Here is a 102,606-nt window from a genome sequence, read left to right as displayed (position 1 = left end):
ACACCGTCCCGAGATGCTTCATGCCAGCTTGTCCTTTCAAACTGTGTTTCTCACACATTTTGAATATTTCATGGGGACAGTTTATAGTCTGGAAACAGAAAATTAGTTAAAAACTGAAATATGAGTCTCGATCGTGCCGTGTGTGTCTGAACTGTTTGGTCACTAAAATGCAGAAACTATTTAACGCATTAAAACCTGGACCTCAGCAAGTTTCAGCTGCATGTTTAGTTAAGACACACACACACACACACACACACACACACACACACACACACACACACACACACACACACACACACACACACACACATATTCACTCTTGTGGTCAAATAAGTACATAACTCACTGCAGAGTACACACACATACACACACTCTGTGAAGCCTGGTGTGGAAACATTAAAATCACTCACTTTATCACAATTGTGGGCAAAAGTCACAGCTCTCACTTTCACCCTCTCTCTCAGATTTATGTGTCACCACCTTCATTCCAACACACACACTCAGTGCACACACACATACACACACACCCATCGCTGATCGGACTCTGAGTGGGTTTCCTTGGCTTCCTCCTGCATCGATAAGTCTGCAGCTGCTGGAGAGGTCTGACTCAGCAGTGAGTCGAGTCTGATGAAACTGGGGTTTCATTATCATAAATGTGTTTCATAAACATGAACTGAAACACAGCCTGCGTTTCAGCACCTCCAGCGCTGTCGCCTGCAGAGAACCCAAAGATCTGTTTGTCTCGCAGAGTATCAAACACTGGCATGCATTAATCAGATTATGTCACGTATGATGTCAGAGAAATGCTTTTCATTGAGCGTTCAGAGATTCGGGACAATTGATTGTTTCCGTAACGAAGCTTCAACCCAGCTGTGACGTAGCAGCTGTCCTCTGCACAGATGTTACTGCTGCAGTTTCTGAGAAGGAAGCAAAGTTCCTGACAAATCTCGTAGAGAGCTGAGAAATGTGTTTTTTGATGGAGCTTATGTGATACGAGAACTCAGAGAGCAAACATCTGTAACTGTATCTGTTCATTTCTGCTGGTTTCACAGTGTAATTTATAAGATTTATAGCTGGTTGAAGAGAGATTACAGGAAATGTTTAAAAGAACCAAACAACATACAAACAGCCTCTGCGTTTAACCAAAGTCCTTCCACACCAAAGTCTTGCCACTTAGCAGATACCTTGAAATCCTGCCAGGAGCTTAACTGGGCAGCTAATTTTACATTCACTTAAATTTCAGCGGTCACAGGACACAAAGAGGTATTTATAGACTCAGCAGCAAAATCTGAAACCCTGCTTACAAAAAAGTGCTGAATTTGCTCTGAGTTTTAAGAAAGCTTATTTGTTCCCTTGCAAGGATCACTTCTGCCACAATCTCTGCAAATCCACAGATTTCAGTTCATGGTTTTCTTGATTCTCTCTCTCATAATGGATCTGTTCTTAAAAAGAGCAGCAAAACAACAGTTTTCTTGCACATGTCTGCAAAACAAATGCTGCTGGTTCATTTGGACAATTCGAGCAGGCAAACATTTCAATCACAGTGCTGATCTCTCTCTGTTTTGCTGGAAAAATCAATCACTGTTGCATTAACTGACTGCAGGTCAATGATAAAGGGCTCCCAGCAGCAGCGCCTAATGCAGTATAAAACTACAAAACAAAAACGCACACAGAGGAATGAGAAGAGGAATTATAAAGCATCCGTACACTTTGTTTTAGCGCTGGAGTTTATAACAACTATCTGTATTCTTTTGCCCATAAAAACAGTTGTCATCCACACTTATATTAGTACTACTTCATACATGTATTTTTCTTTTAAAAACAAACAAACAAATAAATAAATAAATGAAATCATTTTCTGGAGATTTTTGAATAAACTTTTAGATTCGTTAAGTACTTCTAAGTTGAACTAAAAAAAATCGAACCGTTCACCTCACTTTATTTATAAACTCCAGTTCACAACAGTTGTGTAATATTGTGTAAAACACTTGATTATCAGACAGAAGAGCCCAACATTTGCATGATCCCCTTCCAACAGCTCTTGGCGATGGTGGAGAGGAAGAACTCCCTTCTAAAGGGAAAAGACTTCCAGCAGGACCCAGGCTCAGGCAGGGGCAGCCTTCGAGCCAATGATTTGAATGTAAAGAGAGAAGAAGATTTGACAGCAAAATTTATTTAAAGCACCAAAAGTCGGCAGTGTGCAGGCCGAGTATGTGATGCAATCTGTTTTTATATTGTTTAAAATACTTCATAAACCTTTTATGAACCCTTAAATCAGTGGCAGCATGTTTCATAGGCTGGTCACATCATAGCTGCACAGCTCTGAAATCAGATCCGTGGAGTTAAATGTGCAGCATTTGAAACACAATTCAATGTCATTTTTCTAAATATGTGTGTGCACAGCTTCAGTCACATACACCTCCACCTCCTCCTCCCTAACAGACGTCACTCAGGCCCACCAATAGCCTCCTGTGTTTATCCTGCAGCTTTTATAAACCGGCGCGGGGAGCGAAGCGCCACACTGCTTAAGCCAGTCCTCCGGTGAAGGTTCCCTGAGCTCCACGCTGCCCCAGAGCACACTTTAAGACTCTTACAGCAGAACTCCGTGTAAAAGTTAACTGCAGGTCTGAGTTTCTGTCGGACTGTCCCATCATGAGTCTCCGGTTTGTCCTGTGCGTAATGGCCCTGTTCGCCTCCTCTAGCCTGGTGGCCGAGGCGCTGAGAGCCAAACGCCTCGCCATCGGCTGCCCGGAGAAGTGCGACAAGTCTCAGTGCGCTCCCATCCACGCGGACTGCCTGGCCGGCGACGTGCTGGACCGCTGCGACTGCTGCCCGGTGTGCGCGTCCGGCGAGGGCGAGCAGTGCGGCGGCACCGGAGACCGCGATTGCGCCGAGGGGATGGAGTGCGTGGTGAGTGACGGCGTGGAGGTGTCGGCCACTGTCCGGCGGAGAGGAAGCGCCGGCGTGTGCGTGTGCAAAAGCTCCGAACCCGTGTGCGGCAGCGACGGCGTCTCGTACCGGAACATCTGCGAGCTGAAGCGCGTCAGCAACCGGGCCATGAAGCTGCAGCAGCCGCCGGTGATCTTCATCCAGAGGGGAACCTGCGGGAAAGGTACGTGTGAGTGCGTGCGCGCGTGCACGAGAGAGATTATAGCTTAAGAAGAAAGAAAAGGTGAAGCAGGACTGTGGAAGTTTAAGTGCGCACACACAAAGCCTGAAATACGGCAGCAATGTGTGTGTGTGTGTGTGCGTGCGTGCATTCATTTCTTTGTGGGGACCAAAAATTGGAAGTTTACTGTACTTGTGAGGACCAAAATCCTGGTCCCCACAAGTTTCAAGACGGTTTTGAGACTCAAAATGTGGTTTTAGTGTCAGGGTTACAATTGGGTCATGGTGAGGGTTAAGCAGTCATTATTAATGGTTAGGGTAAGGGGCTAGGGAAAGCAATATGTCAATGAAATGTCCCCACAAGAAACGAATACCCGACGTGTGTGTGTGTGTGTGTGTGTGTGTGTGTGTGTGTGTGTGTGTGTGTGTGTGTGTGTGTGTTGGCTCTGAACTTGTATGACCTCAGCAGGAGTCTGAGACTGAACTCTCGCCCAGCAGAAAATCATCAGACGAGCATCCAGAATGAACCCAAATCGCGTGAAGAATGCATCCTTAGATCTCAGACAGACTGGAGTTAACCCTGAATCTGCGTCTCCTCCCAGCATATAGCAGCACACAACCATAACCTCCAACATATAGTGTCTGATTAATCTGGTGGCCTGTGGTCTAGTAAACATCAGGTTTGGTCTCCAGCTACCTCGTAGTAGTTTTTCACATAGAAAGTAGAAGTAAAGCAGCAGAAGACTGTCACGTTTAAAAGCTGCAGTCACACAAACTGTACCATTAATGATCTCCCGATAAATAATTTGACTTGTGACGTCACCTTTCAGCATATTTCCAGCGTGACCCCCCCCCCCCCCCCCCCCCACAAACACACACACACACACACACACACACACACATACACACATACACATGCTTCACTACATTTCGCTGTTTATACAGCTTAGAGATAACAAGGTAATTAGTGATTTCTCCCAGAAGACAATCGTGTTAACTAAACCTAAATGTCTGCGGTGGTACAACAGGAAGTGTTTTGGAGGTTTATGGGAAAAAAAGCACTTTTGTTAGACGTCTATAGATAAAATCACAGTCAGTATATAAAAGATGGAAAGATGGATGTGGCCACTACAATGTCACCCACATTGTTCTGGCTGCTTGAGATTCTTTTTGAACATTTGAGTAAGAGATAAAATGCTTTCATTTAACTCTCAGTATCCTTAGTCCTTAAGCTTAGCCCCTACGCCTGAGAAGCAGAAGTCACAAGGCAAACTTGTTTGTAGTGAAGAGAAAGGCGCGCTGCCATATCGTAGCCTCTTCCTATCTGCTAGGCCTGACCTATCCTGATTGGAGTCACTGAGCTGGACCGCTCCACCGTGTTTGAGTCTTGCTGTGTGCTACAGCCCATCCGAGTTTGTGTCACCCTGTTGCACCTGTACAGTTTATGAAAACAAGCTAATCTAACTGGTAGCTGATAACTTCTGCCCTCTTGTTCATATTCAGCCAATTCTTTCTTGCAGGAAGCCAAAACATTTAAAAGTGCGCCTTCAAAGTCAGGTCCAAAACCAATGGGTGATGTGAAGCTGGCCATCTTTTACTTACAGGCTGTGGTGCTTTGACACCAATGAAAACCTCTTAGTGACGAATGAGGCTCTGAGTTTTTGTAGCTGCATGTAACAACAACAGACAGTTTAACTGCATTATAGTAAGTTAAAGCATTTATCTGACATCTGTCATAGCAAACTGCTCTCTCATTACATCTGCACCCTTCTCTCTTTCTCTTTACATCTGCTGATTGGCCCAAAACGCTGACATGGAACATGTTTCCACTAGGGGTGCAACGATATTCATATCAATATTGAACCGTTCGATACAGTGCTTTCGGTTCGGTTGTATCGAACAATACAACATTTGTAATTTATTTTATCAACTTTCCTTCTGACGATGCTGTCTGTGTTGAGCGCTCAGTGAATCTGTGTTCGACTACTCCGCCTAGGCTGCACTGTCGAGCGCAGATCCACTGAGTGCTCAACACAGACAGCATAGTCAGGAGGAAGAGAGCAGGGCAAGCTAGCAAGACAGAAGTTAAGCTCTCCTTGCAACATGGACCTCCCCCACTCTCAGATCTGGCGTTTGGAATTATTTTAGTTTTCATGTGACGTATGACCCTGAAGGTAAGCGAGTCATGGACTAAAGTAAAACAGTATGTTGGATGTGCCATGCAATGCTCAATTACATTGGTGGGAACTAGTGTGTTAGCGCAGTTAGCTCGTTAACGTGTTGGCTGTCTAGCCCCATGCACGGAGCTAGACAGCGATCGTGGGGCAATCGTGGCTCAAGAGTTGGGAGTTCGCCTTGTAATCAGAAGGTTGCCGGTTCGAGCCCCGGCTCGGACAGTCTCAGTCGTTGGGTCCTTGGGCAAGACACTTCACCCGTTGCCTACTGGTGGTGGTCAGAGGGCCCGGTGGCGCCAGTGTCCGGCAGCCTCGCCTCTGTCAGTGCGCCCCAGGGTGGCTGTGGCTACAATGTAGCTTGCCATCACCAGTGTGTGAATGTGTGCGTGAATGGGTGGATGACTGGATGTGTAAAGCGCTTTGGGGTCCTTAGGGACTAGTAAAGCGCTATACAAATACAGGCCATTTACAGGGCGATCGGCGGTAGCTCGTTAACGGAGATTTGCCGTGTTGTGGCGTTAAGGTCATTTCAACGAGATTAACCTGAAAGCACTAGTGGGAACACAACGAATATGACTGCACATTTACACCGACATCATCCTAGTGCAAAGACAAAAACAACAAGCATGCTACTAACTTTAGCCGAGTCATTTAGACAGCACGTGATTCTCCTTATGCTGCTGAGAATATAGCCCAGAAGAAGCGGATAGTATAGCTTTTATTTTGGAAAGAGACATTTCTCTGTAATAAACTCTCTTTTCCAAAGATGAGTGATTCCTCAATCAGATACAGGGCTTGCAATATCGCTAGCCCGACGTCCTGGAGCTAGCGATTTTTTTCAGTCGGGCTACCAAAATCTTTCTCTTCCCTGCCCGTCGGGCTATTGTAGGAAAAATATATGTCAATGCTTTTGCATTCTTTCAGAAATGTAGCTGGGTAATTATGTCATTGGCATCGGTGAGCCACTGTCAATATGTGACATATTGAAATCGCGTTTGAATTTGCGCTTGTTTTTTTGCTTTCACTTTGCAATCGTGCGAACTGTGTATAGAGAGCGACAGCACTGATCTGTGAGTGATGATAATTTGTGCACCAATTCCTCTGACATCGTCTTATTAATCGTTAGCTTACTATGCAAACATGACAAGTGAAATCTCCCGCAGCTTAAACATGTGAGAGGTTGATCGCGCAGAGAATCGCTGAGCTTATGTGAGTGAGTGTGTAAAAGCATTTCAGTTCTGCTGAGCCAAATAAGACAGGTCAGGGTGAAGAAGTGACAGCCAAAGAAAAGCTTACCATAAAACGGAGAAGTTATGACAAATCAGACTATAAGGCAAAAAGAAAGTGCAGCTTTATGGTTTCATGGACAAAATAATTTCTGTGGCTGCAATATGACGAGCTAAATAACCAGGGCTGCACATAAGTGGTCCGCAGGTGCGCATTCGCTGTCAAAATAAAAAACACGCGCAAGGGTTAGGGTTAAATTTAAAAACTGTACTTTTGAGTTAAAATATATATTTATAATTTTAATAAATGACAAATTAAAAAGGCATGAACATTTTTTTGTATCGAAAAAATATCGAACCGTGACACCAAAGTATCGAACCGAACCGTGAATTTTGTGTATCGTTGCACCCCTAGTTTCCACCCATAAACCTGCCTCCCTCCTTCTCTCGCAGGCTAATGTTATCTTAACGAGGCCATAATTTCTTGAAATTAGGCCAGGAAGTCCTGAGTGACTGCCCTGTGCTATGAAAACAAATAGGTTGTCCTGTGAGACTCAAAGAGTCATGAAAGGATTTTAAGAAGTGAAGCCACACAACCTTCAAAGCTACAGCTGTAAATACAGCAGTTTGCTGATGCAGTTTGATTCAGATTGTGTGGGGTGGACTTTCTCAAGCAAGGTCAGTGTCAGCCTCCTCCTCCTCCTGCGTCTTCTTTTCCTTTTTTCCTTTTATCCATCTAATGTCTTTCTCCCGTTCCCTTCCTTCACCTCTTCCCTTCCCAATCACTTCTCTGACCTATTTCACTGAGAGGGATGTCCAAACCTCTAAAACGCCTCTTTGCATTTGATTTGATTTGAACTTGAGTTTAGGGAAAAAATCTGGACGATGCCACAATGAGTCTGTGGTGATTCATCTCTTGGAGCTGATTGGCCAATTGTATAACTTCCTAAACAGACACAGATCTAGGTCACACAGATATTTAACCCAGATTTGAGGGGATCAAAATGTATTTCTCCCTTTTTTGTCTTTGACTGCTTCCATGTGCAGACTTGCGGGCTGTTTGCAAGATTGACAGGCTTGGATACAGAGTCAACAAAACACAGTCGCTTGGTGATTCAGCTCCTTCTTTCAGGAGCTGGAGGGCTCACTGCCTGAAAACCAGGCTACTGTTTGATGTTTGAGAACAGCACATGTAGCTCCGTAAAAAATAAACCCACAAAAATACTAAAAGCGTGTTACTGGAACAGGTTAAAAATAGTTTGGTACAGCTATTAAAAGCATCCATATGTTTCATTTTCATAGTGTCAGAGACAAATCTTGCTCTTATATAAAATCAATAGCCAATAAATAAGCATTAATTACAGTTTTTAATTAAGTTACATGGACATCATGCTTTACAAACTATGTGAGAATAGCAAACAGTCTCTCTTTAAATATGTCCTGACTTTGTCACACTCAGAATTAGAGGTGCAGAAGAAGAACATTTCTATCTCTACAAGTACAGTATGCAAAAATGAACCTCTAAAGCTCATTACTGTACCTCAAGGTAATCATCTGTACCTTTCTGAGGGGAAAAACATCACATATCTGCACTTTTAAGGAGCAGTGTCAGTAGATATCTTTGCTCAGCCAAATAATTTTTAAGTTCTGGCAAGTTTCATTCTGCACTTGTCTTCAATATCAGCAGCGCAGTGGGTCAGCGGCAAACACTGTCTCCTCATAGACCATCTTTGTTCTCTCTGCACCTGCTGGGATCTTTCCAGCTGCTCTGGTTTTTTCGCAGCTTGACTCAAATTTACTTACAAAACACATTTAAAGACAACTCACTTTGACCAAAAGATAGAATGAGTCAAGAAAAAACACAATAGATAAGAAATGACTAAAATAATTGTTAGTAGCTGCTAAACATAGATGGTTGTGGGCATCACATGTTTAAGGCTGGTTCCTAAGAACAGGTCCATGCATATCTGCTTTAAAGACACTCAAGGTCATCTTCATGTGCACTTCTGGATTGTTTTCAGTGGCACTTCTATGGATCGCCCACTACATTTCCCCTGAGTGTTCTCCAAAGGACAGCTCAGGACTATACAGCAGAAGTCCACTCTGATCATCTGACCCCGGGGAACAAATTCATGGTGCACACTGCTGGTCGTGGCTGGAGACCCAGCTGTCGGCACACTGCCGCGAGCAGTGGTATCACTGCAGAGGCTGGGTTGGCTTAAATGAACAACAACAGCCATATCCATTTAAACTCTGTCATCATTTGTGAGCAGAAACTGAAGTGAAAGCTCTCCTTGTCGGACCAATCGGGGTCGCTGACATGTGAGCATTGGTTGTTTACAGTGTGCCGGCTTCAGCGACGCTCACTGCGCCAGTGTGGACATGGCCTCTGTTGACCTCACGGCGTGCAGTGCTGTTACCGACACCTGCAGTGCGTTTCTTTGCACATCTGACTGACTCCATTCAGTTCACTTCAAAGCTGCAGCAGCTGGCAAACCGCTAATCTGCAGCCAAACAGCCGACCAGCCAAACCCACATCAGCACATACTGACGGTCAGCTGCAGCAGAGGCTCAGGAAAAGTCATCACAGACTCAGACTGACTCAAGCCTGGACTGGACTGATGTGAGAATGTGACAGCCTCAGACCTGAGTTGTGTCCAAGTGCGTGTATCCATAAACAGCTTCACAATAGTCTTTCTTCTTCTTTAACACTTTTTATGGCACATCTGCAGCAATCTGGACCTAGCATCGCACCTTCATTGTTTTAAGCACACATTGTACCTTTATCACGTTTTAAGACCACATTCCATCAAACAGTCTTGTTGCCTCTGGTTGAGATTAAGTGTTTTTTTGATCAGCCAAGCTCCTTTTAAAAGGGATCTTTGTTTTTTAAGTGCCCACCATGTTAGCATTAGCCAACCTCTGATAGATGATGCAGTCGGGCTGAGGGCTGTTGACATCCTCAATCCAGCTAAAGCCTAAAGCTTAGGGGTGGCTTTCACCATAGTTTGTGCTGACAGCATTTCTTCTTTTCTTAAAAAAATTGGGATTTGTGTGGATTTTTTGGGGACTGGTTCACACAAGAAAGTGATCTGTTTCCACTCTGTTTTCTTTGCCATGAGTCAACATCTTTAATGTGTCCATTCATTGCTTTTTGCACAGCTGCAGTAAAAATTGTTTGCCTGAAAAAAGTTACATCTTCATGTGGCTGTCAGTGTTTCCTTCCCTCCTTTGTTCTCTTTCCTTCCCTCGTTAGTGTCTGATTGAGTTCACCTGTCCCTAATTGCCCTTCTCTTGGTGTTTGCATTTCATCAAAATGGCTCCACAAGTTTTAGTACCTCCCAACAAAAACTCGAGAGGAGAAACATGAGGACAGAGCAGTGGAGGCAGCAGCAGACTAACAATATAAAAGCCACACTTAGAGTCTCATTTTAAAGTAATGCCATTTAAATGCACAATAAACTGTTTCATTATGGCCGACTACCAGTGTAGAGGCTCATTTACAAATACAGTCTATTTTCTATCTATTTTGAGGTCAAAGGACAAGTTGTTTCTTGTCTTTTTTCCAAGTGAAAGCAGCGTTATCAGCAGAGCTGGTATGAACTGCAGCGAGGTGATCGCTATGAAGAATGAGGTCGGGATTCTTCATGATTCATGGAGATAAAATCTGCAGACATCTGAAATATGTGGAGGGAGTCAGCTGAGATATGATACAGTATGATCCTGAGATCAGTGACCCTGAGGACAAACAGAGATATGCCTTCACTGTCGCTCTGCTCTGTCTCGTGTAGATCTTTCCAACGGTTTGCTCAAAAGGAACTCGGGTCTGTTCACACAGCTGCTAGATGGTGGGAATGTGACGCTTCAAAGGCCCCGATTAACATCAAGGAGGTTAATGGTGGAGAAATTGATCACTTATTGGAGCAAACCACAACTAAACACCAATAAAGATGAATCACCACCTAAAAAAAGAAAAAAGTATTGTGAAAGTCTCATTTAACTTGATCACACAGCCCGCAGCCCACCACATGGTGGGGGGAAGTGGCCTATTACAAAGATGGTGCCACAAGTTAAAGAAAGCACTTGAAATCAAACATCTCTTCTGAGAGAAACCTGGAGCACTTAAAAAGAGCCGGAGACAACAAGAAGATCCTTTTTTTAACTTCAGTGGTCAAAAACTACACGTATGGATTTACCAAAGTGGATCAAAACAGCTTTACAAAAACCACCCATCCATCCATCCATCCATCCATCCATCCATCCACCCATCCATCCATCCATCCATCCATCCACCCACCCATTAAACCCTCCATCCATCCACCCGTCCGTCTGTCGATCCATCCATCCACCCACCCATCCATACATCCATCCACTCATTAATCCATCCATCCATCCACCCGTCCGTCTGTTCATCCATCCATCCATCCATCCAGCCATCCATCCATCCTTCCATCCATCCATCCATCCACTCATTAATCCATCCACCCATTAAGACCTCCATCCACCCATCCATCTGTCGATCCATCCATCCATCCATCCATCCACTCATTAATCCATCCATCCACCCATTAAACCCTCCATCCATCCATCCACCCATTAAGCCATCCATCCACCCATTAAGCCCTCCATCCATCCATCCACCCATCCATCTGTCGATCAATCAATCCATCCATCCATCCATCCATCCATCCATCCACTCATTAATCCATCCATCCACCCATTAAGCCCTCCATCCATCCATCCACCCATTAAGCCCTCCATCCATCCATCCACCCATCCATCTGTCGATCAATCAATCCATCCATCCATCCATCCATCCATCCATCCATCCACCCATTAAGCCCTCCATCCATCCATCCATCCATCCATCCATCCATCCATCCACTCATTAATCCATCCACCCATTAAGACCTCCATCCACCCATCCATCTGTCGATCCATCCATCCATCCATCCATCCACTCATTAATCCATCCATCCACCCATTAAGCCCTCCATCCATCCATCCACCCATTAAGCCCTCCATCCATCCATCCACCCATCCATCTGTCGATCAATCAATCCATCCATCCATCCATCCATCCATCCATCCATCCACCCATTAAGCCCTCCATCCATCCATCCATCCATCCATCCATCCATCCATCCACTCATTAATCCATCCACCCATTAAGACCTCCATCCACCCATCCATCCATCCACCCATTAAGCCCTCCATCCATCCATCCATCCATCCATCCATCCACCCATTAAGCCCTCCATCCATCCATCCATCCATCCACCCATTAAGCCCTCCATCCACCCATCCATCTGTCGATCAATCCATCCATCCATCCATCCATCCATCCATCCATCCATCCACCCATTAAGGATTACTGTGTGTGTGTGTGTGTGTGTGTGTGTGTGTGTGTGTGTGTGTGTGTGTGTGTGTGTGTGTGTGTGTGTGTGTGTGTGTGTGTGTGTTACGATACAGTGACATGGTGTTTTACTCCCTTCAGGTCAGCAGAACCCCGACAGTCTTCGCTACAAGTACAACTTCATCGCTGATGTGGTGGAGAAGATCGCGCCTGCTGTCGTTCATATTGAACTGTATCGCAAGTAAGAGTGATCCAGACATCTGTAAACCTTTAAAATATGGATGGGAGCCTTTATAAAGTTCTTAATTGTCGGTTTAAGCAACGCATTGCCTCAGTGGTTGCTTGCCAGGATTTTTTCCAGGAGTTAGTTTCTTTGGCCAACGAAAAAACGCTGGGTTAACCCGGCCTGTTGTTACCGGGACAATCTCAGAGAGCAGAATTTTCTTTTTCTGGTTAAATCAATCAAAACAATCATAATGTGTTGAGTTCTTCAGGTTTTTAACTACCAGTTCTTTTCTAGAATGATCAGCATTTGTTTGGTTTTGGTAGATTCGCCACTTTTAGTCACAGTGAAATGTGATGTGAGGTTCGTGGATGCTGTCTTAATGATTTTAATGATCCTTGGACCTTTCTCAGATCATCCAATAAGCACAGTTGAATGGATTGGAGTACATTGTTCGCTGATGTTTATGTTCCAGAAACAATAAATTGAGACATTGTTGGGTCCTCTCACTGAGTCAAAGATCATTTTATTTTACAGCCAAATATCTTAAAACTAATGACACGTGTTTGTTTCTTTCCATGCTGAAGAGTAAATGTTAAAGCTACAAGCAGAACTTTAGACTTGGTTTTTCTTAAATACAGTTTAAAATACCTCTTTACACCCTTACATCAAAGCCTGCTCTTTAGTGATCGATCCATCAATTGACCATGTCCACTTGATGTTGTTTGAGATCAGAAGTCAGAGCCAAGCCTTTCGTCTCTCCCTCTCTCTTCTCAGGATGATGTTTTCCAAGCGGGAGGTTCCCGTAGCCAGCGGCTCCGGGTTCGTTGTATCAGAGGACGGACTCATCGTTACCAATGCCCATGTGGTGGCCAACAAGCACAGAGTGAAGGTACGCAAACTGTTGGAAACGTCTTCACAACATCCTATTTCACTAGCCATTATGTTAAAAATGTATAGCAATGTGTTCACATCAAAATAGCTTTTGATGAAAACTAACTGGACTCACTTAAGCTACAATCCTTATCTTGTAAGATGCAGTGGCTGCACAACCTGCCATATAGTCAGGACCAATAGAGAGTAGCATCAGTGACAACATATGAGACTAAAAAAGTCAAAAACAGCATGGAAAGAACAAGCTGGGGTTGGGTGGGTTGCAAATAAGCTTGCAGACCTGCAGGCAGAATTGTGTAGCTTCATTTCGGTTGGATATGTAGGTTTGTGGATAATGGCCTGAAATCCGTCTGTGCTGGTTTAAACATCATCATCATGAGACAAGGTGGATGCTGTGGATGCATGGACTGTAAATAAAAGATGGAAGTAGCTTTTGATTCTACTGTACTAAGTGAAGCCAGTGTGAAACTGTCGTAAAGCTGTATTCTTCTTATGGGCAATTTCTTTGGCTGTAAACGATTTATAGTCTCTGGCCATTATTTTCTCGTCCTATTGAACACAACCTAATACATTTCTGTAAGTTAATCCTGTTTAATGTGGTGCCACATGGGCATGCAGGATCCCCCGGTGTCAGAGTCAGCTCCTCGGTCATCATCTGGTTACAACAAGCAACGACGCTGATGGCCGAAAATACTCACCGCTTTAAAAACAGGACTTTGTTAACAAACTGGCAACATCCTGGTGGCCTCGTCCATCTTTTATTTACAGTTTATGACCATTTTGGATCAGGACATTGAGTTCTGATCAGATCTTTTAATTTCCTCCAGGTGGAGCTGAAGAGCGGAGCCACATATGATGCCAAGATCAAAGACATCGACGAGAAGGCAGACATCGCTCTGATCAAGATCGATACACCGGTAAGCAGGCAGACGCTTGGAGAGCGAGGACGCCCCTATTTCATTTTCTTTTTGTTCTTTTTTCATCTTCACGTCAGCTCCATCTCAAAAGTTCGCAGTTGTTGGAGCAGAGAAAGCGATCCGAGCGAGTTAGCTGGAAAATTTACTTTTGCATCTTCATTTTTCCACCTTTTTTTCTTTTGTGTATTTCTGTATTTTCTGTTTTAAAATTTAAGATAGAGTTTCTCATAATCCCTCGTTTCTTCTCACCTCTTTGCTTTCTTTCATCTCACTCGCTTTTATTTTGCAAAGCAAGCTGTTGAATTTGTGCATTTATACCCTGTTGTGAAGCATGCTTTTTGTGAACATTTATCTGAACTTCTGCCTTTGATTTTGGCTCCGAAAGATCATTCTGGGGCAAAATAAAGTGATGAGTCATGAGAGTGGGTGTGAGTGGGGCAAGTGGAGACAAACGGAGCGATTTGGTTTGGAGCGACTTTGAGTTTTTGCTTCCTCACACTCTTTGTTTTTTTCTCTGGGATGACCGGGCAGCCAGATTCAAGCCAGGAAGAGAGGTTTTTACTGACATTTATGTAATGGGACGACAGTTTTAGAATGAAAGGGTGGGTGCGTCCCATTATGTCCAGACAGTCAGAGCTGCTACATCCTGTGCAGAAGTCTGTCCTCACACGTCAAATTCATGTATTAAAACCTTTTATGTGAAGTTTCAGATTTAATACCAAAGTGAAAACAGGACAGATGCATCTGTGTGCAGTCTGTGTTTAAAGACAGGTAGTTAAAGTCATTCATCATTAAAGCAAATGATGTCCAGCTGTACTGAGTTGCATAAAGCAAACAGAGTGTTTTATGCAACTGTGATCTGGACTGCTTTCATAAGACTGGAAACCAGAAGAAAAAAAAGCCATAAAATGCAGATACCACAAGACTCTGAGTCTGCGCACACAGGAGTTATAAAAGAATTTCTGTAGCAGTTCTAGGAGCTCCGAAAATGTGAGAAAACAGGAAATGAATTGAAGGAAATGAAGTCCAGCTGTACTTATGAAAGCAAACAGGGCGCGTTATACAAGCTCTGAGCCACACGCTGTTTTCACAATATCAAAAACACAGACTCCACGTGTTTATGCATTTGGAGATTAAATTATTATTGCACTACTAATCACCAATACCAAAGAAGAAAAGTCCACAGTAACATAAGAAACACACACCAACATAAGGAAGTTCATATTCAGGCTTTAAACCAAAACCCCCAGTTTGTGATAACGGTATCACAACATCACTTATTAAAGTCTCTGCTAAGCCGCTGAGCACACTCACACGAAAAGGGACGTTTCACACGTCACATGACACCTGCTGCCTGCTCTAACCAGAGACCTGATCACAGCTGTGTTGGATTAAGGACACATCTAAAACGTGCAGGACACCGTCCCCAAGCCTGGAGTTGCCGACCCCTGCCTTATCAGGTGAGGATGGTAACATGGTGAAATTTTTTTCCAAAGAACAAAAAAAACCACAACGCTTTTGCAAATAAGACGAGGTTCTTAAACATTTTGAGCTGGAGTTAATTAATTTTATCACGTGTGCTGTGTGGTGCTGTTTATTTCTAACACACTGGGAGCTCAGAAACTTTAAACATTAAAGCTTAATGCCCGACAGCCTGATAAAGGAGATAAACAGCACTAAACAGACACTGTGATTGAGAGTATACAGCAGGGTCCCCAATCCCGGTCCGCGGGAGATCTAAAACCTGCAGGGCCGGTGTCCCTGCAGGTTTTAGATCTCACCCTGGGTCAACACACCTGAATCACATGATTAGTTCTTTAACAGGCCTCTGGAGAACTTCAAGACATGTTGAGAAGGTAATTTATCCATTTAAATCAGCTGTGATGGATCAAGGACACACCTAAAACCTGCAGGGACACCGGCCCTCGTGGACTGGGATTGGGGACCCCTGGTATACAGTATATACACACTGAGGTCTAACTGACAATTAGACACAGGTGAAGACAATCAAGAGGAAGCCAAAGACGACAAGATTGTTGCAAAACCCTGGAATGGGACTTTACATCCTCAGGCCGTGGGTTTGAAATCACTTGTAGAGCTGAAACAATGTGAACCATTCCATCGACTTCTTTCTTGTAGTCAAAGCAAATCAATCTGCATGTAAAGTCCAAAACAAACTCTGGCACACGGTCTCTGCTCTGTGGTCTGTTAGACGTTTAGACCTCCAAAGGTCAGGTGCGTGCAGGAAGTTTCAGGAAGCTTTAAACACGAGTACGACTGGGACCCTGAAACTGATGGTGCAGCTGACTTTACGATGAGCGAACAGGAAGTGCAGAAACTGCAAACTCATTTCCAGATTTGAGGGCTGCTGAATGTGACACGATTTAGAGCTTAACCACGAAATTTCGTGAAATTAAGCAGGGTAGTGTAAAGCCTTATGAGTACTCAGAGGTTTCACCAGTTTATTCTGGCGTTTCAGCTTTGCAGCTTTCAGAGTGAGACATGATTGGACTTTATTCCCAGAAAAAAGCCTGAATCCAGTTACGTGTTCCAGTTCTTCACACTTACGTGATAAAGCTCCGCACAGAGACACCATCGCCGTAGGATGTGACGTCACGTTTTGCCCGTCAGAAGGAGACGGTGGTGGTTTCAAGTGGCGTGTTTGGCCGTCGGCGGGGTGTGTGTCTCTGTGTGCGCACTCTGTGTGAAGATGCACAAACTCACGGGGTTTAGGAACATCACATAATTTGCAGCACTGTTTCAGCAAAGGTGACTAGAAGCACGTGTGTGTATTCATGTCTTTGTGGGGACCAAAATCCTGGTCCCAACAAGTTTGAAGGCATTTTTGAGATGTGGTTTTAGTGACAGGGTTACAATTAAGTTATGGTGAGGTTTAGGGTAATGGGCTAGGGAAAGCATTATGTGAATCAGATGTTCCCTGTGTGTGTGTGATTCGGGTAGTGAGTGGTCGTGTCTTTGAGCGAGCGGGGTTCGTGTCCAGTGAAGCAGTGAGCTGGAAATGAACATCAGAGGCTTTATCAGCTTGTTTTTACTGATAAATCTGATCAGAAAAATATCGAGTAGCGTGCAGAAGAATCCAGAAACGTTCAGGTTTCAGCTCAGTGGAGACAGATTTGCATTTGAATCTTAAGTTTATATAGTTTTATAAGAATCTGTGTTGCCTCTCAGGTATGCATCATGGAAGCATGTGCAGACAGGAGCTACTGGGTGTTGTTTTTAATGAAGCCTCGCGGTGATATTCCACCTCAGTCCAACACTGATCATTTTCCCTGACACGTGCCCACAAGCAGCTTACGGAAAATGATCAGCTTTAACAGTCCAGGACGTCTGAAGGTCGAAGGCAGATTTGATCTGTTCTGTTAATAACACGGCACCAACAGCGCCACTGTAAACACTCCAAGCTTAGCATATAAGATACATCAGATGAAGTGGTGATAATAAGGAGTTAATGTGAGAGAGGGAGAGAGATCATTTTAGGGTTACAGAGATCTGCCGGAATTCTGCTGACACCATTGCTTCATGTCATTAATTACGAGGTTTGAATTCTCTGGTGTTATTTTTCCTTCACAGGCTTTATCCCCTCGGTGAATTCCTCAAAAAGTTGGCAAATCTCTGCTCTGTTTGTTTAATTCAACAGTTGAAAGGTCTGTCTGTGCCCTGCATGAAAGACAAGAGAGAGTGAGAGATGAGAGGAGCGAGAGACAAAAGGAGAACACAAGGAAAAGATGATGTTTTATTTGTTTTACATGTTCGTGAGATGTCAGGGCGCTGAGACAAACTGGGTCAAACTGCTCCATATTTATACTTCAGCTACACTTTTCATACTGTGACATGTTGTATTAACCTTTATCAGAGTAAGAGGCAGGGTGGTCTCAGTCAGGAGCGGTCTTACAAAGGACTTCTTCCTGCCCACCATCACCATGCGCTGCTGATCGGGGCTCGTCTAATTGTTGGGCTTCTCTAATGTTGGAAGGTCTTTACTTATTTAAATTCTCTGGTCCATTTCTTCATACACAACAACAATAGTTTTCTTAACAGGGACTGATTCTGCTCATGTCCAGCTTACTTTTGCTCATGACTCCACTACAGTAGCTTTGCATGATTCACAGTTTGAAATAATCCTTCTTTATCTAGCAGCCGCTCATTTGTATTCTGCTTATTTTAGATGTCTTTGACTTCAGTCCACTTTCCTCTGATTGGTTGCCCCTCATAAGCAGAAAGTTTGAACAGCTGGTGGGTGGGACTGATGTGCCTGAGATGACCATGTTTGCCAACAGTAGAAAAACTGTGAAGTTTAGTCAAAGGAGCTTGCAAAGAAAAGCGTCTGGACTTCTTTAAGTTGCTTGAAGACGTTTCACCTCTCATCCGAGAAGCTTCTTCAGTTCTAAGGTCAAATGGTGGGGAGTCCCAGATTTAAACCTAGTGGGAGTTTCCCCCCCACAGAGGGACAAAAGGACCCCCTGATGGGGGTCCAGGGGGTCTGAGAACCTTCACAGACATATGTGAAGTTTAGTGTTTTGAGGAGTTTGAACTTCTGGGTTACAGGAATTACTTTTGGAAACTTTGTCCATCCACCACTGTTGCAGAAGATTTCCGTCATTTCTGACAGAAAATGAGGAAAAACAGAGCAGATCCTCCTCAAAGACTGAGCAACACACGAAAAGCAGAGGAAGCAGTGACGGATAATGAAAAGGAGAGGGCTGATGATGACAGCAGAGGATTAAAGGGATGAACCGAACCGCTGCTGTCTTGCTTGTTGTGGTTCGTCTCGCTCTCCGCTGTGTCGCTGTCTCTTAAATTAATACCGACCCCGGCCCGTTGACTTTGTAATCTCAGCCCGGACAGCGCGCCGTCATCCTAAAAACCACAGAGGGGTGAACACGGTCATTTTCCTGGTGGGCGGAGCTCGGTGGGCGGTGCGTTGGATGGTGGCTTCAGATGTTTCGAGCTGTTTGTGGTTTAAAGGTCTGATTAGAACAGCTGAACGAATCCTTTCATAACCTGACTCACATTGTCTATGTCTGTATATGTTTGACAGCGAGTGCGTTAGCGTGTGTGTTTGTTTATGGGGACCTCATTGGAATAATGCCCACAGATTCCTGTTGGGATTCATTATTTTAGCATTCTGTTGTTTACGTTTTCAGGTATTTGGGTCGCCGGTTTAAATGCACGTTAGTTTCAAGCAACAAAGAAAAGGAAATAAGTGAACAACTACACTGAATTTTTCTGCTGCCACCTTGTGGTGTTCACTGCATTTTGCAGAGAGCTTTTACAAAATGTACCTTTAAAGCATAAATACTGAGAAGTTTAAATATCAGGTTGTGTTGAGAAATCCAGTCGTCACTTTGTTTATTCCTATTTCAGTCACGTCAGCTGTCGAGATGATCCCACACTGACGTCTGCTGTCAATCAGATCCTTTGACCACACTTTTCCAACTTTTCCATTAATTTTTGCAAGATCAGCTCCACTGGCTGAGATGCAAACAATGGCAGAGCTTCCTGTTTTACAGTTGGCTGTAGACACTGTTGTACCTCTCTCGTGGCCTCTGTGATGATTTGAACCAAAAACATCACATTTGGATTCATAACTGCATCAGACCCGTTCCCCATTTCTCCCTGTTTGCCTTCCTTGTGAATAGCTTCCTGACAGACGCCCCTCCCTGAGGTCACTCTGATCAGACTTCAGTGAACAGCAGATCGATCAGCGGGAGCTCCAGATGTGTCAGGTCTTTGCTGTTTTTTTCTTATTTCTTAACGTCGTGACATTCAGATACTGTTCATCTGCTGTACATTTTTCTTCCAGGCCTGACAATTCTTCTTTTGTCCTCACTCGTCCAGTTTAGTCAACTTTTTTTAAGAGCACGCTGCACCCTGTGCCAAGAAATGCTACATTTTTGGCTAATAGCACTTTGTGAATCACCTTCTTGGCACCCAAATACAACTTAACGGTGTTATGTCTGGCATTTTTCATAGATTCAACTAAAAAGAATGTGAAAAGGGTGTGCTCTTGCATTCATATGAAATGCATTCATACAAAAGCACAATAACAGTTTTACAATACAAATACTGTGAACATTAACAAATAATAGAGTAAAACAACATCTGTAACAGTGAATGATATTTTTACATGTGCTACTAAGAATTTTTTAATGATTTAAATAATTTGATTTGTGCAAAATTTGGTATTTTATAGAATTTATACACTTTTCAAGCTCATTTCAAGCACTGTGTGCCTTCACTGATCTGGGTGAGCAGGGAGACTGACATAAAGAACAGATTTCGATCTCACACTTGGCTTCTGTTTCAGGTTTCACTTTTTTTTTTGTTTCCTTACCTGCCAGCATCCACGGGCCCGGGCAGCAGTCATGTACAAATGTGTCGATCATACCTGTGCTTTCGGGCAAGCTTTCACTGCACGCCCGGTTTCTGCTCGAGCTGAGATGCCTCCACATCTGTCACATCTGCTTCCATCCTTTCTGTTTTTCATCTACCCTTCATTCCTTTCTGCCCTCCTTCTCACCTTGTCCCTCCTTCACTCTCTCCCTTCAGAGTTTTTCTGTGTCACTCTCTCGCTTACAAAACCTTAAGCAAAAGTGGGTCAGAGCCTTCAGGCTTGTTACTTAACGGAGGAAATTGGCAACACATGTGTCTGTCAGCAGCAAAACAAACCACACACACACACTTACAGAGAAACAGACATTTGTCATGCTTGGTGGAGTGTGGTGTTGATAAAAGTTGGGTCCGAACATCATGACTGCTTTATGTCTCAGTTTTTCTGTTCCACGTCATCCATGTGGGGCTGAAGTAGGTTAGTAGGACGGCGTGAAGTGGGCCAGCGGGCAGTTCACGGAGGGTTGGCCTCCAGACTGCTGCGGGCTGGAGCCAAAGGTTCTTAGGATTTTAAATGCATCGAAGAAGGTGGGAATTGAACACCGAGTCAATGAACAACATGAAGCTACACTGTCTTTAATAGCCAATTTTAAAGTTTGGATTTTTTATTCGTTATAAATCTATAAATATTTTTATAGGCAGAAAAATTATGTTTTCAGGTACCTTGTGACCCAGTGATGTCCCTCTTCTCCAGCAGAATATCGGCCTTGCAGTTTGATGGTGAGGTTTGGGTTGTTTTACGGTTAGATTTCGGCTCGGATGTGCTACAGGAGCACCACACAAGCACAAGAGGTCTCTGCTGTGATATTTGCAGAGGACAGCAGTTTGTCAGATAAGGTTAAACCCAGATTCCACTTGGCATCACCACAGTGCTGACATGCCTTCGCCTCAGAAGACAAATTCTCGGTAAAACCCGTGTTGAGCTTTAGGTGATATCAGCATATCTGAAAACCAACTGCATGCCTCTAGATAAGAATTATGTGCATGGAAGGAAGAGGAGTTCGCCCAGGAATGAAGCTTGTAGCGTCAGTCTGCAAGGCTGTATGGCTCTCCATATCAGATAAACTGTATATAAGAGGGATGTAGTCTCTAATGATGACCTTCATGTAAAAAATAAACTTTAAGGATGGAGAAGGTGAGAAGTTCAGGGGGGAAAATGCTCTGGGTGGTCAGTGTGAGTCAAGCAGTTGGAACTGGGTTCAAATCAGTCGTTCTTTTGGACATTAAGTCATCGCCTGTCGAGATCAGCCCAGCATCTCCTCTGGGGGAGTGTGAGCAGTGTTTGCAGCAGTGCGACTCTGTGCATGAGATGCCAACATTGTGTTGCAGTTTTTGAACAGCGAGTATACCAAAGATGGAAGGAGACCATCCTTTTTTGCCTTTTATGAATATGAAGAAATTCACAGTGTAAGGAGGCGGTGTCCCACGTATTAGTCTTGTATCCATCCATCCATCCATTTGCTTCCGCTTATCCTTTTCAGGGTCGCGGGGGGCGCTGGAGCCTATCCCAGCTGTCGTAGGGCGAGAGGCGGGGTACACCCTGGACAGGTCGCCAGTCTGTCGCAGGGCCAACACACAGGGACAAACAACCATTCACACTCACATTCACACCTAGTGACAATTTGGATTATCCAATTAACCTATCCCCACAAGCTGCATGTCTTTGGACGGTGGGAGGAAGCCGGAGTACCCGGAGGGAACCCACGCAAACACGGGGAGAACATGCAAACTCGTCTTGTAACATTAAGGTCAAACATCTAAGTGTCATTTTCCTTGTTTCATTGTGTTTTCCTCAATGAAACTTTAAGGTCCTGAACTTTAAGCTTCCCTGAGATGTTGTGATTTGGCACAATGGACATAAAAGTGAATTGAATATTTAGCCTTAGTGTGTGTGTGTGTGTGTGTGTGTGTGTGTGTGTGTGTGTGTGTGTGTGTGTGTGTGTGTGTGTGCGCTCAGTCTGAATGTTTCCTGGATTTAATGAAAAGACCAACAGAGGAGGAGGAGAGAGCGACACTGAGTAAGTCGGGGAGTAATAAGAATCTATTAAAGTGCATTTAAACAAATTATTACTCATAAAAGTCCAAACAGTTCACTTTCACTGGCAAAATAAACTTTGCATTTCCAGTAGGAGAAAGGTGCACTCAGCTTTTCTTTTGCTAAACTGCAGTAACGAGGATGGAAAAACTCAAATTTAGGAGCCAGCTAATCAGAAGTGCAACCTGCATCCAACTGGATTCATTTTCAGCCTCGATTCGCATCCCAGCAATTTGTTCGAACTCTAAAAATCACCTCACACTTGTGCTTTAATAACACAGCAGTGTGACTTAACTTTTTTGGCAGCCTGAGCTCGATCATATTATTTTATTATTTTTATTTTTTGCAGTTGTACATGTGGCAATAAAGCATCAGCCAGTAGTACTGCCGTATGTTGGTGGGAATCGATCGATATGATGGAAAATGATGTGGAAACTGTGCCGAGGAATAGAATATGGACACCAGCCTGCCTTTATGGAAGACAGTTTTAGCAGAACTTCATGTCACTCTTTAAAAGAAAGATTAAGATCAGGAACAGTGTGTTTCATGATTTAACACAAACTGAAGTGAAGTGTGTTTCATGATCAGCACCTTATAAAAGTGCTGTGTTTGTAGTGTTTTCAGCACATGCTCTCTGCCTCTGTGAAGCAACTCATTAATGTACAGGCAAATGAGTAGTGGTCCCAAAACTGAACCTTGTGGAACCCCCACGAGTACTGCTCCTATTACGTAACAACTGTCTGGAAATATTTAATATTTTCCTTTAAGACGACACTTTGCCTTTTCTGTTGGCCATCTTAATCAAAGTCCAGGTTTTGGGTTTTTTTTGGAGAGGTGAAGAAGCTTATTTCTTTCAAGAAAAATGGATGATGATGGTCAGTGGTGTTAGTGATGCTGAGGGTGAAGGTGGGGGCGTAGTCACTAAAAGCCAAACTAAGAGGTGTAGCTCCAAAGAGGAAAATCTAACTAAAGTTACTCCAGCAGGGGGCTGCATTTAAGCTGAAAAAATGTGCTGTTTTAAAATATGCTAAAGTTCTGTTTTTACTTCTAATATTTCTTTCATATTCATTTCTTCACAATGTTTTGCCTTTTTCTGGCCGCCATTGTAGTTTAGTCTCCATGGCTTAACTGGTTAAGTCCACAGACTCAGTGCACCGCCTAGTGGTACAAACTGGTATTCGACTAAAGTACAACCTGGTCCTAGTTCAACTTCAGTTTGCACCTCATTAACGCAATACTGTTGAACATTAGGTCATAACTGTTGTTTTGTCATAGTCTGATGCTCGGTTTGGTTTTGTAAGGTTTACATCAATTTGCAACACAGGAATATACAATAACTGCCTTTAAGGATTATAACTGTTAACTGGCAAACCTCCTTAAAAGATATATTAGAGAATAAGAGAATCATCTAACGTTTTTACACATGTCAGATGTATTAAGGTGAATAAGGTGAACTTTGCAGGCATGATGTACCAGAATGACAGCTACAGAGAACTACTGAATGAACCTCAGTCCTCAACTGTAGGGCTGAATAACTAAATACTTGTTACAGTTTGAGGTTTAACTGGAAGAGAGCGGTGATCCTCAGGGGCAATGAGGCTGCACGACTGAAATGGTGATTTGTATTTAAGAGTTTGGGTTTTGGGGTTAAGAGCAGGCTTCGTCGGAGTGAGAGAGCTGAGTCAGCTGTCCACAGGAAACGCACGTCTGTCTCCACAGGCCTAAAGAGAATAAACTGCTGTTTGTGTGTGTGTGTGTGTGTGTGTGTGTGGGGTAACTGGGCTGCTGTTCCTTCAATCATGGTGCACCATCAAGGTTTTTCCCACATGGAGGCGTTTGTCATGTTCAGCAGCGTTGAAGTGAAACTGTTTACTTCTTGTTAAATGGGGTCAGTCGTAGTCATTTCTGATAATCCAACGACTAGAGAAAGAAAATGGAAAATGCAGGTTTCTGTCAAACAAAGAAAGACACTCAGTGATTTTTACAGTAAGAGGATCAGAGCTGTCACCCTTCTGAGCCAGGAAAACCTCGGATCATTTGTTTCACTTTCTGTTTTCTTTGCCCAATTTAGAAGAAAGACATGTAAAAGAAGACTTTAAACAAATCTAATGTAGCTTTGTGCACCAAGACCAGCACAGAAATAACCTCTTCCTTCTGTTCGATCAGCTGATTCGCATGTGTGGTGTCTCACTCTGTGTCCTGTCCGTCTCTTCTCTTTGTTGCAACAGATGAAGCTGCCGGTGCTGCTGCTCGGTCGCTCGGCAGACCTTCGTCCCGGTGAGTTTGTGGTCGCGATAGGCAGCCCGTTCTCCCTGCAGAACACCGTCACCACCGGCATCGTCAGCACCACCCAAAGGGGAGGCAAAGAACTTGGCCTGCGCAACTCAGACATGGATTACATCCAGACTGATGCCATCATCAATGTAAGGGAAGGGACAAAGTGTGTGGGTCTTATCAAGTCTGAAAAACACCTCTAATAATTCAAATTTAAGTGTTAGAATAATTTCAAAAAGGGAGACATATTTATATACTATACATGTAAGGAAGAAATTAACTGTTACCAGTGCCGAAGTGCCTAAAATCATGCATTCCACCTGAGGGCCACCAGATGGCGATAGTTGCAAAGGATCTCTGGTCCTATAGAAGTCTATGGGAAAATGGCACGTTAGCCTAACCTCTGTATACAGTTACTGCTAACTTTATGAGCTCGGTCATTCATTGGGTCATGCTGTCATACAGTCTTGGTCATACCATGTTTCAGAGTGAGGGATCATCTGTGATATGGTTTCACATTTTGACCCGCCCCTCTCGTCACATGATGGCCACAGTAAAAGAAACACTAGTCCTGAGGCTTCACAGCTCTTCAGAAACGGCGGATAATGTTGCCTCAAGTGGCCACTAGTGGAAGTGCACTTTCCAAAGCTTCTATGTTTTCGTCATTTTTTCAGCCATGGAGGTTGCTCTTAACTCTTTCCCCCATAAAGACGATATATGAAGACCTCCCCTGCGCCCTTAATGATGAATTTTGACACCTCAATATGTGTCAACAAGGATGCATTTTGATAACCATTGCAATAGGAGGGTTGCTGGATAGGAAGAGGCCACCCTCAGCATCCTCCGATGCACACCCGGTCGTTTTGTTCTATGAGCAGGTCTGAAATATGACAGAAACCGCTCAGCTCAGAAAAAGAGCTGCAAAAGTTTCTCCTAGTAAGCTTTCAATGGGTAAAGCATTAAATAATTGTTTTAATAATATTCACTGAATTCACGTTAACTGTTTGCTTGTTTGTTTTCTTGCAGTACGGCAACTCTGGAGGACCACTAGTCAATCTGGTAAGTGAAGGAGAAAAAGTGAGATGACCTGTTTGAGCTGTATCCATATCATTAAGAATGATATCTGTGAAGCAGAAACTGAGCTCTGCCTTTACTTGGACCACATCCACGTGTTGCAAAACGGAGAAATACATAACCTCATATAAATAAAGACCAAGAAGCATAAAGTCCTTATTAGGAAAGGTAAATAAAGAGTTTAGGTAACGCTTGGCGCAGGGTCCCGGTCCACAGCTGACTCTGATTAGAAGCTTGTTTTCAGTCAGCCACAGAAAAAAAAGAGGCGTCAGATTGGCTGTTTCACAAGCTTCATGTGGGACTCTGGCTTTTACTGAGAAACGCTGGCAAATTAAAGTTTGTTCCTGTGTGTGTGCTGCAGGATGGGGAGGTGATCGGCATCAACACTCTGAAGGTCACAGCAGGAATCTCCTTTGCCATCCCCTCGGACAAGATCAGACAGTTCCTGGCAGAGTCACACGACAGACAAGCTAAAGGTTTGTAGCAGTGTTATCACGGAGCTGATGTCAGAGAGACGGAGCAGACGAGGCCAAAGAGAGCAAGACAACGTGGCACAAGTCTCACATGCTCGAACACTCACACAAAGCTGTGCGTTTAAAAAATGGATCCAGACATAATTTACAAAAAGTAGACAAATGTCTCTTTAAGTTATAGAGAAAGACCCGTGCAGTTTAAAAGGCAATAAAAGCTCAACACAGATGAACAGAAATTCCTAACTGCTGTGAGCATGCAGTAACATTAAGTTATATTAGGAATATTGAGGTCATTCCTTATCAAAATAAACGTTCACACCTCAAATCAGATTTTTTAAAACTACATTTTCAGCTCAGATTTACAAGGAAACACTTCTTCATGAACTAAAGTTTTGTCATGTGATATAAGGGTTAAGGTTTCTCTCAGTTTTTCCGCTGCAGTAATCACTCATTACTTCTAAATTGAATCCAAGTTTATTTAAATGGCATCAAATCACAGCAGTTCTGTCATCATTTGGTGAGAGCGTGTGGACGTCCATGTGCCTGCGTGTTTTTTGTGGCTGCTCAAGCTTGTCCGTGAAGAATTTTCATTACAATGCACAAGCACGCACAACACGCCCCCACGAGCAAGCATTAGCTGACAGTGGGAAGGACAAACTGCCTTTTAACAGGAAGAAAGTAGAACCAGGCTCAGTATTTAAGAGGCGAGAGGAAATAGACAATAAACAGGAGAGTATCGGGAACCACAGCTAGAGGATGAGCCTAGGATTAAATGTGGGTAAAAGGAGACCATGTGTTATAACTTATTTTGACGCCCACCTATCCCAGGTGGAGATGAGAGCCCTGAAAGTTTTCTCCAGTAAATGCCCAGAGAGCATCAACACTTATTGTTATCGCTCTAAGAGACAATTTTTTTACAATTTAGCTTTGAAATTACAAACAAAACCCAGATTTTGTCTCTTTAGATTGAAATACCTAAACTGGATCTAAAATTGACTTAAATACAGTTTTTAAATAAAGCTTAAAATCTGTTTTTCCAGTCCAGAAAGTTTCATGTGGAGCTCTGTGGATTTTAGCTGCTTCGCCCGGTTAAATAAATCTCGGTTTATTTTCCTCCTTGATGAAGTTTGTTTGTTTCGGTAATCATGCTTGGGTGCAGACCAAAACAACTGCACTGAGACCCTTTCAGCTAAACGTAACTCCAGAGTGGTTCGCTCATGGCCAGAACATGATGTGACCAAACTGTCAGCAGATTTGAGATTTGAACCCAAACCACAGCACCTTTATTTCTCTCACCCCAGACTGATTTAGCCAATAAGAAGACTGATGGTGGTTTTCAGTGATGCATTTTTTGGTTTTTTGGTTGCTTCCAGTTTTTCTGTTTGAAATGAAACCAAATCAAGAGAAAAAGCCACACATTTACAGACTCATGAACTGACTCTGACCAGAGTAAACAAGCTCCAGGCTTGTGCCACATCCACCTCCAGTACTCGTACCTGTACCTGAAACTCTGAGACGTTTGCATGGCTACGTTACGTTACGGTACTGTAGCTAAAACGCAAAGATAGATTTCAAAGCTGCCTGTTAAACATTTCACACTTCACTTTAGACTTGTTGATTTTAAAACTAGATAAACGTGATAGAAGAGGATGATGATGTTGACCATAACATGGACATAAAGGGTATTTTTGTTGTTATGTTCTGCAGGTAAAACACCACAGAAGAAGAAATACATCGGCGTCAGAATGATGAGTCTCACTTCATCGTAAGTCCCAGCTTCCCTCACCTCTACTTCTGACATCCACAGAAAAATCATCTAAACTGCATTTAAACAGGATTAAATTGTAAGATTATTTAATGTGTTGATTTCTGTGAGAGCAGCCTGGAAAATCTAAATCCCGACTCAGTGTGTTGTTGACGCTCCCTGGATCCCTAAAATGGATGTTTCTCAATCCTGACTTTCATACATAATCAGGGCGGTGATCATATCGACAGGGTGACGTTAGCTTTCGATACCCGCTGCCAAATGATCGCTTTAAGCAGGAATGTAAGCCGGGCCAGGCCGCGTTCACAGCCTTCGGGTCAGAGTACCCGCCTAAGCTGGCCCAGAGTCACAGCAGGAAACTCCCCAAATCACCAAAACAACCCTCACTTTATGACAGCTTGTTAATTTTAAACATGCCCTCAGGTACTTTTAAAATGATCTGCCATCACATTTACGCTTTTCAAGTTTCACCCTCCATCCAAGTACCAACTTTTCTACATTTCACAACACTGCGCAAGAAGCCAAGATAATAGGTAACCTCCTCGAGTGATCATCAGTCAGCTTTATTCATGTCAAACCTATCGTGTGGTGATGCACTGTCAAGCCTGCTGCAAGTGAAAATATGCTGCTGCTGCACATTGGGACACGGTTGGCTGATGTATATCAGTCCTTACATGTTGGAGCTTCCTTAAATAAAACAGCCAGAAAAAACACAAAAGCTGAAATTTATCAATATTCATAAAAGGCTGAGTGCAAAAATCCAACGAGCACACTTGAGAGTGTAAAAGAAGGTTTGAGAAAGGGAAGGGATATACACTCACCTGTCACTTTGTTGGGGACACCTGCTTAACTCCTTCTTAATGCAAATATACAGTCAGCCAGTCGTAACAGCAGCTCCGTGCATTTAGGTGTTTGCACATGGTCAGTATGACCTGCTGAAGCTCAAACTGAGCATCACAATGGGGAAGAAAGGTGATTTCAGAGACCTTGATCATGGCGTGGATGCTGGTCTGAATAATTCAGATTGTCACAACCATCTCCATGTTTACAGAGAATGGTCTGAAAACGGACGATGTCCATCCCAGTGTAACCACAGTGGACCATCTTCTGATGGTTGCTTCCAGCAGGAGAAAGCACCTTGTCACAAAGACTCAAATGGCCACCACAGCCACCTAAACTTAATCCTGTAGTAGATCCTCATGATTTGGTGGAAAGGAAGCTTCACATCATGGATGTGCATCTGCAGCAGCTAAATGATGCTGTCGTGTCAATAGGGACCAAAATCTTTCAGCACCTTGATGAAGCTTCGGCACAAAGAGCAGTTCTGAAGGCAAAAAAGAGTGCTAGCAAAGTGCAGCTAATAAACGGGATCCAGGCAAGAGCAGGAGGTCAGTAACATCAGGGGAAAACAATCAATCAGTGACTCACTGGGATATAATCCAATCAGAACAAGGCCCCAAACCTCCACAGAATCACTCAAAAAGAATGAAAAGAAGAATCAAAACTCATAATTACCCATAAACTCAAATACAACCATACTGATTTTAAGTATTAAAAGAACTTGGTGTGAAGTAACGGCTCTGAACACACAACAATTAGAAAACACCTCCCAGGTTTGAGACCATTTCTTGTGAAAGACATTTTCAGAGGGATTAATGCTCTCAACATGGCTCCAGGGTGGAATATGCTGTTTTAGTGATAATGCAGTGTGAAGCACAGATGCCATTCTGACTGCTGTGAATCAGGACTTGCAACACAAATGTTATTATGACTGAGAAGATAAAACGCTACACAACACTTCTGCTGGTTTGGAGCACCATTTAACCGGCTGGAGACGCCAAATGTCCTTTCGCCGATCAGCATAATGAGAAAAATGCTGCATGTGTCATATTTTGCAGCATCTTCATCATATTTGGGGCAGTTAATCTCTTTTATTTTTGCTTACAAACCACAGAATACTTGACGGAGCCTTGGGCACTTCAGAATAAAATACTCTTTCTGACAGGCCTTAATTATGCTGACAGTCAGCGTGGTTCAGGCACCACACACATTTAAATCTGGGCCTGTCATTTCAGACATTTTGCTCCAGAAAGGTGGTGAACACAGTGACTGCATGATGCAGGTCATAGTTCATCACCGTCGGCTTTGTTGAAGATGCAGCTTCTCAGAGTTTGCCCTGTCCTCAGGATGTCACTTCTAATCTGAGTGAAGTTTTAGAGCCCAGAATAAATCAAATGCATCAGAATGACGTGCTGAAAACATTCGGTGCAGAAGCTCATGTTCTCACTGGTTTTCTCCTCTTTTCTCAGGCTGGCCAAGGAGCTGAAGGAGCGGCAGTCAGACTTCCCAGATGTCACTTCTGGGGCGTACGTCATTGAAGTCATCAGCAGAACTCCAGCTGAGGCGTGAGTGTTTCATTTCACCCAGTTCACTGTCTACTAAGTTCACATCGGGGCATAAAAGTTCAGGATATGGACAGGATAGCTCTCTGTCCAGAGAGTTTTATTTCCAAGGCACAAGTGGCACATTTGGCATCGGAGGGGTTCTGGTATGTTAAAGCAGGTACAAGAGTGCACGCTGGGTGGTTACAAACATGCTTCTGCAGACGGTTTTTGCTACTCAAGCATGCTGAAAGCAAACCGCAGCAGCCCACCTGAGGAAACAGCAGGCAGAGTTTGTTTTCTTGTTGTCTGCTTGGTTCATGCAGAACATAGACGGCACTCAGGAGGAGCCTCTGATCGTGCTGACTGCGGGGTATGGAGAGTTCACCTCTGATTTTAAAGCTGCTGTTTTCCTTTTTGGAAACATCCTGGAAGCCAGCAGCAAAACAGAAAAACGAGTGTTTCCCACCCAGAGCGTCCAGCTTGCTCTGGCAGGGAGGACAAACTGCTTCAGTCATAGCTGCGCAGATCTGGGTTTCTCTTTGGCATCGCTTCAGCTCTGAAAGTAGAGCCTCTGTGTTTAACTGTCACTTTGCAGGCATCCGAACCACCTCAACTAGCCTCCTTTTGGTGTGGAGGACTAGGTGCTCTACTTTCAGCTCCTCGCAAATAAGTGAGCTCCCCACCTTTTCTCTAGGCTGACTTCAGACCCCTTTAGAGGATGTAGAGGAAGCTCATTTCCACTACTGTCAGTCTCATATTTTCAGTCACTGCCACAGCTAATAATCTCTATGAGAGCAGAAACACGGTTTCAGTGTCATTTCCATCTGTACATTTTTATTCTTGGACTCTACTACAGCAGCTTTGTATGATTTGCAGTACAAAATAATCCTTCTTTGTATTACACTGGATCTTGTGCAGCCCTTCAGTTCATCCTTTCCCTGGAATATGGAGGTGTGTGTCAGGAATGCCTTTTTATTCTTGGTAGTCCAGAATAACTCGTCTTTTCTTTTCATTCTTTGTAACAGAGCCGGCCTGAAGGAGAGTGATGTCATCATCAGCATCAACGGCGAACGAATCACCTCTGCCAGCGACGTCAGCGCTGCCATAAAGCGGGACGACACGCTTCGAATGGTGGTGAGGCGAGGCAACGAGGATGCCATCCTCACCATCATCCCCGAGGAGGTCGACCCTTGACCTCTCAGCTGACTGAGCTACCATTCAACCTTAACCGCTCACGCGATCTCGAGCTGGCTCTCAGTGTTTTTCAGCCAATCATGAACACTTAAAAAAAGAACAAATATGTTAGGGTGTGTCTGGGGCCACACCTAGAATTTGTAATTATTAGTACTGCTACTCGTCTTTCATTTTTATAATGCTGACACACCTTCGGAGGTTCGTCACTCTGGGATCTGATGCTTCACCCCTGTCATTGTACGGCTCATATTAGCTCTCATCTTTCCTCTTTTCCATCCTCACAGACCTTTTATATCCTACTAACACCATCTGTCGCTACAAAGAGGTTACTGCAGGTTTCCGTAGTATCACTGTGTACTGTATGTTCTCCATGGGATATTTTTAATAGTGTTTTTTTCAGTATGTGTTTGATGACAATGTTTTCAAAAAAGGGAATAAAATTATTTTTAAAAAAGTCTCTTTATTAATAATCATGATTTTCTATATTTATATTTTCCTATATTTACCCAACATTTGTACAAATATTCACTACAAATGGTGCATCGAGGGAAACCGCTGACATTAGTCACAGCCAATCTCAATAAGAACGCCAGGCTTTGAAATTTGTGTAACATTTTTGCTTTTTCTCACATTTTAACTGTTCCTGAACTCCAAGGAGTCCCCGAGTATTCCTCTTCCTCTTAGGCTACGTTCACACTGCAGGCGAAAGCGCATCAAATCCGATTTTTTGGACCCTATGCGACCCATATCCGATCATGGTATGACAGTGTGAACAGCACAAATCCGATATTTTCAAATCCGATCTGGGTCACTTTCGTATGTGGTCCTGAATCCGATACATATCAGATGTTTTAGAAAGCGACTGCTGTTTGAACGGTCATGTCGCATTAAATCCGTCTTTTACGTCACTGACACAAGACAGACGCCAATTATCAGCTCCGGAGAAGACATCGCAAACGCTTCCTGGCCATCCAGTGTAGAGGTCACTGAAACTGTTGGGAAGACAACGTTGGGGAAACGTGAACATTTTATTTTCACGTATATTTTATGTACTGTATAATCTGCAACTATCCTTTGAAGCAGCGCTCCTCTAAAACAGCAATAAGGATAATTATTAGGTTATCTACATTATTATGTAAATAACTGAAGGAAACGGTTTCCAAGGCCTAATCCGTGGATCGGCTTCCTCCGAGGCGTGGACGTCTATCAGCAGAGAATGTACCTTAGTCTGTAACACAGTCAAATATATTCTCAAGTAATATTCAAGCATGCCATTCAGCGTGTTAGTACGAGCTCAGGAGCAGCTTGGGAGAACAAGAAAACAGAGACTGCTTCAGATTGTCTTCCCAAATCGACTCAACTTTATTCACAAGTACAACAGTTTATATAGAGGGTAAAATTCATGAGACAGCAGATTTATCAGTTTAAACCAGTACAGACCAAGATAAGGCAGCGTCTTCCTGCCCTTGGGTGAAGAAGCATCCTTTGTGTAGTTTATCAGTTCAGCTATAATTGTGATTATCTCAGCGACATATTTTCAAGGCACAAAACGAAGAGTTCTTACATTAGTGAAATCTGAAACAAACCATTTGGCCTCAACAGGCGTCTCCTAAAAGATTAAGAAACTAATGTAGCTGAGGGAGTGATCTCTGTGGTATTTCAACCTTGTACCAGCCTGTGATTCTCACACATCAATTCTTGGGTCAAAGAGAAAAATAACTAAAACAAAGGGGCCTTATTGAATGACAGAGTTTTCCTGTACAATGTCACTATAAAACAATATCCAGTAAATGCTACCATGGTACTAAAATACCTAACAATAACAAAATAACTTAAAGCAAAAATTGGGAAACGTAAAGTCCGAAGTCTTTATATTAAGGCCCATCAGTCAAACAATATAGTTTGCTCTGGGTCTAAACAGAGCGCGCTGTGTGTGACGTCTTCTTTTGCGCATGCGGCCGCTTTGAGCGTTCACACTAGAGCGCGTTTGCTGTCGCATTTTATTTGTAGTGTGAACGAGCAGACAAAAAAATCGGATTTGATCAAAAAATCGGAATTGAGCATCAAGACCTGCAGAGTGAACGTAGCCTTAGTTTCTCTTACGTAGCCTACGTCATCATGATGAATTTTCATCACTTCCTTGTCATAACAGGAAACTTTTCAAGCTTTACTTTGTTATCTTTACAAACCAATAGGAGCTTATTTAAACAGACTTTTCCTAACATGACAAATTATAACAAGAGTTTCGTTGCCTGAGGAGACTTTCAAAAACATACAGATTTAGTTAGAACAAGAAGCAGAAAAGAAGACAGAGGGTCTCGTTCACTAATATGGGCAGGTATGTATGACCAGAATATTTATTCTTAACACTGCGTTTGTGTTATTGAATCAGTTTTATTCAAAATCCCCACACTTGTGTCCACTCTTGCATAATGTCATGCACCCAGTTCTATATTTATAAGGAAGAACAAATATCTCACGGTGCATCTGGGAGAAAGTGGTGGAGTTTCTCTGAGAGAGAAGCCCGCACAACTAAACAACAACAGCTGGAAGAAACTCCAACAAGTGTCTGAGAAGGACAGCCTAAAAGGCCAACCTTTCCCGAGCTCTTCCTCCAGAGTGCAGATGGCTTAAAAATCCAACTGACGCCGGACTGTGGCTCGAGTTACAAACAAAAGACTGATTTGGAAAAAGAGGTTCGTGAATGAGGCTTTTTATGTTACAACAGTCTAGGAGCCCATCGGCAACTCTGCCTCCCTCTCTCTGGCCTCTGAGGACAAAGGTCAATATTTGAGCATAGGCTGTATATTATACTTGCAGAAAGCTAAAGGGATGCCACATAGTGATCTGTGACGTCCCAAAATAAAGCCATCTCCATTTTGGTGCTTTGAAACCACACATGACAAGTGACCACCCAAAACCACTGGATCCTGCTTTTTGGGTCTAATGAGGAGGCCAAGTTACAAAGTCAACTTCTTTGTATATTTAATAAGAATTGTAGCTGTTATTTGAGCTCATAAACTCATAAGGACAGTGTTTACTGATGGCACAGAGTATAGCGTGAAGTGTACAGGTCTACAGTTTCTGCTCAGATTTATTCCTGCAAAACTGACTGAAGATAAAAATCTTCACAATGCAAAAGACAAATAGTAACAATTCCTTTGATGGCGCTGTCACTTGGTGGAAGCCGTGAGTCCACCTGTATTGTAAAGAGGTAGCTGGTATTATTATTTATTTTGTGAATAAAGTCGCTCCGAGACACACCTCTGCTGTCCTGACGTTACTGGAAGGTTTGATTGAGATGATTTCAACAGGTCTTACTCTTTGTGTTGTTAAAACTAAATAGTCTCATGTATACTGTTTTTTGGGCAATCATGGCATATGTTTGTTTACTGTTTGCAAATGTTACATATATGATTGAATCTGTTAAGATATAAAGAATTTCCAACGGTAATCATGAGCAGATTAATCGTAGTGTTAACATTACTGCACAGAAATATTGTTGATGCTGGACAGCAGCAGAATTTATTGTTAATAAGGAGACAATCAGAACTGTTATTGTTCCAGGAAGCTGGACCCTGCCCCTCTTATCAGATACCTGCAGGGCGTCCCAGACGACTCGGAGCATTTCACACCTTGACCCAACAAACCCAAAAGGGTGAATGGGTGGGTCAACGACTCTGAGGCATCAGGAGAGGTTAAAAACCTGAGAAGTCACCAGAAGGTCTGCAGATGCTGTGCATTAAAATACTGTGACTGCTGACTTTAACTAATTTAATGTATGTACATGTAAATCTTCTGTGTATTTGTGGTGTGTAAAGATTGTAAACAGTGGTGCGTAAAATGTACTTGATTGATATACATTAAAATGATACCACATTTTCCTTAATGATTAAATAAACCCATTTCAGCTACTCAGATTTGTTGCTTCCTGTTGACTGAGGGTGAAGGATCATTTGTTGAGTGTGTGAAACAAACTGCCTTTCACATCAGGACAACATTGGACACTTTTAAAATCTTCCTAAATGTCTTTTACTCGTCTAACTGTGGACGGTTTGGTTAACGGGTGCTGTTTCTTTTAATGTGCTTGAAAGTAAACTTGACTTGGCAACAAAGGAAAACCAGCAGCTGAGGTCAGGACCCAAAACCCCATCTGCACCTGAATGTAGAAACACATCAGAGCACAACAACTGGACCATTATGGCCTGATAAACTTTCACTCATGTGCCTTTAATGTCTCCCACTGCTGTTGGGTGCGTCAGAATTTAACACAAAGGCAAAATGAGAGAATCAACGACTCTCAACGATCCAATCAGATGATTAACTGCCGCCCTGCACCAGCTGTAGAGCCTTTGAGATCTGAGTTGAAAGGCTTCAGAAACTCAAGTCCAGTTGCCTCATTTCAGCACAGTGTAGACCCAAATTCTCAAAATTATTTAACAGATTAATTCAATTATGTTTTTAGAAGCTCTAATCAGCACATGTGACATCAGGCACCACAAGAGGTTGGTGGTTTTTAAGGTTGACCTGTCGATCAACAGACGATGGTGAGTTTTCATTCATTCTGTTGTCTAAAACAACTTCCTGCTCACATTAACACGTAGCTGAGGAAATGAAATATTGCTTTTGTGTAAATGATTTAATCACATTAGTACTTGGACTAGTTATAGTGGACAGGAAATATTTACATTCAATGTAATGTCCAGTTACGTTCAACCCCCTGCAGATTTGGAAACTAGGACACTGATACAAATGGATTCAACAGCATCTTTAGCAGAAGAACCTTTGTTCCAGTGATTACATTAACATTTAAGTGTTCACCTTCAGTTCACGGCTGTGGTGTGAAAGACGAGTGAAAGAAGTAACGACAGTTATGCTGGAGTAACTGTTATTGTTCCAGGAAGCTGGACCCTGCCCCTCTTATCAGATACCTGCAGGGCATCCCAGACGACTCGGAGCATTTCACACCTTGACCTAACAAACCCAAAAGGGTGAATGGGTGGGTCAACGACTCTGAGGCATCAGGAGAGGTTAAAAACCTGAGAAGTCACCAGAAGTCAGTCTGAACCGCAGGACGAGAGGAAAGATGTCTTCAACCATGGGTAAGTCCTGGCTGCCTGCTTTTTAGCACTTAGATGTTCGCTAAACTAAGTCATTCTTATTACAAATGTACAAAGTGATTCTTTTAATTCTATCACTGCTTTCATCATCATCTATTCCTGACCTAACCTAACCTTTCTTCCAAAAAACTTACCAAGTTCAGAAATAACCTTAACATTTATATTGTTCTGAAGGCTTCTTTTTAAAACAAAGTAGAAACATTTTATTTTTAATAGTTGCTGAGATGAAGTGATGCAAACCATCAGCATACACGTGATCTTGTCCTGTATCTTGGTGTTTACCAAAGAAACATCATGCAGGTGGCTTTGCTAATGACAGAAACGTCCAGTTTGAAGCTCCAGTCAGTGTACGAAACGATAACTAACGGCGAGAACTCATTTTCCTAATGAGTAAAGAAACTTTGATTGTGTTTCAGGGCCACACGGAAGAATTTAATTTTGTTTCTCATTGCATTGTTGCTCATACATTTGTGATGCTTGTACCTTTCAGATATTCAGCAGCTGTTACCAATCAAAGAAGAACCAGATGACTGGAGCCCTGATATGGAGCAGCAAGTCTCACAGCTCCTCAGCATAAAGAAGGAAGAGGAGGAGGAAGCTGACATCACTGATTTCCCGCTCGCTGCTGCTGCGGTGAAGAGTGAAAATGAAGAGAAAGTGCACTCACTGTTTCATCATGTTAAAAATGAATACAAGGACGAGGAGGAGACTCAGACCTGCAGCTCAGGTAACAAACAAATTAAATTGAACTATGAAACTGCACCAACATTTTTTCTCTGTGAGGAATCAGGTTTTATATTTTGTCTGCTTCTGTTGTGGCTTTGTTAGTTTCACTTCAGTAATGTTATTAAAATATGGAGGGTATTTTTAGGGCGAGATTTAAGAACAAGTGATGAAATCCATTGAATACAGTCACCTCACTAATTTGATTTGTTTTATTTTAGTTTCTCTTCGTTTTAACTTAGTTGGCTGTGATTCGATTGGATGATGTAACTCTGTGAGATGGGCTTTAGGTTAGAGTCCATTCTGCAGGATACTGGAAACCAGTGTCCCCATACACCCAGCATTTTGGCTTTTTTAAAATATGCTCATCCATCTGTGTGTACCTTGCAGGTGTCCATCATCTGTTTGATATTAAAGAAGAGGTTTCCCATGAACGGAGCCCGATTGAAGACTCGGACTTCTTCCAGGAACGCTGCATTGGCCAGGATGGACTGCAGGAGGATGACACACGTGCAACAGCTCCCAGAACCTTTCCGATGCCAATATTCAGTGTTGCGTCCCGCAATGCATTGCAACGCCTCAAATTTGAACAGAGAGAAAAAATCAAATTCTGCGTGAAAACCAAGATATCTGTGAAGAAAACCTTCCAAATGCTTCAGGAAGTTTACGGCAGCAAAGCAATGAGCCGATCAAGATGCAAGGATTGGTATTTGCGTTTCAAAAATGGCAGAACATCCATCGATGATGAAATCAGGTCAGGGCGACCCAGCACGAGCACAACTCCCAAGCACATCCGAGAAATCGATCAACTTGTGCGCCAGGATTTCCGGATCTCTCTGAGGGAGATTTCTGCCATTCTCAACGTGTCATTCGGAACGGTCCAGGCGATCCTGACGTCCACTTTGAACCTGCACCAAGTGGCTAACAAGCTTGTGCCCAGGCTACTCACTCCCGAGCTGAAGCAGTATCGTTTACGAGCCTGCGAGGATCTCCGTCAACAGACGCGAGATGACCCAACGTTCATGTCCCGGATCATAACTGGCGATGAAAGCTGGGTGTACGGCTGCAAGCCTGGAAAAGCAAGGAGGGTGAATCCGACAAGGAGCCAGTTCAAGGTCAAGCTCATCGTCTTCTTTGACATTCACGGGGTGGTGCATCGGGAAGTTGTTCCCGACGGTCAGGCGGTTGATGCTCCGTTCTACCTCAGCGTTATGACGCGTCTCAGGAAGAACATCGAGGCCAAACGACCTGAACTGTGGCAGAAAGGCGACTGGCTGCTCCATCACGACGACACACCTGCCCACGACGCACTGAAAGAGTGCCATTATTTCTGCTACACCGACACAAATCTCATTCTTCACCCACAGCACTCACCAGATTTGGCCCCCTGCGACTTCTTCCTCTTCCCCAAAATCAACGCCAAGTTGAGGGGACATTTTTTTGACACAGTGGAAGAGCTCCAGCATGCGTCACTGATAGTACTGGATTCACTGGGAGAAGAGGACTTCCGCAGAGCTTTCAGAGCGTGGCAGCAGCGCTGGGTGTGGTGTGCTGCTGTGCAAGGCAACCGCTTTGCAGCTGATGGTGGCCAGATTTGAATTGAATACATATTTTTGTATATTTGTTTCATATTTTTTCTATTTTTATTTTTTTTGCATTAGCATGCATTTTTACTGATGTTTGATCTTGTTACATATAACTTTTTTTATTGTTTAAGTAGAGTGAAAATGGTAGGTGGTACATTGCCGTTGTAAATATGTCAGCATGTGCATATTTACAATTGGATCACTTTATAAAATGTAAATAACAACAGAGCAACAACAAAAAAGAGAAGGATGGGTCTTATTGTCATGATCAGAGCGATCCAATATTAATTCTCCAGATCCTCTGAATCTTTTGATGATAGGTGGTGGTGATGTTTAGATTGGCAAAGTCTTCAGTTTTACATTGATAGTTATTCTGAAACTGTTCCACAACTTTTAGATGTTTCTTGTTGTTTTTTGCAGACTGGTGAACCTTTACTTGAGAAATGTTTTTTTATTCCAGTCATGTTGTTGACCTGTTGCTGTAATTAGTCATGAAAAACTTCCTCCAGCTGTTTATTTTGAGTCCCTCTCGCAGCCTTTTTGAGATGTGCTGCTGCCATAAAAGCCAAACTGAGCGAATGTTTTTCATCTCAGGTCAAACATTTGATGTATTTTGTTGGGTTCTTTTGTGAATAAAAATATGGATTTGTGAGATTTGGAAGTCACTGCATTCAGTCTTTATTTTACACAGCATAGTTTTTAGTTTGTAGTTTGCTGGGCTCTGGGAACGTAATAGAATATAATAGAGGGTAGATTTTGCAAGAAAGTGCCTGCTCCCCTCACACTCTTCTTCCACATAATGAGGAAAAAACTCTCCAAACTGGACTAAAGTAAAAAAACATACCGTAACTGAAACATGATGGACCAACACAGAAAGACAACCATTCATTCTCACACTCATATTGGAACTGCCAGGTATTCTAATCCAAGCATGTCTTTTGACTGTGGGATGCCCAGAGCCCACACAAACCCCGGACCCTGTGACTGCGAGGCAGTGCTGTTTACCACCGCTCTAACATGAGAGCCTAAATTACTGTCAGTACTTCTTTTCTGTTTTTTGTACACAAATAAAAATAGCTTTTATATATTATTTGCAAGATGATACTAAATCCTCTAAACTGTGTGAAAAATCATTTAAAAATAAGCAAATGTAACCTGGTCTCATGGCAGAAAATACCCATATGTGAACAATCATATGCAGAGATTTTCTTCATGTGGTACCAAATCACAACAACTGTTGCCTCAAGGTCCTTTATATTGTGAGGGAAAGACCTTAAAACAATACAAAGGAAACCCCAACTATCATATGACCCCTATTAGCAAGCGCACATAGGGGGCAAGGAAAAACTCCCTTTTACAGGAAGAAACCTCCAGTAGCTCAAGCAATCAGCCAACTTTGACACAAATGAATCCCAGCATTTTATATCTGCAGGCCATGTCTCCAGACAATCTGAACAAGGCTACAAGGGAAACAGCTCAGGGAAATAGGACACAGGTGAAGTCAGTCAGGAAAATAATAGAGGGGTAGCAAAAGTCAAAGCCACAAGAGACGACTATCAAAGCAAAAGAGGAAATAACCCAAAAGATAGCAAGAAAGCACAGAGCCCAGAAACTACCGCTGACCACGAAACACTGACGATGCAGGAAGAATAAAGAGAGGATAACTTACAAAACTGAGCGATTAAACACAAAGCAAAACTCAGTATTCCCAGGGATCCACAGCATACTGGAATTTAAAAGGGAACAAATAAACATGAGCCTAAAAATACAATAAACAGAAAAGTGTAAACCTTGAACACTGGAGACGCAGGAAAAACCCCAAAGAAGCTCAAATTCAAACATATAACCAAAAATGTCTAAACTCCAGAGCACAGTGAAACCCAGAGACCTGGTTTGCACCGACTAGCAGACATTTTTTCCCATCATTCTCCACTGCTGACTCAGTGTCTGTCCTCCACATGCCCAAGACAACATCCACACATCATTCTTTACTTTGGCATCCTCCTTATGTAATCTGTGACCCATTTCCCTTCTGCTGACTCAGCTCGCAGCTGCCAGTGGTTTGCTGCATACCTTGGCAGCGTCCGCCCGCCATTTCTTTTCCTTCTCTTTGGGAACCAGACCTTTATATCTGTCCTGGACTGGACCGGCAGCTTTGGTTAGCGTGGAGCCCTTTCAGTGACCTTCATGGTTAGTTTCTTAGCCATTTATGACTCAGCTACTGGAATCGCTGACGGGAAACATCGGCTAATTTGATTTTGTCTTTTGGGAACATCTTGTGCAACATTTTCCTTCAGCTATTGTTGTCAGTAATTTTGGGCGTGTGTTAACAGTTGGAAAATGCACCGCTGGAGCCCAAAGAAACCAAATCAACCACCAAACTGTACTGACTGTAATAGCTACCCCTGTATTCTTCAGTTTCCCCTCATTTTTATATCTGAAACTAGGTGTGTTACTGTCTCATGTCACCGACAGTCTGAAATGATTTATTCACATATATCTCTGGTGGTGGCACCAGAATGAGAGATGTGATCAGAGGGATGCACACTAACACATCTGGAGCTGTGGGCCTGAAGCAGCTCACAGGCCTCGCTCGGTGTCTTGCACGCAGCCTTCTCAGGATTTCATGAGAACTTGTTTGCTTTACCAAATTCTCCAGAAATAAGAGAACCTGCACAACGTTTTAAAAACTTTATTAAGCTGTATAAATACATTTACTAGACTCACATCAGTACAGGTAAACATCACAGGTCAGCACAGCCGTTTTAATAGTTTACAGACATGTACAGTACTTAAAACATTACAGTGCCGTATTAAAGTACAGTTACACGTTCGATTTAGTCTCCTTAACAGGAGCAAGTTTTAAAACAAACTGAGCCGAGCAGGTCAGGCCCGAACAGCCTTCACATCACATCAGTGTCGTTTAGTCGTTTCTAATGTAAACCATGTAATCTTCTCTGACACGTGAACATCTGCTGCTTTTCTGTTTTACTTGTTTGAGACAGCTGATTAGACAAACCGAGACTTTTGAAGATGACTTTGTTTTAGTGCTGTTCAAAGACCAAACCATTAACTGTTTAAATAACTGGTACAATGATGAGTTTCAGTGCATATACAGAGGAGAAAAGAAGAGCAGGGAGAGATAAGTGGGTTGCATTTCAGCTGAACACTTCATGTAAGTCAGCTCTGCTGCACATCAACACTTTTTTGAAAGAGTCTCGTCCTCTTCCTGTACACTTCTCATGTTGTTCAAAATGCAGTGCAGCCATTGTAGTCGCGCTGACGAGACAGTCACTTTTTACAGGAGATAACATTTCTACAGAATATGAACTTACAGCAACACTGCTGGTTTTACATGTTAACCTCATATTTCAGGCTTCTAGTTTTATTGCTCCGTCTTTGTTGGCGTTTCTGTCCCGGCCTGCTTCCATCCCACGCTCGGGTCTGGTTTGAGGACGATGAAGAAGAGAATTAAGGCTTCCGGGGTTCAATGTTAGTCTTTTTAGTGCTTCTGGACTCAATGCATGGCTGGCGTCGGGGCGATCTGCTCCGCCGGTCCGGTATCTGCTGCTCCTCGTGCTGAGCTGCTCATGGCTCCGTGGTTAAGGGTGACCAGCGGCAAAGCGCTCAGCAGGGCCTTCTCCAGCTTCTGCTCCAAAGCATCCAAGCGGCGGTCCATGTGCTCCTTCAGCCTCTTCTCCATCTCCTCCAGACGGCGCTCCATAGCTGAGTCCAACTCCCTGAAGGGACATAAAAGAAACAGTAACACATTGTGAGAAAGTTGGACTTAATAAAATCTGTGTGCATCAGCCGCTGGTGTTGCCGATTTATGAGGAGGTATACAGCTGAAGCCACTGTCAGACAAGTTGAAGTGTGCAAGCTGACACTGAATTAAAATAAAGGGGACTATTTAAGGTCAGTCAAACCTTTGCCTGATCATCACTAATCAGAGATGAAGTTTTTTGACCAGGTCGCTGGTCTGTATGTGTATTTCTACTGTGTGATTCTGACAGAGCAGAGTGACTGTGGGCGATTCTTGAAAATGAAGCCACATCAAGAGACAAAAGCCTAAACATAAGCTAAACCACCCACACAGTCGGTGCTGACCATCATCTTCCTCAGACCTCACAATCCTGCTGCATCCACACTGATTCAGCCAAACCACCAGGAGGAAACTTTCTAAACTGAAAACACTAAAAAGATAAATAAATAATTTTTTTCCACCTTAAATATTTTCAGTCTTTTTGCAACATTTCTGTTTTGGTGGTTTACATGCAGAGTCCAACAGCATTACTATTTTGCCCTCAATGATCCTGAAAAATCCACAAAATCCTCCATTTTTTTCTTTCCTTGATTCAGTCACACCAGTCTGGCAGCTCCAGTAACTAAACCAAGGAAACTCCTGTTCAGTCAGTGAGCGCTGTCTCTGATCCTTGTCTGCACACTGATGGTTACTGTACGACATCCTCACAGGGCACTCTCCTGCTTTATGAAATATCAGAAGGTAAAAGTATGACAGGCTTGATGTACTGCGCTTCCATATCGGTAATGAAGGCCTCAGTCATACAGGCCTAGAGGTCAGTTGCTGACAATTTAGCAACCAGGTGCTGGGAAAAATGAGTATTCCACAACAAGCTGGCAAGTGGTTGCTGGCGATTGCTGTTAAGCTAAAGCCCCTTCACACAGGCTTGGAGACCAGTCAGTCGCCGCCGAACAACTACTCACCACTAGAGAAAAGTGTGTATTCTGTGAGTGATCAGCAAATAGTTACTGGAAGCTTCAGGCAGTCTCTAGAGTGACATCCATTGTAAAGAGATATGCAGAAAACCTCCTTACATTTCTTTGGTCGCTAGCAGAGGGCTGCAGTAACCAGACGTTTGCATGGAAAACACCAACTTATCTGCAAAAACTCAAAAACGACTCAACACACAGCAGTGAATCTTTAACACAAACTGGAAATGGAGACAATCCACCTTCAATTTTAAAGCTGGCAATCTAATTATGCATAATGAAGACTAGTTAAAAATGTCTCTGTGAAACTCAGACTAAGACGAGTCTTAGTTTGGAGCAAATAAATGAACCCATCTCAGATTACAGCAGACCTAAAGTCAGATAATCTACAAACAAGCTGTTATAAAAAATGTTATTAACCTTCACGCTGTGATAAAAAGGCAATAAAAAGTAAATGTGCACGTGAACTCCAGACAAACAGCATCAGGGGGAAAGAATAAACAAAGGAAGTGAACACACAGAGAGAAAACACAAGGAGCTAAACTTCAAAATAAAACAGGAAGCAAACAGAAATGGAGACCAGGAATAATCTCACATAAACACAAATAAACACAAACACGTGAGAACAGAGGAAAAACTACAAAAACACAAAGGAGCAGAAAAACTAACAACAGCCAAAGACGATTATAAAAACCGAAACAATTAACATCTACTGTTCAAAGCAAGCAAAGCCTTTAAGTAATCTACACCATTTATTACTTGTCCTCGGTTTTCTGGCATCACGCCTGAAGTCTTAAACTCTTTAAATATTTTAGTCCGACGACTCGTGGGAAAGACGTACCGTCGTGTCGCTGTCCTCGATGTGGAGTCACGCTCTGTCAGCCCACATGTGCTGCACAGATCTGACAGAGAGCCTGATTTATTGTGCAGTTTAACTCACAGAGACATTTTTATTTGAAGAGTGACACTAGGGTCAGCTGGAAAGTTACTCCAGCCACAAATAAATAAATACATAAAGGATTCTGTTTGTTCTGATGCAGCTTTTCAGATATTTTAATGAGTCACACAAACAGCGGTCCTGATAAATGACCTCTATTGTTTCAGTATCAGCCAGCCTCTAACCAACGGCAGCGCCTTCTGCCTACCTGTGCCTGTCAGCTGTTTAACAGCCAGAATGATTTTTGGGAATCACCACAGGAGAGATCCTCCCAGCAGATGTCATGATATCCATGAATATTCCAGCATGTAGGAAATGTTTGGGCGTCTGCTCATTCTTCACTAACACTATCAGCTAGAAATGTGACCTCAGACAATCAAAAGCATTGTTCTGTTGGACAAACGAGTCTCTGTTTAATCCACACGCTCAGAGCCTCAACAACGTGACTGTGCAACAATCACACAGCTGTGGTAACCGAAACACAGCAAACACAAATGCTTACTGTTCCGATAACAACAGCCATACCTCGCAGTTTTATATCATTTACATCAAGGCAAGGCAAGTTTATTTGTATAGCACAATTCAACAGCAAGTGATTCAAAGTGCTTTACAGAGACATTAGAAACAAAAACAAATAAAAAGCATGATTTAAAATTGATTAAAACAAGCAAACAAACAAACAAACAAACTAATTAACAAACAAACAAACAAACAAAACAGATAAAATCAAAACAGATAAAATCAAAACAGATAAGATCAGAAACAGATAAGATCAGTAGTTAAATGTAAGTTTTGAAATTTAAGCTTAAAGTGTGGATTTGGTGCTTTATTCAAATGCAGCTGAGAACAGGTGAGTCTTCAACCTGGATTTAAATAAACTGAGTGTTTCAGCTGATCTGAGGCTTTCTGGGAGTTTGTTCCAGATATAAGGAGCATAAAAGCTGAATGCAGCTTCTCCGTGTCTGGTTCTGACTCTGGGAACTGATAAAAGACCGGATCCAGATGACCTGAGGGATCTGGAAGGTTCATACTGGGTCAGGAGGTCACTGATGTATTTTGGTCCTAAACCATTCAGAGCTTTATAGACCAGCATCAGAACTTTAAAGTCTATCCTCTGACGGACAGGCAGCCAGTGTAAGGACCTCAGAGCTGGACTGATGTTGGGTTTCAAGATGCGATTTCAAGATGGCGCCGGTGAGGTCGGCTGCCGTCACGACTGCTCCGACCACTTTTTCTTTGTCTTTGCTTTTTAAGTGATTACAGCCGGATTGGCGTCCTTGCGGTGGTGCCGTAATGTTTGGTGATAAGAAAAAATTCCAAATAATTCTGGCTATAGATTTTGTTTGGGCAAACAAAGGTACTAATAATTGACATCAAAGAGGGACAAAATGGCAAAGATGAAGAAAGTCGAAGAAGATTTGGAAGAGATTAAGCATTCACTTAATTCGTTGACGTCGGAAATTGAAAAAGTAAATAAGCAACAAGGAATATTAATGTCGATGATGGAGCAAATCAAAGAACTAAAAGATCTGGTCAAGGAGAAAGATAAGACAATCCATTTTTTGGAAAGGAAGGTGGACGACCTAGAACAGCAGGCTCGACTCGAGGAAATGGTCATTACAGGTCTGGAAACTAAACACAGAACATATGCGAGAGTTACCGAATCTGGGACTGGTGCAAAACGAGGAGAGGACGTGCCCCCGATGGAGGAGCTACAATCGTTGGAACGGCAGGTTGTGGAATTCTTTTCGAGTAAAAATCTTCCCCTGCATAGTAACAATATATCTGCATGCTATACTCTTCCTAGAAGGCACAAAAATGCTCCTCCAGCAATTGTAGTGAGATTTGCCAATCGAAAACACAAAGTAGAATTGCTGAGAAGGTCCAGCCTTTTGAAAGGAAGTGGAGTATATTTGAATGAACATCTTACAAAAAGAAATGCAGATATTGCAAGACAAGCTCGTATTTTACGGAAGGAGAAAAAGATTCAAGCAACCTGGACCAGGAATTGCAAAGTGATGATTAAACTGAATGGAACACCAGAAGAAGCCAAGGTTGTAACGATTAAGGAACTTGAGGAATTGGACAATTATACGTGATAATATGATTAAGATAGACAAATGGTTGCGACCAATTATGGCTATAACTAGTTTTTTTTTTTGGCAAGGTCAAATGCTACTTCGGGAGGAAAAGGACAAAAGGAAATTGTAAAATTGGATATGGAAGATAACAAGATCAACGGACTTTAAAATATGTTGATAAATGAATGTGAGATTGCTTAGGATCTTTTCTTTCCTTTTTCAGTTTTTTTCTTTTTTTTCTCCTTTTTTTCTCTTTTTTTTGTTTCCTTTTCTTTCTTATGAGGTAATAGATAGCGCTAGAATAATTTATGCATTATGTTTGATGACACAGATTATAAATTATATGATTTTGAAGTAGGTATTGACCCTGAAAGGAATGTGCTTAATACAATTAATGTCACATGTGATTATTTTACAGAGGAGCAATTCAGGGATAAGGTTGATATAGCCAATACATTTTCTTTAATTCATATTAACTGCAGAAGTCTTTATAGAAGTTTTGCTTCGATTGAAGATTTTCTGTATAGTCTGAGAGGCAAGTTTCAAATAATTGCTCTGTCTGAAACATGGTTAGATGAGAATAAGGGTTGTAATTTTTGTATTGAAGGATACGATTTGTACTTTGTGAATAGAATTAAGACAAAGGCAGGAGGGGTGGCACTTTTCGTTAATTGTGATTTGAAATGTAAAAAAGTTGAATGTATGTCTGTTGTTATGGATGATTTAATGGAGTCTGTGACAGTAGAATTGGATATAGAAAAGAGAAGTAATATAATTGTAACGTGTATATATAGGAAACCGGGATCACAGATTGAGTTATTTACAGAAGCAGTAGAAAATTTATTGAGTAAGGTTAAGGGAAATAAGACTGTATGTTTGTGTGGTGATTACAATATTGATCTTTGTAAAGTGACAAATGATAAGGCTTCGTCAGATTTTTTTGAACTATTATATGGTAAAGGATTTTATCCTTTAATTATAAAGCCGAGTAGAATAACGGAGAAATCAGAAACACTAATTGATCATATTTTTATTAATAGTTTGGAGAATAATATTGAAAGTGGCCTCATCATAAATGATATAAGCGATCATCTACCAGTCTTTGTTATTTTCGATTTAAATATGAAAAGAAAGAAAGAAGCTAGTTTTGTGAGTTATAGAAGGTTAAGAAATGATGAAGCAATTAATAGGTTTAGACAAGATCTCATGGAAACGGACTGGAAGGAGGTTTATGTTAATGAGGTCAACATTGCATACGGAGTATTTCTAAATATATATTTGGCCTTGTATGATAAACATTGTCCATTGATATCATTTAAGCATAAGAAAAAGAATATAAATAGGAAACCTTGGATAACTAAGGGTCTTGCAAATGCGTGTAAAAAGAAAAATAATTTATATAGGGAGTATATAATATATAGAACTAAAAACGCGGAAATGAAATATAAACTATATAAAAATAAGTTGGTATTAATATTGAGGAAAGCTAAGAAAGATTACTATAATAAAGTTTTTCAGGAAAACAAAAATAATATTAAGGGCATTTGGAATATTTTTAAAGAGGTATTGGGTAATAAGAACACACCCAAAGTTCGGCCTAATTATTTTATTAATAATAATCAAGTTGTTAAAGATAAGACCGAAGTAGCAAACGAATTCAATTCTTTTTTTGTAAATGTTGGACCTATTTTAGCAAATCTAATCAGGAAAAATGATGATCCAGGAGATGAGGAAGCCTGGATAGGTGATAATAGAATGGTTAATTCCATATTCTTAGCCGATACTACCATAAAAGAAATAGTAGCAATCGTAAAAAATTGTAAAAATAAAAAATCTACTGATTGTGATGGTATAGACATGGTCATAATTAAAAAGACAATAGATTGTATAAGTACTCCTCTTTGTTATATTTTTAATCTTTCGCTACAGTCAGGAGTATTCCCTGACAGAATGAAAGTGGCAAAAGTAATACCATTATATAAATCAGGAGATAAGCATAGTTTTAACAATTATAGGCCAGTGTCTCTTTTATCACAGTTTTCAAAATTGCTAGAAAAACTCTTTGCACAAAGACTTGATAGTTTTATTGAAAAATATCAACTAATACATGAAAACCAATTTGGATTTCGTAAAAATAGGTCAACGGCATTAGCGTTGTTGACTTTTATTGAAGATATTTCATCTGCAACACATAATAATAAATACACAGTGGGAGTATTTGTTGATTTAAAAAAAGCTTTTGATACGATACAACATTCTATTTTGATTTCTAAATTGTATAACTATGGAGTGAGAGGAGTAGCATTGAATTGGTTAATGAGTTATTTAGAGAATAGGTTGCAATATGTTTATTATTTTGGCAATACTTCTGAAAGACTGAAGATTGTATGTGGTGTTCCTCAAGGTTCTATTTTGGGACCTAAACTCTTTAAATTATATATTAATGATATTTGTGACGTATCTAAAAGGTTAAATTCGATTTTATTTGCAGATGACACAAATTTTTATTGCTCTGGAGAGAATTTGAAAGACTTGGTTGAAATTATGATTTCTGAGATGTTAAGAATAAAAAAATGGTTTGATGTAAATAAATTATCTTTGAATCTGACAAAAACGAAATATATGATATTTGGCAATCGTGTAAAGGAGGATAAAGTCATTATGTTTATAGAGGAAGAATTGATTGAAAGAGTTACTGAATTTCGTTTTTTGGGTGTAATAGTGGATGAGAATTTGACATGGAAATCTCATATTGAACATATTAGAAAGAAAATGGTCAAAAGTATTTATATTTTGGGTAGTATAAGAGATTTATTAAATTATAAAACAATGCGTATTTTATATTTTTCTTTGTTTTTTTCATATATCAACTATTGTGTTGAAGTTTGGGGGAATACATATGAGAATACCATAAAACCTTTAAACCTATTACAGAAGAAAGTTATACGAATAATTCATAATGTTAAATATAGAGAACATACAAATAAATTATTTATAGAATCAAAATTATTAAAATTAGGAGATTTAGTGAAATTACGGACATTATTAATTATGTTTAAGGCTAAAAATAATATTTTACCTTTTAAGTTACAAAGAGTATTTTTGATGTGTTCAAGGGGAGAAGAGAATAGAAGGAAATTTTATTTTAAACATCAGTTAGCCAGGACTACACAAAGATTAATGAGCACAACGGTTAGGGGTATAAGACTGTGGAATTCACTTCATTATGATTTAAAGAATTGTATAAATTTACAATGTTTTAAAAAGTGTTATATGTTTAAAACGATAACTCAGTATGAAGAATGCGAATGAATGTGATGTTGGTTTGGGATTTGACCGGAGAGAAATGTCAATATTAGTTTGTTCCTGATTTTTGGTGCCCACCGGTGATATAAGTTCGATGGTAGATAGGGGGCAGGGTTTAATAAGAATATTTTCTTCTTCCTGCTCCTTTTCACACATGGTTGTTGTGTTTTGTTGACAGAAGATGTGGTTGTTTTGTTTGATTGTAGTACCAAGTGTGAAATAAATAAAAATGAAATGAAATGAAATGAAATGAAATGAAATGTGGTCCACTTTTTTGGTCTTAGTGAGGACTCGAGCAGCAGAGTTCTGAATGAGCTGTAGTTGTCTGACTGATTTTTTAGGTAGACCTGTAAAGATGCTGTTACAGTAATCAAGCCTACTAAAGATGAATGCATGGACTAGTTTTTCCAGGTCCTGTTGAGACATCAGATCTTTTATCCTTGAAATATTCTTGAGGTGATAGTAAGCTGATTTTGTTATTGTCTTAATGCGTTTTTCTAAGTTTAGGTCTGCATCCATCACTACACCCAAATTTCTCGCCTGGTTTGTGGTTTTTAGATGTATAGATTGAAGTTCTCTGGTGACCTGTAATCGTTTTTCTTTGGCACCAAAGACTATTACCTCAGTTTGTTTTTGTTTAGCTGGAGAAAATTGTGGCACAACCAGTCATTAATTTCCTCAATGCATTTACCAAGAGCCTGTACAGGGCCTCGGTCTCCTGGTGACATTGTGATATATATTTGTGTGTCATCTGCATAGCTGTGATAGTTTATTTTGTTGTTCTTTATAATCTGTGCCAGTGGGAGCATGTAAATGTTAAACAGAAGGGGTCCCAAGATGGAACCTTGGGGAACTCCACATGTGATACTTGTCTGCTCAGATGTGAAGTTACCTACTGATACAAAGTATTTCCTGTTTTCTAAGTATGCTTTGAACCAGTTTAGTACAGTTCCTGAAAGACCTGCCCAGTTCTCCAGTTGTTTGAGTAATATGTTGTGGTCAACTGTGTCAAATGCTGCACTGACATCATTAACAAGAAGAAAATTTCACCAAGTGGCTCCACAGTGTGAGGAAAATGTGACAGGCATGTGGTGAGCAAACACAAGTGTGAGTATGTTTAATGACGCCAGATGCAGGAGGAGCTTCTGGGAAGAAAACAATTAAATCAGAAGAAAAGGTCCCAAACACAACAGCAGAAACGGGAACGACTGACAGATCTGTGCATGTGAAAGGCCACAGCTGATAAAGCTGTCCAGAAACACACATGTTAGGTTAGGTGTTTATTCTAAATGAGCTGGGTGAGGTAGACAGAAGTGCGTAAGATAAAGTGCTGTATAAATGAATGTATGGTTGAAGTGTTGAAACAGCTGGTTTAATGTAGGAAAAAGTACAATTATGATGCATTTCTGCATTAAAAAAAGAGTGTCCCTAATATTCCGTCTGTGAAGACTTCTGCAGCATGTACACACAAAAACTGAAAACTGAACACCTACCAAGGAACGTGCATTGGACTCGTCCAATTTTAAGACACAGCTCCAGTTAAAAGCAGAAATCCTTGAGCCACTAAGAACCAAAGTCTTTAGTATTATGCAAAAAGCTGCTGCAGGATTCCTGTAATGATTCTTCATGATACTTCACCTACAACACCCCCATCCTCACCCCACACAAAAAAGGATTTCACACCACCTCCTCCCACCACAACTCTTCATATTCATGAAGCAGATGTGAGGAAGCAGTTTAAGAGTCTGAATGCTCGAAAAGCTCCCGGCCCAGACGGTGTGTCTCCTGCCACCCTCAGACACTGTGCAAACGAGCTGGCCCCAGTGTTTTCTGGCATTTTCAACTCCTCACTGCAGGCATGTCATGTGCCTGCCTGCTTCAAGTCCTCCACCATAATCCCTGTCCCCAAGAAACCTAGGATCACTGGACTAAATGACTACAGACCCGTGGCTCTGACATCTGTGGTCATGAAGTCTTTTGAGCGCCTGGTTCTCTCCCATCTCAAGACCCTCACGGCCCCCCTCCTGGACCCCCTGCAGTTTGCATACAGAGCCAACAGGTCTGTAGATGACGCCATCAACATGGCCCTACACTTCATCCTGCAGCATCTGGACTCCCCAGGAACCTACGCCAGGATCCTGTTTGTGGACTTCAGCTCTGCCTTCAACACCATCCTTCCAGACCATCTCCGAGACAAGCTTTCCCAGATGAATGTGCCTGATCCCATCTGCCGGTGGATCACTGACTTCCTGACGGACAGGAAGCAGCATGTGAGGCTGGGAAAGAATGTCTCGGACTCCCGGACCATCAGCACCGGCTCCCCTCAGGGCTGTGTTCTTTCTCCTCTGCTCTTCTCCCTGTACACCAACTGCTGCACCTCCACCCACCAGTCTGTCAAGCTAATCAAGTTTGCAGATGACACCACCGTTATTGGACTCATCTCTGACGGGGACGAGTCTGCCTACAGGAGGGAGGTTGAACGTCTGGTGTCTTGGTGCAGCCACAACAACCTGGTGCTGAATGCCCAGAAGACAGTGGAGATTATTGTGGACTTCAGGAAGCACACAGCCCCACTCCCCCCCATCATCCTGACTGACACCCCCATCACCTCTGTGGACTCATTCCGCTTCCTGGGTAGCACCATCACCCAGGACCTGAAGTGGGAGCCCACCATCACCTCTGTCATTAAGAAAGCCCAGCAGAGGATGTACTTCCTGAGGCAGCTGAAGAAATTCAACCTGCCAACACGGACGATGCTGCAGTTCTACACCGCAATCATCGAGTCCATCCTCACCTCCTCCATCACCGTGTGGTACGCTGGAGCCACTGTCAGGGACAAACAGAGACTGCAGCGTGTTGTGCGCTCTGCTGAGAAGGTGATTGGCTGAAGACTCCCATCTCTGCAGGACCTGTACACCTCCAGGACATTGCGGCGTGCAGCTCGGATCTCAGCTGACCCTTCTCACCCTGGACACAGTCTGTTTGACCTGCTCCCCTCAGGCAGGAGGCTCCGGTCCATTCGCACCAGAACCTCTCGCCATAAGAACAGTTTCTTCCCCTCTGCTGTTGGACACATGAACAATAACCGTATGACTGTTCCCACCACTAACACATGACCCTACGCTGTGTTCACTGCATCATTCCATGTTTGCACTGATCACCACCTGCACTCATGTATATATCATGTATATATCTATCTACTTAGCACTTTTAATTCTTATTCTCATTTTTATTTTCATGTCTATTTAAGCTTAATTTATAACAGTATTTATAACAGTATGTTTGCACTGAAGCACCGCAGCAATTTCCTAATGTTGTAAACCCGCTCAACATTTGGCAATAAAACCCTTTCTGATTCTGATTCTTTTCTAACACAAGGTGGAGCCAAATCATCTGATTCCAACATGGAGCTGCTGTAGGAAAAGTGCTCGCTACACTCGACTCACCACGTGCCGTTTCTCATCATCTTCTCCTTCTCTGCTGCAGCATCATCCAGTCTCAGCTGGGTCACCTGACCGCAGACGTTCTGGAGCATGGGCAGAAGCTCGGGACCGGAGCCGAACCCCTGGTTGACCCCCTGTTCCTTCAGGAAGTGCGACAGCATCTCTGTCAGCTGAGTGTAGCTCATCGGGCCGCCGTTCTCACTGGGACTCGCTGGAGACGGATAAAAGGTTTTATCGAGGTGTTAGAGAATTACCACAAATAAGTTTTTCTACAAGTAGAAGCCCAAATCCACTCCTTAGTGACTACCATGTTCATGTATGTGACCATAACAGACATGATCATCCTTACTAGTGTTATCAGTGCTGACACTGGACATTGGCAGGTCTACGGAGGAGGGGGTGGAGCCCTCCGACATCACTCCGTTCTGGGTCTGTGAATCTTCATCTGCAGGCCTCAGGAAGCTGTCTGGAGGCTAGCGACATTGAAAAACATCTGACTTACAGAGTGTTTAAACATCTTCTGAACACACATTATATCTGCGTCAAGCTGACAGAAGCATACAGAGATGCAGGTGGATTTGTGTGCATAGTCTCTAAAAGGATATCTGACTTTACTTAACTTTAGTTGTGAATCTGAGCAGCTGGTGGAAGATTACCTGATTCCTTCACTGCTTTAAGCTGAAATACACTCACTGCACATGTGGACAAAACAAGCTAAAGCCAGAATCTGACTTTCAGATGTCTCTCTTATCATACATGTAAACAAGACAAATCTGAAATAATACTGTAGCACAAAACTAGTCGGACTAGCTGAGCTTAGCTAAAGAGCCTCTGATCACAGTGGCTTCTTTTTTTATCTACCTTTAAATCACATTAGAATTTATAGCTGTGGCATCTAAAGGTTCCAAGAAAACATAAAAACCTCTAAACATCAATCAGCTTTCTTCTTTCTGTACAATTATATGCGGACAATTAGAATCACTCAAACATTTCACATAATAGAAAAACACGATCATCACAATCAATGAAGTGGTCCAAGGTTTTTCTTTGAGTTCATCAAACAGGCAGCATTAATGGATTAAAGTTCTGGCAGACACTCCAGACCAAACCTCAGACTCCAGCCAGTTTAGTTTTTCTGAACTTTCTTTGTTAATCCAGGCTTTCTGCTTCAGGCTCTGTTCACACTCACAAAATCACTTCACTCTTTTCTTCTGCACCAAACTGGTGTGGGCCGAGTTTTTAAATGGTCTAATCTAAGAACAAAGAACAGCACAAATGGGTTTTTGTACCTTAAATTCTGCAGGTCGAGGCAGAATATTGCCAGCTCCTGGACACATGCTGACTTCTCTCCCCAAACCAGAGAAAGCTCCACTGCCCATCAGGAGAGGCAGGAAACCAGCCAGAGAGCCGGTCTGATTCTGGAGAGACAAACACCAACACATGCTTCAGTCCCTGTTTCATTCTTTATGTCTGGTTAGTTCTTATGCTTTGGACACTCAGAGAAGCCGTTCCAGTTCCAGTAACAGTAAGATCTGAGACAGAGGCCTGACGAGGTACACAGAAACTCAAATCCATAAGGCATACTCTCATCAGCAGGAAACACCCACATTATAAATGTCAGAGAGAGCATCTCTGAGCTAATTTACCTTCTGCTGGAACTGCACCATTTCCATGAGATTCTGAGCTCCTGGCGACAGGCTTGTTCCCATCTCCTCCATCAGACACTGCACTCGCTGCATGTCTATGCCCGGGTTTGGGGCTGGGCAGGACTGCAGCAGCTGAAGACTCACGATGACTTTAGCCACCATAACACTGCTCCTACCTGCCAGGGAGAGTAACTGGGAGAGAAGCAGCTCGTTAGATTCTCATACAAACACGACTGTGTAACAAACTGCATAAACTAAAATGTTCTGTTTTACCTTCACTTCACAGGCAGAGGATGGCTCCTCAATGATCAGCTGCTTCTTATAGAAAGGCCCTCTGTCAGCACTGTGATTCACAAACAAAAGAAGAAGCATCACTTCTTAACATCAGACAATCAGCAGCGTCTTTATCAGAAGACCGAAGACCCTTTGCTCATTGGCTCTTCTGACCTGTGCAGCCTGTGTACCTGTCTAGCTGGATGCTGTCGTCCTTCGATCCCCGTACAGTCCCACAGTACTCTCCGGTCTGGCTGTAAACCTCCATGGTTCGAGCCTCACTTATAACGAGCAGGCGGCTGATGGTGGCAGGTAAGCTGGGGTTGCAGTGGAACTTCAGGACACAAGGAGACCCTTCCTCCATCTGCTCTAGCAGCACTGGATCACCACTGTGTGTGGCAGATAAGTGGGAAATGTACCATTCACTTAAATAAAAGGAAAATCCACTTCTCATCTTTGCCTTCTGTGCGACTAGACAAAGATTAATTGCAACTGCCTATTGATTATAGCACTAACTGCTTCTTAATATCAGCTAGAAGCTTCTTACCAGTGAGTTTCTTCTCTGTCCAACTCACTGACTTCATCTTCTTCTTTGGCCGTGTTATTGATGTGAACAGGAAGAACGACGTCAGCCAGTTGACGCCCCTGAGTGTGACAGACCCAAGCAGCTTCACTTTTCACAGAGATGTCCACCATAATGCTGCGGCTTGCTGTAACCTTTGAGCCAACGACCTAGGATACAAAATTGGAAACAATTAGGAGAACGGGTTACAGATTCAAGACAAGATTAAAGACTGAATAAAGCCACTGTAAGACAGAAACAATAAGAGTCATGTGCTTTTGTCTTTGGCAAAGATAGTGGATATACTGGAGCTGCAGCTCCAATATATCCACGATCCTTCCTCTGCACACATCCAAACCATCCCAGCCTCACTCTCTCTGTCTCCAGACCGCTCAGCCTCAGCTGTCCCTCTGATGTACTCATTTCTAATCTTGTCCATCTTTGTCACTTCCAGTGAAAATCTTAACATGTTTTGCTCGTGTTGTCTTTTTGTCTCCATCTTCTTCTTGTGCACTGTCCGTTGCTTGTATGGTTGACCCTAGGTATTTAAACTCATCCACTCACTCAGCCTCTTCCACCTGTCTCCCTCTCATTCATGCATGTATTCTTTCTCGCTTCTTCCAGCTCCCTCGTCTAACTGCGGATCACAGTGTCGTCTGCAAACATCATAATCGACAAACACTGCTGTCTGACCTCATCTGTCAGCCTGTCCATCACTACTGCAAAGGAGCTCAGAGCAGATCACTGGTGTAATCCCACCCTCAGCCCACCTGTCTCTCTTACCGCACACCTCACCACTGTTCTCTGCCAGAGTGCCAAAGTTCCTCTTTTGACACACTATTTTCCGCTTTCGCTGATCCATAAATAAAGAGTGAAGCTCCTTATGACCTTCTCTATATTTCTCCATCAGTACTCTCAAACATCACATCTCTGGAGTTCTTTCTCAGCATGAAACCATACTGCTGCTCACCGATCATCACGTCGCTGCCTAACCTAGCTTTAACAACTCTGTCCCAAATCTTAAGATATGACTCGTCATTTTGTTTTTACTCTCTGTAAACTTTTATTTCAACTAAAGTTTGCTTTTATGATCATTCTTTTTCTACTTTAAGTAATAGAAATGCTGTGCAGTCCCACACAAAGCGGGACCGCTGGTCTCCCTGGTCCACAGTTAGTCAGGTGGGCCAGATTTCAGATTTAAATGAATATGATGATGAATATGTGATATGTTTGATTTCTGACAGTTTGTTTTAAATTACAGGCACAAATGTTACTCTGAATGACGTGTAGTGCAGGAGTACACACAGTACTGATCGGGTGTATGTTGTCACATCCGATTCTTTGCTACAGCTGCAGTAACTCTGTGAACGTCTCGCCGTGACGGGAAATAAAGCGCGTTTACCTTCAGAGTGCCTCCTGAACCCGCTGAGAAGAAGCTTCCAGGCTCTTCTTCTTCACGTTTCTCCAAACATGTCTGAAAATCTGCTAATTTTAGCAACAATTAACGGCTAAACGATTAGCTGAAGCTACAGCTGACACGCGACGCTGGATCGTAGGATTGTTGTGGTGTGACGTCATCAACAGGCGCCGCTCGGAATGCCGTTGTTCCGTTCCTAACGTCTGTTTGGTAACTAAAGACACGTTTATTTCTTGATTTAAATTAAAAACTTTTCCGGACCCAACAGAAACGTGTACGTCGGGTTGTGCAAAATCATCCAGAGTAACTCTGAGGTTGTGTTTTGACTGTTAATCCTTGTTGAAGTTAAAATAACGAATGTCTCTGTGAACCTGGGCATGGACTTCACTGAGTGCTACCGAGACACGGTGTCCAGTGTGGCCGCTGCTGCTCGCTCAGGCTGCACTAGGCGGCTGAGGACGCTGATTCAGAGAGGCTGCAGTGTGGACTGTCGGGACAACCGAGGCTGGACCCCCCTGCACGAGGCGGCGGCAGCTGGCAGCAAAGTGTGCGTCCAGGAAATCCTGTCAGCTGTCAGAGGTAAGAGAGGCTGCTGCACAGGTATCCAGTACTACTTCCTTTAGGTGTCTCCAAAGGCGGATCATCTGCCTTCCTTCGTCTCACCCTATCCCAGCATCCTCCTCTGTCACACCAACCCTCTTCATGTCCTCCTTCACACGAACCTCCTCTGAGGTCTTCCTCTTTTCTTCCTGCCTGGCACCTCCATCTTCTGCATCCTTTGGCCACTGTCCGTCTTCTGCACATGTCCGAAAGGTCTCAGCCTTGCCTGTCTAACGTTGGATGCAAAGTTAGAAGAGACCCTAGTGTCCAACAGTCCCCATCGCTCCAAACAAGAAGGGGCTCAGAGCCAATCCCGGATCTTATCCCACCCTCACCTTCAACCCATCTGTCACTCCTACCCTCCTCCACCACTGTCTCACTGCCCTCTAATATGTCTTGCACCAGCCTCACATACTTCTCTGCCACTCCTGATGTTCTCATACAGTAACACAATATGTTTGGGCCCATTACAGTCATACTATGTTTGACTGGCAGATGTACCTGGAGCAGCTTCAAAGGGATGCGTGTCTACTCCCGGGATCGAATCAGGGAGCTTTCACTTGATAGAAAGTGAAAACTGAGATTATTTATTGCTTTTTCATAAATACATGCTCATTTTGCATTTTTAGGACAGCAGCATGTTTAGTTCAAAAAACATTTAACAACAACTGCCAAACTTTTGAAAAGCAAAGTGCTTTCACATTGTTGCTCGATGTGGTATTTCAGATGGACGACAGGTCGGGACTACTCAAGTACATTACACAAGTACTTCTTTACTCAAGTAACGGTGAAAAAGTACACAAAAGTACACACTCTGATATGTGCTCAAACTTCCACCTTCCATATTAATATTATAATAAAATATTATTTATACAAACTTTATTTCAACTTAAATTCAAATTCTAATAAATTAACTCAGCTTGAACTCCTGATATGCTGAACAAAAAAAAGAAAGGGAATTTAAAAAGCTCTCTTTGCTGCTGACTGCACTTTAGATGTGTGACTTTGTCGTGAAACCCAAACAGTAAGATGACTATAGTGAAAGGTTAAAGTGGGATTTTACAGATTTTGTGCACAGCCTGTCATCAGCCGGCCCGTCCTGCTCCTCTTTATGGATTTATCCAGCAGGATATGAGCTGATGTTACATGAGCTGTCGTTTTATTGATTTACATGGATGCTTCTTTGTGAAAAAGATGTACTTGTACTTGTATTGACAGGCAGAATCTGATACTGTGGAGCCTTTCATTGAGCCAGGTCAGCTTGACACTGAAAAGAGCAGAATCCTAATATTTTCCATTACATGGCGTTCCCATTGACAGCATAAGGCTAGTGCAAAGGTGGAATCCAGTGTATGAATCAGTTTGTGGCTTTGATGATATTTCTTAGAAACATTGCATTTAAAATGTCCATTAGAAAATGTTAGTCTCTCCTCCTCTTCTGTAGCACAAGCCGCAGCTTATGGGCATCTGCACCAAAGAAATACCGTTCCATATCATTTAAGCCAGGAGTGAGGAAGTCCAGGCCTCAAGGGTCGGTGTCCTGCAAGTTTTAGATGTGTCCTTGATCCAACACAGCTGATTTAAATAGCTAAATGACCTCCTCGACATGTCTTGAAGTTCTCCAGAGCCCTGGTAATGAACTAATCATGTGATTCAGGTGTGTTGATCCAGCGTGATATCTAAAACCTGCAGGACACCGGCCCTCGAGGCCTGGAGTTCCCCAAACCTGATTTAAGCCTGATTGAATCCCAGAGTATACTGAATAAATAAATGATGCAAACTGTATTTTTTTTCCTCTCTGATCTCTTCATGTGCGAGCACCGGTGATGGATATTGTTCCTTCTGCTTGGGGTCTGATTAGTTCGATGTCTGGAAAGTACCCAAAGACAGGAAATAGTAGCTCACATATGTTAAACCTAAACAAAATCAGCCTGGTTAGAAAATGTAAGAAGTAGAGATGTTTGTGTTAAAATGAAGAGAGTAAAATTCAAAGTAAATGGCCTGTATTTGTATAGCGCTTTACTAGTCCCTAAGGACCCCAAAGCGCTTTACATATCCAGTCATCCACCCATTCACACACACATTCACACACAAAGTAAAGTAAAGTACAGAAGCACAGTATCTGTACTTCATTACTTCCCACCTCTGAGGGTATTTCTACTCCTTCTACTTCTCTGCTGGACTCCAGATCGATGTGAATGATTAATGGATAAATCAGTCACTTCAGCAGCTGTTTTAAAGTTATATGTGCGTTTCTCTTATTTGCGTTTTGTTCTTCCTCTTTGGTTTCCGCCTGTGTGCAGCACGCTCCTCCAGCTGTAGTCGTGTTTATGTGAACCATCTGACGCATGAGGGTGAGTCTGCCTGTTACCTGGCAGCGCAGTGTGGACACCTGTCAGTGGTCCGACTGCTCCTCAAAGCACACGCTGATATCAACCAGCTCACTAACGACTTGTCCTGTCCTCTTTATGAAGGTATTACAACTGCGCTTCACTGATGTTTAATTTTTTTCTGTTTTTGCTTGTCTAACCCTTTAAGCTCCTCTAACCAAATGAATGTCCCAAAATGTGCTTCCAGCTGTTAGCCACGGGCACACAGATGTTGTAGCACTGCTGGTAAGCAAAGGTGCTGAGGTCAACAGAATGCACACAGAGTCCGGCTGGACCTGCCTGCACCAAGCTGCATATAAGGTAGGCATTAGCATTAGCACTCACGCTCTTAAACGAACAGTTTTCATTTAACAGTAGATCATGACTTTTTGGTTTCGGTCAGGAAAGCATGGTCACATCTGTTGGGGATTTTCCCTTATTGCCCTTAAGTTTTCTGACTGGCTGCAAGGCACAGAGAGAGAGAGACTTTGTGCATGTATTAACCTTTTTATTACATTTCACTTATAAATGAACTCATTTTTTACCTTTGAACACCTGCAGAAAATGTGCAAACTGGCACATAAAAGTTCAGCAGAATGCAGGGATGCAGTGATTTCTTGTGATGCTCACTGTGAAGAATGTAGGGCTTAAACGTTCCTGCTCTCTGCTGCCAGCATTAGCTGTGGGGTCCTTGTGTGTTTGCTGATTGTATTTAAGATCATGTTTCTCCCAAAGGGCCACACTGAGATCGTGCGCATTCTTGTTAACAAATGCAACCTGGAGGAAGTAGATGATTACAGGATTTCCCCGTTATTTGTGGCTGCACAGTACGGACAGAGGGGGTGCCTGGAAATACTCGTTAACGCCGGTAAATATGATTTACTTTTAATGGTAGCTGTACATTTGTTTTCCTCCTTGTTAAAGGATCTCATGCTCCATGTCCTCTTGGCCTCTTCTTTAGGAAGTAATTAAGTAAAATAGATTACACAGTTAATTTTTAACCTGCTTTCACTTCAGGTGCCAACGTGAACACGCAGGCAGTTGATCTGAGTACACCTCTGTTCATCGCCTCTCAGGAGGGACACCAGGCCTGTGTGGACTTCCTGTTGGACCACGGGGCTGACCCTAACATGGTCTGCAGTCACGACTGGCCTCAGTTTGCCATTCACGCCGCAGCCCAGTTTGGTCACATCGGGTACTGACACATAAATTAACCTCTTTTAAAATAAGGCTGATTGTGTATTTTTGACGTTTTGATATTCTGTCACTCCAGCATCCTCAGGAGCCTCATAGCTGTTACGGATCATGCGTGCGACCGTGGCGAGAGCATGGTGAGTCCGGTGTATGTAGCTATTAACAGCGATCAGACCAAGAGTGTGGAATTGCTGTTGAGGGAAGGTTACAGCCCAGACGCCCAGGACTGCTCACACACCCATGGCCTCCTCTCACCGCTCTCCCTGGCCTTGTATCGCACACCCCAGAAACCTTACAGGTGTGTAAGAATGCCGATTTTACCACCTTGCACATATTTGCAAGATAAACCAGATGGTTTATTTTAGTTTGATATTAAAATCTCTTTCAGTGAGTCGGTGAAACTGCTGATAGCTGCAGGAGCAAGGTTGAATGAGGAAGATTGGATTTATGCTTTGGCCACTGACGAAGCAGACCTGCTGCAGCTGATATTTGAGCACCGGTGGATACCTCGCCCAGAGGCTGTGACCAGCGACGAATCTGTACTGCAGCATGATGGGAAAACTGAGCTGAAGCTGAGAGAACTGAACGAGATGCTCTGTGTGGCTCTAAACCAAGTACATTTTGCTGGCTGCTGGCTTCCTCCTCTCCTGAAGGCAGGACTGGAACCATCTTTACTGCTTCAGCCCCACATGTAAGGCGCCACTCCACCTCTGTCTCCTTAGTTATCAACAAGCTGTAATAGGTTTGTTCCCTGTTCCCTGTTTGGGCCTCTAAAAATCAAAAGCTTGACTTTGTTTAATTTGGCCAGGCACAGTTTCAGGGTCACCCTCTCATGCACAGCTGCTGTTTGGAGAAATCACAGAGGATGTTCTAAGTAAACAGTTCTCTAACTTTCTGATTCGCCCACTTCAGAAGCCAAAATAAGGTCAAACCCCACAGTTAACAGGTTTTATTAGTCAGTGATGTTAAACGAGGATCCCAATTAAATTTTAGTGACATTAAGATTAGCACAGTAGCATTTGCATCAGCCTGTTTTTGCCTGCCAAAATCAAATTCACTCATCTTAATTGCGCTCATTTTATTTTCCTACCTTCACTCACCAGCAGTGGCCGTTTCCCCCACCAGAAGAGGACTTCGGGGGAATAATCTTAAAAAAAAAAAAAAAAGCTTCCATATTTAAAGCTGTCTGGATATGCCTGAGAAAATTATTTTAAACAGGAGATCGGCTAAATTTAAGTCAGGATCCAAAGCTGGTTGATCACCCATCATCATTATCTGTTCCTTTGTGTCATCTGTCCTTTGTAGGTTGGAAGAGGCAGACAGCCAGGTGTTAAATTACCTCCTTGAGTTTGTAAACTGGTCGACTTTATCTCCCCATTTGAAACATATTCTGGATCGAAGGGTGGCAGAAAAGTCCTGGGATCCACATCCATGTTTCGGTACAGCAGTAAATATGCACTGCAGAGTTTAAATAACCTGCACGTGGAAACACTGCAGCGATTGATCTTTTCTCTCCACCTTCTTTCAGACTCCGTCCCCTGTCTTTCCCACATCTGCCGGCTGCAGGTCAGAGCACTGCTGGGACCAGATATCCTGATGAGGACCAATGTCGTCCAACAGCTTCCTGTCCCCAACCTGCTTCATGATTTCCTTAAATTCAGGGACATCCCAGAAGCTTCATACCCACACGCGCCACCTTTGCCAATTTTACAGCGAATCGAGGAACATCGCAATACACACCAGCACAGACATGTTCTATGACCACATCGGTGTCTTATGTTCAACCCAAGAATCCATATTATTCCATTAAATGCAAATATTCAAGTCTGGTTCATCATTTTATGCACATTCCTATTTGGAGTATGGATGGATTGGAGGTTTAAACAGAAGAATGTCAGGTACAGAAGAGGGACAAATTAATAGAAAAACCAAAAAGCCTCTTACTAAGGTGTTGGACCACCAGAACAGCACTACTGCTCCTTTATGTTTATTCTTGAAATGTCTGGAAAGTCACTGGAGCGCTGGACACTATTCTTCCAAAAGATATTCCCTCATATGTTTTGATGATGTTGGAGAGGACCGTCTAATGGTCAAACATCTCCCACAGGCGTTCATTTGGATTGAAATGTTGAGACTGCACACGTGTGATTCACACCATTTTCATATTCTTCAGTGACCCTTGTGCCCTATGGATGAGGGGAATTCTCACTCTGGAAGAGAGCATACATTAGGATAAAAGCCAATCACATAGACAAACGTTGTATTGATTTGCAGTGATCCCTCCCCTTTTTGTGCAGGAAGTACAGCTAGTGTCAATAAACAGCTCACTAGTGGTTAAAATAACAAAGCAGCCAAGAAATATATATCATACAAATAGATGTAATTATCCAAACTCATTCATATTCTTCCTCCGTTTTATTGGCACCAGATCATCAAAAGCTGTACGGGGACGATTAGATGGCTCGTACGAGTCTACGCACTGCAGGCGTGAAGGATTACGGGGTGTTTTTTTCCTTTAATTTGTCATCTATCCGTAGCTTACTTCACCTGTTACTTTCTAGAAATTGTATTGTACTTAAGTGATTTGTAATAAATTTTATGGCTAAGCCTTTGGCATTAATGCTATGATTTAATAAAATTATTTTTCTAATTAAAGTGAAAATTTCCCCAAACAAGAGATATTTGTTCGCTTCATTTATCAAACGACATGCTCTGTTTGTGAAATGAAAATAAATGCCTGCTGCTGCATTCTGATTGGCGCAGACTTGCGTCAGCATCACCGAGACCAAATCTGATTGGCCGACATCACATTTCGGGGCGTTGCATCTGACAGAAGGAAGTAGAGACGCAAGAAACCAGCTCGTTTAAGGGTGTGTTTACCTGATACTTACAAAATAAAATCTGTAATGTAATGCCGTTAAATCGCGAGCTGAGGAAGGATATGTCTTAATGTATTTCATACGTGAGTATGCTGTGCTTGTTTTTCTGGAGCGGACGTGTTTTTAGCCCGGCGTACACACGCTGGCAGCTGTAGCCTGTTAGCTCGATGCTGCTCCGTGTGCCTGTGTTGCCATTCAGCGCGTCAGATTAGAAAAATACACTCAATCAGCCGCGGTTAATTCTGTGAAGAGGCTAGCTCACTCAGCTGCCTACACCTGTCCTGTTTTCCGGTCCGGGTGAGGACGAAGCGGCGACGCTAATGTCTGTTGATTTTTTTCTTCTTCTTTAGCATATGGAAATATCAGCAGGTAGCAGGTTAGCGCCAGTTGTAGCTAACATCGGAGCGCTGTTGGCGAAAACAAGGAAAGCGGGTTTAATTTGCTTTATTAGAAACTTCTGACAGGTGTCATAGTACACCTGTATACACCGATACTGGGTCTCGGTTAGTTAACTAATATATAATACTATATATTACTGCAGCAAACTCTAAGCAGAGCGGAAAGTCCTTCAAATGAAAGTTTATTGTATGAATCAGTCAGGGAAAAAATAAATAAATAATTTCCTATAACTATATATTTGTAACCACCAACATGATGCTCTTGTTGTCAGAAATCTTTTGTAAAAGACCCAGATAGGCAGCACTTCAGTCAGCAGTATTTGTGCAGACCAGTAACGTAACGAACACATAAACACCACGTCACTGGATTTTACATTCATAAAGAAAATCAAGAGTTAGATGGTAAAACATCCAAAATGTAAACAAAGTTTGGGAAACCTAAATCATCAGAATATGTTGCAGTTTGAACAGACATCCTTAAAGTAACTGCCTCCAGGTCACATACATGAATCCTCCCCCTGAGAATTTGTTAATATTTTTTGCAGCAGTTTGGAGTCAGAACGAGCTGAAAGTTTAATATTAATCCTTTCATCATCACAAAGCAAAGCAGCCTTTAAGATGCTAGCGGGAAATAAAGCATCAGTTAGTCTGCGGGATAACTGCAGACCTGCTGTATTGATTCACTGTCTTAAGTCCTCCTGCTCGAGTGCATAATGTCCGGGGCTTTTAATTTCTTCTCTGCCATCTATGTCCCTTGCAGCTGAGGCCAGGATTAGTGAGAGGACCTCTCGTCCGTACGTTATCCACATGAGGAATGCTGGGAGCATGCAGCCCATGTACAGAAGAGACGCTGGAGTCTGGAACCAAACGAGAAGTCTTCTCTACAAGAATCTGCTCATCAAATGGAGGACCAAGCAGCAGAGCCTGCAGGTGCAGAAACATTTTATTTAAATGTGGCTGCCATCACCAGTGTGTGAATGTGTGTGTGACTGGATATGTAAAGCGCTTTGGGGTCCTTAGGGACTAGTAAAGCGCTATATAAATACAGGCCATTTACCATAAATCCAATAAATAACTAATGTTTCCAGAGTTTCTGAAACATGCGATTTTTACCATAATCTAGCAGCCTGATGTCGAGGTGTGTTCTGGTTTCTGGGGAAGTCTCGGCTTGTGTCACTAAGTCATTGAAAAGGTCGTGTTTTTACGCCTGTGTGCTAAAAGTCGCTAAAAGTTGAAGCCGCTCCATTGCTTCTTTCTGCTTTCTATTTCTGCTTTGTTAGACCATGCATTTTTTATTTGGCTTTAAGTTGCGTCTATGCATTTTTTATGTGCCTGTGTATCAGCTTTTCTTTTGACTTGGAGCTCTCTGGGACCGCCTCCATCTTCAACAGCAGTCAGGGCCGCCCTAAGCTCCGCTGTGAATAATACAGCCTGTTTATTTCACTCACAGACCCGCCGTTACCCCAAAGACTGGATTTGTTCTACATTTTTAGAATCTAGTAATCTGTTGCAGTGTTTTTGTGAGAAGTGTAGTTGTTCAACAGGAAACTTGAGCTTTAGTTGGGAGAAGAAAATGTTGACACCATATTTAGTTTGAGTTTTGTACACAGATGATGCCAAATTACCTAGAACATGCTTCACACTACATAATCATCTCTCTTCTCTGGTACTGTCTACCACAAGCCTCAAACTCTTGACATGCCCCCCTCTGAGTTCAGCCTTACAGGTTGTTTATCAATAGGAATATAATTTTTTTCTTTTTTTATCTCGCGGTTTGGTTTTGCAGTTAGAGCCGCTGCGTGCATGCAGTCATCAGTGAAAGTAATGTCTTTTCTCACTAAAATGTACCTGTAAATTCATTTCCTGTCCCACAGAGCATGAATTTTCACCAACTTTGGGTTGTAATGCTTTGGACATACACAAGAAAACATATTTAAGAGACGATGCTATATCTGATCTGACCTGGGGGATATCAGGGTTTACTGAGCAAACTATTCACATTCCTTCTGTGTCCCTGTCTGTGCAGGAATTGATCCTCCCTCTGCTCCTGTTGGGGCTCCTGATACTCATCAGCACCCTGAATCCTCATGTTTACTATGGCGGCATCAGCACGACAGAGCTGGAGAGTGACAGCCACTTCTTCAAAGGCCTCGGCTACACACCAATCAGTAACATCACCACTTACATCATGGAAGAGGTGGCTCAGAATATGCGTAAGTCTGAAAACCATCTGCGGGGTTCTGTGTCCGTTAGGTTTGTGCAGAGGGTTCGAAAAGAGCAAACCGAGCATTTTTTCCCCTCCTTCAGTTATGCAGGATCGTCTGGAGATGTTCTCCAGTGAGGAGGATCTGGAGAACGCCAGCCTCTACGAGCCCTCCAGCTACGTTGGCGTCGTGTTCATGGACAGCTCGGCCACATCTTACAAACTCCGTTTCCCGCACAACCAGCTGCCTTTACCCAGTGACTACACGGAGTCTATTGGTAAAGCCTAATTATTGAAACTATTATACTTTCTCCCGCTTTATTTTTATGGATTGGCTCAACTTTATTTTAAATGGGTACAAAGTTTCTACACTTCCCTCACAGTGACAGATCAGAAGCTCATTTGTGTTGTAGACTTGCATACATCTTCAGATGTGCTGCTAACTGCCTTTGAAAGAGTCCTTTGGTGTAAAAAAAACCTCCATAATGAATCGTTTAAAGTACTCGTGCTGGTTTAAAAGAAACAGCAGTCAGTGGGGGCATTGCACATGATCTTGGTGGTAAAATCCTTACATGAGTTATCATTGTAGCCCTGGCAGGGCGCAGCAATGCTCTGCTGTGATTGGTACTTATTCTTTTTTGCCCTGGTGAGTGCGTCTTGCTCTTTCTCCATCTGTAGGTGCCGCCCTTCTACTGCTGGAGTTTTCTTTTTTGTTTTTTTAAGGGTTAAAGGCTGCTTACTCCTGGGCGTTGGTGACTTATTATTTTGTTTAGTGGCCAACTTCTGGGTTTTCCTTTAGTTTTGCCTCCTTTAGCTCCTTTTTTTTTTTAAACCCACTTTTTGTTAATCTCCCTGCTTCACCTGGACACTTAGGGGAACGTAACATGGACTAATAATTTGTTATTATGAAGATGTTGAAGGGAAAATAAGCGGGAACTATCAACACTGGATCTGGCTGTCACCCAGAACATCTGAAAGCGTTTCCTCTCCATTAATCAGACATTGAAGGGAGAGAAAAAGTCGATTTAAACCTTAAACATGCTCCAGCTTTCTGGATCCTGACTTGTAGCTCTTTTGGTATGAAGGAATATAAAAAGATGGAAGAACGCATGGAGTGGAGGAAGAGATGAACAGAACTGTAAAAGAGATGATTCCCTCTTAGAGCTGATGTGTGACGTGCTGTGGTGTTGTTTTATATTTCATACAGAAATGATCAAATTTAAAACAGAAGTGTTGAAATCTTCAAACTTTTAGCCTGGACTTATATTGATTCTTACACATTTACTTTAGTTTTTTGGACTTAAAGTATATTTATTCTATTTTTACTATATTAGATTTTTAGATCATTTACTTTTGTTTAATCTTTCCTTGTATTATTTTATTGAAAAGCTAGTTTAAATGTTATTTTATTGCTGTGATGTTTCATCTTTCTAATCTACTCTATATTGATGGTCATTGTATATTATTTGTTATGATTTATATTGAATCACCTTTAACAAAGGTCCTTTACAAATACATTTTGATTGATTGCTGTCGTTGCTTCGTCTCCTGCAGCCAGCTGCTTGTCGAGCTCGGTAAACTGCAGGGCTGCAAATTACTGGTACTCCGGCTTCATTCACCTCCAGTCTCTGATCGACGCAGCCATTATTCAGGTGAGACAGGCTGAAGCTCAGCTGCTGTTGAATTTCGGACATTTGAACTGCATTTTTCACACATGGATTTTCTTTGACTACGTTACTGAAAAAAGTTTTAAACTCTTTTATCATCTTTTGTGCTCAGATGCAGACAAAACGTTCGGTGTTGAGCGAGCTCGAACTGAAGGCGGTGATGATGGGTCAGCCCGGCTCTGTGGAGGTTGAGAAGTTCCCCCACGCCCTCATCTCCATCTACCTGGTCCTGGCTTTCACGCCCTTCGTCACCTTCCTCATCGTCAACGTGGCGGCTGAGAAAGAGCATCGTCTCAAAGACACCATGACCATGATGGGGCTTTACGACACAGCCTTCTGGTGAGGAGAAACGGCTTCGGCCGCTGCACATTCGGACACTCGGACCAAAGAAACTCACGTTCATGTGTACGTGTGGTTTGACAGGTTATCATGGGGCCTCCTGTACGCTGCTCTGGTGACCACCATGTCCATCCTGATGGCCATCATCGCGACGTACACAGCGTTGTTTCCTAACAGCAACTTCCTTGTCATCTTTTTCCTCATATTCCTGTATGGAATATCATCAGTGAGTAGAGCTGGGATGGAGGGAAAGCAAAGAAATAAAGAAATAACATATAGCTGTGGCTATTTGATTCCAGCCTTTGTGTTGTTAGTAGTGAACGTTCGTTCCTCTCATCCATATCCTGACTCTGTTCCACAGATCTTCTTCTCCTTCATGCTGACTCCGCTGTTTAAGAAGCCCAAGTTTGCCAGCACGGTGGGATCCATGCTGACGGTGGTGTTTGGCTGCTTGTCGCTCTTCACCGTCCTCGTGAAGGATTTCCCACAGCCGCTGGTGTGGCTTCTGTGCCTGCTGTCGCCCAGTGCCTTCTCCATCGGCATTGCACAGGTACAAACACGCTCTGGTCTCCTCTGGAGTACTTTTCTCCTTCTGGAATAAATTAAATAGCAGCTTGTTGCAGTCCTCTCTCACCTCAGTGTTGATCCTGTTTTTGTTAATTGAATTAATTTAGATCATTTTTCTATTAATTGCATCATAAGTGATATTAGGTTCTTTCTGCAGCTTGCTAGAAATGTCAATATAATCTCTGCAGTTTTCCAGCCTTCATTTTTCAGAAAGATGAAGCTTTGTGCAGTAGATGCCACCGAGGCTGATCTCAGTGCGTATTTGTCTAATATCTATTTTAGGTTGTTTACTTGGAGGCACAGGGAGACGGTGCTGTATTTTCTTCTCTGACTAACGGGCCTCATCCTTTGTACGTGCCGTTGCTGATGCTGGTTGTGGACTGCATCCTTTATCTTCTGCTGGCTACCTACCTGGACCAGGTGCTGCCTGGTAAGTGCAAAAATATTTGAACTCAGTGCGGTCAAACACTGGTTTTTGCCAGAACAAATCCAGCAGCTATTAATTTAGTAAAAGTGTGTTTTTTGTAGTCACCTTTTTATCTTTTACATAGTAGCAAAACAGCTGAAAATAAAGAGTGTTTACCCTCTATTCCCCCATGTGTCATAAGGCCAAAAATGTAAAATTTTCAGGAACCATTTGAATTTTCTCTTTAGTTCAGGATTGGGGAACTCCAGGCCTCGAGGGCCGGTGTCCTGCAAGTTTCGGACGTGTCCTTGGTCCAACACAGCTGATTTAAATGGTTAAAATGACCTCCTCAACATGTCTTGCGCTACAGATCAGTAGAAGCTTTTGGGCATTGAGGAAAAGAACAAGCTGAGATCCCACAGCAAGTTTGAAAAGCCCTCCAGCGGTGTGCTGTGCAGCGAGTGGGAAATAAACTGTCACTCTTCCATTATCATGTGTCTAATCTACAATCTAAACTGACTTCTGCACATACACCTGTATTTGTCTTAATCTGCGAGTCATAAAAATAAAGCTTTCCTGATTTGTAAACGACAGGAAGCAGGGGAGGATTTAGGGTGGGGCTATGCTATGATTGACATGTTGATACACTCGTTTTTACCCAACCGGTCTCTCAGATGGGGTCACCTGATTGTTGGGGTTTTCTCCTAAATGTTGTGTTTACCTTACAATATAAAGTGCCTTGAGACGACTGCTGCTACGACGCTGTGAGATGGGGACAGACAAAAAATCATATTTGTTTCAACAGTTTCATAAAATGTTGCAAACTGAACGTTGCCCTGCAGCTGTACTGAGGCTGATTCTTCATTAAAAGCTTAACTTCCAAAAAAAAAAAAAGGAAATAAACTGTCAGATGTTTCCCTTTTCACCCACTGAGTGTGTGCAGCACTGCTCTGCAGATCCATCTGTACTTCAATTAGCGTTACACCACATTGATCGTGCTGCTTTAATTGACTGCAGCATTAAATCGCCCCACTGCTGGTCGAAGCTGATTGGGTTAGCAGTTCTGTTTGTTTTGTGTTTTCATTTTGTTTTCATGATGATTTTCTGATACGCAGGTGAGTTTGGAATGCGGAGGTCCTTGGTTTACTTCCTGAAGCCGTCCTATTGGTCCAAACACAGAAAGCGCTATGTTGAGGTGAGCTCGGTGTACGACACTGAGCTGAACGGCGCTCCTGGTGGGGACGAGTCTATCGAGCCGGTTTCTCCCGAGTTCAGAGGGAAAGAAGCCATCCGGTAAAAGCCTGAACTTACCAATATTTCATTTTATTCTTATGTCAGTGCTCACAGAGTACCTTTACTAAAAGTATGGATTCAGAGGACTGAGAGATGGAGGCCCTGAGAGCTTCGGGTAGATCAGCGTTAGGCTCAGCTGTAGCATCAGCTGAGGAGAGCCTGGAGGTCCAGCCTGTAACCTGAGAGCTGCTCTTCAACTGACTCTGCTGCTGTGTTTACGCTTCTCTCCTTTCAGTTTCACTGTTTCTTCATTGCTCGCTCGTTTTGTTTCCAACAGCATCAATAACATCCGCAAAGTGTACAAAGAAAAGGACAACGTGGTGGAGGCTCTGAGGGGTGAGTGCTTTTCTATGATTATACATGTTGTTCAAGGTTACAGCATGAGTCATGTGAAGGTGCTGTATAATGTGGGCTAAAGATCCAACCGCAGTAATAAGCAGAAAGCCTGATTTACATGGTTAGATTAGATATTTTTCCACATTCCTACAATGGACTGAAATAACATCCCGTATCTCCTCCTGTTTCTTTACCTCTCCTTCTCAGGTTTGACCTTTGACATCTATGAGGGACAGATTACAGCTCTGCTGGGACACAGCGGGGCTGGAAAGTCCACCCTCATGAACATCCTGTGTGGGATCTGCCCGCCGACGAACGGCACGGCCACCATCTACGGCTCGCCTGTGGCAGAGATTGCCGACGCGTCCGAAATGAAGCAGCTGGTGGGAATCTGCCCTCAGTTCAACATCATCTTTGATGTGCTCACGGTGGAGGAGCACCTGAGGATATTTGCTGCCATCAAAGGGATCCCACGAGCAGACATCGACGCTGAGGTAAATGTGACAATCGAAATGTTCCCGCAGTGCAAAGTCTGAAACATTCTGACATTTATCAAAGTTAAAACATACATTTGAAACATGACATCAAACCTACCGGTGACAACCTTCGACACCAGGGTTGATCGACGTTAAAAGGTGATTTGTAGTTCTTATAAACCAAATGTGCTTAAACTCGACGGCAAGAAGAAACTTGAACAGTGGCTGCGAATCTTGAGAAGAAATCTCTTTTCATCTTTAGCTGATGAAACCTATCACCACAGAGCTAATAACCCACAGAAACCAGGAAACTATCAGCCAATCACGTTGCTGCACTGGCATATACACAAACACACAGTAGTTTCATTTCCTATAATTTCAGGGTGTGTGGTAGCAAACGTCTTCTTATCATCCTAATCTGTGGTTTCCACAGCAAAGCTGTAGGTAGATTAGAAATGTTCTTTGCTAATCATCAGACTGACATTTGTTCAGTGCTCTGGGGGGTTAGACTGAAGACCCCGAGATTAATTAATGAAGCGCCGATGTAGTTGAAGTATAAGTTAGAAGTATGTATAAGAAAAAGCGCTCTTTGTGAACAAATTTGCCACATTTTGGTGATTCTATTCATACAGTTTAATATATCCAGTAAGTGATGATGCTTTAAATTAGATGGGAACATCAAATTTATTGTAAAGATGACTGCAGAGTTGTGAGACTTGCTTCTAGAAGGTCTTTAAATCCACTGTTTAAAAAGTAAAAATGACACACGGATGGGGTCTGCGTCTATTTTCCTTAAGATTTAGATTTCATAGAAAGTTGTGGAAGGTGGCTAAACTCCAGAGCATGTTGGTGTCATAGTTTTCATGTATGTGCATTAGTGCTTTCAGCAGGAGAATATGTGACATTCTTGAGGTTGTTTAAAAAGCTGTGCTTGTTGAGCCTTAGTGTGATGTTTCCTTCTCTGACAGGTCACAAAGGTGCTGAAGGACCTGGACCTGGAGAAAATCATGACGGCTCAGGCCAAGAATCTGAGCGGAGGCCAGAAGAGGAAACTGTCTGTGGGCATCGCCATCCTAGGAGATCCAAAGGTACCTGTGCGCAATCTTACTTCAATTTTTCGAATCCAGACACCAGTCCTTCTTGGATAACGTGAGTTTGTGGTTGTTTCTGTCAGATCCTGCTCTTAGACGAGCCCACGGCCGGCATGGACCCCTACTCCAGGCACCAGGTGTGGTCTCTGCTGAAGAGTCGCCGGGCCGGCAGAGTCACTGTACTCAGCACGCACTACATGGACGAGGCAGACATCCTTGCTGGTACGAATGCTCCTTGTTGTGTAAGATACACAAACCCACACTTTGGACTGGAAATATAGACCAGAAATTGTGCTTTATTCTTATCCTGGATGATGGTATCTCAGGATCTTCTAGCTTAATCAATATTTTAATCAGGAGCTGGTGTTGCAGAAAATTTTCCGCCTTTCTTGATGATGTTTAAAATAAAACCGTTTGACCGGATGAACAGTTTTCACTCAGGTTTGTTGTGTATGCATATTTTAAAGTATGCTGCTGACATATGCTCCAGCTTGGTGATGTTATTCATCATGAGGTCAGCGCTGAGTTGCCTTCCTTGCTGCAGGAGAATTTCAAGAGTGAGATTCAAGGTGCAGAGGCGAGCAGAAAACACCAGCACAGCTTTATGTAACCGAGCAGCAGCTCCAGTTTTATACTCGACCCATATGAGAACAAAGGTTTATCTCCACGCGAGTTGAAAACATGTCTGATTTATTTTTTTTGAATGTTTGTTTCTGCAGATCGCAAAGCTGTGATCTCTCAAGGTCAGCTGAAGTGTGTTGGCTCCTCTCTGTATCTCAAGATCAAGTGCGGTGTGGGCTATCATCTAAGGCAAGGACCCCTTCATTGACTCTTACAAGAACCCAAAAGGAATAATTAATTCGATTGTTTTTGTTATTGCTGAGTTTAGAACGTGTATTAACCACGGGCGTCTTTATCGAACTAGATTTAGATGTTTTTCTTCATCCTTTGCAGAATGTCTATCAGCGAGGCATGTGACGCAGAGAAGATCACGTCTTTGGTTAAGCAGCACGTTCCCAAAGCCAAGTTATCCCGACAGCACGAGGCGGAGCTGACCTTCACTCTGCCCTTCGAGAGCATGGACACGTTCCCAGGTTCGATTCACAGGAACGTCCGTCGGTCACATTTAAAAAAAATCATGACACGAGTCGACCATACAGAGGTTTCCTTTGTGCGTGTTTGTTTTTTGAGCATTAAATTGTACTGATTATATTTTTAGTTTACAGTCGGGTCACGTTTTTGCACATTTATCCTGACCTGATTCTCTGATAGCTGCCTGCTTTCTGTAGCAACACGCATGCAGCTGTGCACACACATGTACTCCTAATGTGCCCATCAGCAGTTTTTGGTTTACCTGCCTTGCTTTGACATTGTGCATTGTATAAAAATGTTTTTAAAAATCATAACTCCGAAGCAATCGACTGCAAATAAAGCAATTTCTTGAACCTCTGAATCTGCACTGGGGCAGAGCAGAGTGATACTGGAGCAGTTGTTCCTGCTCAAAGGGGAAAGTTTACTTACTCCTGGCCTTCATGGTTTCTTTAATATCCTTTAAAAATATCCAGACAGTATTTTAAAAATAGAGTATGACTCAGTCATGATTCAGCTTTGACTGTGAGCCACGCAGCGCGCTGAGCGGTCCTGAATTCATCTTTCGTAGGCCTGTTCTCGGAGCTCGACTCTCAACCCAGACTGGGAATAGTCAACTATGGTGTTTCCATGACAACGCTGGAAGATGTTTTTCTACGTTTGGAGGCAGAGGCTGAAGTGGATCAGGCTGGTGAGTGTGTCGCCAAACTGAAGATTGCTGCTGATTTCAGTTTTTCGAATGGAAAAAGTCTGCAGGAGCTCTGGTGTTGAGTAAAAGTCGTTTCATGTCTTCAGACTACAGCGTGTTTAATCGAGAGCAGGCGGACAACGAGTGCGACACCGCCTCCCTGGACGACACGGACCAGAGGCTGCTCACGTTCTCCGACACAAAGTCGGACGTTGTGACGGGTCACGCCCTGTGGCGGCAGCAGTTCAGCACCGTGGCGTGGCTGCACATGCTCAACATGTGCCGGGAGAGGAAGGCCTTCATTTACACGTGAGTGTTCTCCTTATTTTACTTTATTAGCCAATTTCTTTATTTTGAAGATATCATGGGTAAACCGGGCTTCTTATTTATTACCTTAATACAATACATGTTGTTTGTTTTTGTTGTTTGTATGTTAATCTGTCATATGATGGACACACATGCTCCATCTGCTCCTGTAGCTTAGAGTTAAAGAACTGAATGACATCCATAGTTTTCTGCCTCTTTGTCCAGTCACAGAAATAGGGATGTGTTTTGAGGCTTTATTCCTCCCATTTATCGAGACTTTCCTGACTCTAACCTCCCCCTTCCTCCTCTTCCAGTCTGGCCTTGTTCCTGGTGTTTGTGGCTGCAGTCCTGGTTTTGTCGCTGGCCACAGGAAACATCCAGATTCACTCCTCAGACCGCCAATTTCTGCCAATTTACCTCCTGAGGAGGAACCAGGCGCCCCAGAGATACGCCACAAGCCTCCTGGTTCAGAACTCAACTGGTGAGTGTCACAGATACAAACACGGCAGCCTGACGGTTTCTGTGTAACTGAGTTAAAAGGCTTGTTTCACTTTCAGTGGGTTTTTTCCCTGAATAAGACTCGAGATCTCAGCTCTATCACAAAGCACAACATGATGTAAACACTGTGATGAAGCATCGCACTTCTGCACGAGTGTGAAATATCCCACTAACCATAATCATTACAATATGTCCCGTGGGTGTAATTTAACCGACCTCCTTGATGTTGATTTAAATTGTTTTTATTGACACGTATGAGCTTCTACATGATGCAGTTTTATAGTTGCAAGCTGATTAAGCTTCCTCTGAGGGGTGTCTGGGCTCACGCTGAGTGGCAACAAACTCAGATTATGTCGAAGGAGGTCTGCCCATCTCTGCTTGGACCGCTGCCCCTGTGACGCAGCAGAAAATGGTTGTATGGATGATTTTAGCCGTGCCTTTTTCGTACCTACAGGCTCTGATATTTCTGATTTCATCCACAACATCGAGTCTCAGGACATCAAAGTGGAAATGATGAAGCAGAGCGACTACATGGCGGCGGCTCCCCACAGCGCTGCCATCAACGTAACAAGATCCAGCAAGGTCACTTTAATATTGCATAGATTGAATTTAATTACTGATATCAGATTAGATGAAACTGGAGCACCTCCACCTACATTTAATGTGTCACGGTGCTCGTGTTGCAGCCAAAGTGCTCTTTGTTTGAGGGCTGCTGGCTCCTCTAACTGAGAGCTTTCTGTTTAGATGGAGTGCTGAGTTCATGATGCTGTTGACACTTTGTTTCATGTGTTGTTAACAGGGTTTCAGATACAGCGTTGCATTTAACAGCACGACTGTTCACTCCCTGCCCATGACCGTCAATATACTGAGCAATGCTCTCCTAAGAGGTCTGAATGGGACCGGGCAGATCCGAACGTGGACCAAACCCTTTGAATATGTGAGTGCCTTTGACAAATATAGAGTCAGATAACAGAGGTCGTTTCCAAGACACTAAACTTTCCCTTTGTGATGCCCATCAGCAAATCCCTGATGCTACATCCTACGCGCTGGTGTACATAGAGGCGATCATACTGGGAATGCTGGCAGCTGGAATGCCGGCATATTTTGCAATGGACCACACTCGAGACCGAGAGGTAACCAGTTAGTCACAGAGATAAAAACAGATTCATCTTTTCAACAAAAGATTTAGAGGGAAAAAGAAACGTTGTCTGGTACAGTGAGAACATCGGGCCACACAGTCACATTTCTCGTCACTTCTCTGTTTTGTTTTGGGGGTTTTGTCCCCTTTGCAGATAAAGTGTCGCTCAACTCTGCGCATCTCTGGTCTCGTACCGTCAGCGTACTGGTGCGGTCAGGCAGCGGTGGACATCCCGTTCTATTACCTCATCCTGTCCTTCATGTCCATCATCCTTTTCTCCTTCCACACCGGAAACCTGCTCAACTCCAGCAACCTCTCTGCGGTGGTGCGTCCAGCTGCTTAAAGACTTTATTCCTCTGTAATACAACACATACGTGACTTCATCTCATGGCTTCTGCCCCGCCTTAGGTTCTCTGCACCGTTGGCTTCAGCCCAGCCATGATTCTCTTCACTTATGTGTCGTCTTTCGGCTTCGCCCGAGTCCAAAGCAACAGGGATTTTTTCTCTGTCATCTCCATGATGGTGAGACTCAAACATGTGATCCTGAACAAGCCTGCTGCTGCTGTTTTTTCTTCTTCTTCTTCTTTCTTCTTCTTTTCTTTGTTCTTCACATGACAACAAAAATGCTTTAGATTGAAACCTTTATTAAAAATAAATTGCTTGTACCTCAGGTGTGCGTCGTGTCAGCCTCGGTGGTTCAGTTGTCCTTCGTAAACAACAATCCAGCTTTGACAAGAACCCTGCACAACGTCTTGTGTCTGTTCAACCCGCTGTACCCTCTCATGGGCTGTCTCAACTGCATCACCAAGGTAGGAGCTCAGGGCAACAGCTGCTTTCTCTGTCAAGCATACAGCTGTGTTTTTCAAATAAATACACGATCATATATCATTGGGGCTGAGGCCGTTATTGGAGTCATGTTTGAGAGCATTTCTCCATTTCTCAGGCCACCTTCCTCCCGACTGTCTACGAGGAGAACTTCCTGTGGAAGAACCTGCTCATTTCAGTTTTAGCTGTATGTATCATATTTCATAACGTGGGGGAAAAATGTGATAAACAAATGTCAGAACTGTATTTAACTGTAACTGTGTGTCTGTGCTCAGCCTTATCTCCAGTGCATCGTTCTGCTTTTCCTGCTTCGCTGGCTGGAGATCCATTCTGGAGGAAGGACGATGAAAAATGATCAGCTCTGCAGGTGATGATCGCTTTCATAACTCTGATTACAGGAACCTCTGGTTTATTTATACTGAGGTTTATTGTTTTGATAAAGGTAGAAAAGTTTGTGAGGCTTTTGGAGTTACCCAGATCCCTGAACAAAATGTGGTCGCAACCGTTTTACTGCAGTAAAAACATATAGGTTTTGATGCCTACATTAAATGCAGCAGACCTAATTTTCTTTTAAAATGTTCACAGGATCTCATCCCAGTCCAAGGCCAAGGTGGAGAGGAACCTAGAAGAAGGCCAGAATGAAGACGAAGATGTCCAGATGGAAAGGGCCAGAGTCAAAGAGGCCCTCAGCTGTCAGTCCTGTGAAGAGGTAAATGTTTACAATACATAAATTAAGAATGCTGTTGAAGTCCCTGGTCCCTGTTGAAGAGTCAAGGTGTAATAAAGATTAATTTAGCCAGGCATCTTTAGTGTTTTGTTTCTCGTCGGTGATCTGAAGGCATTTTGCTCCTTTTTCTGTCTTTTCTGTGTCTGTTTAGAAACCGGTCGTGGTTGTGAGTAACCTGAAGAAGCAGTACAAGGGCAGGAGAGAAGGATTTTCTCTAAGCAAGAAGAGGAAGCTGGCCACAAAGAACGTCTCTTTCTGTGTCCGTAAAGGTACGCTTAGTCTTGCTGCTTTTTCTTATGCTGCGTGGTTCCCAACCGGCCGACTTCACCCACAGTCTGAATCCTACCCTGCTGTTTCCTCAGGTGAAGTTCTTGGACTGTTGGGCCCCAACGGAGCAGGAAAGAGCACCATCATGCACATGTTGGCAGGTGACACTGACCCCACTGCAGGCCAGGTACAGTAGGATGATACTGAAGCATTCCTCGGTCTGTTTATTTAATAATTTCAGTCATGTTACTCATGTGTTTAAACCAAGAAAACACTCTGAATCTTTGCTCGTCTTGGTCCAGGTGCTGCTGGGAGACTACAGCACTGAGTTTCGCTCAGTGGACAATCCTCTGGAGCACGTGGGCTACTGTCCACAGGTGAACCCTCTGTGGCCTCGGGTCACTCTGCAGGAGCATCTGGAGATCTACGCCGCCATTAAAGGCCTGAAAGGAGAGGACGTGCCGGGGATCATCAAACGGTAAAGTCTCGGTCTCATCCTCAGTACCGGTTTCCCCCTGACGTTTGACCACAGTGATTTCTATTTTTAACAGTCAGACAGTCAAAGATGATGTAGATCTTTAAATCTTTTCGAGAGAGAGAGTGTAAAGCTAATAACGGTTGTTGTGTGTCTGCCGTTGCTGTCAGTGTGGTGAATGCTCTGGAGCTGAAGGACCACTTACACAAACAAGCCAAGACTCTGTCTGCAGGACTCAAGCGGAAGGTGAGGAGACCCTCGGCTTGCCTATTAGTCTGCTCTATTATAATGTTAATGCTGTGTTTATCCTGCCTGATAATAAAGTATTTATCAGAAACCTGTTGGCGTTAACAGCAAAATCGACGTTTTACTCCTAACGAGTCAGAATATTTTAGCTTTTTAAGTTTCATTTTATTTTTCGCGGCAGTGACGTTTAAACGTCTCACTTCAAATGTAAAAGCCTTAAATGTATGTTCTGTCATGAAACACATGAGGTACTTCGAATCTTTTCTGTTATAGTTTTACAGTATTTGTATGATATTATTGTGTTGTATGTCTGCAGTTGTGCTTTGCCTTGAGCATGATCGGGAATCCTCAGATCGTCTTACTGGATGAGCCTTCCTCAGGGATGGATCCAAAGTCCAAACAGCGCATGTGGTGAGACGATGTTTTCCTTACAGAAGCATTTTTCTGCCTTTTTCTTGTTTCAAATGTGAAGCGCTGAAGTTCTCTCAAATAAATGTTTCTTTTCTTTCACTGCCAAATAATGTGTTTAATTTCATAAGCAATGCTACCGTTAAAAGAAGCGTTTCCTTCGTGTAGGAGGGCCATGCGAGCCGCTTTTAAGAACCGTCAGCGCGGAGCCATCCTGACCACTCACTACATGGAGGAAGCCGAGGCTGTGTGCGACCGCGTCGCCATCATGGTTTCTGGGCAGCTGAGGTTCGCTCCACAGTTGCTTTCTCGATAATTTCTCAAACTTCCGAGTCTCGGCATAATGCCTCTTAATGCTTGGTCTCTTTACTGCAGATGTATCGGTTCCATCCAACATTTAAAAGGAAAATATGGCCGCGGTTACAGTTTGGAGGTGAAACTTAGAGAAGAGCTGACGGGGCTCCAGCAGGTGGCGCTGTTGCATAAGGAGATCCTACGAATATTCCCTCACGCCGCTCGGCAGGAGAGGTGAGCCCTGACCTGTCTGTGTCTGTGTGCAGTTCAGGGATGTCAGACTCGTTTTACAGCCCATTTTGATCTTAAGTGAGTTGGATTGGTAAAAATCCTTTTTTCTGTCACATTTAATCCTTGTGCAGTTTCAAGTGTGTCTCAGTGTTTCTGCATGATAAAGAAATGCTGCTGTAGTTAATGAAAGACATCTGTGTGGCCACAATAGAAAAGCATAAATATCTCCAGAGAAGAAAAAAGCTGCAACTTTTCAGTCATTTAACTCTTCATTACTTGAATGGATGGACTTTGGTGCAGTATGAATGAAAGTGGGAAAGGTGTTTATCAGTAGGACAAGCTGTAAAATTCTTTAAAAGGCAGTCCAAAATGTATATCCTCCTATTTTTGATCATAAAGCCAGCGAGCACCGATGGCGGTGAAGAGAGCACCAGATGGGAATGCGGTCACATAACTCCACAGCAGCTAGTCCAGCTGTGAAACCTTCAGTGTTTTCTTCCTGTAGATGGCTTCAGTTGATTAACACCTGTCTTTCTTCCACTTCAGCTACACAGTGATGGACACTTAATGAGTGCCAACAGCACACTGTAAAGGAAAGCAGTGAACCTTATAAAACTGAGAAAGCAAAAATCAAATCCAGAGTAAGAATTTTGTCCTGACTGAAAGACAGAATCGTGCTTGTGATTAAAATATGATTAATGGAACGACCCAGTTTCAGCTGTTCACAAAAACTGTGTCAAACGTTAGAATGAACCGTGGAAGTCGAGCTTTAAGAAGTTAAACACTTCGTAAAGTAAAATAAAATTAACTTTTCCCTTAAAATAACAGTTGGGAGTAGATATCCTGTGCTCAACGTGTGGGTGTTCGAGGTTGTTTTTGGGGTAGAAGTAAATAAAAAGCTTAAATAAAAATGTTAGAAATCAATAAATGAGGCAAAACATGAGCTTTTATATGTATTTTTGTAGCTTATTATACCACTGATTAGTTTCAGAGTCAAAACTAAAAGTCAACTAAGAGCGAAAAAAGAGAGGAGGAAGCATTATGGAAAATAGAGCTGTGGAAACACAGACGCGTGCTACTGCTCTGTGTGTCCCAGTTTAATTCTGTATGTATGTGTGCTGTTTTTCCAGCTTTGCTACGCTGATGGTTTACAAGATCCCCATGGAGGACGTCCAATCGCTGGCCAAGTCTTTCTCCCAGTTAGAGAGCGGTGAGTGAGTGCTGACCCGTCGTTTCTCCTCCACAGCTCTGCTCTCTCTCCCGTGTACTTAATCTTCTTTCCTTGTGTCGTCAGCCAAGCAAACCTTCAACTTTGAAGAGTACAACTTCTCCCAGTCCACCTTAGAGCAGGTAGGCTTACATGTCAGGCGGTCAGTCCACTGGACCTCTGGATTCTTCACTCCAAGCTTTCCTTGTTTCCTTTTGTCCTGCAGGTGTTTATGGAGTTTGCCAAGGAGCAGGAGAACGAGGAGGACGAGGTGGGCTCCCTCAGCACAACTTTCCAGTGGCAGCGGCTGCGCCAGGACGGCTCCGTCTCGGTCAACCACACAGACAGCATCGTGCACCAGCTCTGAACTCCACCCGAGAGGGAGCTGCCCGGTAACTGACCAGAAACCCGAAACTGCCAGGCTTCAGCGCCTGAGGGCTCACGCCAGCACTGCCCCACAAACTGCACGCCCACCGCCTTTAAAATGATCGTCAGACCTGTGTGGGTGGAGGGGGCGGGCCTTGCATACACTGGGATTGACTGTGTGTTTGGGCTGTTGTGGCCTCTTCCTGTGGGAGCGCATGTGTGTGTTGCTGTCGTCCATCGGTGCTTTCTGATTCGCACTGACCGAGGGGCCTGCAGTCTTTCTCAGCACGCTGATGCCACACTTACTCCTCTTTCTAATGTTTTTTATCTTCACAGGGAGTCCGTTAAATGACAAAAAAAAAATTATATATATATATATAAGCTTTGTGATCCTTTCCGTCCGTCCTCCTGAGCAGGAGTGTTACTGTAAATGTGTTTTCTCGTCTCTTTGGGTGTGTTTTTTTTTTTTTTTTTTTTGTTTACTACCGTCCATAATCGTAATGGTACCAAAGCAGCACATCTCTGAACCACACCTCCTCACGTATTGGCACTGACGAGTATCTTTGGTTTATTAGTGTTGGTAGCACGTGCAGAAATCGCTCTGTCGTTGATGTGAGCCTGTGAAGTGAACGCCTATCTACTAACATGCCTAAAGAGACATGGTACAGCTCTTTAAACCTTTAAAAAAACCAACAAAAAAATAAACTAACACCGTGTTTGCTTTTTATTCTTCTGAGGCTGAAGAAAAAAGTCCCTTCCCCTCATCTTACAGCAGCATCCTCATCTTAACGCCCCGACCTTGGTTCTCCATAGTGTTTCAGCATGCACGCTCACAAAGAGGAGGCTGGTTATTTTCAGAAGTGGTAGCTGGATTCTTTGGGGCGAGCGATGAGCGTCGCCCGGCAGCAGGATGCAGGAATATAGTGTAGAATATGCACACCAGTACATGTAGCACTCCGCCCTCATCTCATGGCACTAGAGAGACGAACGACCTCCGAGGTGGCGCTAGACGTTGGATCCAGGCGGGGCTCGTTTAGGCGTTCTTTTCGTAACAGATGTTGAATGTACGCTTGGCCTCCGGTGAGAGGAGGGTTCGTAACTCAGTGACCACTCCGTGGAGCTCCTGACAGCACTCGTGTTTCACGTTGGTGCCACTTTGGATCATGCAGCTGTGTTTTGTTAACTCTGTCTAGCTTATTTGATGTGTGTATATTGTGCTGTTTATAGTGTTTGTGCGTGTATTCTAGCACAGGGGTGTCAAACTCATTTTAGATTCTGGGTCCAGTTTTTCTTGATGCTGTTCCTTACAAACGTGTAAAGAAAGCAGATTTTTGCCTTTTTATTTGGTATGAAGAAGTTTAAACTCTTAAAGAAATCAGTCTGTAAAATAAGAAAGTACCAGCTGATCATTGCCTGGACTTTGATCTGTAATGAAAACAGAAACTTTTAGTTAATTCCCAGAATTTTACTTTTTCTTCTTTTTGCACAGCGGAAAAAATGCACATTTTCCCAGGATTCCTCCTGGATCAGAATGGGATTTTTAGGTGGTGACGATGCATGTAAACACAATTACTCCACATACACTAAAGGCAATAAGAAGTCTATGCTACCTTACTTAACAAATCTCTCTTTCCTTGTTATTTCAGTCATTTCATGAAAAGAGGGGAGGGATTTAAAATATGTTCTTTTTTTAGGGAAAGTGGTGCCAAATTGTTTTATATTTAGGAAAAACCCTCCTTACTTTATAGGCACAGTTTAGTTTGGAGGGGCAGAACTAGCTTTAGGAAGAAGGCGGTAAAGTGACCTCTGGCTCAGAGGAACTGGACGAGTCAGACTCTACTTTCTTAAGCAAAAAACGCAGTCCAAGCTGTAAAGCTTCTTTTAATCTTCACATTATGTTTGACACCTCTGATCTAGTAGATTTGTACTAGGGAGTAACATTGTTGGTGCACTACCTATCAGCAAACCGACAAATTGTAATTCTTTCATGACATTCAGGTGTGAGGATTTTGGCTTAAAGGGAATTTAAGACACTTTTTACGATGTTTGTTTTATTTCTTTAGTGATCATAAATGCAGTCAGGAGGGAGATTTTTCTGCAGATCATGAGTACATGTATTTTTATTTAATTTGAGAGCGTTGCAGAATGATGTGCCGGCACAGGGGTGGATCAGATATCTGGAACAGAAGTGTTGTGCAGCAACATCACAAACTCAGTCCTCACAGTTGGATTATCTGAGCTCACAGAGGATGTGTGGGTGTGTTTGTGTGTTGCTGGCGTGTTGGTGTGGTCCAACTCTGTAGCACAGAGTTATTACCTTTTCTTGGATTTCTTCTAATTTTCAGAAAACAGCTAGCAACATTTATTCCAGCATTTATTCTATTTCCTTTCCTGAGCCCGGTCGTGTGTGTGACTCTGTTTTTGAGGTGTCAGGGATAAGTTACATTTATGTGTTTATGCAGTAGCTGCCATTCATCTGTAAGGCGCTTTTTACTGGAGGTGAGTAGGAGCTCAGTGTCAGAGCTGTGTTTGTAAAGATGTATTACATACAAGAAACATTGAAATATACCTTTGGTGGAGGAAATGAGTGGGATTTCTGCTATTATGTCCTTATTAAATGTGAAAACTGAAGCCCTGTGGGTATGTTTGTGCACACATGTAGCCTTTAGTCCGCAGACTGAGTAGAAACACTGGCTCTGCTTTAAGTTAAATGTGTGTGCTGAGTATCGACAGGTGGGCCTCTCTGGACTGTCCCATATACACTATTGTATAGAAACTCATTTTATATTCATTTTCCCAAGTGCAATGAAGAGTTTGTTTGCATGTGTGTGTTGTGTCTCAGTAACATGTAGCCACCCAGAAACATCTGCTCTCTTTTCACTCCGAGCCCTGCCTCCAGACCGCAGAGCATTTAGTTCAAAACGTTTCGCGTGACGAAAACCAAAATGCTCTCCGGCGGAGCGTTTAGACGACTGGCATCGACATTGGGGCAGGTTTTATTTTATTTTCCTGGTGGTGGTAAAATTGCACTATTTCTGGGAAATTTTATAACCTTTCTTTATATTATGCAATCTTTGTAAGATTATTTGTGCACTGACTTTATTTTTTAAAAGACTGTGGTTTAGCTGTGTGCCGTATTTTCCTCCTATCGCGCCCCTTTGAATGGACACTCGTCCCTCTATGGTCTCTACTCGACCTTTTCATGATTAAATGTTACTGTATAATATTTCTTGGCCTTTTGTTTGTTTTTGGTTTATTTGTAACAGACCATCCAGCCAGAGACAGTTTGGTGGATTGTGGAGATTTTTAGAGTGATGCACCAAAGGCAGACAGTGCGGAGAACTGTGCACGTGTCGAGCAGCTCCTCATTTCTTCATATTTCGCAAACATGTGGAAATATAGTGTACGAGGCAAAAAGAGTTTATACAAGTATAATTAGCTAGAAAATTAATGTGTCACCAGATTTATTCTTTTACAGTCTGAACTCTGAGGCAGCTTTCTGTTGTTTCTTTCTGGAATAATTCTCCAAACTTTAAAGGACATGTGTCTCCTTGGAAGCACAATATAAAGAAATGAGGGTTGGCTCAAGACTTTTGCACATCAGTTTATTTCATAGCAAAAGATCACACACTTGCAACAAAGTTTATAAACTCAGGAGTTCAATTATTCTCTCTTTTTTTTTTTAGCTATGCACCTGAGTTGGTTTCTTTCACAGCGTCACCAAACAGCAGGTAGCACTGAATCCTGACTGTATCTAAAAGATGGAAGTCGTACCCATGATGTCACTCGCTGTTTTTGGACTCTGCATTTTGAAGCCTAAATATTACTGATTTGGCTGCCACTGAATTAGGGTTCTTGGAGAAGTTATCATATTTAAGTGGTGTGTTAAATTAGCAGCCAGCGGTGGTGTTAATGTACAGACACAGTTACCTGGTGGTTTATTAGCAACAGACTAATAAAATACTATGAATTTCAGTCACCAAAACAGATTAATGAGCTTCTTTTGTGGTTATTATTTGTCTGATAATTCCATTAAAATGCTCCAGAAGGGACCAGCACCACATTTCAGTGAGGTGATGAATAGCAGACAGATGTGTCCTGTCACAGGCAGCTATAGCATAACACTGTCAGACCAGCCATGTCCCCAACTTTGAGTCTCACCATTATCCAGATCAGCACAGGCTGTCTCGCTCCCACCTTCAACACACAGCAGTCTTACCAGAGCAAAGTGGTCCACTGAGGATGCCACAGAACACCAGAGGAGCTCTGAGAGGATGCTTTTTACTGACTATACAGCACTATCATCCTGGACATCCCATCATCACATTTGCCTGTGATACAACGACTGACTCTGCCTACAGAGATTTTGAGATTGGAAAACAAAGGAGCAGCGGTGCAGACCTGGCCCCCTCTGCATCAGTGGTGCCAACCTTCAAATTCCTTGGTACCTTCATCTCCCTCAGCACGGCCAAACGTGTTTTCTGGCAAACGCTACAGACCACTGAGACCAAGAACAGAACACCAGCACCACAGTGACCCTCAAGACGCACCCAGGGACTCTGATCACAACCAAGACCAATATTCTAATTACTGAAACAAAAACCACTGTGAAACACATCATCAGTAATGCTCCTTCGCCTAGCATGATTGCATCTTACATCATTACCTTTATCTATTAGTTCACGCCCATTCATCTTAGAGATGTCACCTAAAGGAACAGTAAAGTATTTTTGTGCAGATATATTAATACTTTTAAACTAAGATTAATTGTGAAATTAATCTGGAATAGAAAAGTTATCCTGTTTAGAACTCAATTATATTACTTATTTAAAATTACAATAATAATAATAACATCGGATTCATGTTTTTGTTTTTTACTTTATTTATCACATTTTAGACATACAGTCAAGTAAAACAGGGATCACATAAAAGATGACATTGTGGTAGTACAATGAGGAACAGAAAGAGTGACAAGGACAGTGAGACAAAAGTGAGTACAAAAAATAAAATAAATTAAGGGGAACATAAATAAACAAAAGTTTGCAAGAGCCAAAATCAAGTTAGCAGTTTCAATTGGTTATAGATGTTAACAGTCTTGAGAGCCTTCGTGTTTTTTGATGAGGAGATTTTCCTTATATATTGTGCAAGTTCCATTTTTAATACAAGAAGTTCAGGCTTTCTGCCGAGGACTTTGCTTTTGTGTATATGAAATTTTGCCAAAAATAAAACCTAATTTATAAAGAAGAAAGCATCATTGTCCTTGTCTTTAAAATTATAATAGCCAAAGATAGCATCCTTATAGTACAGTTGAAGATTAGGGAGAACAGAGTCAGTAATAAACTTGTGGAAATCCTTCCAGAATTTACACGTAAATTTACACGACCAAAACAGATGAGAAACTGTTTCAGGTTGCTCTTGACAGAAGGTACAGTTTACATTTATTTCAGCCATAAATTTGGACAAATATTGTTTGGTAGGGTAAAACTTATGAATCAACTTAAAGGAAATCTCTTTAATTTTGTTTGTCAAGAAAACCCTTTGTGGTAAAGTCCAAACTTTTTTCCATTTTTTTGCATTCTGAAAGAGAGATCTTAGTTTGGTATTTATAGACTTATGAGAGGAAAAGCAAACATTGCCAAGAGAAGAATGTATCGGATTCATGTTTACACGTCTCCAGTTATAACGCATGATGTCATCTGTAGACGCGGGACCCGAGCAGCAGTGACGTGTAAGTGTGCGACTGTGATCTTTTGTGCTGACTCCGAAGGAGCCTGCAGTTTATTGTGAAGCAGAAAATATCTGCGGACACCATGAATGGAGCGGATTATCTGCAGCAGCACAGCGCCGAGAGTCTGTCCTTCGAAGAGATGCAGCAGATTAACCCGCTCGGAGTCCATCAGCAGCAGAAAGACGAGGGCAGCCAAACCTCCGGTGAGAATAACGACAGATTTAATGTGGAGGAAACGGGCTAGCTGCTAACACACCAGACAGGGATGGCCGTGTGTGGTTTTTTTCTTTTCACTTCATTAAATCAGTTCACATTATCCTGGAACAGCTCGTAGGACACAAGTAACACCGGTGTGAGTTAAGGTTGGTTATGAGGAGGAGTGCAGCGATCCAATCTTTCCCAGTTTCCGATCTGCTTCAGGGTGGAGGGCTGATTCTGCATCTACAGCTGTGGTCACAGGTTTACATCCACTCATCATGGTCACGAATGTCACTGTCATATGGAGTTAGAGCTGGGCGATATGAGATTTTTTCATATCACGATATGTTTTTTTCATTTCAGGCGATGATATCTATCACGATATAAGCCAAATAACTATATTTGTAAGATTTAAATGTGCCGTTGCTCACAAGTAAAATGTGAAATAATCAGCAGCTTGTTTTTATTTAAATATTTATTTCCCATAATAAGTTCAACAGGGTAGATGTACTTAAGGAACATGAGACTTTTTCAGATAAATAAAGGCAAATATTGCAAACTACACAAAAGGCAGCCGCTAAAGCGTTTAAGTTTCAAAATAGAACAAACGAAACAGACTAAATTGTCAATTCCACTTAGAAACAAAATATTAATTCTAAAAATAAATCTTAGTTTGTTTTACAGAAGATCAGACAAAACTGACTAACTTTTGTCAATATCAAATAAACTGAGAACTAAAAGGAAATTCTCAACCTCTCCTTGTTGTATAGCTGAGCTTTTCAAACAGTTTTAACAGTTACTTTAGTCTGACAAAAGCCGAATGACGAATTAGCGCTTCCAGTCAGAGACTGAGGCTACGTCCACACGTACACGGGTATTTTTGAAAACGGAGATTTTCCGTTTTCGTTTTAAAAATAATCCCGTCCACACATAAAGGCAGAAATGAAGGAAAACGCTGCTATGAACATGCCAAAGCAGCAGGTGGCGCTAGATTCCTAACCGTGCAGAAATGTTGGCCAATCAGAAGTCTAGAAGCCTCGGTGGGAAAAAGTAAACAAAGCTGGGGCATAGAAGCAGAACCGAGTCGTATGTGTGGAGGGACAGTAACTGTGTGTATATGTAAGCATTTAAACACTGCAGAGAGTAGAATTAACAGTAACAGTATTGTAGAAATTCATTTCACCGAAACAATAACGTGGCGCACAGTGTGACGCATGCACCAGTTTATTGTATTTCCAGACTTGCTTTCGGCACAATTTACAGTGCACGCTACTCTGTTTTTTGTCAGACTTGAAATAGCCGAAATACCTTCACACTACGGAACTTCTATGGCTCTTCCGTTCGACAATCTCTCCGGCGTTGGAACCATCATCTGTTTTCTCTTCGGTCACGCTCGGTTGATTTTTCTAGTCGGCACACTCATTTCCTCCATTACCCGCTGGCTGCTTCCCAAACAAACACACGTGCGGCTTGGCACTTGTGCTGTACGTAACAAGTCACGCGACGTGACGCTGCGGCTGTGATTGGTTCGGCTCTGCGCTACTTAATTTGGATTGGCTGACCTTTAAAAAAAAAAAAAAAAAAAAGAGGACAAGAGCGGCGAGGTCTATCGCGATAGCTTAATTTCTCTATCGAGTAAAAGTTATATCGCGATACATATCGTTATCGTTCTATCGCCCAGCTCTATATGGAGTTTATCTGATCTTTTTGCAGCGTGGAATGATTGTATTTTTAATGCGTGTTTTTTTTCCCCTCTTCATCCACACAGGGTCAAAAATATACATACAGATTCAAATATAAACATAAAATCTAAACTTTTGGTTGGTTAAATGTCCCTTAACAAACTGCACTTCAGCTTTTTGTTGTTTTTGTATCCATCAACAAGCTTCTGGCATAATTCTGACTGAATATTTGACCACTCTTCCTGGCATAACTTTTGTTTTTAAATTGGTTCGTTCCTTGGCACAGATCAGCTCTTAAGTATAGTCCTCAAATAGGGTTGAGGTCGGAGCCACGTAAATCCAGATGTTTAATGCTAGCCTGCTTTATCCATTTCAAAACCAGTGATGTGTTTGGGATCGTTCTCCTGCGGAAACATCCAACCATGTCCAAGCTTGAACCATCAAGCTGTTGATCTGATGTGAAGTTGAGGGATTTGGAGGTAGTTTTCCTTCTTAATTATTCCATTCACGTTGTGTTATATACCAGTACCACTGGCAGGAAATGGGCCACAGCATGTTTGACAGTCAGTCTTCTTAGGTTTGAATTCTTCAGCTCGACTCTTGTATTTGTGACCAAACAGCTCAATCTTTGTGTCGTCTGACCACAAAAGTTTTCTCGAGAAGGCATTTGGCCCGTCCACGTGGGCAGCTGCACATTTCAGTTGAGCTTGAAGGTTTTGATTTTGGAGCAGAGGCTTCTTTGTTGGTCGGTACCCTGTAACCCTGGCTTCACTGTGGACAGTTGTGCTGGTGTTACAGTAGTTTCCAGTTCATGGCAGGTATGAGCCTCGATGTTTCCTGGGCTGTTCCTGAACATCCTAACCATAGTCCTCCTTTCTGAGTCTGACAGTTCCTCAAGACCAAAGTGGTGACACGTCTGAATAATTTGTACTTGTGCGAGTGAATGTGAGTGTGAATGGTTGTCTGTCCCTGTGTGTTGGCCCTGTGACAGACTGGCGACCTGTCCAGGGTGTACCCCGCCTCTCGCCCTATGACAGCTGGGATAGGCTCCAGCGCCCCCCGCGAAGCTGAAAAGGATAAGCGGAAGCGAATGGATGGATCTCTGCAGATCCTTAAACATCCTGGTTTAAGCTGCAGCCTTAGGTCAGCTTCTACAGAGCACTGTTTACAAAAGCAGTCATCACAGCAATGGCTTCTTCCTCCAGGCTGGATGGACACTGAAATAACCCACTGTTCAGGCCATGTGCACATTGTACTACACAATTTGCACTTTTAAAATTAATATCTAAGGTTCATCAAGGTTGCACTCACCAGTATACAGACGTTTGTTATAGTTTGTATAGTTTTTTAAGACTTTCTGTTACTTGTATCCTCATATTTATGTTCTCCTTGTGAATATGTTGCTTATTTAAAATGGTTTCTTTTTGTATACAGAGAGCAAAGGGAACCAGAGTCAGATTCCTCATCTGTATGCACAAACTCGGCCAAATAAAGATGACTCTGAATCTGAACAGGCTTTGATCCTGATAACTTAAGACATACATTACAGCATCACTCATTAAAAGGCCAGAATCACCATGGTGTTCATGCCCTTGATGAGTGGATGGAAACTTCTGACCAGAACTGTAACCATAGCAGTGTTTTCTTCTGACTGAACACTCAAATTACTTTTTACTTGCTTTACAAGCCACATTCACACATTTACACACCACTTCTTACTGTGTGCCTTTGTGTGTCTGTGGAGCAGGGCATCAAATTAGCTCCACTTTTAAGGTGCAGCAGTCTAAGCACAGAAGCCCACGCGGTCTCTAAGGGCTGATTTGGATTTCTGTGGGGAGCTGGTGACGTAACCTACATAAGTGGCTGACATTTTTGCTGGCATTTACACTTGTGCTGGTGCATTATGGGTTAGTTGCAGTTTGTCCCGGTGTTTCATATGTAGTGCCAGCCAACAGAAATAAATAAAATACTGGGTCCTCACCTTTGTCAGAAAAACATGTTTTTCCCTCTAGTTTTCCCCCATTCTTTGTAGTTTCAGCATTCTCCTTCCAGGAATCTGCTGGTATTTGTGAGTCGTTATATTGATGCTGTAATTATTATTCCTTGTATCAAGACAGCGATTGTTATTCTCTCACTAATCAACAGTGCTGAACAGAACAACCACATTAGTTGGCAACTTTGACCTGACATGTAGTTACATTCCCCAGGAGGTGCATGTCAGGATTGCACACTTACACAGAGAGCAGAGACATCCTTCAGATGAGTCCTGTTTCTTCTTCTACTTTTATCTGCAGTGTCAATATTTCACTTCTGTCACTGCCCACAGCTCGTTGCCATAGGTGAGGGTAGCAGCATATCATAGGAGTGCACCAAACATAATGAGAAAGACAGGGAAGGTTATGAAAAAACCATTAGCAAATACACAAATAAAAGTTGTTGTTGTTTTGTTTGTTTTTGCAGTTTTCAGTTTACAAGTCAGGTCCATGCCAAATAGCGCTAATGGATATGTAACCATGACAATGTCATACAAAGAAAAAATGGACATGTTTCTCTTGAATTGGACTGAGTTATAATTTATATGCAGTTTATTTTTCCTAACGTGTGACATCTGTGTGTTCTTGATGGTTTTGCTTGTTTGTTTAAACTTCTTTTTTAATATGTAAGTGACCTCATTTCTTATGTTTGTTTGTTTTTATGCCTGTGAAGCTCTTTGAGCCTCTTTATGTGATTATGTATGAGGCAAATAAAAATGAATTGGACTGAATTGGATTTAGTGACCATTTGAATCTGTTTTTTTAAACGCACATATAATGCAAAACTGGGGGGAAAAAACTAAACTAAACTGAGCAGTTAGCTCAGGTGATGAATACAGTGGGGCAAAAAAGTATTTAGTCAGCCACCGATTGTGCAAGTTCCCCCACCTAAAATGATGACAGAGGTCAGTAATTTGCACCAGAGGTACACTTCAACTGTGAGAGACAGAATGTGAAAAAAAAAATAAATCCATGAATCCACATGGTAGGATTTGTAAAGAATTTATTCGTAAATCAGGGTGGAAAATAAGTATTTGGTCAATAACAAAAATACAACTCAATACTTTGTAACATAACCTTTGTTGGCAATAACAGAGGTCAAACGTTTACTATAGGTCTTTACCAGGTTTGCACACACAGTAGCTGGTATTTTGGCCCATTCCTCCATGCAGATCTTCTCGAGAGCAGTGATGTTTTGGGGCTGTCGCCGAGCAACACGGACTTTCAACTCCCGCCACAGATTTTCTATGGGGTTGAGGTCTGGAGACTGGCTAGGCCACTCCAGGACTTTCAAATGCTTCTTACGGAGCCACTCCTTTGTTGCCCGGGCGGTGTGTTTTGGATCATTGTCATGTTGGAAGACCCAGCCTCGTTTCATCTTCAAAGTTCTCACTGATGGAAGGAGGTTTTGGCTCAAAATCTCACGATACATGGCCCCATTCATTCTGTCCTTAACACGGATCAGTCGTCCTGTCCCCTTGGCAGAAAAACAGCCCCATAGCATGATGTTTCCACCCCCATGCTTCACAGTAGGTATGGTGTTCTTGGGATGCAACTCAGTATTCGTCTTCCTCCAAACACGACGAGTTGAGTTTATACCAAAAAGTTCTACTTTGGTTTCATCTGACCACATGACATTCTCCCAATCCTCTGCTGTATCATCCATGTGCTCTCTGGCAAACTTCAGACGGGCCTGGACATGCACTGGCTTCAGCAGCGGAACACGTCTGGCACTGCGGGATTTGATTCCCTGCCGTTGTAGTGTGTTACTGATGGTGACCTTTGTTACTTTGGTCCCAGCTCTCTGCAGGTCATTCACCAGGTCCCCCCGTGTGGTTCTGGGATCTTTGCTCACCGTTCTCATGATCATTTTGACCACACGGGATGAGATCTTGCGTGGAGCCCCAGATCGTGGGAGATTATCAGTGGTCTTGTATGTCTTCCATTTTCTGATGATTGCTCCCACAGTTGATTTTTTCACACCAAGCTGCTTGCCTATTGTAGATTCACTCTTCCCAGTCTGGTGCAGGTCTACAATACTTTTCCTGGTGTCCTTCGAAAGCTCTTTGGTCTTGGCCATGGCGGAGTTTGGAGTCTGACTGTTTGAGGCTGTGGACAGGTGTCTTTTATACAGATGATGAGTTCAAACAGGTGCCATTCATACAGGTAACGAGTGGGGGACAGAAAAGCTTCTTACAGAAGACGTTACAGGTCTGTGAGAGCCAGAGATTTTCCTTGTTTGAGGTGACCAAATACTTATTTTCCACCCTGATTTACGAATAAATTCTTTACAAATCCTACCATGTGGATTCATGGATTTTTTTTTTTCACATTCTGTCTCTCACAGTTGAAGTGTACCTCTGGTGCAAATTACTGACCTCTGTCATCATTTTAAGTGGGGGAACTTGCACAATCGGTGGCTGACTAAATACTTTTTTGCCCCACTGTATGTTAACATTCTTTATGTATTTATATCAGTATGTTAAATATATTTCCTGGGACGGAGTAGATTGCAGTCAGCTGTGTTCTGTCATCTTACCCCTCCCAGTTAAGTGTATAATCCTAGCTATCCGCCTATTAAGTCTGAGGTCATTAGTCATTTTTATTTTATTTTATTTTTATTATTTATTATTTTAATTTTTTCATTTTTATTTTTATTTATTTTTATTTTATTGTTTTTTAACTTTATTGCTATGTCTGGTTTTATTACTATGTGCATATTAGTATTGTACAGCACTTTGGTCTACCAGGTGTGTTTTTAAAGTGCTATATAAATAAATAATTGATGATGATGATGATTTCCGGGTCCAAACTCCTCTTCAGGTCCCAAACAAACACTGAGAGATAAAAACTGTCTAAATTCTTTCATCTTTAATAAAATGATCCGTGTGGCTGCTCTGCAATAAAGTTTCAAATCCAGGCATCCACGAGAAACAGGATTTATGAAGTTTGAAGTTCTGAAAAATTAAAAACATACAGCTCTGCTATCCAACATAAATGAAGACAGAAAACGAAACACCAGTGACGTTTGTAGGGTTGCTGAAGTTGGGCTAGCTGGTATATAATGTTGTGGTGGCTAGCTACAGAGCTATGGTTAGCATAATACAAACACAGTGAAGCTGGAGGATGAACGCCAAATCTTTATCCCATCGATAAAAATTAAGATGAAGGTTCACGATTTTTAGGGACAAATGCAATCACATGGCAGGAGAAAGATGCTCTAATTGGACCAAACGTCACTCAGGAGATAATCCATTCAGAATTAGTCATTAATATACTGCTGCATGGTTTATATTACTCATAATTTAAAAAATCCCGATCCTCAGCTTCATGTACCCATTCAAATCTTTGTTGGCCTCAGAATTATTTTTTTCTAACCTGATCAAATATTTGATGCCTGGCAAACTGTGAGCTGCTGGGCTGTAGTTACACCGTGAGGTTTTAAAAACTGAGCTTTAAAACAAGTAATTTTGTAATGGTTTTGTAATTGATTCATTCTTTGCTGGAAGACATAATTACACATTATTCAATACAATATATATATTTATGAGTATAACATATATATCTAATTCCATGGCCTGTACCTTTAAATTATTATTTATATGATGGCTTTGAAGCAGGAATTCTCTTATAAACTCTGGTGAAGCAAAGTGAAAAAAACCCCAACTTGTTTCACTTTCACAAACTCCTTCATCCTGACAGCATTTCTTTTAAAACACTCACTGGAAGTACAATGATAAAGCATTTCTTTTATTGCAGGCTAAAAGTCGACTAGAAACACAAGCTTGCTAAAGATTTTCACTCATCTCAGTATAGTTTCATTCTTTCTTCTAATTTCTATCAGATTCCTAGAATACTCCAGTGCTACAATTGCCTTTATAATAATTTAACTCCATGTGTTTTGCTGTTTTCTGCAGAAGTTCAGCAGCTGCTGGAGATGAAAGAGGATCACCCTGAATGGAGCCTCGGTCTGGACCAGCAGGACCGAGAGTCTCTGCAGATAAAGGAGGAACAGGAAGAACTCTGGACCAATCAGGAGGGAGAGCAGCATAATGGATTGAAGGTGACTGATGTCACCACTTTCCCATTCACTATTGTTACTGTAAAGAGTGAAGATGATGATAAAGAGAAGTCTCAGTCTTTGCAGCTTCATCAAAGCCAAACTGAAGACAACAGTGAGATGGAGCCTCTGACCAGCAGCCCAGCTAAACAGGTAAAAACAGAGCCTGATGAAGAGGACTGTGGAGGACCAGAATCAGAAGGGAACCTTGATACACATATTTATTTACAACCAAAAACTGATGTAAAGGCTTCAGACTCTTCTGAGACTGAAGTGAGTAATGATGATGATGACTGGAAGGAGCCTGTATCAGATTCTGGACCTAAAACCAGACACAGTGATGATGTTTGGAAGGTGAGCAGGGAACTTGAGTCAGGCATAAAGAGTCAGGGGGCATTTAACATTTTAAACAAATCCTTTAGCTGCTCAGAGTGTGATAAAGAGTTTCTCCAAAGGCAGTCTCTTCAAAAACACATGACATGTCATTCAAAATAATTATCCTCCAGCTCCAGCTTGGAAATTAAGAAATCTCATACAGTGAGGAAAAATGTAGAGTCTCAGAGGACAGACCACACCGAAGAGAAACCATTTGGCTGTAATGTTTGTGAAACAACTTTAAGACAGCGGTATAGTCTTGACAGAGACATGAGAGTTCACACAGGAGAGAAACCATTTGGTTGTGATATTTGTAGCAAAAGATTTTCATATTCACGAGATTTGAAAAGACACCAGAGTGTCCATACAGTAGAGAAACAATTTAGTTGTGGTGTTTGTTGTAAAAGATTCAAGCAGAAGATGCATTTCAAGGCTCACAGAAAAGTCCACACAGCAGAGAGGCCATTGGGTTATGAGCCATATAGCTGCGAGGTTTGTGGCAAAAGATTTAACCAAAACACTCATCTTAAGTCTCAAATAAGAATCCACACACGAGAGAAACTTTTCTGTTGTAAGATTTGTACAAAGAAATATAGACATTCTTCTACTTTCAATAAACACATAAAAATTCACACAGGAGAAAAACTGTTTAGATGTGATGTCTTTGGTAAGATATTTACTAATCACGAAAGTTTGAAGATTCACAAGATAGTCCATACTGGAGAGAAACCATATGGCTGTGGTGTTTGTGGCGAAGGATTCAACCGAGGAAGCAATCTGAAGAGACACATGCAACTTCATGTGGGAGAGAAACCATTTGGCTGTGAAGTGTGTGGGAAGAACTTTACATGATCTGAAAAACTGAAAAGACGTGAAAGTTAATGTAAAAGAGAAACAGTTTGGTAGTGCAGAAATTTTTACGTGACAGGGAAGTCTGAGACACATGGGGACATGTTAATAATGTATCCCCAGTTGTTCACATTTCCATTATTTTGTACAATTAATTGCTACATAAATATAAAACAGTGATACTAGTTGTACTTGGGGTAATATACAATCTATCATTGGTAAATTAGACCTCAGTTAATTTATATCAGGAGAGATAGTTGGAGAAGATCACCTTTAGGACTTTCTGTTAGCTTCCTGGAAGTCATAATGATCAAGAAAGCCACTATAGGCTTTGGTGACTAAATGGGTCCAGGGCTTGCAAAATCGCTAGCCCGACGTCCCGGAGCTAGCGATATCTCCGGTCGGGCCACCAAAATCTGTCTCAGCCCCGCCCGTTGGGTTATCATATAGCCCAACGGTTGGGGCTGAGAAAGATTTTGGTGGCCCGACCGGAGATATCGCTAGCTCCGGGACGTCGGGCTAGCGATTTTGCAAGCCCTGTGGGTCAAAGACAAGACTTTTACAAATTAGAGTGAGCCTTAATCCCACTGTGAAATGTATCTATTTCTGTGTTTACCTTTTAAAAGAATTTGTTTGACATGATTTGAGTTGAAGCAAACTTTCTTGGGAATATAATTTTATTTTGCACACAAACAGTTTTTGGCCTTGGATACTCTGCTATATATAGTTTTAAATAAGGTTTAATGTACTTAAACTTGGAATATAATTTTATTAATTATATGACCAACAATGTGAAACTGTATATAGTTTTTTTTGTTGCCTTATGCCCCTGTTACACAGGCCTAGAGACCAGTTGACTATCATCCTGCCAACCACTGGTCGCTAGGGTAAAATGTGTAATCCCCGACTGCTTGGCAAGTGGTTGCTGGCTGTCACGAGCTAAAATTAATGGCAAAGAGGTGTATTGTGTTGCACCAAAAACCTCATAGCGATTGCTTTGGTTGCTAGCAGATTGTTACCCATAGTTTGCATGGACACAGACACTCTGCAGACACTCAATAACTACTTGCCGAGCGGTCAGCGGGACTGGTTGGTGACCTTGAGAGCTTTTAATCACTTGACCTCTAACTGTAAATGCAGGTGTGCCGACAGCGCCAACAAGTCTACAGCCAGTCACCAAACATGATGCAAAAAAACGTGTCAAGATTCAGCATCCCGCCAATGGAAAGGAGGACTGCACGTAGATCCATGAAAGGAAGAGGGAGATGGCAGAAGTGCCTGCCTGCCAGTTCCAGTTCGGACATCACTCTTGCAACCTCTCAATACCAGAAGGACTCGGACGAAAACAGTGACCCCTCGCTGTCACTCATTGCCAACATGCCACACACAATGCTGGAGCCGGGCTCGTCAGCCAGCCTGCACGGACGTGTTGGCCACAGAGTTGTGACCGGGGAGCCAGAGTTGGAGATAGAGGATGAAAAGCCAATGGTGTCGCATTGGCCCGGGGTCAAGAAGAGGATCCGGATGGAGCCAGAGGCGACTCTCTCGCCCGAACAGGAAGACCACCTCGTAGAGTGGTTTGCAGCTCACCCGTTCTTCTACGACCAGACAGCACGCGACTTCAAGGACAAGCGCAGGCGAGAGCAGCTGCTGGATCAGAAGGCCGAGGAGCTAGGAGTTACCGGTGAGCTATGTCTCTGTAATTTCTGTTGATGCTCAGTATCTTAAAACACTCTAACGTTTTTTATCTTTTTTTAAACGGGACATTTATGTTTGTGTTTTTTTTTCGACTGTGCTCAGGGAACTTCCTCTGGGGGTGGTTCCGCAACATGCGGACCGTCTATGGTAAACTAAGGAAGAAGAAGAATGAGCAAGCAACACGACCACTGACAGCCAGGCAGCGGTGGACTTCAGATATGTTCAAATTCTTGGACAAGCACATGACCATCCGCAGGAGCAGCCTGGGAAAGGTAGAGTAATATGCCCTTTTGTTTGTTTGTTTTTTTCTCCCTTGTAGCTGCTCTGTTTAATGGCGTTTCAGGGGAAGTAGTTAAGCAAAAGTAAATGTGCTATAAAATGTCTGCACTTGCCTTGTATGCATTTGATATTTATGTTAATGTTTGTTTGCTTGTGTTTAAAAAGCTTCAAGGGGCACAGTCCACCAATACCGGAGTGGAAGAGGAGGAGGAGGAAGAGGAAGAAGAAGAAGGAGACGAAGAGCCTGCGAGGTCATCAAGTCGTCCTGGGTCTCCGTCTCCTGTTCCCTCCAGTCAAACCCCAAAGTTAAAGGGCAAGAAGGCCAAGCTCGCCAGCCGCTGCGTCAACAAGGCAGTTCTTCAAATCCCAAACAGCATGTCCTCACTGCAGACGGCTATGAGGTCCCTGCAGGTAGCTATGGAGTCCCTGCAGGCGGCCGTTGGGGGGTTGAGCAACAACCGAGTCATGTACTGTCAATACCTGAGCACCGAGGTGGGCATGCTCACAGAGGAACAGTGGTCAATGTTTCAGCAGGAGACTATGGGGATGCTTATTCGTTTCCGTACTGCCCGTCAGCAGCGGCAGCAGTCCGCAGTTCCAGTCCTCCTCCCTCCGGGCTCCATGGAGTCGATTCCAGGCCCGAGCAGCACTCTGCTCAGTAGTTCCTATTTCCAGTCCCGGCCAGCACCGCCCCAGTAGCCTCTGTCCCAGCAAATTAATTTTTTTATTGAATTTGTGAACTATTTCACAATTTATTTACTGATCATAGTTGAGTGTTTATGTTAATAAACAATCATGTTTCACTGGTACTTACTTCTTGATTCCTTGTATCACAGTAGTAAAACTTGTGCCTTACAGCTGCAAGACATTTTAATTGGCGCAAATTTTACTTTGAGGCGGAGAGTCTCAGTTTCTTGTCGGTGTTATGTGTAAACTTGAAAAATAGAAAAAGCAGATGTTTCTCATTATATTGTACTTTATACATGGACCATTGTGACCTTTAAATTCTTATATTCTAAATTTGAAATTAAAATTTCAATTTCTTTTCATGTGAGTGAACTATCTTGTATTTTGTATTTATTACACTGGGATATAGGGATACCAAAAAAGCTAAAAATAATTGCCTTATTCATTCAAATCTCTCCACAGCCACAAGTTAGCCTACCAGGTTAGAGCTCCAGCAGTGTTATAGTCATGCTTCAGGTAGACTCGCTGCCTTTTGTCATCATGACTTCCTGCTACGAATATCTTGCATGACTGCCTCGTCTCTCCAGGCTTTGGGGATAATGTGTTTGGCATTTTCCTCATGATCCAGGACTGAACACAACATTTAGACACATGCGGACACAATCAAACTGATGGCATTTGGCATTTGTTGAAGTTCTGTGGAGAGACAACAGAAGCTGTGGCCAAGTATCTCTTTTTTGTTTTCCACTATATTTATGCTTGACGAAAGTTGGTAGCTAAGGATTCTCTGGTGAACTGTCAAGCATTGACTGTCAGTACTCCGCACTCCATCAAGTGCCAAACTTCTTACTCACCTCCTGTCAACTGTCAAGGGTGCCTGGCATAGACGTGACACCATCTTCAGGGTGTCTACAGTGGCACCACAGAACAACACCAGAAATGGCGCTATACTAACCACAGACAGAAGACTAGAGTGCGTTAGCTGCTGGTAGTCACCAGGTACTGGGAGGTCGGTGCCATTTTGATGCCAGGTTAAAAGGACAGCTGCAGTTAGAAGATGTCTTTGTCAGGCAGACGATCTGCAGAAGCATGTGATACATGGCAGACTTAATTCTCAGGGATTAAACAAAGACAACCCTCTCCAATTCTGCCATCAAGTTTTCTTATTGAACTACTGAATTCAGCATGTTACCAATGCCTGAGGACAGCCATTACTACATTAAGGATGGAGAGTAAAAAGACATAATGAGATCTGAATTGTCCGGCAAGGTGAGTAGGACTGGAGTTGCTCTGAGGATCCTGCTACATATACCCAGTCTGGGTTGATCTCCCACCCACCAGGTGCTGATCACTGAAGAGTAGTTACCTGCCAATTGGTAGGGGAGGTCCACAACCAGCAACCAATCTGAGTCGATTCAGTTGCACAACCAGTCGCCAACCACCTAGCAAATGAAAATATGAACTTCACTTGATTTAGTGGTTGCTGGAGGTCATGAGTATTTGGGGCTGCCCACAGGTCTCTACACCTGTGTGACTGAAGCATTAATTTATCGGCAGCACTCGTGCTTACCTGCATTGTCAACCACCGAAGACACAATTTAAGAAGGAATATTAAAACACAAACTCGACATATTAGAAAGCCTTTCTGGCAGAAAACCCTCAGGTTTGATTTCTGCAGAAGGCAGCAGCTGTTTTGGGCTAAACCGAACACAGTGAGTGGGATATTTAATAAAGTTTAATAAAAATGCAATACTTGTTTCATTATGGATATAAATCAGCAGCACCTTAGGTAAAGCTTTACCAGTACCAGTATGTTGGATGTATCTGCTGAACCAGTGCTTATTTTGGGCATCAGGTTCACCTGGGAACAGTTTTAAACTCTGAACGACATAGTTTAGTGAGCAGAACTCGATATCAGATTAATTCAGTGGTGTATTTCAATGTTGTTAAAATTTAGTTTATAAAATTTTGATGACATGTTTTTTTTTTTTCATTTTCAAGATTTTTCATGAGCATTGTAATTTAAATGGCAAAAGCAGTGTAATTCCTCCAGCTGACTGAATGTATTTGTTAGCAACTGGGTAATCAGTCATGTATGTGTAATGTCAAAGAGTATGATTATGACTGTGGAGGACCAGAGCTCCCAACAAAAAATAAATAAAAGACTAAAACAAACAACTTAATTTGCCTTTAAAACAAAGAGTGCTAAAATAAAAGTAGGCATGAATTAACACGTAAAATGTGACCAGTTGATATTTCTCTTGTATTTGCTTTTTGTGTTTATTTCTCAGTTTGCTGTCCCTTGCAATGTTCATTTAGATAGATCTGTTTCATTTCTTTGTTTCTTGAAACATTTACGTCTGTCTTCTTTTTGTGATGATGAAATGTAAACTAGACCCATTTAAATTCTTAACTGTTGAGCAACTAAAATTCTTTATGAAGCAAAAATTCAAAATGTGTATGTCATGTTGTTGAATGCATTTTCTTTCATAAAACAACATTAAATACTTGACCTGTGTTTTGTAGTCACCAGTCTTCTTCTTTAATGGCTTTGTTTGTTTGTTAGGAGCTGCTGTATGGAGCTGATAAAAACTCCACAGGATACCTTTCAATAGAAGAGGTAATGCCTCCTTTCCCCCCAGCTGTTTTGAAACAATGTAAACATTTTCAAAAAGCAATGTTACTGATATCAACATTTAATGTGTTTTGTTTTTGAACTAGTTCAAGTTTTGAGGCTTTAAACTCTTTGCAAATGGCCTCATTCTAATTTTATTTACATGTTGTATTCCAACATTTGGAAACAAGTTTAAATAAAAAAAGTGGGTAGAAGAGGAACTGCATACTTTATAAACAGTGTTTCATTATATCTAATTTTATTAAATGGATGCTCAGTATAGTTACATGCACAGACCTGTTACAGGACACATCTTCAGAGGAAGATTTGAATATTTAAGATTAAAAATAGTATCCACCGGATTGTTTTTTTTTTTTTAATGCTCAAATTTGTATTTTGAAGAAATAAAACTGCTTCTTTTGGGGTGTTTTTATTCTTTAATAAAGAAAATAAATTTTTAAAAGTAATGACTGTGAAAATAAATTAC

At 42.5% G+C, this 102,606-nt stretch overlaps 5 protein-coding genes across 9 annotated transcripts; 4 read left to right on the top strand and 1 right to left on the bottom strand.

Moving 5' to 3' along the window:
• Positions 1 to 2,511: 2,511 nt before the first annotated feature.
• Positions 2,512 to 31,936, top strand: htra1b (HtrA serine peptidase 1b). Its single transcript, XM_080873277.1, has 10 exons — positions 2,512 to 3,112; positions 12,006 to 12,105; positions 12,865 to 12,979; positions 13,809 to 13,898; positions 24,573 to 24,767; positions 25,645 to 25,677; positions 26,054 to 26,168; positions 27,873 to 27,930; positions 30,240 to 30,335; positions 31,340 to 31,936. Exons 1-10 carry the CDS (start codon positions 2,653 to 2,655, stop codon positions 31,506 to 31,508), a joined length of 1,431 nt encoding a protein of 476 aa, XP_080729403.1. The 5' UTR covers positions 2,512 to 2,652; the 3' UTR covers positions 31,509 to 31,936.
• A 9,678-nt stretch (positions 31,937 to 41,614) lies between these two features.
• cUnh10orf88 (chromosome Un C10orf88 homolog) lies at positions 41,615 to 57,480 on the bottom strand. 2 transcript variants are annotated; one of them, XM_080873795.1, is made up of 9 exons: positions 57,319 to 57,480; positions 55,902 to 56,086; positions 55,546 to 55,743; positions 55,355 to 55,424; positions 55,082 to 55,273; positions 54,725 to 54,853; positions 53,785 to 53,908; positions 53,439 to 53,646; positions 41,615 to 42,677 (listed from the first exon to the last, which is right to left on the bottom strand). In XM_080873795.1, the coding sequence occupies exons 2-9, from the start codon at positions 56,048 to 56,050 to the stop codon at positions 42,455 to 42,457; spliced, it is 1,293 nt and encodes a 430-aa protein (XP_080729921.1). In that variant the 5' UTR covers positions 56,051 to 56,086; positions 57,319 to 57,480; the 3' UTR covers positions 41,615 to 42,454. The 2 variants fall into 2 exon arrangements, with proteins under 2 accessions (XP_080729921.1, XP_080729922.1); XM_080873796.1 differs by lacking the exon at positions 41,615 to 42,677 and adding an exon at positions 52,790 to 53,055 and having other exon boundaries at positions 57,319 to 57,458.
• Positions 57,481 to 57,710: 230 nt separating this feature from the next.
• On the top strand, positions 57,711 to 63,320 carry asb3 (ankyrin repeat and SOCS box containing 3; the record flags this gene model as incomplete). The annotated part of the gene is made up of 9 exons (XM_080873794.1): positions 57,711 to 57,912; positions 60,237 to 60,407; positions 60,511 to 60,623; positions 61,038 to 61,170; positions 61,320 to 61,497; positions 61,576 to 61,794; positions 61,885 to 62,187; positions 62,802 to 62,935; positions 63,025 to 63,320. 9 exons carry the CDS (start codon positions 57,711 to 57,713, stop codon positions 63,255 to 63,257), a joined length of 1,686 nt encoding a protein of 561 aa, XP_080729920.1. The 3' UTR covers positions 63,258 to 63,320.
• A 985-nt stretch (positions 63,321 to 64,305) lies between these two features.
• Positions 64,306 to 85,142, top strand: abca5 (ATP-binding cassette, sub-family A (ABC1), member 5). 2 transcript variants are annotated; one of them, XM_080873553.1, is made up of 38 exons: positions 64,306 to 64,366; positions 65,534 to 65,703; positions 66,800 to 66,986; positions 67,081 to 67,254; positions 68,531 to 68,628; positions 68,756 to 68,982; positions 69,067 to 69,208; positions 69,344 to 69,532; positions 69,832 to 69,979; positions 71,071 to 71,248; positions 71,526 to 71,584; positions 71,792 to 72,078; positions 73,029 to 73,148; positions 73,235 to 73,373; positions 73,871 to 73,961; positions 74,106 to 74,245; positions 74,812 to 74,931; positions 75,036 to 75,237; positions 75,549 to 75,715; positions 76,187 to 76,314; positions 76,532 to 76,669; positions 76,752 to 76,865; positions 77,025 to 77,195; positions 77,279 to 77,392; positions 77,542 to 77,679; positions 77,814 to 77,882; positions 77,971 to 78,062; positions 78,281 to 78,404; positions 78,574 to 78,691; positions 78,785 to 78,876; positions 78,992 to 79,167; positions 79,335 to 79,410; positions 79,727 to 79,821; positions 79,987 to 80,106; positions 80,194 to 80,346; positions 81,474 to 81,553; positions 81,638 to 81,693; positions 81,777 to 85,142. In XM_080873553.1, exons 2-38 carry the CDS (start codon positions 65,581 to 65,583, stop codon positions 81,915 to 81,917), a joined length of 4,986 nt encoding a protein of 1,661 aa, XP_080729679.1. In that variant the 5' UTR covers positions 64,306 to 64,366; positions 65,534 to 65,580; the 3' UTR covers positions 81,918 to 85,142. The 2 variants fall into 2 exon arrangements, with proteins under 2 accessions (XP_080729679.1, XP_080729678.1); XM_080873552.1 differs by having other exon boundaries at positions 64,321 to 64,458.
• A 2,513-nt stretch (positions 85,143 to 87,655) lies between these two features.
• Positions 87,656 to 99,872, top strand: LOC308390978 (uncharacterized protein). Of its 3 annotated transcripts, XM_080873387.1 has the most exons (6): positions 87,656 to 87,847; positions 95,475 to 95,620; positions 95,696 to 95,770; positions 97,982 to 98,525; positions 98,642 to 98,811; positions 98,984 to 99,872. In XM_080873387.1, the coding sequence occupies exons 1-6, from the start codon at positions 87,727 to 87,729 to the stop codon at positions 99,515 to 99,517; spliced, it is 1,590 nt and encodes a 529-aa protein (XP_080729513.1). In that variant the 5' UTR covers positions 87,656 to 87,726; the 3' UTR covers positions 99,518 to 99,872. The 3 variants fall into 3 exon arrangements, with proteins under 3 accessions (XP_080729513.1, XP_080729514.1, XP_080729512.1); XM_080873388.1 differs by lacking the exon at positions 95,696 to 95,770; XM_080873386.1 differs by having other exon boundaries at positions 95,475 to 95,770.
• Positions 99,873 to 102,606: the final 2,734 nt, after the last annotated feature.

The sequence above is a fragment of the Rhamphochromis sp. 'chilingali' genome (genome assembly GCF_963969265.1).
Source record: "Rhamphochromis sp. 'chilingali' genome assembly, chromosome: 22".
Taxonomy (NCBI): Eukaryota; Metazoa; Chordata; class Actinopteri; order Cichliformes; family Cichlidae; genus Rhamphochromis; species Rhamphochromis sp. 'chilingali'.
The sequence above is the reverse complement of the archived record's forward strand: the minus strand, read 5'-3'. Positions and strand labels throughout refer to the sequence as shown.

What these genes read in the sequence shown, in the direction of transcription:
- htra1b (XM_080873277.1), top strand. Translation starts at nt 2,653, where the DNA reads ATGAGTCTCCGGTTTGTCCTGTGCGTAATGGCCCTGTTCGCCTCCTCT. An exon ending in CATATTGAACTGTATCGCAA is followed by an intron (nt 12,106 to 12,864) that starts GTAAGAGTGATC and finishes CTCTCTTCTCAG; the next exon opens with GATGATGTTTTCCAAGCGGG. An exon ending in TGATCAAGATCGATACACCG is followed by an intron (nt 13,899 to 24,572) that starts GTAAGCAGGCAG and finishes TTGTTGCAACAG; the next exon opens with ATGAAGCTGCCGGTGCTGCT.
- LOC308390978 (XM_080873386.1), top strand. Translation starts at nt 87,727, where the DNA reads ATGAATGGAGCGGATTATCTGCAGCAGCACAGCGCCGAGAGTCTGTCC. An exon ending in CCAGCAGCCCAGCTAAACAG is followed by an intron (nt 95,771 to 97,981) that starts GTAAAAACAGAG and finishes CTGTAAATGCAG; the next exon opens with GTGTGCCGACAGCGCCAACA. An exon ending in CGAGGAGCTAGGAGTTACCG is followed by an intron (nt 98,526 to 98,641) that starts GTGAGCTATGTC and finishes GACTGTGCTCAG; the next exon opens with GGAACTTCCTCTGGGGGTGG.
- cUnh10orf88 (XM_080873795.1), bottom strand. Translation starts at nt 56,050, where the DNA reads ATGGTGGACATCTCTGTGAAAAGTGAAGCTGCTTGGGTCTGTCACACT. An exon ending in GACAGAGAAGAAACTCACTG is followed by an intron (nt 55,744 to 55,901) that starts GTAAGAAGCTTC and finishes TGCCACACACAG; the next exon opens with TGGTGATCCAGTGCTGCTAG. An exon ending in TGGTGCAGTTCCAGCAGAAG is followed by an intron (nt 54,854 to 55,081) that starts GTAAATTAGCTC and finishes TTGTCTCTCCAG; the next exon opens with AATCAGACCGGCTCTCTGGC.
- abca5 (XM_080873552.1), top strand. An exon ending in TCCTGTATGGAATATCATCA is followed by an intron (nt 69,209 to 69,343) that starts GTGAGTAGAGCT and finishes TCTGTTCCACAG; the next exon opens with ATCTTCTTCTCCTTCATGCT. An exon ending in CCCAGTCCACCTTAGAGCAG is followed by an intron (nt 81,694 to 81,776) that starts GTAGGCTTACAT and finishes TTTGTCCTGCAG; the next exon opens with GTGTTTATGGAGTTTGCCAA.